The 136,361-nt window shown below is 36.4% G+C and overlaps 5 protein-coding genes across 8 annotated transcripts; 2 read left to right on the forward strand and 3 right to left on the reverse strand.

Moving 5' to 3' along the window:
- Nucleotides 1–4,479: 4,479 nt before the first annotated feature.
- LOC138308307 (protein IWS1 homolog) lies at nucleotides 4,480–19,919 on the reverse strand. The gene is made up of 16 exons (XM_069249301.1): nucleotides 19,780–19,919; nucleotides 19,090–19,157; nucleotides 17,441–18,527; nucleotides 17,062–17,098; nucleotides 16,471–16,534; nucleotides 16,008–16,065; nucleotides 15,494–15,602; nucleotides 11,783–11,936; nucleotides 11,063–11,145; nucleotides 9,675–9,726; nucleotides 9,169–9,246; nucleotides 8,700–8,817; nucleotides 8,040–8,148; nucleotides 7,389–7,445; nucleotides 6,944–7,052; nucleotides 4,480–6,158 (listed from the first exon to the last, which is right to left on the reverse strand). Exons 1-16 carry the CDS (start codon nucleotides 19,799–19,801, stop codon nucleotides 6,033–6,035), a joined length of 2,331 nt encoding a protein of 776 aa, XP_069105402.1. The 5' UTR covers nucleotides 19,802–19,919; the 3' UTR covers nucleotides 4,480–6,032.
- Nucleotides 19,920–22,071: 2,152 nt separating this feature from the next.
- Nucleotides 22,072–43,947, forward strand: LOC138307360 (uncharacterized). 3 transcript variants are annotated; one of them, XR_011205974.1, is made up of 8 exons: nucleotides 22,072–22,553; nucleotides 24,097–26,132; nucleotides 26,423–26,506; nucleotides 29,677–29,781; nucleotides 30,057–30,101; nucleotides 32,232–32,291; nucleotides 32,752–39,616; nucleotides 39,748–43,947. XR_011205974.1 is itself a non-coding variant. In XM_069248058.1 (7 exons), the coding sequence occupies exons 2-7, from the start codon at nucleotides 24,290–24,292 to the stop codon at nucleotides 39,219–39,221; spliced, it is 8,607 nt and encodes a 2,868-aa protein (XP_069104159.1). In that variant the 5' UTR covers nucleotides 22,072–22,553; nucleotides 24,097–24,289; the 3' UTR covers nucleotides 39,222–43,947. The 3 variants fall into 3 exon arrangements, 2 of the variants coding, with proteins under 2 accessions (XP_069104159.1, XP_069104161.1); XM_069248058.1 differs by having other exon boundaries at nucleotides 32,752–43,947; XM_069248060.1 differs by lacking the exon at nucleotides 30,057–30,101 and having other exon boundaries at nucleotides 32,752–43,947.
- Nucleotides 43,948–45,215: 1,268 nt separating this feature from the next.
- LOC138307365 (uncharacterized) lies at nucleotides 45,216–55,927 on the reverse strand. Of its 2 annotated transcripts, none has more exons than XM_069248067.1 (3): nucleotides 55,893–55,927; nucleotides 52,225–52,397; nucleotides 45,216–45,829 (listed from the first exon to the last, which is right to left on the reverse strand). In XM_069248067.1, exons 2-3 carry the CDS (start codon nucleotides 52,365–52,367, stop codon nucleotides 45,289–45,291), a joined length of 684 nt encoding a protein of 227 aa, XP_069104168.1. In that variant the 5' UTR covers nucleotides 52,368–52,397; nucleotides 55,893–55,927; the 3' UTR covers nucleotides 45,216–45,288. The 2 variants fall into 2 exon arrangements, with proteins under 2 accessions (XP_069104168.1, XP_069104167.1); XM_069248066.1 differs by lacking the exon at nucleotides 55,893–55,927 and adding an exon at nucleotides 55,601–55,818.
- Nucleotides 55,928–56,162: 235 nt separating this feature from the next.
- Nucleotides 56,163–103,981, forward strand: LOC138307083 (disks large 1 tumor suppressor protein-like). The gene is made up of 5 exons (XM_069247710.1): nucleotides 56,163–56,406; nucleotides 61,616–61,747; nucleotides 89,675–89,808; nucleotides 103,400–103,567; nucleotides 103,934–103,981. The coding sequence occupies exons 1-5, from the start codon at nucleotides 56,388–56,390 to the stop codon at nucleotides 103,979–103,981; spliced, it is 501 nt and encodes a 166-aa protein (XP_069103811.1). The 5' UTR covers nucleotides 56,163–56,387.
- A 15,364-nt stretch (nucleotides 103,982–119,345) lies between these two features.
- On the reverse strand, nucleotides 119,346–120,244 carry LOC138307084 (sporozoite surface protein 2-like). The gene is made up of 2 exons (XM_069247711.1): nucleotides 120,237–120,244; nucleotides 119,346–119,919 (listed from the first exon to the last, which is right to left on the reverse strand). Exons 1-2 carry the CDS (start codon nucleotides 120,242–120,244, stop codon nucleotides 119,346–119,348), a joined length of 582 nt encoding a protein of 193 aa, XP_069103812.1.
- Nucleotides 120,245–136,361: the final 16,117 nt, after the last annotated feature.

Here is a 136,361-nt window from a genome sequence, read left to right on the forward strand (position 1 = left end):
ACAGATCCCTTTAGAACTTTCTGAAAAATGGCGGTAACAAACTTTAACTACCAACATCAAAGATGGCAGCCTGTCGGCCATCTTTTTCACCAAATGGTCCCAAAATGCAATATGCCCAACAAGGGCCCTGGAGGAACCTACATGTGAAATTTGAGACAGATCCCTTCAGTACTTTCTAACAAGTAGCGGTAACAAACTTCAATCATCAAAATTAAAGATGGCGGCCTGTCGATCATCTTGTTCAACGATGTGTCCCAAAATGCAATATGCACAACTTCAGCCCTAGGGGAACATGCATGTGAAATTTGAGACAGATCACTCCAGTACTTTCTCAGAAATACCGGAAACAAGAATGGTTAACGGACGGAAGGACGGACCACGGAGGGAAGGCGATTTGAATAGTCAACCTGAAGATATATTTAGTAGGCTTAAAATAGATTGTTTCCGGACGATAACATCAACAGAATTTGTTCAAATTTCATACAATAATAAACATAACTAAGCAATAATAATAATAACCTGTCATATATTAGAAACTGTAATAGGCCATGGGCTAGGAGGGTCCCACATGCATCCTCCCCCCAAATATCCGAACCAATATTTTTCTTAACCCTTATGACCCACTGATCACAAATCGAAATGTAACATTGCATAAGTTGGGATGAAATTCCGGTTTTGAAGTCATCAAGATGGCCGCCATCTCGAATTTCACTAAAAAATGAAAAATAGTCATTACATCGACATCTTTCAACCGAAGTAGTCAAATGAGGTATCAAAATGGCCACAATAGAACAACAAATACATATCAGGACCAAATAATCCAATATATGTAGTGATTTTTACGCAGGAAATGAAAAAAATCGGATTTTAAGCTCAAAAATGGTGATTTTTCATATTTGGCTTGACGCTGCAAAATGTTTCCCGACAGCAAAGTATTATTTCTAATCAGTTTTTTTTACCACTTATCAACCATTTTAAACAACAGCAACAACTAAAACTAATGTTAACATTGTATAAGTTCCGGTTATGACGTCATCAAAGTGGCCGCCATCTCGAATTTCACTAAGAAATGAAAAATAGTCATAACATCGACATTTTTCAACCGATGTAGACAAATGAGGTATCAAAATGACCACAATAGAACAACAAATACATATTTGGACCAAATAATCCAATAATTAATACAATTACTGTAAGCTTGTTTGTTGGATATATACGATGGAAATCAATAACATAAAAATACGAGGTTTCGAGATCCCAATGAGGTGGTAAAGTACAATTTATCTATCGAGTTTAGTTTCTTTTGAACGGTTTTGAGACGGACTTCCCAGGTTGGCTATAGTTTTTTTTTTTTTTTTTTTTACATCTAAAGAAATTTTGATTTGCAAACCAAACATGTCAACACGACGTGTTGTCCCTCCTCCTTTGCTTCTATCAATACAAAAGGCAATCTGCTTCATGCACGTGGCAGTAATATATGCAACCATAATACAAAATAACAGCATTCATACTTTTATAGGCAATCAAAATTTATAATTATATAAGGTATAAGGACACTTAAAAATGTACATGCATTAATTACAGCAATTACACTCGCACAAACGACGTGCTCGTTTAATAAATATCGTGTTGACTTGCTGTTAAATATGGTAACTCGCTCTAACGTGACGTATCACAAAGACTTCGAAATTATAAATTATAAAATTATTGTGCATGTATATTTTGACTTGTCATGTCATGCTAAGTAATAAACCTGATCTCGCGCCCTAAATATTTTATGATATCTCCATTAGTACTGGAACGGTGTTCATATCAAACTACAGGTGTTTTTAATTTCAAATTAAATAACAGATGTTTCGTGAAAAGGAAAGCTCTTATTTGGTTATTTTAATGTAGACTGGGAATTGGGAGTTCTGATACAGATGTATAAACACTCTATACTGGTCCATTGCACGCATCAGACTCTTGAAGTCAATCAGGACAATTATATAATGTGACCAATATGTTATAGTGCCGAAAACGTCCCCAATGTGACAACAGTTGCAAACCTACGGTAAAACAAAAAAGAAAACATAAAAACAATTTTACATTAAGAAAGTAATCTTATCAGTTTTACCTTTGATCTCTGTAGAGTATTTGATTGCATCACATTTGTGAAGTCAGAAAATTTTAGAAATTTTAGTCAGTTTGACCACATGTCCCCTGCGGATCTGTTAAAGTGCTATACTAAACTAATAATTTAAATCATGTTTGTTCCCGTCTGTCCGGATTTGGTTTTGCGATTATAACTTGAGAACAAATTGATGGATTTTGATCAAATTTCACACAATGGTAGCATATGGAAAAATACAGATTGGGATTGAATTTGGGGTCCAAAGACCAACTAATAGGAAATTGCTACTAAAACTGGAATGTTACCCAATGACATCATTGGGAATAGAAGAGAGTTTGGGATTGAATTAAGGGTCAAAAGGTCAACTACAAAAGTCAGTGTTACTAACAAGAGATCCCGAAGGACTAGCAGCAACAAATTTCAACTATCAAAATTCAAGATGGCGACATGTCGGCCATCTTGTTTTCCAAATGGTCAAAAAATCCAATATGTACAACTAGGATCGTACGGGAACCTGCACGTGAAATTTGAGACAGATCCCTTCAGTATTTGCTGAAAAATATCTAGTAACAAACTTCAACTATCAAAATTTAAGATAGAGCCCGATCGGACATCTTGTTGACCGATCGATTCCAAATTCCAATATGCACAACTAGGTCCTTGGGGAACTTACATATGAAATTTGAGAAAGATCCCTTTAGTACTTTCTGAGAAATAGCGGTTACAAACTCTATATACCAAAATCAAATACGGCGGCCTGTCGGCCATCTTTTTCACCAAATGGTCCCAAAATGCAATTTGCACAACAAGGGCCCTAGAGGAACCTACATGTGAAATTTGAGACAGATCCCTTCCGTACTTTCTAAGAAATAGCGGTAGCAAACTTCAATTATCAAAATTAAAGATGGCGGCCTGCCGACCATCTTGTTCATCGATGGGTCCAAAATTACAACATGCACAACTACAGCCCTAGGGGAACCTGCATGTGAAATTGGAGACAGATCCATTCAGCACTTTCTCAGAAATACCGGAAACAAGAATGGTTAACGGACGTAAGGACGGACCACGGACGAAAGGCGATTTGAATAGTCCACCATCTGATGACGGTGGGCTTGAAATAGGTTGTTACCTGACGATAACATCAACAGAATTTGTTCAAATTTCATAAAATGGTAAGCATAACTAAGCAATAATAATAACCTGCCAATTATTAGAAAATGTAATTGACGGCAGGGGACGTTTGTTGCTTGCAACACTTACGGTAAGCTTGTTTGTGGGAGATATTTACAGGAAATCAAAATCATGAAAATAGGGGGGTTTCGAGATCCAAAATGCTGTGATAAAGTACAATTTATCTATCTAGTCTAGTTTCATTTGAACGATTTTGAGACGGAGGTCATTTTAGTTCCAAGGTTGGCTATAATGGGTTTTTTTTTACATCGAAGGAAATTTTGTTTTGCAAACCAAACATGTTTACACGACATGTTGTCCCTCCACCTTGGCTTCTATCAATATAAGAGACAGCCTGGAACATGCACGTTGGTAGAAATACCATAATAAAACAACATTCATTTAATAGGCGATTAAAATTTATAATTATAAAAGGACACTTCCATGAAGACTGTTAATTGCACCAATTACACTCACGCAAACGACGTGCTCGTTTAATAAATACCGTGTTTACTTGCTGTTAAAAATGGTAATCCGCTCTAACGTGACGTATCACAAAGACTTGATAATTATAAATTAAATTATTGTGTATGTATCTGCACAATAATTATCTCCAATACTTATTTTGACTTGACATGTCATGCTAAGTAATTAACCCGATCTCGCGCCCTAAATATTTTATGACATCTCCATTAGTACTGGATCGACGTTAATATCAAACTGCAGGTGCTTTTAATTTCAAATTCAATAACAGATATTTCGTTAAAAGGAAAGCGGTTATTTTGTTATTTTAATGTAGACTGGGAATTGGGAGTTCTGATACAGATGTATAAACACTCTATACTGGTCCATTGCACGCATCAGGCTCTTGAAGTCAATCAGGGAACAAAGTGTAAACCTAGCATTATAATAGGCACTAAGCAAGGGCAGAAGCTACCATATATATTAGGTCAAGTCTCATCAGGTGACCTATTCTAATTGCCTTTTGTCCATTATCGTGCATTGTGAGTCGGTAAATAATTTACATTTTCGACTTCTATAAATTATATAGCCCCATTTCATGCTGTGTTGTTTGGAGGCAAGTTTGCCAGGTATGAACTGAATTGGGTTTTTTTCAGTTTTCACCACCTCCGAAACCCGACACATCCTTAACTAATCTCAGCTGTTATGAGACTTTAAAATCAAGCCAAATCAACCAAATACAAGTCAGTGTTTTTTTCACAGCATTTTATTCATATCATCATGTGTAAATAGTTTTAATCAAATGACTCCCATCTTTTGATGGTTTGGTACTTAAATGTTATGTTTTCAAATCAGTATATGAAATCATGTAAAATAATTCAGAAACCAAACCTTAACTGTCTCTAGCTAGGCAAGACATCATAAGGAAGTTCCCACATACTTTTTTTTGTAAAAACCAAAATCTCAATACTTTGTACAGAAAATTCAGAGTTATAAGCAACTTTAAAATACTGTCTGTTAGAATAGTGTTTAACAGGCAATATTTAAGAACTTCCAACTCAAGTTATCATGCACAGGGTACTGTATAATATGAAATGCTAATTGTGTTCATGGTTTAATGAAACAATGGACATTGATGAAAATGTATCATTTTTTAATCTGGTATCTGAATGTATAAATCCTATTCTAAGCGTGAAACCACAGAAAACATACATGTATCATGTTACACAGTTTACTGTACATAAGACATAATCAGATCAAAGTCCACATTTTAACACAGACGTACTAAAATTACACTACACTCACTCTCACATGAAATCTCCCGCTGAGTCCCAATATGCTATAAAGCTTGCCATAAATTTCACAATCACAATACTTGTGTGTTATCAAAGATAGCAATCTGTCTCATATTTAAACAAAACTGGCCCTGATTTGATATTCCTGATAGTTGTACATCCAGGTAACGAGATTTGGTTTTATTTTGTGTTAATCTCTAACAAGTCACCTTATTCTATATACTACTGTAATCACAAAACATGATAGTGAGTGTCTTTTATAACTTTATATAAGTGTATTTGTATGAACTGAGAGAGCCTAACAACAGAATCTGTCACTAAGTTTAATCAGATGTTTGAATTAAAAAAAAAACACATTTATACTTGTATGAACATTGGCTCAGTGAAATGAAAATAACTATTTTGGCCAAAGCCCAAATTTACAGTCAGCCATCTATCAAAGAAACAGATAAAGTCTAAAAAAAAATAAATACAGTATCTATCAACCAAAATTGAAAGTTAATGATTTGTGAAGGTTCCAAGTTATTACCTCACTGTCACATGTAAACACATGATACCACACTTCCTGTCATATAAATGTTCTCTCTGTATCTATCTCTGTATTCTTCACTTATCGACACAACTGAATTCCGTATTTGCAAATTACAGAGTAATCTCCCTTGCTGGTAGGTATCCATTGTGACATCATTGTTTTGTGAGCGAAACTCGCATCATTTTCTCCAAAAAGAAAGATGTTACGTCTGCAAACATACGACATTTAAATCAATACCTACCTGTAAGAGCAGATAATTCTTTAATGTGCAAATACAGAATTGCCTTTAGCATTAATAAATGTAACTTTGTATAATGATACAATCACTCTCCTTGTCATACACTTCTTCCACTCAATAAACCACATATTAGCTAGTAAATCACACATTCTCTCATGAACCACACATTCTCTCATGAATCTCATTAACCACACATTCTCTCATGAACCACACCTTTCCCTCTCATAACGCCATCTTTCTTCCTTCTATGCTTATTGTTACAGCACGCTGGCCTTTTCCAATCTTTTTCTTCTCAGCAAATGACCTTGCATGTTTTTCATATCTAGTAATATCCTTTTTCCGTGACGTCTGAAATATCATAAACAAAATCCTGGATAAATAATAGAAAGTGGCAGAAATATTTCAAAAAGAAAAAAGGTTCCCACATAAACATTAAGCATAGAAAGAGATCACAGAGGGACCATAGCGTCTACCATAGATCTCTGTCAGTCAATGAAAAGATGTTAATAGGATAGCCTATGTTAAGCCAATCAAATAAAATAGTGGAATGAGATACCTTTTCTCTACATTTCCTTTCTTTTCAATGTTCTTTTGAAATATTGAATATGCATATGGAATCACATTGAGCCTACATAGCAACAACATACTTCAATTTTCAAATTCAATAGAGTTTGGATTTGTTCAGAATTAAGGACCCAGCGGACTTTACAAGTTTTATTTGAGGAAGACCCCTCTGTACTTTCTAAGAAAACCTCAAAATACAAAATGTTTGCATGTGATTATTCACAAAATACAAATAGCAGAACTACAGGAAGAACCTACATGTGAAATTTGAGTCAGAATCCTTCAGTACTTTCTGAGAAATATCAGTAACAAGAAAAGTTTATGGACGGAAGAACAAATGTTTGGACCACGAACAAAATGTTATCAGATGATGGTGGGCTAAAAATTGGCGTATTTTTGTGGTCATGCCAAATTATGATACAACACTGGTCAGTTCTACCAATAATGTAGAAGATTTATTGAAGTAGAGATGAAGGTATATGGATAGTTAAAAACTACAAAATTAAAGCAATGCAGTTTGTGTTAAGTGATTTTTTTCCATTAAGACAGTAAAGAAACGCTTCACTGACCTTGACCATCTCTTCAACCTTCCATTTCGGCCGCACCACATAGTCTTTATTAGATGGCATAGGAACTCTTGCTCTCATTATCCAGCCTTTGTCACCGGGACGAAGGGCCCTGAAGTCATAGAATCGACGTTAATTATCCACATTTGGTAAATGAAGATTCACTAGATGAGATGTATTGAGAAAGTTTTCCAAACTTGATATTGTACACCATCACAAACTGTTTTTCTACATATATATACAATGCAATTTACTTTTGCGAATGTCAACAAAGTAATTTCACGAAAGTTTATCTTCACAAATTAATAATAACCTGTATTAAAAAAGATTTTATTAAATAAAAAAATACACGGAAATAATTCTTCACAAGTTATTTTGAAATGGAAATTGTTGAATTTAGTAGCAATAAAAGATATTTGGTTTACAGTTACATGTACTAACGACTTACTGTTGATCTCCAGCCAGGGCATTGTCAATGTCTCTCCTTGGGGTCATACCCTCCGTACTATAGGAAAAAAAGTTTTATATCAATATGTAGGACACAGAACAACTTCTCATTACTGTACATTAATAGTGATGCTAACATTTAATTACTAAAAAAAGAAAGTTTTACCATATTGGTTTTTTTCAAAATATCATTTAAAAAATTCTGTTATCCTATAAAGTGTATGGAAAATATTGCAATGAGCTTAAAAATCATTGGAAATACAGGCATTCATAGTTATCTAGAAACTTTTTTAGACATTTGTTACCGACAGAAATTCTTCTGCGGAGAAACTCAAAGAATTATTATATCATAATGTGTTTTGAAGAACAAGTCAAGGTGACATACTTAACAAAAATGGCTTTAAATTTTTAAATAAAACTGCAATACAAGTTTGATAACTTTTCACTTGACCATGCATCAATACAGCAAAATGAACATTCACTGTTAACCTAGATTTAGACAGAGAACCTTGTATTTGTTTGGTGTTGTAACTTAGGCCATGAATACAGATGCTCTGACATTATCATTGTTAATGATTAACTTTATATTTTTGTTTCAGAAATACTATTGTCTTAATATATCTCACAAAAATGAATGATTTTGAAATCTAACCTTAATCTCCTCCTCTTTGGCAGCTGTTCATAATCTCTCTGTTCTCTTTCCTCCTTTGACAACATCTTGTAGTTCGAGGTGAGGTTAAAAATCGGACGTGACCAATCGTCTAAATTGTCAACAAGCATTTTAATTATAAAATGGCAAGCTCCGAGAAAAAAACATTAAATTGACAAGACACAAATTCCTCATTCTTCACAGTTGCAGTTCATTTCTCAACAATTGTTTCCCTACAAGAAGGTAACCCTGATATCTGTCAATTATCCGACTAAGCACATATCAATTATACAACTAAGCTAAAGAGAACTACTTGTCATATTTTACCTCACTGTTTACCAGCCATATTATTCAGCTGAACAGTTACTGTAACCCTGTTAATGCTTAGAGAATTACAGACAAGTGTAACTTTATTGTGAATTTTATATATTTGCCCTTGAAGTAATGTATTAATTGATACATAATATTGTTAAGAGTATAACATAAAATATTTTGAGAGAAACCATCACATTCTTTTGATAACAAACGTATGATGACAAAATTGATACCTACCAACAAAGGCAGATAACTCTGTTATATACAAATATCATTTGAGGTAAATAGGAATATATATTAGCGACTTAAAACTTTTTAGAACTATTGTAGTATTAATGGTACACTTACTTATGAGTTTTCCACAGCGTTCTTTGTTCCTTTTTGTTTCCCGAGGATGTTTGTACAGGTACATTACAGCTTTCCCTATCCCACTAGCCTTCAAGCCTTCGTTACTGACGGTCGGGAACTAAACACAAACAAGATCAGTTAGTGCCTACAGGTAGAACTCACCTTGGTATATAATTCTATGTGACATAATAAACTGTCAAAATAATTCTGTGTGTAATAACAAAGTTACATAATTATTCTGTTTATTAACATATTAAATATTACAAATAATATTTAGATCTCTACAAAACAAATGTGCGTAATACAGTTTTACCTGTATATTAAAACTACCTGACTTAACACCATTTTTCTCTGTTTGACTGTTATGCTGTTTGCCATTGTGAACTTGCATAATAATTCAGTGTTATGAACTTGGATATTACTTCTGTATGACACCATTCAACTGCCAGGAGAATACAGGTATACTTACATCATGTAGGTGTTTGAGAAAGGTATCTCTGATCTGTAGGTGAGGCAAACTTTTATCTGGTAATGGTGCCAGCCATTCCTGTCATACAAAAACAACAAAATCACAAGGTTATAAAGATAAACTAAAGGTTATGTTTGTCCTACATATTATTCTGCATTTGCATATTAAGAGTTATCTGCCTTTGTGGGTCAGTATTGACTGTCATGTCATGTGTTTGCAGGTGTAACGTCATACTTTTCAGAGAGAAAATGATGCGAGTTCGGCTCACAAAATAATGACATCACAATGAACACCTGCTTGCAAGGGAGATAACTCAGTAATATACAAAGACAGAATAGCCAAAGCCAATATATTTTATTCTTCTGAAAGGTACAATTAACTACATCATTTGTAATTAAGTTGGTAATTATTTACAGAAAAACAATATATGTTTCCTAACAAACAAGTGACATCATAGTAGTAACTGTTGGTCTACAAGAGCAGATAACTCTGTACAGAAAACTTACAGTCATAGCTGCCAACACTCCGCAGTCCAGGAACGCCAAGTGTAAGTCCGATCTGGAAATAAGTAAACAATACACGGACCAGTTTTATCAACATTCCTTAATATTCTCCATAGAAAAAGTATTACAGAAGTTAAAGTTCCTTAACTGAATATTTTCTTTCCTTTAATCAATAGTAATTAATAGTTATAATTAATAGCATTTTTGATGAGAGAGTCACTTCAAACTTATTACTTTTTGACAATAATAAGGGATCATAAGGCTGCAATTTTCAATTATATAAAAAAAACCTTTATGATACAGAATTAAAGAGACAATTTGCTCAGGCCAATTATTTTACATAAACAAGAAGCAAAATATAGCATAAATGTATTGTTCTACATTTCTTATGAAACATATAACGTTAAACATTGACCAATTCCACGACATAGTTAAGTATTTTAATAAATATCGCTGAAATATCAAATCGTTGATCAATACGATTAAGCAGGTACAATATGGACGCTGTACCCATACCCGAGCCAAAGTCACGCACGTTAAACAAATGAACTGCATAACCACTGAGAAGGTGATAAAATTATTTTTTAGGCAAGACAATTCACCTAATAAGGTAAACACACTACTGTCAGAGCGATCTGAGCAGTTTTAGACAAAAGTTGCATTACTCTACGAGCAAGGGACAGGGTTCGACATACAAGAAGTTCGACCACAGTGTGTAATGGCGGACAGCGAGCGAGTTTGAACATTTCACACACATGTCACCACCATGGGCTTTTCAGGTATATCACAGTAAAACCGACTGATCTAATTTCCATTAGAACTGGGGTTTTTCCCGATATATGTAGTGTTCTCTTAGACTGAATTGTCCCTTTAAGAAAAACCTCTTTCACGTTAAGATTGGTAGACACATAGAGCAATCTTCCCAGGCATGTTGTCAATGCTAAGACAACAAAAGCATTTGAGCATTTTGTTGATAAACACTCTAAGAATATAACTCATGATCATTAATAGAACCTATCATGTCTATATTGTTTAATTACATATGCCTTTGCCATTTATATATAGTTATACACAACTTGTTGTTTGTAAATATTCTCATGATATGGACTTAAAAGCTTTTAGCCTTTGTTCATTATTTTTCCATTTAAGTCCATTAAGGTTTAGTAACTTCTATATTGCTTTCCCATGGAGAATTTCAAGCTTTTTAAAGAAATCCTTTAAGTTAGAGAATGTTGATGAAACTTGGGCCTGATCTGTCACATACAACACAACATGTAACTACTTATAAACAAGGATTGACCATGGAATGGGTACATATATAAATTATATAGGAAAGTTTACAAAGTATTGTTGATCATAAGAAGCAGTCAACACCAATACAAGTTACTTACTTTTTCAACTGAGAGTTAACATCTTTGAGGTATTTGAGTTTTCGTGTAGCCGGCTTCTTTTGTGTGTTCAGCTCTCGATCAGCCTACAACATATTTTCAGAGACAGTCACCAGCTCACTAAACTAATTAAACCTTTGTATTTATCTCTAGAAGACTTATTTAAAAACTGCTGATGTAAAGATATAAATGTGATAGAACTTCTGCACAACAACAGTTAACAGTTATGATAAGAAACTAAGATGGTAGAACTTCAACTAATGAGAAACTTTGTAAATTTTTTCCCTCAGAACCTGCCTGAGAACTTGTTTTCCTTCAATTTACTGACAAATATATAAAAAATTTCCCTTGGATGGCATCTTCGACAAATATGGCATCCTTGACAAATACTTGCCCCCGATAGATAAAAAGAATTATTTGTATTCAGTATTTACATATTACAGAGTTACCTCCCTTGCAGGTAGATATCCCTTGTGACGTCATTATTTTGTGAGCAAAACTGGCGCCGTTTTCTGTGAAAAGTATGACGTTACGCTCGCAAACACATGACCTAACAATCAATACCTACCTGCAAGGGCAGATAATTCTGTAATATGCAAAGACGGAATATGTACATGCACGTTAGAAATCATGCATCTTATCAAAGTTTTGATACAGAACATTTTACAAAAAACACCCATCATCTACTATATCTATTGTGTGAAATCTAATATAAGGTGTTACCTCTGCAGCTTCCTTCATCTTTTTTATCATGTCCACAATGAGATCATCATTATCATTGATGATATCAAAGTCTTTCCTTTTCTTTCTATTTTTGCGGCTTTCTTCTTTCTTTTTCATCATCATGAGATCAAAGTCCGACACAAAATCTGCACCACTATAAGAAAATACATAGAGTAAACAGCCATGTTTTACATTCATTGTTACTCTTTTTAAAGATAAAATACTGATTTAGCAGTAATCATATTTTAACAATGTTTTGCTCTCACATATCATTGCATTAATTCTATTTTCTGTATGCAGTTAGTATAAGTCCAACAATGTTAAATCAGAGTCTCTCCTAAGTAACAGTCATTGTAATGATGAAATCTAGAGTGTAGGAATTGGTAACCAGATTTAGCAAGCACAAAAATCCTTTATTTAGATATCAATTAGTTGTGATTACCCCAGTAATAACAAGACATCATTTAGCTGTTATTAATATATATATATGTCTGTTGAACTTTTATATATGAGTGACCTTCCTTTATCTTGAAAGAGAAGCCTCAAGTCAAGAATGGGGAAGAAATTATTAACATAAGCATATAGATTGGGACAAATGACATATAGTTTTGATAGCAGTTTTACATGAAATTCAATAGAAGTATTCATTTTATATTGTTTATAGCAATTTTACAAGAAATTCAATAAAATATGCATATTCTAGTTTTGATAGCAGTTTTACAGGAAATTCAGTAAAATATCCATATTCTAGTTTTGAAGGCAGTTTTACAGGAAATTCAATAAAATAGCCATATGCTAGTTTTGAAGGCAGTTTTACAGGAAATTCAATAAAATAGCCATATGCTAGTTTTGAAGGCAGTTTTACAGGAAATTCAATAAAATAGCCATATGCTAGTTTTGAAGGCAGTTTTACAGGAAATTCAATAAAATAGCCATATGCTAGTTTTAATGAAAGTTTTTTGTAAAGCTAGATGGAAACACACAGATCAATAGAGGTTACTTGATCATTATCTTAAAGTGTACACGGAATGGTTTGGTATATAAGGCTTGGTAAATGTGTCATTGTATAAAATTTAGAATGGAGAAAGTACGAGTTTCATAGCGAATACGGTATTACGGTACTTTTCTCTAGAACACACCTGAAGCCCAAGCCATTGACCCCGATTCGGGACCCCTGACCTGTGACGTCACGAGGACAATGGGACCTACTCTACTCGCATAAGATAGAGTGGCGATTTTCTGTGTCTGCCATCTAATATAAACTATCTGTTTGTAAATATCGATTTTTACAGACACAAGTACCTGTGTACATGTCCGATACCTATTACATATTATCCTAAATCACAGATATGAGTTTGGAATAAATGAACATTTCTGCAGAATTATACACAATATAATGTGTATAATAATCCACGTACATTGTAAATCTACGGTATTTGGAACCACATATACATGAATATTATGTAAAGGATTCTTGACTATGTTATCCAAAACCCGACTCAGGTCGTTGTACTGGTCAAACCCGCTTTACAAATTTCTCACTTTTTCATATAACCTACCATACGAATTAAGTTATGATTCTAAACAGATTTTTTTGCATATATGTAAATGCATCTACTAATTGCATTATATCTGAAATCGATCCATTTTTTTTTGACGAAATACATTCAGCTTTCATATAATACAATACATCCGACAACTTGTTGATATTTCGCTCAAGTTCATTTATTAGTGTCTTTAATTGAAAAAATAAATCATGCAGGAGTCACACGAAAAAAAGACTGAAGATGTCTATGTCTAATCCAAGTTGCAGATATCAAGTACAGAACAAAATCAGAACTGTACTTCCGAATAGCCAATGTCGTGCTGCGTTTATCTGTTTACCTGTATACAGCAGTAACTAAAATGTGTGGTCAACCGAGACTAATGAGGGGGCTAATAACCAGATTACGTAAGAAATGTGTTTAGTGACCTGTCACGCTTCGTTGATTAGCTCACGTCAGGTGTCAAAAGTAAGATCACAGGTAAGTTAGCGATGGACCATCATTTAATTGTTGTATAATGTCATATTTATTTCCACTTTTAAATCCTTGGTTTACAGTAAAATACACCGTTCGAATAAAACATAAAATAAGTGTATAAATCACTAGATGTATACATAATTGTATATTTCAGAATGACAAATGTATACATTTGTCTCGTATATACATTTCTAGTTATATGTGTAACAGGGTGCAGGATTTACAATAAATTTAATACCTGCCTCTGCAGTCTGACGCTCAACCGATCGAGCTAAAGAGAAGTTCTCCCTAGCCGAGCGATATATTGCAGCTAGTATTGACCAGGGTTACATATGTATATGTATTTTTATAACAGAAACTACAGAATTATTTACAAATGACAATGCAAATATGATGCACAATGTCAGAATTTAGATATTTCCTAGAAGTTGCTAGATTTTGGATATCCAATTCTTTGTGAATTTTGGTCAATATCGATCATTATATAATGCTAATAATGATAGTCTATATGACCAAAAAATGTACAGTTGAATATTGTTAAAATAACACATGTTCTCATACATGTACATGTAGCTATAAAAGTAAGATAGACTCATTACAGCTATAAAGGAATTATGTATTTTAAATTCAATTTCTCAAGTGGTTTATTTTTTTTATTTACTCTCCCTCCCAATTTATGTCTATGATATTTATGTGTAATGAACTATGAAATACATTTAACACCTTTTATTTTCGTTATGCTGATTCTAGAAATCCATAGGCCAAGTGAATTTTTATTTATACAGAAACATATTCACATGGATACTTATATGACCATCATTTTTCGAATTTGTCTCTTTTTATATGACATTATGAAAATTGAATATTCCCCAGGTTTGATAATTTAGTAAACTGTTAAAACAGAGATAAGATGTCTACTTAAAAGTTTTTACACAAGGTACACCTGGCTTACACCAGAAACATAAATAACTTATAATTTCCGCTAATCTACTTATGTATTTAGCATGATTTCAGTTGCAATATTTCCTATTTTATATATAATTAAATCGTCACCATAACTGTATACTGTATATATATATCTGTAAAATTCTTGTAACCCCATTTTAGGAATACATATATGTCCACCTTTGTGCTATAACCACACTACCAAACACCTCACTGCCGTTGTCCTCGTGACGTCACATCCGGTTATTCCCCCAAATCAGCGTGAGCGGCCGATTCCCTGATTAGCAGTTGATATACAGGTAAAAATCGAGTACTTCGGAGGGCGGTATCTCGGTACTGAAGCGGACGATTTTGATGTGGGTTTCAACATTCTTGTCAGGAGATCAAACAGAATAACATATCTAAATATCATTTTCCATTCCGTGTACACTTTAAATCCAGAGTTGTTGGTAAGTCCATTAGATCAACATCCTAAAAGCGACATTTAAGGATGGCCTCACATGTTAAGTATTTGTATGTTTTTAAAGACTGAAATATATCCGTGTTGTATATTTCTTTGTTGTGACTCTTTGTAACATTGGAATTTTATAGTGTTATCTCACTCACTGAAGAATGTCCCCAGAGACACATTTGTCTAACAAAGCCGAGAACACATTGGCTAACATTAATAGACTCTACACATTTACTGTAATCACCTTATCAAACAAGGCTATGGACACACATGTTACCAAATTAATTTACTTACTCATTATCGCGATTCACCTCGTCGTCAGAGTTGTCGGGGGCAGTCTGACTTGTATTTATTTCTCCAGTAGCTTGTTCTCCTCCTTCGTCTTCGTCCTCAGACAAAATCGCTGTCATATAAAAAATCAATCATGCTATAGTTCATTCATGGTTGTCTGAAGATAGTAGATACAGAGAATTCTCAAACAAAATTGCTGTCATATAAAAAATCAATCATGCTACAGTTCGTTCATGGTTGTCCGAAGATACAGAGAAATTTCAAACAAAATTGCTGTCAAATCAATCACTCTACAGTTTATTTTTTGTTCATGATTGTCTAAAGATACAAAAAAAATTGATAAAGAGTGTCCAAACAATCTTCTCTAATCTATAGAGTGTATTACACAGAGTGAGTTCTAGATCTTTAATATCAGCAGTAACAGTTACAGAAAATATTCTGAGTTAGTATATTCTTTATCAAAGCTTCATTTAAGAGGATATTTTCTCAAACAAAAACCCTTTTTTTTTTATCTTACTTGACTTTTTCTTTTCCTTTTTCTTGTTTGCTGCTTCTACATCCTCTTCTCCAAAACCCTACAAGATAATAAACAATAATCAATTCTCAAGTTATTGTCTGGAAAACACCATTCCAAAAACAATCCATCTTTAGTTACAGTAACAGTAATCTTTGTGGTTGACTTTTTGACCTGAAATTCAATCCCACTCTGCGTTTTCTCATACAGTATCAATGTATGTAGTTTAAAAAAAATCTATTAATCTGTTCTCAAGTTATTGTCTTGAAAACAACATAGAGACAAACAACAAACACTATAGTCCCCTTAGGTTTCACCAACAGGGGACTAATAAAGCAGTTTACCACCTCAACCCTGGAACACCCCTTAGTGTTATCATAAAGCTGATTTTATATATTAAATTACTGTATCAACATGATCTGATGATATTGTCAAGTTTTGTCAAAACTATAAAGTCAAGTTATACCTCAAATTCCTCCTCTTCATCACTGGATCCAAAAATATCTGCAATCAGTTCCCCTACTTCTGACCTGCAAAAGATGTTTTCTTTCAACAAATGTAACCCTGGTGAAGACTATATACTACAGAAAACTTCTCCAGCTCAACTGATTGAACATCACAAGTAAGCCTCAAGAGACCTCAATATTGATCCTTAGCTAATTAAAAGGCAGAGATTAAATCTATGTGAATCATATATTCTGCTACATAAACATGAAATATATTTAATGACACATTATTATCAAGAGAGGGGTATTCATTCCATACTTGGTCAATAAGGATATTTCATCTTTACACTCAACATGTGCCACAGCCAAATGAATTTCATTAATACTAAGATATTTTTTTTTCTTCATCTTTATGAAAGCAACATAGTGTCTTACAGTGAAATATAAATTTGCATGAAAAGTGGTAAGATTTTTCAAAAGACAAAATAAATACTAAATGAAGAACAATATCTTTTGTCTTTTCTTTACATCTACATTTACTGAACAGACCTGTTTTACCACAATTGACCTCTGTGACCTTAAATAAAAATATTTCTGATATATTCACTCACTCTTTATCGCTATCATCTTCATCGTCACTTCCTTTAGCTGGAAAACAAAATTAATCATCTCTTATTTCTCTGTCACACCAGGAAACTGTTTAACATATGGTACTACACCAGAATGTTAAGAAATTTACATATATCTCAGCCATCAGTAATAAATACAATACCATCATTTAATACCATTAACAACATAAAATAGCAGAAAATGAACTCTTTTTAATAAATAAAGAAATAAATAACTCTTGCCTATAAATCTTACTGATCCTCTATGTCTTTCTAGGGGGTCAGTTACTGACTATTAAGCTAATAATGTAATTAAAACAAACCAAAATAACCTTAATAAACTCATAAAAAAAAAAGAAAAATAATAACTTATCATCCAAACCTTTCTTCTTAGAAGTCTTCTTGGCTCCCTCATCTTCACTATCAGAATCTATCCGACGACGGCCAGCAGGAGATCCACTTCCACTACGTGACCGCGAACGGGAACCCCGGCTGCTGCTTCTCGATCTAGAACGCACAGATGCTGGACTTCCACTTCGCGAACGACTTCTGGATGCTGAACCTCGACTTCCACTCCGAGATCTGCTTCTTGACACAGAACCTCGACTTCCACTTCGAGATCTGCTTCTGGACACTGATCCACGACTTCCACTCCCAGACCGGCTTCTTGATCTAGAAGCTGGACTACCACTTCGTGACCGCCTGCTTCCAGCTGGGGATCCAGGTGGACTACCACTCCCTGTGGGGGATTGGGGAGGACTGTCATTTCCTGCAGGAGATGCAGGACCACTGGGAGAAGCAGGATCACTTCCTGGTGACATTGTGGGAATTTGTATTTCAGATGGAGAACCTAGACCACTGTTAGCTGGGGAGTACATTGGGGAGGCAGCAGGAGAACCAGGAGGGCTACCGCCTTCTGCTGGGGAACCAGGAGCACTTTCATATTCCCTGGGAGAACCAGGAGCACTTGCACTTTGAGCTGGGGACCCTGGAGCACTACCAGCAGGGGAAGCTGGACTCTGACTTCCATGTGCACTTCCGGTTGGAGAACCAGGAGGGCTGCCACTGCCAGTAGGAGACATGGGACCACTAGGTGACCCAGGGGGACTACCACTTCCCATTGGCGATCCTGGTGGGCTGCCATCAGGACTAGCTGGGGGACTATCGCCTGGGGAGGCTGGTCCACTTCCCGGGGACATTGGGGGTGTTTCTGGAGACATTGGACCTCCACCATCGGGTGAGCCTTGAGGACTTCCATCATATGACCCTGCTGGAGAAGCTGGGCCTTCATCCCCGGAATGCATTTCCTCGTCATCCACAATATCCTGTTCCACCTCCTCCCTCTCCACCTCTCCTCCATCACTCACATACTCAGCATCCTCATCATCGGCTCGGATACCTCCTCTCTGAGATCCAACCTCGCTTCCAACATCAGAGTCATTTTCTTTGGCCTGGTCAATATTCATCATCTACAGAGTAATATAAGAAAAGAAGTAAAAATAAAGAACACTTGATTTTACTTAATTAAAACAAAACAACAGCTGGTGTTGAGCTCATGAAAGTATCATTTTCTATTTGGTTCCTGTGTATGTATGATACATTACTTCCAAACACAATTGCATATCAAAACATTATAAAAAGGGATATATCATGTAACTACAAATTCAATACATCAATATCCTAGATGCAAATTTTAATATTCAGTGCTTTGTATATATTTCAGATAAAAAAGAACAATGTAAAATAATCACAAGTTATCTCCCATTTTAATAATCGTTTATTTAATTTCAAAATTGATAGTTTTTAGAAAAAACATAATTGATAGATCATCATTTTAAATTGAAAATCAGTCCAACACTATGAATAATATAATTATCTTCACATTACACCTTCACACATTCACCCCTGAAAATTAATGATAATGAACAGCCTTTATTTCAGAAGAGTTATAATGTGTCTTCAGGGGTGAATGAGTTATTATTGTCATAAAATAACACTTTCAAATTGAAGTACTGTCAGTAGAACACAGACCTCCTCTTGAACTCCATCCCCTTCCATGTACATAGGTTCATCCTGCACTGGGGTGCTTCCTCCACTCCCTACAACAGATAATTGTTTCTATATCAATATCCCAGCTAGACACTTCAGTGCATTATATGACTAAAATTACCTCTCATGTGTCATTCTAATCAATGGAAGTTATTGTTAATTCCTATTTACATATAAAATGTTCAACCCAATAATTATAAGCGCCCATGTCCCTACTCCATATTTGGAGGCCTCAATTTCAATTGCCAGAGCATAATTCAAGTCCAAAATTGCATAAGATATACAATAATTGTTTTTATTGTTTTATTAAGCACCTTTTTATTATATATATTTTTTTATTTTTCAAATGTCTTGGGCGCCTATAGGGTCAAATACTATGCAGCATTATATACACACGTACACTACAGTAAAACTTGAATAACTGGGTTAATTGGAAAGGTTTACTCGGCTGTATAAACATGAAAGAAAATAATCACATGGTGACCTTATCATTCCATAGGATTATAAGTCGAGTCCAATTTCAGCTCTTGGTTATATGTTTTGTATACAATGTTACGAACAGACAAAAAACAGCTAACAAATCATGGGACATGGTGACCAGTTTCTAAATGTAAGTTTTGACGAGTCCATCTACAGACTACAACATATGTGTTGAACATATACAAAAATTACCAGTGTATTCATCTTCCTCCATAACAAGTTTGCCACCAGGTCGTAATTATGTAAAATAAACAGTGAACTTGGTCCTTTTCCCTGGTAGCTTATTTCAACACGCGAAGTTTCTCGTTTTATCAACAGGAAGTGAATTAGTTAGCGACCTCTACTGGATGGTTTACAAGGGACGCAACTCTAGATCTTGTTATCCTATTGGAGGTATCGCACCACTTTTGTAGAGGACACCTATAGGCCGAACATGCATTTGTAGAAATGTGGACTATATTGCTAAATGTTCATATTAACAAATTGTCACGCTTATTTAACTAAACTTGTAAGGATTAAAATCTTTTTAATATTGAGAAAAACTTTTTTCCTCAGAAAGAATTTTAACCTACATGTGTAACTACATATCAAAGATGCCACACTACAATGTACATGTAGACTGTATATGTATAGTAATATGCCATTATGCCTAGATATAATATTGGCAGTTTCTCTAATACGTACAGTATACATAAACGAATCTTAAAACCATTTTTATCCAAAAATTCAGTAATATACCTTTGAATGAATATATCATAATTTCCATGCAAATATGTTTTTGTTAAACGGTAATTATTTGTTGAATGGATGGTAACATTCAACAGTTTTTCAGTTTATGAATTCATTTGAATCGGTTTGAAACAATTTTCAATGACGATTTGCTGAAAGGGGATATAGTATTATTTTCCCGAACAGAGATATGTATACCTGCATGTTATTTTCCCGATTAAATCTAAACTGGTTTATACATCCTTAAATTTATTTTGTTCAAAAATCATACCGTCTTTTCGCAAGTGTCAAACTGACACTCAATACCTCTCGATCGTTGCGTTTCCAAAGCCCGTCAGCAAATGTCTCAACTTTCAATCCGGAAATCGATTATTTATCTGTTATCAGCAAAGTTCACGATAACCAAATTAAAAATGATGTACCGCTGACAAATGGTATTTTCGCTATCAAACACAGGATCAGACGCATTAGTATGTTTCTTCAGTTAAAAAAGTTACTTACGTTTGTACCATTACCACCTCTGAAAAGTTTAAGTTACTTACGTTTGTACCATTACCACCTCTGAAAAGTTTAAGCTTCTTATTTAACGTCAAGATGGAAATATTAAAAATAATTAATTGCGACCCGAAAAAACTCCATGACACTAATGAAGTACGGATTGCGTATATACAAAAAGAAAAATAAATTATTTTGTATATTTGCGTTAATTATACTCATATGTACATGATTAAACATCAGTTATTGTTCTAATGATAAGTATCGTTTATGCTCTGTCGGTGGTGGAGATCTTAAAAAGCATTCATATGAATATATATATATAAAAAGAAAAACTAAACGACCTCCCTCTGGTACTTTCGTAAATGTTAATTTTTTTAAAGAACAAATCAATGACGTCACACAAACTATCAAATGACTGCATAAACATCAAGCTGTTTCGGGAATGCCGCGCTGCTTTTCTTTTCTTTTTAAACCAGAGACCTCTAAAATTAATATAAAGATTTTTAGTAAATCTATATATGATCTTTACATATATTAATATTACGAATGGTGCGTTCTCATGTCTGTCTCGCTTCCCTTACATCTAGAGAATTAAGGACACTATATAATAGGCGGAGCTATGTAGGAGATCTTTCAACCCCGCATGTTAATAGGCTTTTGAACACAAACTCGTAGTATAGTTTGGGAACTCGACTGAATTTGACGATGTTTTCTCGGATTACTTCGTAACGGTGAAAGTGTTTGTAATAAGTGATACAGGAGGTGAATGATAAATATTTCCTGGATACATACGTGTATAGTTTGTATTTGGGGCGATTGAAGTAGGGTGGATGTCACGTGACGGAGTTGCAAGCAGTAGCCCTATACCGTTATAATGTTACAGTATACATTTGTATTATACATTTTATTTTTTGTTGTTGTCGTATTTTGCTGTCATCACCAGATGTTTGTATACTATATTGTTTTGTATCATTAAAGGAAGTACTGTAGAACTCGTGTCCAATTCTCTTGTTTTTTAACAATAAAATATGTTTCAATTTTAATTTCAATACTTTTTACTGCAATACTAGATGTCCTATGATCGACTTACTCAGTCCATTCCATTATATTGTATGCAATAACATATAGGAGACAATACCGTACCGGTGTCTTATGGCCCGCGATAGACGGATATATTTAAACTAACTACTTCAATCAGACGATTAGCATTACCCTATATAGTATGAATAACTACTATTGTTCCACACAACACGACACGACAGGACGGTCAATCATCCGAAACAAAATAGTTACACACTTCACATAAACACTAACGGGACATGCTTTAGAGTTTCAAATCCAACCCGAAGTTTTGCAAACTTGAGAACACCTATTTCCATGGGAATTAACTAAGGAGTTTGCTATTCTTACAGGAACAGGTCTATCTTGGAATGTCGTGAAGATAGGGCGACTTTTGGCCAATGTTTCAGAAGGTTGAGGCTAAGTTAATTATTACAAATCCACCGTGTGTGATAGCAGAAGTCAACATGTGAACTTTTCGGTTGACGAAAAGAAAACGACACTACCAACATACAAGTTTGTCTATGCTAAAAACTCGTTACAAAGGAGATTACAGGTGTATCTTAATACTTTTAACAAACAAAACACAGGACTCGAAAAAGAGAAACATGGATTTGTGTGCCTGAACAAAATCGCTTAGAAACGGGAAACGACATTTATATAGCCTGGTAAAAACCTATGTAAGTAATACCTTAAAGAATATAATAGACTAATGTTATGTTTATTATTCTTACTTTGACACCCCTGAGCTATGCACATAAACCCCAATACTTTCTTAATTATGTCTAAATATTTGAAAATTGATATACATAGGCCTATACATGTATCAAACTATGAAATACAGATTATCAATCTACTGTTTTTGATTACTAAAACAACATTACCTAGATTACAATAATACAAAGCTCCTCCTGTCTTAGGTTTATTAATTTATCTGGTCTGACACATAATTCTTTAAATGTCCAGACATGTTCAAACTAACGGGGCACGGCTTGTAAAGTGATCGTATTACAAAAGAGAATCATAAATAATTCGACACTTTATGACATCGAATTACTAGAGTTCAAGTTTTGTGAACGTTTCATTTTTCTTTTGACCTGCATTGTAACTGACTCAAGACATTTGTTGACAATTCAGAGCCGAACTTAGACATTTAATCATTTTACACAGCCCAGGTCGAGTGTGCGTTGATTTAAACTCGTAGTGTAGGGATTTAAGACAATTGTACATTGTTTATTTGAATCGAGGTGTGGTATAGATATCATACAGCTGAACATTGCATAAACGGAACAATTAGAAATATATTCAAGATGTATCACATTGAGCTTACCAAAACTCTAAATATCCTATTTTATAACGACCTTGACCTTTTATCAGTCTAGTTCCAATCCGATTAGCCCAGTGATCGTAATACCCATTATAATGTACGAACAAGATTTAACATAAATATCCACAGTACACTGCATATTGTGACCACAGTACATAGGTAGATATGGTCACAGCTATCTAAACTATCTTCACACCATACCTCATGGTCACTGCCATTTATATTATTTAGACGTATTTCTTTCCCGGATTTGAAGTAATTATTCCAATTGTCTTAAATTTACATGCCCTCACATACCAAAATGCACCCGAATCTCATCGTTGCTCGAGAGTATGTTAAAATAGTTAAAGCTAAACTGTTGCCAACGCTTAAGTGTGCTAGATGATCTAATGTTCAATAATTTTAGATAATTTGAAAGAATAAGAGCATATAATTACGTTTGTTCTACAAAAATGATCAACTACAATAGAAACAATTCATTTATATATTCGCCAAACCAAGCACTAATATATACACCTGTACCTGTAGTGGGGGTGAGAAAAGTTACAGTCAGACCGTGGTTCGAACCCTGAACCCTCCGAACACCAGGCAGATGCTCCCGATCCGGTGAAGAATCGATACGTCGTATATAACCCTATATCAGTTCCATTACCAAATCACGTGGTCTGATATATTAAATTAAATGGGACCAAGTTAATGGCTAAAATAGAGTTGATAATACTTCACCCAATTTGCATTGATGCCTGTTTTGCTTTGTCACTTCGACACACGAAGGACAATTAATGTGGTATGATATTTACTACCTGCGATTGTCTTTTTTTTTGGTAAATTATTTTTGTTTGAGGGGGGGGGTAATCTAAATTCGTCTTTACAACAACTATTTCTTTTTATTATAGATTGGTACATGTACCTACTGTTGATTTGCTGAAGTAGGTACAATGCCTCCTGAGTCCTTAGATTCAACTCTTCTCACTACTCGACGGAAGCGGAAGAAACCCCCACATGTAACAATAAACAAGAACTAATAAACTGGAGCACGAGTGATTAGCCAGACGATTTGTCACTGTATGTGTTGTATTTATAGACAACATGGCTGACAAAGAGGAAATTAACGACAATTCGGGACGCACGAATTCTAGAAAATCGGTTAAAAGTAACGCTATGTCAACACGAGATGTGTCTGGGCGGATATCGGTACGATCTGGAGGAGCTGGTCCTCCTACTGTGGACAAGCAGCGCGTGGACTCAGCTAGGTCAGACAGAACTTACATTGTAGACGCACGAAATGGGTCTGGGAAGGCAGGCAAAAGTAATGTACTAACAACACGAGAAGGGTCTGGGAAATCAGGTAAAAGCAATGGACTCCCGACACGGGAAGGTTCTGGAAGACTATCTCCAAGATCTCTTGCAGGCAATGGACGAGGAACTGCTAACGGCGAAGCTAAAACAGATGATTCTCAAGTAGCAAATACAGGTACAGAGAACGACAAACGCGAAGGGTCTGACAAAACGGGCAAGAACAATGCTCAGGCAGAACCAACAGAAGCGGAAAAAAGTACAACTGGAAACGAAGAAAGGACACTTAGTCGACAAGAAGAAGAGGAAGGTTCTGGATCGCGTACCCAAAACACAAGCAATGGAAACGCAAACCGAGAAGGATCGGGAAAGTCAACAAAAGGTAAACCACGATCTGAGCGAAACGGATCCGGAAAAAATAACAAAGACGTAGTAGGAGAAGGGTCAGGAAGAGCGGGAACAAGCTATGGTGACAAAACTTACGAAATTGAACCTGAACAGCAGGCTGCGGGAACAGGGTTTGCTGAATCGGAAAAGCCGGGTGGCGCTAGCGGAAGTGCAGGACATGAAGAGGTTAATAGATCGAACACCAGCAATGGAACTGATGGTCAAAACGGAACCAAACAAGGCGCTGGCGACGACAAGAGGGACATTAATGGAAGACCTGGTTCAGAAAGGAAAGTTAATGCTAGAGAACACTCTGCAAAATCAAATAAAACACCAGGAGTCGTGCCTAGTGGGTCAGGCACTATAGATGGAGATACAGACGGACAGAAATCTGGCCACACTGACAAAAATAACGAGGGGTTGATACAGGACGGGTCTGACAAGAAAAAGTCCGATTACAAAAATAATTCGAAAGGGTCATATGGAAATCTAGAATCAGACACCAAACGTATGAAAGATCAGAAGACAGAGGGTAAAGGTAACGAAGCGAAACGTGAAAAATCTGGCAAAGCTGACAGTCAAAATGACAAGAAGGAACAAGAAGAAGGAAGGCCAACATCGGCGGATATAGCACTTGAGGAATTAACAAGAATGGACAGCTTCATTGAAGAAGGTGACATTGAAAAGGTGAACTTCTTCCGGGTATGTAAGTGCTTAGTGGAACAGATACCATTGATTTTAGCAGATATTTTAGCTATATACATTCCACCAAAGAAACTACGACCAGCCATTCAGAAAAAGAAGACTTTACAACTTAGTCACAATCAAAAACACGTCATCGATGACGGGAAAGTACCAAATTATTCCAAATTCGATATAACCTTGTTTCACGTACTTTTCCAAAACCTGTGTCCGAAATGTCCGAAACCGACCCACGACTGGGGTGTATATCCAAAGGCTAGTGTCGAAACTACGGTCGGTGACGATATAGAGCGGATCCGGAAGTTGAAGAACAATGCTTACGGGCACCTCGATTCCTGTTTAATTCCGGCCACAAAGTTTAAACGGATGTGGGACGAATTTGCAGAGTTGGTCAGTCGTTTGGAAACTCTCGTGAAGCGCGCCAAATACAAGGAGACGCTTGATAGGTCGAGGAGCGTCAGGATAGATCCTCTAGTGGACGAGGAGCACGTGCGAACCCTAAAGGAGTGGAGGGACATGGATACACAACTCGACATCAAAACAGGAGGTATGTTAAACTCTCTGTGATTGAGATTTTCAGACCAGTCGTAATTCATTAACTCACGTGAATTACTGTCGTTTAGAGGAAATGGCTAATAGGAACATGGACAAGTTGACATTGTGTAAGTTACTGTCATATTGTATTTACAAATTACATACAATTTTGCCCATTAACCACTGTGCTAATCAAAGAAAGAAAATGTGAATTATGGAATACAGTGATACTGAACTAATCAAAGTACGATTTGTGCTCTATTTTATTACGACGATAAAGATTATATTCCTTTTGCATTGAAGGAACTCTGAAGCAACTTGAACCAGAATTCAGGAAGACGAAGAAAAGTGTGGACAAGATGAAGAGGAATAGATGTAGTCAACCAGGTAAGATATAGGACCAATCTGATTAAAATACGGATCTTTAGTCTCATTACATTTTATAGAGTACCACTTTAAGTGAGAATAAGGATGTGGATTTTAATTTTAATCAGATTGGATATTTGTCGTAAAACGTGTACCCAGGACTAATTTTTACCACATTTGAATTTACAGTGGGGTAGAAACAAATTTCAGTTCAGTGTTAACCTCCATAGAATTCTGAAGTTGAACTTTGACAAAAAATAATTGAGCTTATGTCTCTGATTAAAACTTAATTAAACTCAACAGGCAGAATTCATATAATTAAGTCATTGCTTGCATCGCAACTTAATCATCTTTTTATTTCACTTCCAAATCCAAGCGAACTTTTTTTGAAGACTTTTAACTCAATTCCGTTTCGTTTTTTATGGAATGGTGGATCAGATAAAATCAAGAGAGATGTTGCGGTTCAAGATAACACGAATTGAGGCTTGAAAATGAAAGAATTGACACTTTTAGTTACTCGCTAAATTTGAATTGGATAAAAAGACTATTTCAAACCAATGAAAAATGGAATTTTATTCTATTCTGAAAACTTATATTGTATATTGATATTGATTTATTGGCCAACTGTGGTAGCGAATACATTTATGTATGTATGACAAATGTAAAAAAAAACAAAAACATTTTACAAATGTATTGGGGGGGGGGCTATTTTTTTTATTGAAAGTGGTATAGAAAAGGCGTTGTTAATATATTTGATGTCATGAAAGATATATCCACAGGATCTTTTGATTCATTAAATGAATTCTCACAGAAACACTAGATTATGACAAACTTTATGACGACTTTACATCAGCCATTAAGAAGGTGATTTCAGGTTTGGTTTGACTAATAATTGCATTATATGTCCCTTTATACCATCAAACTTTAAATCATTTTTCGAGTGTCCTAAAGAGAAAATTTCAAAGATGTTTTACAAAAAGTACTGATAAATAACACGAAACCATCTAGTAAAAGAAAATGGCACTTGATATTTGATGATTTGAAGCCATAAAAATACAAAGCTTCAATGGTTTCAGTTCCGAGTGGTTCATCATATCTGACAACAAATTCTTTTTTATTCAAAATTGGTCTTGTTACCTCCCCTCTTTATATATTGTGTAATTCTGAAAGAGAAACGATTACACATGTTTTATGGGAATGCATGAAGGTACAGTCATTACTACAAAGTTTTGAATTATTGTTACAGGATTTATTTTGCTGTAAATAAAAAGTCATTTCTAACTTGGTTGATCTCCGATAACCATACATCTGTAAAGAGGCTTGATAATGAAATTATTGTGATTATTAAACAATATATTTAGAGCATAAGTTGCTTTCATTATTCAATAAATATTAATTAACACAATTAAAGGCTAGTATAGACCATGGGCTAGAATGGTCCTACATGCAACCCCCCCTCCCCCAACCTTTTATTTTTCTGAACCCTTATGACCCACTGATCCAAATCAAAATGTTAACATTGTATAAGTTGGGATGAACTTCCGGTTATGATGTCATCAAGATGACCGTCATCTCTAATTTCACTAAAAAGTGAAAAATAGTCATAAGAATTACATTTTTAACCGAATTAGACAATTGAGGTATCAAAATGACCACAATGGAACAACAAATACATATCAGGACCAAATTAGCTAATATGTATTGAGTGATTTCTTCGTACGAAATGAAAAAATCGGATTTTAAGCTAAAAATGGGCATTTTTTTAGTATTTTACCATATTTGGCTTGACACAGCAAAAGTGTATCCCAACAGCAAACTTTTATTTCTAATCAGTTATTTAACCTCTAATCAATCAGTTAAAACAACAAAAACAGCAAAAAACAATGTTGACATTACATAACTTCCAGTTATGACGTCATCAAGATGGCCGCCATCTCGAATATCACTAAAAAGTGAAAAATAGTCATAGCATTGCCATTTTCCAACAAAAGTAGACAAATGAGTTGTCAAAATGAACCCAATAGAACAATAAATACAAATTAGGACCAAATAATCCAATATATGTGGGGATTTGTACGCAGGAAATGAAAAAAAAATACTTTAAGCTCAAAAATGGTAATTCTTTATATTTTGCTTGACGCTGCAAAAACATAACAACAAATTATCATTCGTAATCAGTTATTTTACCTCTTATCAATCAGTAAAACAATAACATGTATAGAGATGCAAAAGAAAATTATTGTTATATCATCATTAGGTTTACAATACATCACCGGGTACGCATACTGGGCATATACTTGTTATTTTTCTAACCCCATACCGCTGACACTACAGTTTCCTGGTGTATCATAATTTCCTTAAATAGAACATTGACTATTGGCGATTTATAAGTAGACAAAATGAATATGAAGTTGACAGAAAAACTAGGTGAAACAAGTCAGTTTTCTAAAATTTCAAAATTTCCTAATAAATTTTCATGTTATGAATTTTGTACACTAGCAGCGTCTCAAAAATAATTATAACAGCACAATACCTACTGATACCGTAACAAATGTAATTTAAGGTAGGCTAGTGTTTCCGTTAATATCATTAAAAGTTTCCAAAGCGTTTGTGTCTTTGAAAATGACCACATGCATTATTTATTTCCTATGTATAGCATAAACAAAATGTCAGATTGTTACTACAGTGTCACATATTTCTTTCATTAGATCTCAATGATAATCATTATCATTGTTCATGCCTTTCTCCCCTCACTACTCTATCCACTGTAGTTACTCGACATGTCTGGTAGCTGGTACATGGAGTCCGAATCAGAGTAATCGAGATATCGTATCAAATTCGTCGAACGCCAGAGTGTAAGGACGACCTCCCCCGTATGAGGTGTGTAGCGTGTATGTAGTGCGAGGTGCATGTTTTGGGAGACGTATGTTCGTGTAGTATCTTCTTGTATAATGGATCTGTTGTCCTTTTTATAGTGCTATGTAAAGCGATTTTAAAGGGGAGGGGGTGCATGTGGGACCCTCCTAGCACATGGCCTATTCATGTTGCTATTGAAAAAGTTTCCTGTTCTGGTGAGCACACGTCGATGCAGAAAAACATGCAAATCATTTCGTGACACATAAATTTAATTTTACAATGGAATGCATACTACTGGAAAATATCATCTCATTTCAATTTTAATCCATTCGTAGGAATTCTCTCCAGATGTCGTCATGATTCCAACTCGATAAAGTTCCGGATGGACTCCATGGCGAAAAGCTTTCTGGATACACGGAGGAAAGTTCGCCAGTCCAAATGTAAGTCTCTTTAATCTATAATACCGGGGTATATGTTGTGAAGTAAATATAGAAAAACTTAAAGGTAAACCACAATATTATATGCTGTTAATTATCTCCCCAAAAGAACACATCTTTTATATAATGATCCAGTATCTACAACTAAGCGTTAGGGGTTATATTCACCTTTGATACTATATATAAAACACTATGGTGGTGCTATGTATAAAATACCTGTGGTGGAAACTCTCCCCGGTGTTACCGCTTTTAATTTGTTATTCCTTATTTATCACCAGGGTCACAGAATGGACGTATCAGATACCTGGTTGCCTTAAGGAATGGTACAAACCTCTTTAGTTGTCTCTCTGTGTCATATAATGCACACTCTGTCACATCCAGTAGATGTCTTTGCCCTATACTACACACTCTGTCACATCCTGTAGATGTCTTTACCCTATACTACACACTCTGTCCACATCCTGTAGATGTCTTTACCCTATACTACACACTCTGTCACATCCTGTAGATGTCTTTGCCCTATACTACACACTCTGTCACACCCTGTAGATGTCTTTGCCCTATACTACACACTCTGTCACATCCTGTCGATGTCTTTGCCCTATACTACACACTATGTCACATCCTGTAGATGTCTTTGCCCTATACTACACACTCTGTCACATCCTGTAGATGTCTTTCCCCTATACTACACACTCTGTCACATCCTGTAGATGTCTTTACCCGATACTACACACTCTGTCACATCCTGTAGATGTCTTTACCCTATACTACACACTCTGTCACACCCTGTAGATGTCTTTCCCCTATACTACACACTCTGTCCACATCCTGTAGATGTCTTTGCCCTATACTACACACTCTGTCACACCCTGTAGATGTCTTTGCCCTATACTACACACTCTGTCACATCCTGTAGATGTCTTTGCCCTATACTACACATTCTGTCACATCCTGCAGATGTATTTGCCCTATACTACACACTCTGTCCACATCCTGTAGATGTCTTTGCCCTATACTACACACTCTGTCACATCCTGTAGATGTCTTTGCCCTATACTACACACTCTGTCACATCCTGTCGATGTCTTTGCCCTATACTACACACTCTGTCACATCCTGTAGATGTCTTTGCCCTATACTACACATTCTGTCACATCCTGTAGATGTCTTTGCCCTATACTACACACTCTGTCACATCCTGCAGATGTCTTTGCCCTATACTACACTTTGGTATTCTAAGGCTGGAACAGATACAGTTCATTATCAAAATGTACTGTTAAATGAGTATATTTTCTGTAGACGCACTTGACTTAATCTTGCAAGCCTTTATTCATTTTTGCACTTTTTATCCCTTTTTTGGTCTATGATGTAACACCTGTATGACTAACAACAACTTCATTTCCATTTGTGATTTGATACCATACTTTCGTAGCCTTGTGATACCATTGCTATCATTGAGAGTTATTAATTCCCTGAAAAACCTGGTTACGTTTCCGTGCACCTGCTCACTCCTATCACTTGTTCACGTATGTCACCTTTCACGACTCTCACCTGTTCACGTCTGTCACCTGTTCTTGACTTTCACCAGTTAACGTGTGTCACCTGTTCACGTGTCTCACCTTTCACGACTACGACCTGTTCACGACTCTCACCTGTTGACTTGTCTCACTTTTCACGACTCTCACCTTTGATGACTACGACTTGCGTTCCATTCGTACCAGTTGTATCGATACGAATCTGTTGTATCTCAAATGGAACGCTCAAATGGATTTCAAATTCGAAGCGTATCTTTCATATGGGTGCCGCCATCATGGAAAAATCCAAACGCGTTCCATTTGGCGTTGCCGTATCACTTTATATTAATACAACTGGTACAAATGGAACGTACGGTACATGTCTCACCTGTTTATATGTCTTACTTTTCACGGCTATCACCTGTTTATGTATTTCACCTTTCACGACTGTCACCTGTTTACAAGTCTCACCTTTCACGACTCTCACCTCTTCACGTGTCTCACCTTTCACGACTGTCACCTGGTCACGCGTTTCGCCTTTCACGACTGTCACCTGCTCACGAGTCTCACCTTTCATGACTACCACCTGTTCACTTGTCTTGCCTTTAACGACTGTCACCTCTTTACGTATCTCACCTTTTACGACTTCCACGTCTTTACGTGTCTCACCTTTCACGACTCTCACCTGTTTATGACTATGACTTGGCTATGGTTTTTGCTATATATTGATTTGTTTTTGTTCTTTTTGTAATAGGGAAATTAGGAACTTGATTGGTTAATATACTGATAATTGTGCAATTTCATTATATACACTGATTTGGGATATTTTTCACAAAAATGTAGTATCAAACTGATGAAGGCGCTCATTATACTAAGAATTTGCAACAACACAAATACAACTTACATTATTTATCAGAATTTTTTTCCACTTTTCAGATATTCAGAAAATACGAGAAACTACAAATATCAATGTTCAAAAACTTGACGGCATGCGAGGTATGTAAAATGGATATACATTGTATAAGCCACAATTTTTTTATATTCATTACTTTACGTACTTGGTATTTATCACTTATGAACCTTTATGGAGGTCAACATAGTGTTATACCGCTCTGGTAGAATTAAATAATGACAGAGAGCACATCTATAATAACATTAGATATGAAGCTAATTTAGAAAAATAGCAATATCATTATTTGATATCCATGCTTAATACAAGAAGAGTGAAATTGATACCCTTAAGAACTTAACGTTTGGGTAATGTGACGTTACAATGGCAATACCGACACAACGTTTCTAAAACTGGAAACAGAACATATTTATATCAACAAATATATTAGTAATAGCATACGACCAATCAATGCATTTAATAGTTTACTCACTCGATCGTTCACCAATGCACACACTTGTTCACTCACTGGATAACTCATCCGCTCTTTTGTTTTATATTTGGCAGCTTACACCAAAGCGTTGATAAGTGACTTCGAGGAACATGGAAGGCCATATTTGATAGAGAACCAGAACTCCATTACAGCAAAACGGGTATTTGCAGATAATGGTTTTATATTTCTGCTTGGTCTCCCGGGTGACGGAAAGACCAGCATTGGAATGGACCTGCTTAGTCAGCCTTATCCTGACGCTGTAGAGCCGCCAATACAGCTTATTCTGACATCACCCAAACAGTTTACGGAAACCATCGACCCTACCAGGACATATACTCTACTCATAGACGACATCTTTGGAAAGTTTTGTAAAGACCAGTCTCTCATCGACGGCTGGACAGGACTGTTGCAAGTGATGATGCCACTCTTCCACAAGAAGCGGATACGTATTATAATGACGAGTCGAAATTACATGTATAAAGACTGTGCTATGTTACCTGCCATACGCAAACACATCCGTTCTCGCTTAGTCATGAATCTAATGGAACGAGAGAATAAGCAAGCTGCTATGGAAAGAAGAGATATCTTCGAATTACACACTAAAGTTCAAAAGGCTTATGTACCGGAAGAACATAGGAGTATTATATTGAAATCCACTCCAGCTAACTTTGGCTTCCCTATCTGCACGAGGCTTCTCCTTACATCCAGGCTGAAGCAATCATTTAAAACACCTCGGCAATATTTGATTGAAGATTTAGATAACCTGTTTATGACAAATCACACAAAGTATGTGGCGCTTGCGATGGTGTTTTTAGTGTACACAGATATCGTTTATGAAAACCTGGATAGTCAGAGACTACTCAGTGCGCAGCTTAACCGTTTATTCAAGGCGAAGGATTTGACTCCAAAAGCGATTGAAAGTGGTTTAAAAAGTATGGAAAATATTTACGTGTTTTATTCCAAAGCCCACAAGTGCTATCAATTCATTCATGACGTTTTACAAGAAGCGATGTTCCAGTCACTGTCCAAACACTACCCTCGGAAGTTGATAGCGTCGTCGTCACTGACTTATCTTAACTACTTCTCAATAACGAAGAGCTCACAACATCAGTATGACATGACACTCAACACGGAGAAAGATACAGCCGTTCATTTCCCTGTCGTTCATCAAGTAGCGTTAAAGGAAAGGATAGCACAGGAATTGGCCACAAAGCAACCCGAAAACTTCATGAAAGTGGCGGGAATAAAGACTTGGCAACTGGACGAAGCTTCTAATTTTCAAGACGTGTTCCTGAGTCGAGATTTCGCAGGAGTTCCACTTCTTGTTTATGCTGCTATGACGTCAAATGTCGATTTAACTCAAGCCATACTAGAGGCAATTCCCATACGTAGCGACGAGATGGCGGCCGACATCTATAATGCCATTATAGAGTCGTGTAGACGGGGAAACCAGAGGTGTTTCTTCTGTTTGCTGAATGAATGGAAAGGGCAAATGAACAATGAAATGGCTCTTGAAGCAGCTGAAGGGGGCGACGTAGGTATATTGAAGCACATTGTGCAGCATGTAGATGTGAATGCCAGAAACAAAGATGGCGATACTTTACTTATGATTGCTGCAGAGAAAGGACATCTTGCCTGTGTGAAACTTCTGACAGGCATTAACGTATCCCTTGTGAAGGAGACTGGACATAAAAAGGGAGGAGTGTTACATTCCGCCGTACAAGGACAGAACGATGACGTCATAAACTGGCTCATCAAGAAAGTGGCTGACGACTTGTCGGTGGAGGAAACGGACGAATTATTCGCTAAACGTGACAGCAATGGCAGAACGGTTTTACACACAGCGATCTGCGAACAGAATATCGGCATTGCAAGAGTTTTACTTGAGGTGTTTGACTTTAGTTATCTCAGTCTCACAGATAATAACGGAGAAAACGTGTGGCATCTAGCAAACTATCATGCCAAAGAGGAATTGGTAAAATACATGCTGAACCATGTTTCAGAGATTGTCTCTTCAAATGACGAAAATGGAGGCACGGCACTGCACCACGCTGCTGCAGGAGGAAGCGTCAGAATATTCAATGAATTACTGCAAGCTGGTCTGTCTCCATATGGATCAACAAATGATGGGAATACCGTACTGCACAAAGCAGCACTTCACTGTAAACTTGAAGCTGTGAAGTACATACTACAGTCAATACCAGACATCATCAAGAAAAAGAACTCCTCAAAGTGGACTGTGCTCCATTCCGCCGCAGCTGGTGGGAGCGTCGGAGTATTCAATGAACTCGTGAAAGCGAAGCTAGATCCTTTTGATCGAACAAATGACGGATGCACAGTGGTGCACATTGCAGCTCTAAATATTCACGAGGAATTGATAAGATTTCTTATTTCGAACAAAACGGAACTACTGAATCTTACAAACGATGACGGGGAAACCGCATTACACTCCGCAGCAGTTGGTGGTGATATTAACGTATTCGATTTGTTAATAAATGCGGGATTATCACCCACAGCCAGAACAAATGAAGGCAGAACAGTTCTTCAAATGGCAGCATTCTTTGGACGAACGAAACTCGTGAAACACATTATAAAATCTCAGTCTGACACGCTAATGATGCGAGATAATGCAATGAGAATAGCTCTTCACTATGCTGCCGTCGATGGAAACATCAACATGTTCACCGACCTTCTAAACGCGGGGTTACAACCGAGGGCAGTTACTACGGACGGTGTATCTATATTACATATAGCTGCATACCACGGCAACATAAGTCTAATCAGATACTTAAAAAGAAATCAATCGGAAATTTTTCCATTGACAGACGACCAAGATCGCTCGGCACTGCATGCTGCAGCGGCAGGAGGAAATATAACAGTGTTCATGGAGATGTCAAGAGCCGAATTATCGCCGACATCAGTGACCAAATCTGGTGCTACAGTCCTGCATATAGCTGCTTATATGGGGAAACTAGAACTTCTGATAGAAATCATTGACAAGTTCTCTCATATAATACCCCTCATTGACAATCAGGGAAATACCGCTTTGCACTTTGCAGCTGCAGGTGGACATATCAATGTTCTTAAGGAATTGACAAAAGCCGGACTCTCGCCTACTTCAGTTACGAATGATGGCAGTACCATTCTCCATCTTGCTGTTGGGGACGGACGAGTGGAAATGGTTAGTCACATCATTAATAATATCACGGAAATTATTCCGACTGTGAACAAATACGGGGAAACTGTGATGCACTACGCGGCAGCGGCGGGGGCGGTTTATGTATTCCACAAACTGACACAGGCAGATCTGTCCCCGGAAGGAAAGACCAGAGATGGTCTCAGTGTTTTACACGTGGCTTCGTTCAGTGGAAAGTTAGAATTAGTTCGACACATCATTAATAATGTACCAAATATTATATCACTGTCGGACGATTCACACTGGACTGCATTACATTCAGCATCTGCAGGCGGAAGCGTTGATACTTTCGCTGAACTGGTGCGTTCAGGTTTTTCGCCCAAAGCTGTCACTTCCGATGAATCCACTGTGCTCCATTTAGCCGCTTTCAACGGTAACGCGGAATTGTGTATGTATATAAAAAGTAACATACCGAATATTGTCCAGGCTCTTGACGGCGAGGGGTGGAACGCTTTGCACGCGGCAGCCTCATCTGGTAGTTTAGATACGTATAAGGAACTCGTTCAAGCTGGACTTTCTCCCACCATCACTACCAAAGGAGGCAGTTCGGTTCTACACTTAGCAGCTTACTATGGACACGCAGATCTGGTGAAATATATAATGAAAACGACACAGAAATTGGTTCCCCTGATAGACAAAGCTGGTCGTACAGCATTGCACGATGGTGCTGCTTCTGGTAACATGGATGTGTATAATGAACTTATAAATGCCGGTTTGTCCCCAACGGACTCTCCGCATGACGGAACAACAGTTTTACATATTGCTGCTGAGAACTGTCATTCTGATCTGGCGAGACACATTATCATTAAAACACCAGATATCGTTCTATACATGGACCACACTGGGAAAACAGCACTTCACGCTGCCGCAGCTGGAGGAACGTGGGCTCTTTTTAAGAAAGTTTGTCAGTTTGGTATCAGTCCAAAATGTACAACCGACAATGGTAGCACCGTTCTACATATCGCAGCAGAACACGGCAATGTCCCTCTAGTTAAAACCTTGGTTCAAGGTATTAGCGAGTTGGTCCATATTGTGGACGATGAAGGGCGGACCGCTATGCATTTCGCTGCAGCAGGAGGTAACGCCGATGTATTTGATTTGCTGCTTAAAGCAGGTCTCAAACCTGAACCGGCGCCTAATTCTAGCAACAGTGTGTTACACGTAGCCGCTTACAGAGCCCACATAGATCTTGTGCGATATGTCATACGGAATCTTCCCGAGATGGTCCCTCTAACAGACGAGTCGGGGTGGACTGCATTGCACTATGCCGCGGCAGCAGGAAACATGCAGGTGTTCTTCATTCTGTTAAAAGCCGGCTTGTCTCCAAGACATGTCACACATGACGGTAGTACTGTTTTACATAAAGCTGCGTTCTGTGGAAACCTTGAACTTGTCGAGTTCATTCTTGAGGTCGTGCCTGCTATCATTCAAAAGAGCGATTCTTCAAACTGGACCGCAATCCATTCTGCCTCAGCTGGTGGAAGTGTCAATATATTTACAACTCTCATAGGGATAGGCTTGTCCCCGAGAAAAGTGAGCAGTGGCGGGAGCACTGTGCTTCACATAGCAGCATACAACGGTCGATTCAATTTGGTGGAATTCATCATTGATCACATCCAAGAAATCATACATCTAATTGATGACTCTGGAAAGTCTGGTTTGCATTATGCAGCCGCTGGAGGCAATGTCAAAGTGTTCAATGAACTGGTTCATGCAGGACTTTCTCCTCAGGCCACAACTAAAGACGGTAGTACCGCGCTTCATATAGCTGCTGCAAATAGGCGTGTGGAATTGGTGCAATACATTATTGACAATAACCCTATTCTAATTCCCCAAGAGGATTCATCGGGCTGGAATGCCATACATGCCGCAGCTGCAGTAGGTTGCATCGAGGTCATCTCGCTTCTGATCGAGTCTGGAATGTCTCCGGGCACTCCGACAAAAATTGGGCGAACAATTCTTCACGTAGCCGCCTATAAAAGTCAGATATTACTAGTGAGACACATTGTCAAAAAATACAAAGACATTATACACTCTACTGACAACACTGGAAATACGGCGATGCATTCTGCTGCAGCAGGCGGAAACGTTGGTGTATTCATAGAACTCCTTCATGCTGGAATTTCTCCAAATGCAACAACCGATGATGGAAGCACAATATTACATGTAGCAGCGAACAATGGGAAAACTGATATTGCCCGCTACATTATTCAATATATTAAGGAGATTGTACCTGAAACAAACGATATGGGTAGGTCTGCACTACACTGTGCAGCGGCTGGCAGGAATACTAGTGTTTTTGATGACCTCATTCGGGCAGGGTTATCTCCTGGCAGCAGAACCAAAGCTGGGAAGACAGTACTGCACGAAACCGCGTTCGGTGGAAAACCTGAATTCATTAGACAAATCGCGAAGAGATTCTCTAAGATAGTTCAAAAGACTGATGAGTCAGGACGAACCGCTTTGCACTATGTTGCAGCAGGTGGAAATGTTGAAGCGTTCAATTATCTCGTCATGGCTGGTTTATCAGCAGACGACACAACGAAAGACGGTAGTTCTGTTCTTCATATTGCTTCATTCAACGGAAACCTGGAACTTGTAATACATATAGTGGACAATATTGTAGAAATCATTCCGATGATAGACAACAGTGGGAAAACTGCGCTTCACCACGCGGCGGCTGGTGGGAACGTTGAGGTATTCGTAGAGCTACTACAGGCTGGGTTGTCGCCGAAAACCACCACTAACGACGGAAGTACCGTCCTGCACATCGCATCATATAATGGTAAACTAGACCTGGTACAGTACATCATCCGAGCCACAAGTGGTGTACTACCTCTGGCGGACGAGTCCGGGAGGACAGCATTACATTACGCGGCCGCTGGTGGTAACGTGGACGTATTCGTTGAACTTGTTGAAGCGGGTCTGTCTCCAAGTGCTAAGACATCCAGCGGCAGCACTGTACTTCACCTAGCGGCAGCTACAGCACAGTTAAACTTGGTAGAACACATTCTCACTACCAATCAGAATTTTATCTACTCTACCGACAGCCAAGGTAGGACTGCACTACATGTAGCTGCGGGCAAAAACGGGTCATCGGAAGTCTTTGATTCCCTCGTGAAAGAAGGGTTGTCTCCTATGTTGAAAGACAAGCATGGTAACACGCCACTTGATTTAGCCAACACCCTTATTCACCAACACGTGAAGAAAAACCATGCAGATTTTCACGCCTCTTATCAACGAATAAAGACCCCAAGACCAGAGGATTCAACTGAGGAACAAGACAAAACAACATCTGGAAAAGAAAAAGCGAAAAATCAGAAATCTAAAGCTTGTGTTATTCAGTGACATCATGACAAAATGCAATTGACAACAAATTGATTAAACAGCTAGATAATAAAGCTATACACAAAGTCAGATTATGCCACACACGGATTCAATACATAATATGCAACGGATATATGCGATGCACTATTGCCAATTTGTAATATTACGTTAAACGCCTCGTGTTTTAGACGACATTAAGGATATATATGTATACTCATAGTCACAAGTCAGCAGTGCTAAATGGCTATGTGAAGTCTACGTCTACTTAGGGAACGTTCATGAAACTGGGCCCTGGATGTCTTTAGCAATGTCAAAATAAATATGATCTGCAGCTGTAATTATACTGACATCATTCACATGATCCAATGTCATATTTAGTCACTTTATAAACATATTTAGTCACATTGTAACCAGATGTAGTCACCTTATATAAGTTACCTAGCCCAAGATACTCTGGCCCTGACACCAGACATATACATTATGACAGACAGATGTCTGATCAGACATCTATCTGTCATAATGTCTAAGTCTGGCGTCAGGGCCAGAGTATCTCGGGCTACTAAGTTACCATAACAATTAGGCTTTGTTTGTTGTATTTTGTTTAACATCATCTAACAGCAAGGGTCATAAGAGTGTTTGTCAGATTCGGAAGGTAGACTTGCTGGATAAGCAATCTTCGAACTTGATATAGAAAGAAGAAAAACGTCAATGCAGATTGTGTTTTTTTTTCATTTTTACAATTTGGATTCATAAAACCAATTACTAGTGAGCGCCATGGATTTTTATATACTGAATTGAACTCCAACAACGTTTTAATGCACAGTTTGACAATAGTAATATGTGTTCTTAAACATTTTGAAAGGTACAGATGTATTGTTAATGTCATTGTGTGCCAAATGTTATTGCCATAAATATATGTCAGGGTATTTTGTTGTAGCAATGGTTTTAGTAATGATAAATCCAATACAAATGTATATATTTTCCCTAACGGAATCATCATAAGACAAAATGCTGATTAATTTTTGTTCTTAATTTAACACGTTTGGCTGGGTCCAATATAACGTTATACAGTATATTATACTCGAGTTTGGAGGGTTGACACACACAACATGTCAATGGTGCTTATGTGTGAGAAATAAAGGTGTAAAGTGTGGTGCCTTGCGAAACATGTTAATATTGAACACCATTCTACCTTTTATTGTGGACGTAGTTAATTTTTCGAAATGAAATTTTAGCCCAAAACTTTGTTCTGTAGAGGGATGTTTCAGCGATATACAGAAAATTCGTTACCGCAATCATATTTCAGAGCAAACGCGAAAAGTGCCAAAATATTCAGCTAAAATTAGTGCGTTTTCAGTATCTATATGTAAGATATGTTTTGTTTATATTAATTGTACATGTATATTATTTTGTTGATGATCTTACTGTCTGCCATTTCCTCATTTTATTTGGCATTTGAATGAATATTTCAAGATTTCGTCTGTCTTTTCCGATTGACTCTTTACTGTGCTATCCAGAGACCTAATACGATTTCTGATAGTTCTTGTATTACATTATATTACACTACTACATTTTCTCGGAAATTGGTGCATTAATGATAGAACACTTCTGTTAGTTATTTGTTTCCAAATCGTCTCTGGAGAGCTGAAAAGTGATAAATGCACACATTTTGGTATCGCAGTTTGCGGCATTTTTAGTCATTCAATTATCTGTGGTCCATAGCCAGAGTTTAATTTTTGACAGTTTTTGTTTTACATTGCTCAAATTAATCAATATCTTAAACACAGACAAATTATAACCATACTAGCCTGGTAACCTCATTAGTTTTGGTTTGATTAGCTTAACGTCCTATTAAACAGCCAGGGTCATTTAAGGACGTGCCAGGTTTGTTGGTGGAGGAAAGCCGGAGTACCCGGAGAAAAACCACCGACCAGCGGTCAGTACCTGGCAACTGCCCCACATGGGATTCGAACTCGCGACCCAGAAGTGGAGGGCATGTGGTAATATGTCGGTAAATCTTAACCACTCGGCCACCGCGGCCCCCATTAGAAAACGAAACTAAACTACTAGATATAACTTAGTATAGTATTTTAATTTATATTCCGGTTTTGTTGATGTCAAATCATTACTACAATGATCACAGATAAACATATTTAAAAAAAAAAGTTGTTTTCTTTGAACATAGCCATCACATCTACAGGTTTTCGCTGTGATTAGCGCCTCTCGCCCTATAAGCGCCCTTCCCTTTTCTGGAGAAGGAGTTGAAGTTATATAAACGCCCCCATCCCATGGATTTAACAATGTTTTACAACTTATGATGCCTGTAACATCATCACTGTATCTTATATTACATGAACTTGAGTCATTTATATGTAAATCACAACACAAAAAACGTACAGAAGTAGTGTGTCTCAAAGGTTAAAGGTATATGCATGTTTAGAAATCAATTTCTTCAACTTTCTTTATACATTTTTTGAAGAAAGAAAGCATTTTGACACTTTTTAGTAACATTGATGAAAGACTTCTTGGCCTTTTTGTTCATGATTTTAATTAAATAGTGAATCAGGATGTTTGATGTAAACAAGTGAAAGTCCAGAGTTTTAATGTGATAAGTTGTATCTTGCTATTTAGATGTTAGTATGGTGTCATCTTAGACAAATTATTATTTAGATAAGAAATATTTAAAAGCCCATTACCACCGAAACAAAAATTAAGTTTCTTCACAAAAATAATAACATCAGAAATTTTATTATGATGGCCTAGGATGATGTTATAACACCAAACAAAAGGGAATTCAAGTTTTCTTGTGTAATCTAGCTATAGGGTTATGTTACTGGGTAAGCAGTGAAGATTCAGTATGCTGTTTATAGTCAAACAATGCACAGTAATTAGGACGACTAGGACAACGGGGGAAACATAAGACAACCCACTGTTATGAAAATTGATATGTGTTTTAAGTTAATTGTTCAGAAGTGTTTTGTTAACATTAAGCTAATAACGTTTGCCATTCTATAAACTATCAAACTTCATACAGTCCATGTTGTACACAGGCATAATGTCTTCAGGTAAATTCTAGTCAATTTCAGGTTTAATTTTCAGGTAAAATAAAAAAATCATTTCGGGTCAAAACATTGGTCTGAATTGACCTGAAATTCACATAAAGATTTTGACCTGAATTCACATTAATATTTTTCCCCATTTCATTGAGGTAAAATTGACCTGCAGTTTTCTTCCTGTGAAATAGACCTCAATATCAGTTGAATTTCAGGTGAAGATTTGTTCAGGTCTAATTGACCTGAGATATATTGTCAGTGTACATAATCACTAATTTTAATTACAAAGTACTGTGCAATAAAACTGTCAGATATGGCAAGAATTGTATTGGTTTTTTCATCAGTCATGAATAGTGTTCAAACAGTCCTGTAAGACCGTTATAGCTGGTCCTCTATGACAACGATAACCGTGTAGATATAGGAACTAGCACTACTGACTTGCAAACTAAAACAGTTTTAAAGTGGGAGACCAAACCTTCTTTATTTACAACTTGGTTGTTTTTGTTTGAGAGTGGGGAAAACTGGAGTACCTGGAGAAAAACCACAACCTTGATTGAAACTCCTCATTAACTCAAGTGATATACATGTACCTGTATACACAAACATTAATATCAGTAAATGAGATTTTAACGATACTGGATTACCCTGCCGATAGAAACTATGCGTTTCCTCTAAAAAGACGAAATCTATATGGTGTGCCATTGTTCTCCAGTGTTTGTATAATATTTCTTTTATGTCCAAAAAGTGAGAGAAAGGAGAACAATCCATGTAGATTTCTTTTTTCACCTACTCAATTTTTTGTCTCTCATTCCCAACAACTTTTTTCCAACAATTTAGATAAAATGTGTATGTTCTATGTTAAAGGGACAATTCAGTCTAAGACAACATTATAATTTGTACATATGCCAGAAAAAAACCTGTTCCAATGGAAATTAGATCAGTCGGTTTTACTGTGATATGCCAGAAAAGCCCATGGTGGTGAAATGCGTGTGAAATGTTCAAACTCGCTCGCTGTCCGCCATTCTAATTGTGGTCCAACATCTTGTATGCCGAACCCTGTCCCTTGCTCATAGAGTAATGCAACTTCTGTCTAGAACTGCTCAAATCGCTCTGACAGTAGTGTGTTTACCTTAGTAAGTGAATTGTCTTGCCTAAAAAATCATTTTATCACCTCAACAGTGGCTAAGTAGTTCATATGTTTAACGTGCGTGACTTTGGCCCGGATATATATGTGTACAGCGTACATATTGTACCTGCTTAATCATATTGATCAACGATTTGTAATTACAATGGTATCAATTAAAATACTAAACATTGACGTGGAATTTGTCAATAATTTATGTCATATGTTTCATAAGAAATACACAACAATACATTTATGCCAAATTTTGCTTCTTGATTATGTAAAAGAATTAGCCTGAGTGAATTGTCCCTTTAAATTTAATTGCACATGGAAATACGTTGGTTTATAGAAGAAATTTGAGTTGAACTTTCCATCACACAATAAAGACAAGCATACTTGATGCAGTAGTAGTTTCCATGTAGACAAATGCTCATTACACCGGTTTCCTTTATAAGCAGTTAACCTGTTTACAGAGGTTTTCATACAGATACATGTAAGGGAGGTAATCTTTATTGACAGATGTGTTTCTACCACCACCAACAGAGCAGAAACGACACCCAATATTTGAACTATAACTGCTGTTTAATTGTATGTATATGTGTCAAATTAATACAAAAATACAAATAAAATATTTAATTTACTCTTGGTGTATGCACACTTAGTACTTCATTCCATATAGGACAAAGTATCATGCATTTTTTTTCAGGATACAATTAATATTTCTATCTTAGAGTAAAATAAAAAGTTCAACCTTTTCAATGGTGGTAATGCTGTAAAGTTAGTAACTTTTGTAACTGAACAGAAACACTAATTTGTCTGCTCCTATATCTTATAGAGAAAAAATGCCATTCGTCAGCGGTGGAGCATCTTTAAGAGTTTGATTAAGAAAACAGCTTTTATTCTGGTTCCCATTTTCTTGTAACTATAAACTTAATAACATGATATTTTGATAATATACTGAGAAAATCTATCATAGCATGTTTTATGATAATTTTAGGATGCTTGTATATAACAACAATAGTAATATTCAGTTTTTATGTGATTAATTCATCTACCCCTGAAATTTCAACATGAACTGGTCGAGTCTTTGTGTTAGAAGCACCTAAATGTGTTTTCAGGGGTGAATTAGTTGAAGAAATGCAAAGCAACAGGGCAAAACATTTGTAATCAGTAGTCATAACATGGCAAATAAAGAAGTATTATAATTTGTCCCAGAATATTGGAACACCTGAACAACTTTGTCATCATGATACAGAGGTGGAAATCTAGTTTGAATCACTGCAGCCCAGACGCGAAAGCTATTATACATAACTTGGTCGTTAACATTGTTATCTGTACAATTCATGGATTTGAGACAGTCAAATGACTTGGTTTGATGCATCCTTGATTCTCCAGGAGTTACTATCGCTGTTGTCATATTCACCTCTTGGCCATGTCATAGTAAAACTAAAGGCAGATGTGGAGAAAAAAAATGACCAATCACAGGCCTGCACAGACTTTCTTTGAAAGTTTACAGCGAGTGATGCTCAACTTCAAATCCATACAGTATACCACTATTCAATTCTTTTATTGTACTTAAAGGACAAATCTAATTATACTAATCTCTTGTTGCATGCAGAGTCTTCAGTTTTAGCTATGACATTTTCCTGGGGTGGATATAACGACAGTAATCCTTGGAAAATCAAGATTGGAATTGAAGAGGATTAGTCCCATATTCCGGTACTCAAAAACAGTAATATTGCTGCCAATTTATCTTATTTTGAAAATTTTAAAAGACAGTAGTTACATCAGAAAGATTATTTACATCTTATGCATAATATATAACACCACACAAAAAACTGTATTTTTTTATAAGAATGGCCTTCATTTCAAACCAACACTTCCTATTACACACATTGTAATGTTTTTATCTTCATTTGTTTAAACTATACAATTCTCGTTTCTCTATCATAAACTCCTTCAGAAAATGCTTTTCGTAACAGGCCTGCATTTGATTTCCCAGACCCATGGCTATAGAAATATTTCCCATCAGCAACATCAACATAGGACTCATCTTAGGCGCTGTTGCTCGAAGAAATGGCAGCATCTGACCACTTCCTACACCGAAATTAAACGGGACAGGGTATGTCTGATGTCCCCTGGCTTCAATAGCAGAGAAAACCCAGGTGAGGAGCAGAGGGTACACATAACCGATTCCAGTTTGTAAAAGCGCTAGCTTGGTTTCAAAACAAATCGAACATTCCACTTTTCCTGAAAGCACAGCAGGTACAATTCCCTTTTGGTATACACCGAAAATTGAGGCACTTGGTATAATGATACCAAGCAAGTGTGTGCCTAGTCCAAGTTTTCCAGTTACAGCTAGGTTTAAAGTGCTCCTGAAGTGATATAGGAAAAAGTTGCCAGCAGTAAGGGCTGTGAGTGTGTTCACAAGTGGTGCATACACAAGAGGCAGTCTGAAAAACAGAGAGAAAGGCAAATGTAACTTAACTCATTCACTCCTGAAATTTCATAATGGACTGTTCTAGCCTTTGATTAAAGGGCCACTACCTTTCCGAAACGGCTTTTAATTTTAAAATGGGAATGAAAAACGAGATCGATAATTTGGTAGAGTCGCAAAAGTTATTAACTTACTGATAATACTACACGTATCATCACCTTCTGAACAATTTGATTAAAATAAATAAAATGTTAATTTTCATAACGTGGGTTGTTTTATGTTTCCCGCCGTCGTCCTAAATACCGCGCGGTAGTTGACTATCTCTGCGCCAGACGGAAAAAAAAACGGCGAAATGACTCTCCACTGTTATCATATATTACGCAGGAAATCTTGCGTATGTTTGGTGTTGTAACCTCATCTTAGGCCATCGGTATATATTTTCTGATGTTATTAATGTTTTTTTAAGAAACCTTTATGTTTTGCTCCGGAAAGGTAGTGAGCCTTTAAAGGGACAATTCAGTCTAAGAGAACATTAAAATTTGTACATATATCGGGAAAAAACCAATTCTAATGGAAATTAGATCAGTCGATTTTACTGTGATATGCCGGAAAAGCCCATGGTGGTGACATGTGTGTAGATGTTCAAACTTGCTCGCTGTCTGCCATTACACATTGTGGTCGAACATCTTGTATGCCAAACCCTGTCCTTTGCTCATAGAGTAATGCAACTTTTGTCTAGAACTGCTCAAATCGCTCTGACAGTAGTGGTTTGCATTATTAGGTAAATTGTCTTGCTAAAAATCATATCGTATTGATCAACGATTTGTAATTACAACGGTATCAATTAAAACACTTAACAATGACGTGGAATTTGTCAATATATTGAGTTAAATGTTTCATAAGAAATGTAGAACAATACATTTATGCCATATTTTGCTTCTTGGTTATGTAAAAGAATTAGCCTGAGCGAATCGTCCCTTTAAGGAAAGTCTAAATATGTCTTCAGGGATGAAGGAGTTTATTAATACCATTTTATGAGACCTGCTGTTGATGGCACTATATTTACATTTTCGTTGCAACTCCACTATGTAACCTTAGCAAATGCAGTTGGTGTTCACCAGTGCAAAAACTGCAATGACGTCACATTCGTGCAGTCAGACTTGATAACGGAAAATGGCTGTTCATTCATCATACATGCAAAAATATCATGGGATGTCAACATAAAATTTGGATCAAATGTAAATATAAGAATTGAACTGCATTCAATTGGCAATGATGTCAGTATGAATGCAACTGAACATCACTAAATTTTATGAAGGGTACTTGCACTTCACATTGAATTTTTCGCTATCCAGTTGGTTGTCATATAATCCCATGGCAAATTGAATGCAATTCAATGTTTAAATGCTACAAAACACTTATGTGCATTAGAGACCAATGGTTGTTGCACTTCGCTATACTACACTTATATGGGGAAAAAAATGTCAAGCAAATTTGATAAAGCCATCCCCCACCCACTGTATGTATCTGGAGATACATTCAGAGGGACCCATCTACAGAACTAAGTATATTTTTATTGGATGACATGTTACTGCATGCATAAATTAATAAGTCCATATGTCATTTTAATTTTTTTTTTTAAATCAATTTTTTTTTTTTTTTTTTTAAATAATTACAAATCCAACCACCACTTATTGTGTAACCTCTATATATCTCTCACACTTGACAGGGCTATTTCGCAGTTGCTAGTGAAAAGATAACTCTGTCTTTTACCGGGGTAGGGAATAGACAGCTCACACGCGCTAGACAATGACGTGACATCATCATTACATGATGTGACTATTGTCAACGACATCATTAATTTTGACGCATTGCGGCGTTCCTTAAATGGCAGCATTTTGGAAATGTTTCTAGATGACTACATTTTCATAATGCTTCGTTACTATTAAAGATTGTGAGAAAAAGAATCAAACATGGGTCTGTCAGGTGGACAGGGATTTCTCCCATACTTGACAAGGTGACCCCATGGTTGCTAGGGAAAAGATAACTCAGTCTTTTACCAGGGTAGGGAAAAGACAGCTCACACACGCTAGACAGTGACGTCATCAATACACACTGTGAGTACCCGTACACCGGATATTGGTATCGACGAGGCAGTGATCGGTCACAACAAAGGGAAGTTTTGCAATATTTTCACAGTTTTAATGTAATTAATGTATCTGTAACTATTGTCCAGTTCAAGCTTATTATATATCGCGTCCGTATGAGGTCTGTCAGCCCCCAGCGCCATACATTTATTGAGGAATAGACAGAAATCCAGGGTCACATGCAGAGGGGTACTGCAGTGAAAAAGGCGGTTCAAAATAAATCACTTATATGGATATTAATTGCTTTTCTGATTACGGAATTCATTTTCTATGGCTAATTCACAACATAAGAAAGCAACTCACGCCCCGATGGCTGATTTTCAGGTCATGAAGATTACGAAATGAATAAGTGAAATTCACATTGTGTACAGGCGCTTGCTTGTTGTTAACAAGAGATCCCAGAGGGATCTTGGCGCCCACCAAAGAATGATCTATGTCTGACAAACAAAAGAGGGATCTTTTCTCTGCTTTTCAAACTTTTCGTACAGCTGTACATATTACTACATATGAAATTTGAGAAAGATCCTTCTAGTACTTTCTGAGAAACAAACTTTATTATCAAATTCCAAGATGGCTACCTGTCGGCCATCTTTTTGACTGATCAGTTGAAAATGCAATAGGCACAAATAAGGTCCTAGGGGAACTTACATATAAAATTTGAGACAGATGACTCCAGTACTTTCTGAGCAAAAGTGGTAACAAGTTTCAACTATCAAAATCCAAGATGGCGGCCTATCGGCCATCTTGTTCATCAATCGGTCCCAAAATACAATATGCACAACTAGACCCCTAGGGGAACCTGCAAATGCAATTTGAGACAGATCCCTTCAGTACTTTATGAGAAATAGCAGTAACAAACTTCAATTGTCAAAATCCAACATGGAGTCCTGTCGGCCATCTTGTTCACTGATCTGTCCCAAAATGCAATATACACAACAAGACTCCTAGGGGAACCTACATGTAAAATTTGAGAGCGATCCCTTCAGTACTTTCTGAGAAATAGTGGTAATAAGCTTCAACTATCAAAATCCAAGATGGCGGCCTGTCAGCCATCTTGTTCATCGATCAGTCCGAAAATGTGATATGCACAACTGTACGCCAAGGGGAACCTGTACATGCAATTTGAGACAGAACCCTTCAGTACTTTCTGAGAAATAGCGGTAACAAACTTCATTGTCAAAATCCAAGATGGCTTCCTGTTGGCCATCTTGTTAACCGATCGGTACCAAAATGCAACATGCATAACCAGGGACCTAGGGGACTATGCACTTGAAATTTGAGACAGATCCCTTCAGTACTTTCTGAGAAATAGTGGTAACAAACTTCAATTGTCAAAATCCAAGATGGCGTCCTGTCGGCCATCTTGTTGACTGATTGGTCCCAAAATGCAATATACACAACAAGACTCCTAGGGGAATCTACGTGTAAAATTTGAGAGAGATCCCTTCAGTACTTTCTGAGAAATAACGGTAACAAACTTCATTGTCAAAATCCAAGATGGTTTCCTGTCGGCCATCTTGTTAACCGATCGGTACCAAAATGCAATATGCATAAACAGGGACCTAAGGGACCATGAACATGAAATTTGAGACAGATCTTTTCAGTACTTTCTGAGAAATAGTGGTAACAAACTTCAATTGTCAAAATCCAAGATGGCGTCCTGTCGGCCATCTTGTTGACTGATTGGTCCCAAAATGCAATATACACAACAAGACTCCTAGGGGAATCTACGTGTAAAATTTGAGAGAGATCCCTTCAGTACTTTCTGAGAAATAACGGTAACAAACTTCATTGTCAAAATCCAAGATGGTTTCCTGTCGGCCATCTTGTTAACCGATCGGTACCAAAATGCAATATGCATAAACAGGGACCTAAGGGACCATGAACATGAAATTTGAGACAGATCTTTTCAGTACTTTTTGAGAAATAGTGGTAACAAACTTTAATTGTCAAAATCCAAGATGGCGTCCTGTCGGCCATCTTGTTGACCGATTGGTCCCAAAATGCAATATGCACAACTAGACCCCTAGGGGAACCTACATGTAAAATTTGAGAGAGATCCCTTCTGTACTTTCTGAGAAATAGCGGTAACAAACTTTAACTATCAAAATCCAAGATGGCTGCCTGGCGGCCATTTTGTTGATCGATTGGTCCCAAAATGCAATATGCAAAACTAGACACCTAGGGGAACCTACATGTAAAATTTGAGAAAGATTCCTTCAGTACTTTCTGAGAAATAGCGATAACAAGAATTGTTAATGGACGGAAGGACGGAAGGACGGAGGGACGGAAGGACGGAAGGACGGACGGACGGACCACGGACGAAAGGCGATTTGAATAGCCCACCATCTGATGATGGTGGGCTAAAAATCAAGTGTACGGGGGCTTGGATGTTGATTGTACGGCAGCTTGGTTGACGATTGTACGACGAATTGGTTGAGGAATTGAGAAATGTAGCTTTATAAGCCAAATATTCATTTCTAGATAGCAATATATATAGCATTCTATACGATTTTGATCAATTCAGGGAAAAACTGTTCTTTTCAATTAATTAATTTTGAGTTTGGGCACCTAAAAGTATTAAAGTATTAAAAAATCTTTAGATAAAATATAAAACTGCAAATGATAAACAATAAATCTGACAAATAAGGATTGGATGTAAAATTAAAATGGAAAATGTAAGAAACGGAATCATATCAGTGAAGGATGACATCTGAACAGTGTGTATTAAACTGAAGTTCTGTGCTGTATTCTCGAATTATAGAGTTCATCGGTTTGTCATCAAACACGACCGCATTGCAAAATACATCGTCAATATTTAAATCTGTAATGACGAATTTTGCTGCTGCTGAGGGTCACAGACTTTCTGTCAAACATTGCAACGTATATATCGTTAAATATTACAATTAACTATGCTAAAATATACTACTCACTTTCATTGTGTTTGGAGCATTGTGGAAAATCTGCCTGGAGTTTTTCTTGTACAAACGCGATGTCAAAACAAAGCTATGACAAATTATATGTATTCGTAGTCATGGTTTACAGTTCAAAAGTAAAATTACTTGAATCTTACCAGATGAAATTATATATCTTATCGAAATCGGCGCTATATGCTTGTCTAATTCAAATACATTCCTTCCTCAAAATGATCCCCTCCGTTAAAGAATTTAACAAAATTGTCAGCAAACAAACAAACTGATATTGTATACAGAAACTACAGACCAACCAACATCCATCATCTTCGTCTGGTAGGGCTACTATTCCATTGACATCTTAACATGAGATCTACGAAGACAAAGACGTCGGAAGAAAGCTTTACATTTGTCTTTTGGACGACTAGACACTATCTGTTTTAAATTTATTGTAAAGATTGTCATTTTAATGATGCCAAGCCCTCGTACACAATTATTATCACATAAACCAAGTCCCCGTACACCAGTTTAGCAAGTCCCCGTACACAAACTAAATTTTGAGTCGTCTTGTTGAAACATCCACGGCTACGACAGTATGCAATTGGCCTAAACATAAACTTCCCTATCATAACCCGTCTATACAACCCGAAAATGGTAACATGGAACAATCTAGTAATTCAATATCATCAACAGTAGTTCACAGTCGTTTTAATTGCGGTACCCCCTTACAGGTGACCCTGGATTCCTGTCTATTCTTCAATGAATATATGACGATGGGGGTTGACAGATCGCATACGGACGCGATATATAATAAGCTTGAACTGACCAATAGTTACAGATACATTAAATACATTAAAACAGTGAAAATATTGCAAAACTTTCCCTTGTTGTGACCGGCCACCGCCTCGTTGATACCAAGATCCGGTGTACGGATACCCACAGTGATACATGGGCGACCATTTTTACGCACAGTGTCGTTCATCATGTCGACTGAATTTTCACCATTTCTTGTTAAAGTATGGGAGAAAAAGAATCTTACATGGGCCAGTTAGGTTAACAGGTATATCTCAACCCTCATGAAAGATTTTGACCATCAACCCTTGACAAGCCTCGGGTTAATTAGCAAAATCTTTCACTCGGGTTGAGATATCCCTGTCCACCTGACTGGCCCATGTAAGATTATATTAATCTCAAACCTTGTGAAAAGTTTCGGCTGACAACCTGCTGCAAGCCTTGGTTTGACAAGCTAAAATTTTTCACAAGGGTTGAGATATCCATGTCCCCTTGACAGGTCCATGTAAGATTCTATTAATCCATGCATACATGCCCATTCATTCCTTGTTAATACTTACACCGATGTGAGGTTTTCTTTAGATAGTCGTTTCAGTTTCTTCTCTTGAATTTTCAGCAAACTATTTTCATCTAAAAACACAGCCCCTTCAGGAATCACATCACCCTTTTTGTAACTCCTCACAAACCCTTCCTCCAGTCCCATTATGCTCTTTCTGAATAGTCATATACAAATCTGAAAAGATGGAAAAACACTAATGATAAGCTGACATTACTACCTATCATATTCGACCCTATAAGCACCTCTCCTCCTTTTTGATGCTTTAATTTCAATTGACTGGGCATAAATAAAGACCAAAACTACATAAAACTGTTTGCAATAGTTTTGCTTATTAAACACCTTTTCATTTTTTTCAAATTTTTAAATGCCCTGGGCGCTTATTGGGTAAAATATGGTACTAATTCTACATGGCTTATAAGAATTAAAATAATATAAAATAAATAACATATCAAATATTTTCTATACTTCAGGGGTTGACATTTTCATATTTTCATGAACCAACATGGCTGCCAAGTGGTTGATTGTGGAATTTGGCAGTCCTACTGTTTGTGTGTCTGCCAGTATTTTTGGCATCAATTACATGCACTTGACCGATTATGATACCGTAATATGAACAAGGTTTTAAGATCTCTATTTCTTTTTTTACATGTTATTTAAAATATCCTGCATTCTGGTGAATTCTTCCACTTCGGTGGCATGCATCAAGGCTTTTTAAAAACACCGATAATTTTCCGTAATATGTTCAGTGCTTTGTTAGTTTGTCAGTCCTATTAACAACAAGGGTCACGTAAGGATGGCCTCCCATGCATGCGGTGTGTAGCGTGTGTGATACCGCCTCACTTTTGGCCTTTTGTTGAGCGCTTGCTCCTGTGAGGTAGACTCTGGGTTCTGTACCCTGGCCGAGACACACCAAAGTCTATAAAAATTGTAGTTTCTGCTCCTGCTTAGCACTCAGCATACCAGGACTGGAATGACTGGTTCGCCTGATGTAATCAGTGCTCCTGATAATTTTTGGTTGGGTTGGTAAATGTACTCAAACTTTTGAAAATAGAGGTGTACAACTTTGACTTCTGGGCGAACCCAAAACTTATGTGCAAAAAGTTTGAGTACATGTATAAAGTAATCAATGACAGTTATGATGTATATCTAGCAATTGTGCAATAATACCACAAATGATGCAGACTCTTCAGTTTCTATGTGATTCTGTATTAAAATTGACTATTTTCAGAAATTGCATCTTTCAAATTATGAGAAAAGATTTTAATAGAACCCCCCCCCCCCACACACACACACACACACATTTTCCAGCAATTAATTTTATTCCCTTATATTGATTGCCTGGTTCCTGATGAAAATTACTATACAATAATTTTGAAGCTCGAAACTTTAAGGTTTGCATTCAAAACACCATTAACTTCCATCTGCATTGATATACTGTGAATCTATATTTCTATCCTTGAAAAAGATTTGAACATAGAAAATGATAATGTTAATTTTGTTTTTACATATGTAAACTGATGTGAAGCTTTTCCTTTTAAGTTCCAGTGAATCCACCATGAATTCATGTGATTGTTTAGCTACCATTCTGATTCTTGGATTTTATTTCATATGTATCTTCAAAACTATACTGTATCTAGTTTATCTACCGATTATCACACCTTTGGATTGGTACACATCAAGCAAACACTTGGAAAGCTTCCAGATGTCAAAAAATAGTTATAAAAGATGGGTACGGAGAAAAGTACTATGTTTACTTGTGACTGGATAGCAATGTTAACGTTACAGAAGGGAGGGTCTACGTTAATTGATACTATTTATATATTTTATTCAATAATATTTTATCAGGTAAAGCATATACCGGGTAGTATAGTAAAAAACATACACAGTGATTTTCCAGTGTATTTTGTGAAAAAAGGTTTTGTAACAAATTGGCAAATTTTAATCCCAAAAAGAGCAGTTTTGAGAAAAAGTTACCCATTATATAATTACTGGACATGGTAGTATAGGTGATTAGGTATTGTAAAACAGTAAACTGTTTCATTTTATCAAAGGGTGATGACCATCACAACAGCATCAGAGTAGTTTGTTTTTAGATTAAACGACGAGGGGAGAGATTTTCCGGTTTTATTTGTTTTTCAGTGATTTGATTTGGGAATTTTTCATTGTAATTGGGAAAAAAATAAGGAGGGTTTGGCATTGGGAATGGGGTCCCAATTATATAAGGAGAAAAATGACTGATACATTTATATAATGAATTTAAATGGTTAACAACTTAACTCAGTGATAAATCTACGTGCCCATCCCGAGTCCTAGACTCACAGAATTTTAAAAGGACTCATGAAATTTCTGGGAATGGGTATCTATAACACTGTGAGACCCATTGTTTTCACAAAAACCATTGAAAAAGACCCACGAAAAATAATCGTAGATTGAACACTGCTTAACATATCATATGATTGTAGGCAAAGCCTATTTGAGAGAGCAGCAGTTGATCTATTTTAAAATGTTTCTTTATGTTATTACCAATGAAATAAACTGTCAAAATAGCTGTTGTTATTGAGAGAAAAAACTATACATTTGGAGCATAGAACATTTCTACTTTCACTTTAGACAGAAATACTTTGCTGTGGCTACATATATCTCAATGACATTTTCTTTTACCAGGCAGAAAATTCTGAAGCAGCAGATTCACATAAACAACTTTGAAGTTAAGATTTAGACAAAATATAAATGTAAGATTCTGTTAATAATCTCTTTTAATGATTATCTTAAAATCTTTTTGAACATATACATATTTCATTATCAATTTTTAAAAATATGAATAATTTGTAATCCCCTGTGAGAGTGACTTTCGATACAGTCTTGCGCAACACTGGATCTTTTGTGATTTCTGTTTTGTATTTACCAAGAAAGTTTTCTAACTCTATCAAATAATCTATATGATGATTTGCATTGATTTAGGTTACCGAGACATCTCTAACACAAAAGTTTGCTGCACGTGTTCTCTAAAAGTTCATAATTTTGACACTAAAAAGTTAATTCACATATGAGCGTTCTGTATAAGTTCATAATTTTGACACTAAAAAGTTAAAACACACATTAACAATCTAAATCTTATTTTTTAAACATTGTTTTCTTGATTTGGTTAATTGGCCTAAATTTTTGTTAAAAAATACTAAATGAAAAATGATAGTCCTTCTGCATCATGAAGTATCAGAAACATATATACATGTATATATGTTTCTGGAAGTATGAAGGTCATCGAGCAGTAACAACACACATACTGTACGAGTCTAGTGAATAAGTAGCCTATAGATGCATTTTAAATGTTTTAAAAAGTAATGTGATTTTGTAGGTCTAAAGGAGCACTAAGTAACCTTATTATTCGCTGATTGAGGAAAGGCTTCGTATGCTGTCATCAACCGGCAACCAACAACACATGTAGTTTGTTGTTGAAAATAGACCGGAAAAGGAAGTGCCTTTCGGAATATTTTCACTTTACCACACCTTAACGTTGTAGGTAAAGTTGCACTGCTTAAATTGGGTCACTTGTTTTCGTCAAATGTACATTTGCAGTCAGTTACCATATGTAAAATGATATACATACAACGAATATATATAAACATCAACATAAAATAAGTGTTGTTTGATCGAAAGCAAATGTGTTACATATGATGAATGGGAGACGAGCACTTCTTTACCCGTGGGATCATCTTATAAAGGGGAGAGTTCATTTCAATATTATTAAAATCCAACAGACATTTTCCATACAGTACGTCATATCAAAACAAAAATATTTAGTTACAGTAAATAAAATAAATTAACTATATGTATTGCACCCATGACAGAATAGTAAAAACCGCACAAAAAGATTATGAAATATTATTGAAATCATCACCAACGATTTCTCTGAATGTCACGTGATCATAATAGGTTTTACGTAGCCGCCATCTTTGTAGTTCCTGTTTTGAGAGGGACTTTCCTGATCTACTTCAACCGCAGGATACACAACCAAATTGACAGTTTGCATCATCATACGAGCTTCGGGTCGCTAGGTAGCAACCATTCAGAGTTGTTGCTTGGCTTCTTTTCGTCTGATTTCGTAGTAAACGCCTCACTTCTGGTTTTTGGGTGTGAGCTGGTTTCGCTACCCAACCTGCAGTCATGCCGGTTAGAAAACAAGGTAAAAATCCGGTCATGTCACACATGTCAACTGTTTGATTTTGTATTTTTTACGTGTGGGCTGTAGGTAGATACCTCTACTGACAGGTGCTTATGTTATCCTAGTTCGTCTGTGTTATGAAGACAAGTAAATAACAGAAACTTGTGTATTCGCTGTGTGCCACATGAGTTTGAAAATCCCTCCACTATTCTCCATTGAATGAACCTTTAAACGGTGTATTACGTTACAAATATAAATATCACGTGCATTGTGATTTCATAAACACTCTAGTTAATATTTAATTACTGGTTTAGTGTGGATGAACAATAGTCTAATCCTTTACACAATTCTCTTGATATATGTCAGTCATGTAGCAGACAGGCCCATCATATTAAAAACATTCTCATATATTGGCATATGCATTAGACCTTACAAACAAATTGTGTATAAATTCTTAAGATATCCTGATAGGAGTAGGACTGTACTTCTTGTTAAAATTGTGGAATAAATATTATAATTAGCTTAAACTTGCATATTCTGCGTTAGTGTATGTTGTCATTTGGTGGCCCATCCTCTTTTCTGCAGTGTTTGGATTAGCTATTTCCCAGTAAAGTGGCACTTTTAGGTACATGTGTTTTTATCAACTGTCCATATAACTCCCAGGTAGTTGGAAGACAACATATGTTTGATGATCAACAAAACATGCACCACAAAGTCCAGATTATAAACCTATGCTGATCTGCCCCCACCCCCAACTTCTGTAACAATTAGGACAGTCAACCTCTTTGTTGATTGGTCAAGAGAGATGTGATGCCTAGACTGTCTTAGTTCACACAGCAGGGTTCTGTCGTTTGATTGGTCAATTACCCCCCCCCCCCTCTCCTCCAAAATAATATACAGCAGGTGCCTGGCTTACAAAGGTAATATACAGATCAATTAGTCAACCATTGTATATATATGATATGATTGGTAAACCACCCTACTACCTGTTTTATATATGCTGTCATAAGGAGCATTGCTTCTAATCAGCTGACAGGGAGGTACTAGACTGGTTGTACCTGTTATTGATATGGTTAATTAGTCCTAATCTGTTTAATTAGTATGCAATTGAATTAATACAGGTCATCCTGCAACAAACAACAGGGGTCTCTGTAACTAGAATATTTATTTTCAGTACAACATATTTGTAAACATTACTTAGGTAGCTTTTCATTCTGTAATAAATAATTTTCATCGCAAATATATTCATGAATTAGCATTTACAATTAGCAATTCCTATTGAATTTAAGCTGTTTCTTTAAAACATTTAGTTTACTGTTCTAATTTGTTCTTTATATATACTCTTAATATTATTAGAAAATTGAGATTCAAATCTTGAGGCTCGATCCTTTTGTGGTTTAATTCAAAATGCTAGAATTTACTTTTAATTGATAGACTGAGGAAAAATTTATGAACAAAAACATATTATGGAATGAGAATTGAATTTATGTGATATCATTATTTACTTGTAACTATTTGACAATCAATGTGTAAATTTGATCTAAATGTGTGCTTTTCATTATTATAAAATGGTATTTGATATACAATAAACCTTAAAGTTTGGGCTGGTATGGTAAATGGGATGTTTCAGACGGTAGATATTTTTTTTATTATTTCGCTTTGAAATTTGCATTAATTGTTGCATTAAATAGCTCTGTAGAATATAAAAATTATTCACATAGATTAGCAGGGGTGTAAAAATCCACTAGCCCGACGCCCGGGGCTACCAAATTTTCAGCTTGGGCTAGTGGAAATTTTAACCATACTAGCCCGGGGCTAGTGACTTTTTTCAAAGATATTTCAAAACGAAAAATATCAATATTAAGTCATAATAACACTTTAAAACATTGCAATTCTAGGTAATATTCATATCAAACTTTAAATCTTAATCTGGAATCATGTTATCTAATTTATTTACGACTGTAGACAGGTACAGTAGACCTCCCGATCACCACAGTGAATAGTGATGCATAGCATTTCATGTGAAAGTTACGTAATTTGCAACACAAGTTCTAGAAAAACAATATACAAACCATCAAATAAGTCATCTCAGCTATCAGATCAGTAAATTTTAATAGTTACAAAAACGATGTTAAAGAACTGGAATCTATTCCTCAAAAAGTCGGCAGCAAAGCCATGCCTGCAGCAGGCAGCCATATTTGTTATGGTTATTCTAATATCCGGGTCAGAGGTCGGGAATCCAGAATCCGGTTTCAGGATTAAAAAAAATATCTAAAAATTGTGTTCTAGAAATATCACAGATTAAAGAATTTCTTAATGTTTATTTGAATTTAAATAAAAAAGGTAGATGCAAATAATAAAAAAAACTCGCTCAATTAAAAATATTTGAATTTATACAGTATGAAAAATACTGGTATTATAAATTTTCCATTTTTTTTTTTGGCTGGGCTAGTAGATATTTAGGCCGGGCTAGTGAGATTTTGGTGTCTACTAGCCCTGGGCTAGTGCTTTGAAATAAATTTTTACACCCCTGATTAGAGAACAAATTCTCTGAATTAAGAATGAAATGTATTTTTTGCCTAAAGTGGTAATGCTACATATGGGAGATATGATACTGTAAATGATACTGTGGATGTGTGGGAAAGAATGTGTAAAATGCCAGGTATGTTTATATTGACCTAATTACCTGTGATAGGTATGTGGTTACTCGTCTGTGACCAAGGTATATGTACACCTGTCAATTACCTGCTTACTCAGTAGGTAAACATTGACAGCCCATTCATAATTAGCATTGTGTGTACACTAGTGCAGTACACAAATATGAGATGTAGATGATGTGTTTTTACACCACTAAATCAGATACTATAGTAATTTTTTTTTCCTGCAATATTTCTATATGGAATAGGATGCTGATATATATAATGAAATTAATTCTTTTTGCAAGCAGATGTTAGTAAAAAGGAAATTAGGGCTGTCATTGATATGAATTTCAAGTATCAATATATCGAAAGGAAAATGTCACGATGTATCGATATATATTGAAACCATGGTGTTGTTGAAAAAAAGATGAAATCTGAAACGGTCCTTTTGTGTATTACATAATCGGTTTATTAAATGAAAACAATGAATGTCACTCGGGAACTCTTGGTGAGTATTTCATATGTAATTATATGGTTATTGTGAAAAAATCTCAGTTAACATGATCCGGAACCTTATAAAATATAAACAATTGGTATACTGTAAGAAATAATACATAATTCGTTGTCATAGGCAAGTCATCAATTACAATTATGGTCATTGTATCGATTTCAGAAAATAAGAATCAATATCGTATCGGAAGATGAGAATCGTCAATACATCAATATCGCTTGTAACCATGACAGCTCTAAAGGAAACATTTTCTGATTATAGTTTTAAGTTACATGAAATGAAGAATCATATTTAAAAGATAATTTTCCAACATATTACCCAGAGTCTCCATCTCTGGGTAGCGAGTTTGAACCTCACGTGGGGCATTTACCAGGCAATGACCACTGGTCGGTGGTTTTTCTCCATGTACTCTGGCTTTTCTCTGCCTCGTAAACCTGACACATCCATAATAACCCTTGCTGTTAATATGGTGACTACTGTTAAACTACCATTTCAAAGTTTTGATTTATTTTCCAAATTTATCAATGATAATATTCAATTGTGAATCAGACTTGGATATTGGATGAAAGTAAAAAAGAAAATATGTAACTTAGCAAGCCAATTATGCCTGGTGATCAATAAGGAATCTTCAAAATTAAAATTTTAATATTAAGGATTTTATCAGACCTGTTTACCCTTACGCTTTTTGCGTAATTGTTACGCATTTGACACCTATTTTACGCCATTACGTGCATACGTGAAAAATTACGCATTTAGCTCATCTTCCGGTACAAGGTAATAGTGTATAACGAACGCACCCGATATTCTTAGTCGAACGCACCTCATACTGTTAATGGGGCGCAATCGAATGCAGCCCGCCTAATTCACGTCATTGGAACGCTTCACATCGTGTATGAGCACATGGCAATCAAACGTTTGTAGCATCACGATTTCAAAACAAAAATGACAGTAAACACGAGGGAGGCTTAGCTGAAGCGGTTTATGGCATGCCTAAACGGAAAAATGAAACTCGAACTGTCAACGCCACAAAAGAAGTGTGGACAATCATTTAAATCCAGTTACACCATCCAGTTGAATGGAACTGTATTGTTGCCTCACTAAAAGGAAATCATTTTGTTCATTACATCGTCTGCAAGTCTGACTTTAGATTCAAAGTACTGGGATTAATGTAATTAGCAAAATGTTGTTGATGTAATTATGATATGGAAAAGAATTATTTATTCATTACTTATAAATGAAATTCATTAATTAAGTAATTTTGATTATTTTAGTGAGGTCATGTTTGATCAATATCTAAGTGTCTTAAACTGACAGTGACTCAACCGTTATTTTTTGTTGAACATAAGAAAATGAAACTTGCTTTTCAAAAGCTTCATTCTGTTTTGATAGTCATGTAAATTCTTTAAATCTGATTCAGTGCATATTGTCAAATGCTATTGATGTTTTTTTCATTTTTGTTTGGCTTATCTTACAAATTGTAATTTTTAGTATAAAAAACATTCTGAAAATCGAATGTCAATAATGTGTTTATTATTTAGATATGCACATCCATACTACCACTGTCTTTGTGTCGTGAATTCAGTTGGGGCTCTTTGAAACACTAAAAACTCTATAATGATTATGATCTATTATAGAGTATATTTGTATGTACCTGACTGAAAGAGATATTTTTCATACATAACTTAGTAAAACGTTCATTTCCACAATCAATGGGAGAAGAACATGCCTATTAATAATGATTAACAGTAAATGCCTGAAATATGCAAGTTTTATGATATATTCAGATTGAACAGAGGGACATCAATTGGCTAATGAACAAATCTGAAAATTACACATTGGAGGTTAAAATTACACATTTCAATTGTGGCTATTACACATGGACAATTTTTTGGGTAAACAGGTCTGTTTTATGATAGGATGTACATTTAAAGAGATTTATCCTGATACCATTTTAGATACCAAAGTTTTCTAATGACAATTATGATAAATAAATGTTAAAATTTATTTTAAATACAAGAGCTGATGTTTGACATTAAACTGATGATAATTTGGATGTCTGATGTATTGTTCTTTTACACAGATGCCCATCGAGCTCTGGAGCTCCTAGAAGACTACCACACTCGACTTACCAAGCCACAGGACAAACAGCTCAAGATGGCAATTGAACGAGTCATCCGCATCTTCAAAAGTCGACTCTTCCAGGCCCTTTTAGGTTGGTTGTTATTTTACTTAAAACTAAGTACTTGCGGTTACGAATAGCGATACTTTCATTTTTCGTTTATACAGTGAACCCCTGATTATCAGGATGCTGATAGTCCCGAAAACTTGCATATTGACTAAGAGCACCGAATTCAGGAGACTGGGAAATGTAATAGGAATGGTTTAGGTTGGAAATGAATTATGGATTATGGAAGGTTCACTGTTGTCCTTTTATGAAGATGTTGTCCAACAGAAATCGAGGAGGGATCTGATACTTATGCTGAAAACCAGGACTTCATACAGCTGGATTTGTTCTGTTCATTTTGTGTTGTTAATAGAGTATAAGGAATGATAATTCCTGATGTCAGACATCAGCAGTATGAATTTGAAGTACCATAATCTCTGGTCCTGTATATGTTGAACACCGAACACGGCCCTTATATATATGTGTTACTTGGTGTTTTGTTTTCGTTTATATTCATTCCAGACGCAATTTTTCTAAACAAGCTTAAAGGGACATGAACCTAAATAAACCTTGTAAATTTGAGTAAAATACATATTTAAGACGTGTCAGATACCCTACTGAGTAATATACATCAGTCATGGTGCAAATGTGTCAAATAAAATAATTATAATGGAAATCCATCTTTTGGTATTTTGAACTGGCCTGGACGAATTTTGTAGACCGAGTGCGATAAAAATACTAGTGGTGAACGAATTCCGATAGAAAACGGAGTACGACAACAGTCAGTAACGTGCGCGATTGGGAAAGTATACGTAGGTAAATATTAATGGATCACTGAAATGCAAGAGACGGGAGCAACTTCCCACTTTTTACTTCCATGGTGTACGTATGTGCAATAAGTCAGGAACCTCCCTTCGCGGTGCCCTGTCGAATGAAAAGTCTCGTTTGACTTTTGACTTATCATTCTTACACTGAATGCAAATTGTTTTATAACGAATATTAACAAATATGGCTTCATATGTCAACCATCGTTAATTAGCAAATAATCTTAAATGTGGAAAACTAATATTCCTTGTCCTGTCAGAAAGTCTATTGTTCATTATAACCTCGCTTTCGACCAGCTTTCATTTTGTGTTCCAAAAATAGAATATGATAGTCTATTTTTTATCATTTTTGGGGTAGGTATTCCCCACGTTTTTCTGTCGTTTTAAATAACCAATCCTTGTAATAAAATATTCAATAAACATCTGAAAACCATATCTAAGTATACAGAACAACTTATTTAAGGTTCATGTCCCTGCCAAAAACTGACTTAAGTAAAAAATAAAATCATATAAGTTACAGAAGGAGAATATACTTAAATATTGACGTAAGTTTACATTTTGTTTTGAGAAATTGGTGCCAGATGACATAATTTAAAGTAAAAATGGTTGGTACCTCTGTTGACCTGACAAAATTTTTATCTACCATTGAATTTGGAGAACACAGTGTTAGATATGAAACATTGTTGGTTTTCATTTTGTGTAGTTCCATGTCTGGGCAGCATTGCATGGAATTTCCTTCAGTCAATTGCAAATAGCCAATAATTACAGACAGTTTTAACTTTTCTCCGCTTCATTCTAGGATAGCTGCTTGGTTGATTAAACTTTTGTTTCCTTGAGAAAAGGAAACTATCACCGGTCTGAGTCCAGTTTCACTATAAAGGAAAGTAAAGCATTACATAAGAAAAATATATGAATTTGATTTTTAAAGAATTTCCCTAACTTCTGTAATGCTTTCCTATTACTACAGTAAAACCCCTATAACTCGAACAGCAGGGGACCAGATCAATAGTTCGAGGAATATGGGGTATTCGACTCATCCGAGGTTAGTCACGATCGACAGTCAAAATGTCCGGTCTCTAACTATGACAAACAATGCACGGCAATGACATTTTAATTACCCTATCTTTCAGCATTTTGGATTTCTTTATTTAAGTGTTTTATTGATAGCAATCACTGGTTAGTTGAAAAAAATGTATAACATAAATTTAGTGTTTGAAAAAGCTAACGAGAAAGCCCTAAATAAAATGTCATTCACATCAGAGTATTTATGCGATTGTCATCTAGGTTAATGTACAATCCATATTGGTCAACAAGGAGTACATTTTCTATTATTTAATTATCACAAATCATTTCAAATATTTACAAAATACATACTCACAATAAAGTTATTAACCAGCATATTTACGGACATAAGAAATGATATCTATAGATGTCTATTTAGTAAAAGCGTAACGTTGGGTTACATGTGTTTACGAGTAAAGTTACAAAATGATACGGAACACATTGATAAAATGTACTTTGCATATATCGTTTGATATCGTTTACATCTTTCGGCAAATAACATTGTGTTAGCCTGTCGAATGAAACCAGCAAAGAAATTAAAAAAAATAAACGTTTATGATAAGGCGGACGTCAGCAATATCTTCCGCCTCTTTTGTCATTTCATAATGCGTACTTTCTATTAACACGGATCAACAACTTCCGTATTTTCGTATTTACAACGAAGATTATTACGAGAGAAACATCAATAACTTAATGCCTTTTCTGAAATATTTAATTAAAGTTAGCATCAAACAACGACTTGCGATCGTGTAGGTAGGTAATAATGACACCGTTAATCCCTTAATTACCTAAAGGCTTGACACGCCAACTGTATAAATACAAGATCGTGAGCAATTATCCATGTCGGTCGGTGCAGTCAGGTGTGACCCAGGTAAAAAAATCTCAAGGGCTGAACACCTGTTCGACGAATACATGGGTAAATACTATGTATTTGATGAAACCGGGACATCATATTTCTGTTCGAGGAATAAGGGGTATTCGACGAATAGCTGTTCGAGCTATCCGGGGTTTTGTTACATAGATTATATAGAGAGACGGTCGGGACTGTACGACCAGTTCGATGAATAGGGGGTATTCGAGGAATCCGGGTTCAAGTTAGAGGGGTTTTACTGTATATGAAAATTTTTAATTTACAGTTATCATGCTGTGTATATATATAAATACAGCTATTGTTTATTAGATAGCTAAAGTTGACCTTTTATCTATTGGCCTAAATATTAGCTTGATGCTGAAACTCATTACTGTCTATCTAAACATTTCATTGTAATATTTATATGCAAAGTATATATGTTCAGTGTTTCAGACTGATTTCAAAATCTTCAGGGTGTTTGGGCTGTTTTTACAAAGTTTTGTTAAGACATTCCCTATTGGAATTTTCAAAATTTTTAGGACATTTTGGAAGAGTACTGGCAAAACGGCCTCAATTTAGCCCCAATCAGAATCACTTTATGTTGATAATGTCACCTTGCTCCATACTGTTAAATGATTAATTATTATTATGTGACAAATTTGACAAATGAGTACTAATTTAGTAGGGGAAAGGTGAGAGAAGCTTTATTGTTAATTTGTTGTCATGATGAAGGAACATTGTGACATTAAAATTGACGCTTGATGTGTTGGGTCCTGACTCTCCGTTACTGACAGGTTTATCTCTGGTGATGGAAGTAATGACCTAGGCGTCGCAATAATCTTATAAAAAACTTGGCCAAGTTCATGAATATTCATTAGCCTCATCTTACTGATGTTACAGTAATGAGTAGAGGCATGTTGTTCAGAATCAATTAGATTGACCCTGCTGATGTAGGCCACTAAACCTTAACACCCCTGAAGACATATTAGACTCTTCTAAATCAAAGAAAAGACCAGTCTATTATGAATTTTGATGGATGAATATGTTTAGTGAAAAAAGTTTAATACAATGGTATCATGGTACAAAAAAAAAGGAAAATAAAAAAAGTAAAGGATTTATGCATTTGAATTACTTTTTAAAATATTCTTTGAGTGCTTAATACCATTAGTTTTGTATACTGATAAATCTACCATCTAGATGCAGATGTGTTGATGATGATGCTGTGATGATGATGTGGTGATGATGAGAGACGTAAATGATTATAATTATATTACCTGTGTAGTAATAACATTAACCTTGGGAGTAGAAGCCTCTATTGTCACTTTTAAGTACTTTACTTGCTGAAAGTGTCCTTAATAGTCCTATATGTGAACCAAGAAGAGAAGGGTGTTATGTGTTCTTGTCCTTTTAGTGCTAGTGTTTCTCACAGGGGCTAATCCTCAGTTCATAATTGTAAAGTGAAGGGTGTCTGGAGATTTTGGATAGAGTAGCAAGGGAGGCTAACTGACTGTGTAGAGCCATCTACAGCCGAAGTAGGGAGGCTAACTGACTGTGTGGAGCCATCTACAGCCGAAGTAGGGAGGCTAGCTGACTGGGTGGAGCCAATACAGCTGAGTAGGGAGGCTAGCTGACTGTGTGTAGCCATCTACAGCCGAAGTAGGGAGGCTAGCTGACTGTGTGGAGCCAAGTACAGCTAGAGTAGGGAGGCTAGCTGACTGTGTGGAGCCAAGTACAGCTGAGTAGGGAGGCTAACTGACTGTGTACGAAGTAGAGGACTACTGACTGGTGGAGCCAGTACAGAGTAGGGAGGCTAGCTGACTGGAGCCAATACAGCAGAGTAGGGAGGCTAGCTGATGTGTGAGCCATCTACAGCGAAGACAGCTGAGTAGGGAGGTAGTGACTGGTGGAGCCAAGTACAGCTGAGTAGGGAGGCTAGCTGACTGTGTGGAGCAAGTAAGTAGGAGTGAGCAAGCTGACTGTGTGGAGCTACAAGTACAGAGTGGAGAGTGAGGGAGGCTAGCTGACTGTGTGAGCCATCTACAGCCAAGTAAGGAGTTTAGACTGTGTGGAGCCAAGTACAGCTGAGTAGGGAGGCTAGCTGACTGTGTGGAGCCAATCTACAGCTAGAAGTAGGAGGCTAGCTGACTGTGTGGAGCCAAGTACAGCGGAGTAAGGAGGCTAGCTGACTGTGTGGAGCCAAGTACAGCTGGAGTAGGGAGGCTAAGCTGACTGTGTGGAGCCATCTACAGCCGAAGTAGGGAGGCTAGCTGACTGTGTGGAGCCAAGTACAGCTAGAGTAGGGAGGCTAGCTGACTGTGTGGAGCCATCTACAGCTGGAAGAAGGGAGGTATAGCTGACTGTGTGGAGCCAAGTACAGCTGGAGTAGGGAGGCTAGACTAGCCATCTACAGCTGAAGTGGAGCCATCTACAGCCGAAGTAGGGAGGCTAGCTGACTGGGTGGAGCCAAGTACAGCTGAGAAGGGAGGCTAGCTGATGTGTGGAGCCATCTACCGAAGTAGGGAGGCTAACTGACTGTGTGGAGCCATCTACAGCCGAAGTAGGGAGGTATTAGTTGACTGTGTGGAGCCAAGTACAGCTGGAGTAGGGAGGCTAGCTGACTGGGTGGAGCCAAGTACAGCTGGAGAAGGGAGGCTAGCTGACTGTGTGGAGCCATCTACAGCCGAAGTAGGGAGGCTAGCTGACTCGGTGGAGCCAAGTACAGCTGGAGAAGGGAGGCTAGCTGACTGTGTGGAGCCATCTACAGCCGAAGTAGGGAGGCTAGCTGACTCGGTGGAGCCAAGTACAGCTGGAGTAGGGAGGCTAGCTGACTGTGTGGAGCCAAGTACAGCTGGAGCGGTGAGGCTATATAGCTTGCTGACTGGGTGGAGCCAAGTACAGCTGAAGTAGGAAGGCTAACTGACTGTGTGGAGCCATCTACGGCTGGAGTAGGGAGGCTAGCTGACTGTGTGGAGCCATCTACAGCCGAAGTAGGGAGGCTAGCTGACTGGGTGGAGCCAAGTACAGCTGGAGTAGGGAGGCTAACTGACTGTGTGGAGCCATCTACAGCTGAAGTAGGGAGGCTAGCTGACTGTGTGGAGCCATCTACAGCCGAAGTAGGGAGGCTAGCTGACTGGGTGGAGCCAAGTACAGCTAGAGTAGGGAGGCTAGCTGACTGTGTGGAGCCAAGTACAGCTGGAGAAGGGAGGCTAGCTGACTATGTGGAGCCAAGTACAGCTAGAGTAGGGAGGCTAGCTGACTTGGTGGAGCCAAGTACAGCTGGAGCAGTAAGGCTACCTGACTGGGTGGAACCAATGACAGCTGGAGCAGTGTGGCTAGCTGAATGTGTGGAGCCAAGTACAGCTGGAGCAGTGAGGCTAGCTTAATGGGTGGAACCAAGTACATCTGAAGTAGGGAGGCTAGCTTAATGGGTCGAGCCAAGTACAGCTGAAGTAGAGAGGCTAGCTGACTGTGGAGCCAAGTACAGCTGAAGTAAAGAGGCTAGCTAAGTAGGTGGTGCCAAGTACAGCTGGAGCACCGAGGCTAGCTTACTGGTTAGAGCCAAGTACAGCTGAAGTAGCTATATAGAGAGGCTATATAGCTAGCTGACTGTGGAGCCAAGTACAGCTGCAGTAAGAAGGCTAGCTAAGAGGGTGGAGCCAAGTACAGCTAGAGCAGAGAGGTAACCTGACTGTAAAATTTTCTCAACTGCTGAATTTGATTTACTTAGCCAAAAATCAAATCGGTTTCCTGACATTCCTGTCAGGATTGAATGTTTTCCAGACTAACTAGATTATCATGGTTCCAGTGCAATGATCATCAAATTACAGACCACATTAATCTGCTTAAAGATAATGCCTAGTTAATTACGGAAGTTCATTCCTTCTACCAGATGCAATTGTTAAATTGTCTTTATACTTGGGAAATCATATGCAAGATGATTTTATGGTAAACTGTTGCAGCAATCAGAGCATATAATATTACCTAAGTCCATCCTATCCTGCCCCATCTTGTGGTCAGACCTGTTGCATTCTGACTGGAGTTCACAGACAGCATTAAAGTTGACTTAGGTGTGATAGAACTACTGTGTTTGACCTGTTTTATTGGCATGGTTACATCACCAGTGTCCATCACCACTGTCAGAGGTTTGAAGAATTACATCTCTATCTGTTAGCACCTGTGTGTCTGACATACATACAACTGCTGTTTCTAACCCAGATCTAGTGTCAGTCTGTCCTAGTGAACCGTCCTTAATCATCATTCCTCCCATGATGGGCTTCACAGTTTTGTGTACTAAAGTATATGATTTAGGTGTACATGACCCTAAAGTTATCTCCCCTACATCTTGTTTCTGGCACTTTTAAGTCTGACAATCAAGTTTTTCTCCTAATATAATTGATTGCAAGGTGATTGCTGTAAATTATCTTAAAGCATTCACACATTAGCTTTTCTTGCCCAATCACATAAGGTTTTTAAGTGAAGGACAAAAGGGAGATTTCAGTAATAAGAAACCATTAATAAAAGCATTAATTTTCAGATTTTAACAACTGGCACCACATGCTAAATATTTCTTTACCTTATTTATATATATTGTCTGTTTTCTGACTCATAATCAAGAGTTTGGCAAATTTTCCAAATTATCTTTGCATCCTTAGAAACATTAGGTGACATTACTGTTGATATTTGATGATGGAATTGAAGTGCTAATGGTAATGAATCGAGCGTTTATTCCTTCATGAATGTTTCTTTTGTTGTAAACTCTCTGACCTGAGGTGTCAAGACTGTGTTCAATCCTTCTTAATTTACCAGCTTTTTGTGCTAAAACTTGTTCCTGTTCTGTATTTTGTGATTTGGAATTTGTGCCTATATAACACTAGTAAGGAGTGTCATTTGGCAGTAAAATACTGAACACTAGTGGTAATTCATCAGTCCATGTACACTTGGTAATGTAGAGGCAAACTGTACTTTACACAAGGTAACAGTTACTTTTGTCTTTAACTGATAATCCTTCCTGATGTGACATTAATCTCGGCTAATCCTACCAAAGTCATCACCAGCTATTATTGACAGTATGTATATATCCCTGCATGGAAACTTCATATTACGTATTGATTGAGCAAATTTTGAATTATTTTATTTCAAAATCAAACCTGTTGGTTGAAATGTGCTTGCAGTGAGATGTGATAGATGGAGCTTTGAATAATTAATGTAACAGAGAGGCTGGCCTGGTTAAGATGTTACACACAACCAAAGGTCTGTGTGTCATAATGGCTGTCAACACAAAAGTGCTCAGCTTAATCAGGGCCGAGCGATGGAATCAGACTAACTCTAAAAATTTAACATCATTGGATTGAACAGTGTACAATTATATGGAACAATTTTAGTCATGTTTGAGGTATATCTAAGATAATGTACGTATCATTGATTCAAACTGTTATGACATTTAGAAAATATTATAGGTTCAAAATGTTTAAATGTTTTTGCAAAGTTGGGAAAACATGAATGAGTTTAACAGATCACTTAAAGCTTCCCCCTTCATTCCATATAATCCTACCATATCTACCTTCTTCTATCTTTGTCAGAGAAAACAGATTTTACCTATGAAGATTATCAACTTCCAACAGGGATTATATGTGAGGTCAGTAGGGGTGTAACAATACATTGGACTATTGATATATTGTGATATGCTTGTCAACTTGATCAATCAATTGGACTATTGATATATTGTGATATGCTTGTCAACTTTATCAAGTGATTGGACTATTGATATATTGTGATATGCCTGTCAACTTGATCAATAAATTGGAATATTGATATATTGTGATATGCCTTTCAACTTGATCAATAAATTGGAATATTGATATATTGTGATATGCCTTTCAACTTGATCAATAAATTGGAATATTGATATATTGTGATATGCCTTTCAACTTGATCAATCAATTGGAATATTGATGTATTGTGATATGCCTTTCAACTTGATCAATCAATGGACTTTTGATATATTGTGATATGCCTTTCAACTTGATCAATCGATTGGACTATTGATATATTGTGATATGCCTTTCAACTTGATCAATCAATGGACTTTTGATATATTGTGATATGCCTTTCAACTTGATCAATTAATTGGAATATTGATATATTGTGATATGCCTGTCAACTTGATCAATAAATTGGAATATTGATATATTGTGATATGCCTTTCAACTTGATCAATCAATTGGAATATTGATATATTGTGATATGCCTGTCAACTTGATCAATAAATTGGAATATTGATATATTGTGATATGCCTTTCAACTTGATCAATCAATTGGAATATTGATGTATTGTGATATGCCTTTCAACTTGATCAATCAATTGGAATATTGATATATTGTGATATGCCTGTCAACTTGATCAATAAATTGGAATATTGATATATTGTGATATGCCTTTCAACTTGATCAATCAATGGACTTTTGATATATTGTGATATGCCTTTCAACTTGATCAATAAATTGGACTATTGATGTATTGTGATATGCCTTTCAACTTGATCAATCAATGGACTTTTGATATATTGTGATATGCCTTTCAACTTGATCAATCAATGGACTTTTGATGTATTGTGATATGCCTTTCAACTTGATCAATCGATTGGACTATTGATGTATTGTGATATGCCTTTCAACTTGATCAATCAATGGACTTTTGATATATTGTGATATGCCTTTCAACTTGATCAATAAATTGGACTATTGATATATTGTGATATGCCTTTCAACTTGATCAATCAATGGACTTTTGATATATTGTGATATGCTTGTCAACTTGATCAATCAATTGGACTATTGATATATTGTGATATGCCTTTCAACTTGATCAATCAATTGGAATATTGATATATTGTGATATGCCTTTCAACTTGATCAATCAATTGGACTATTGATATATTGTGATATGCCTTTCAACTTGATCAATAAATTGGACTATTGATATATTGTGATATGCCTTTCAACTTGATCAATCAATTGGAATATTGATATATTGTGATATGCCTTTCAACTTGATCAATCAATGGACTTTTGATATATTGTGATATGCCTTTCAACTTGATCAATCGATTGGACTATTGATATATTGTGATATGCCTTTCAACTTGATCAATCAATGGACTTTTGATATATTGTGATATGCCTTTCAACTTGATCAATAAATTGGAATATTGATATATTGTGATATGCCTTTCAACTTGATCAATCAATGGACTTTTGATATATTGTGATATGCCTTTCAACTTGATCAATCGATTGGACTATTGATATATTGTGATATGCCTTTCAACTTGATCAATAAATTGGAATATTGATATATTGTGATATGCCTTTCAACTTGATCAATAAATTGGAATATTGATATATTGTGATATGCCTTTCAACTTGATCAATCGATTGGACTATTGATATATTGTGATATGCCTTTCAACTTGATCAATCGATGGCAAATTTAACAAGTAATTAACAACACTGTGGTTTTGAGATCCCAAAGTGACATGGGTAAAGTACAATTTACTGTCAATTTGTCCCACCTTCGGGTGTTTATGGCATCACAAAAATCACGTCAAATGATGACGTCATAATCACTAGATGGTGGGACTAATTGAGTGTAAATTGTACTTTACCCATGTCGTTTTGGTATATTGAAGCCACCATATTGCCGATAGTACGCCAAGCTATTTTACATATAATACTATTGATAGTTTCAATAGTCACTGTCAGATATTTTTCTGAAGCTGGGCTAACATGGTGTACTCACAGAGGTTTTATACTCTAACAAACTAACACTCCTGATGAAATGTCACTTTTTCAATGCTTTTCAATCAAACAGCACACACTGATATTGTTCTTGATCATGATCGTCAGTGTGTATGAGTGCAACATGTAAAAGGAATAAACTTTAAACCAATTCTGCACTAGATGTACGACATGACAGCAAGCTCTGTTGAATTTGTCAACTGGAAATTAATAGTATTCAGAATGCAATTGTAGTGTGTAATAGTTAAACTATAGCAAAAGTGTTTTCCTCAATAGCAAAAGTACTATCGCAATGGTTAAAATTGTAGGCAATAGTCACCCCTAGAGGTCAGATAATGAGTACAATCAAATATGTCTATTAAGACCACTCATGAAAGGAAGACAAAAGGTCGTTGTAGCCAATTAAGGTGTCCTAATATTGACGGTTTGAGAATAAAAAGAAAGTGGTCTTATTAATCTAATAGTATTTATATATATATACAGATGTAGTCGCTATGGTAAGACTTATAACCAAGCCTTGTAGGACATGTTCTAGCTGGAGCCTTTATGTCAGGGATGGTAGAAATCCTACTCTATATCAATATGTCAGACTTTCTGGCCTTTCTGGTGATATAACTAGAGCCTTACTAGAGTCTTTGACTTGTATACACCTATGTCATTGTTAGATTTTCAAGTTTGATGTACAGATGAAATGCCTGTTGACAATGTTGGCGTCTTGATTGTTATGGAAAGTGTGTTTTCAGTTGTAATCCAATTTAATCCTGAGATTGGATTCTTTATTCAATTTGAAACTGTGCTGTTGTTTGGATTTCAATGTGATTAGTAGAATGTTTTTTTTTTGACACTGGTAAATATCTTAACAAGAAGTCAGATAATCAAATCTTTACATCCCCAAGGTAGGATGATGATTGTTGTATATTTCCTGTTGATATTCCTATATTTATCTAAATACCAAATTTATATTAGCTTATAACATTAAGATAGTGTTGAATTGATGACTTCATTTGTTAACTACTAGTCCAGTCCATTATGAAATTTCAGGGGTGATGTCAATAGAGAAAGTAAAGTCTGGTTCCTGATACTGTACAAGCTGAAATGTTCACAAGTACTTTGTTCATTTGTTCAGAGGTTAAAAAGTAGTTCATGGGTTAGAATAATTCGTGGTTGGTTGGCTGAACAGCGATGTCAATAATTTATTGGACAAAGTTCATAGTTTTTGTATCTTTGAAAACAAATGTTTCAACACATAAACTATGGGTCTTAAATTTGAAATAGTAAAATTTTGGTGATATTAGCATGCTGTATGTATTTCCCAATGGAAATCCTTTGTTTATCCTTCAAATCTTTTTCCGTAATTTTTTATTTCTTTTCCTACTATCAATTGGAAAATTTGGTTAACAAAAAATGTGGAGATTGGAATGGGCCTTGTATTTGCCCCAAAATGCACTTAAAAATATATTGGCCCTTGACTGCTTTTACATTTTTAGGTCATCTGACCCAAAGGGTCAGGATGACCTATAGTCATCATGCACCGTCCGTCGTCGTCCGCCGTCCGTCGTCCGCCGTGCGCCGTGCGCCGTGCGTAAACTTTTCATTCAAACAACTTCTTCTCAATAACCGTAAGGCCCAAAGTACTCATATTTGGCCTGTAGCATACTGGGATGAAGGGCTACCAAAGTTGTGAAAATAAATGACCTTGACCTACTTTCAAGGTCACAGGGGTCAAATAGGCTAAAATCTTTGAACGACTTCTTCTAACTAACCAAAAGGTCCAGGGTACTCATATTTCGCCTGTAGCATGCTGGGATGAAGGGCTACAAAAGTTGTGAAACTTAATGACCTTGACGTATTGTCAAGGTCACCGGGGGTCAAATAGGCTAAAATCTTTGAACGACTTCTTCTAACTAACCAAAAGGTTGAGGGTACTCATATTTGGCCTATAACATGCTGGGATGAAGGGCTACAAAAGTTGTGAAAATGAATGACCTTGACCTCCTTTCAAGGTCATAGGGGTCAAATAGGCTAAAATCTTTGAACGACTTCTTCTAACTAACCAAAAGGTTGAGGGTACTCATATTTGGCCTGTAGCATGCTGGGATGAAGGGCTACAAAAGTTGTGAAAATTAATGACCTTGACGTTCTTTCAAGGTCACAGTGGTCAAATAGGCTAAATTCTTTGAACGATTTTTGTTAAGGTGGTAGTCTCACATTCCCCAAAATTTTCCTGTCGTTCAATATTTTTCATATTTGATTTATGAAGTAAATATGTTGTTATGCATCTTCTGTCAAAGTTTCGAAGAAATTGAACCATCCATTTTTTCTAAATAAATATTCAAATTTGCCATTTTTGAGTAGATTCTGCACATGATAAAACAGCATTAGTCTGTACTAAATCTGCCCTGTAAATGAAAATAATTAACAAAATGTTCTACGATATATATATTGTTTAATTGATGTGATATATATCAATCCTTTTTTGAAGAAAATGCTTTACTTCTCGTCATAATTAATTTCTAGTGATCATTTTTGGAGGAAATTAGGTAAAAAAGACGCAAGTAAATTACCTAAAATATTCTCACCAAAATGAAAATAAATCAAAATTGTGAAGTTCAATTTTTATAGAAAAATAACAGACTAAAAAGTGACAAAGTTGCTTTTAATCAGTCAATTTTCAAGAAAATTGAACCACAATTTGTCAAGATAGAGCATTTTTAGCACCAAAAAACCTTCATTTTTCATTGAAAAAGACGGGATTCACAATAGAGTTATCTCCCCTAATATGTATACTTTTTATACAATCACTGCAGAATTTTCTGTTACAATATAGCCTAGATGTCAATATTTTTAGTTTTAAAATCATTAACAATGTTTAATTAATATATATTTACCAGAAAATAGCAATTTAAGATTGATAGGATTATTTGTGTTGTTATTTTTTAAACTAATAAAATAATTTATTCATAAATTCGAACTTCAGAAAAGGGGGTATTAATCAAATCGCGGTCATTCAAATGCTTGAAGAGCTTGGGGCACTGTCATAACTCAAGCGTCTGTATGAAAAAATCATGATCTATCTCCCTTACCACGAGACTACATTCTTAACTAACCCAAAAGTCCAGGATACTCATATTTTGCTGGTGGCATGCCATAGGGTTACCATAATTATAAAAATGAATGACCTTGAACTTCTTTCAAGGTCACAGGGGTCAATGAAGCTAAAATCTTTTAACTACACCTTTTAATTAGCCGAAAGGTCCAGGGTATTCATATTTAGTCAGTAGCATGCTGAGATAAAGGGCTATCAAAGTTGTGGAAATGAATGACCTTGACCTACTTTCAAGGTCACGAGAGTCAAATATTCCAAAATCTTGAATTTTGAACTTCTCAAGTTCTACCAGTGTGATTAAGCTGAAACCTGCATGAAATGATCCTGACATGGTCCCGACCAAGTGTTGTTATATTTTATGTCGATCCAAAATCCAAGATGGCTGCCACAGATGATCCAAGATGGCTGCCACAGATGCCATCTTGAAAACACATTTTGAACTTCTTCTCAAGTTCTACCAGTGCAATTTAACTGAAACTTGAAACATGAAATGCGGCTGATATGATCTTGTCAAAGTGTTGTTATATCTCTGGTTGATCCCAGATTGAAGATGGCTACCATGACACCATATCTAATTATTTTCCTATACAGCTATTGCCAAGATAGTCAGATGACCGTTAAGGCCCTTGGGCCTCTTGTCAAATAATACGGTCTCTCTAAAGTGACAAATAGAAAAAGGTATTTGTAGACACACAGAGAAGTCACATTCTTCTGTTCTTCTGTGAGGTCATTGTATTCATGATATGTTGAAAATCTGTACTATATTGCAATAAGTCATATCCATTTTTTTTTAGTCTCAAATTTTGAACACGATAGTACAAGCTAGTAAGTGTTGACCATTTATGAAGTAGTGTTTTCTATATTGACAATATATTCATCTTTATAGCAGTTGTAAAGCAATTTTCATTGTGTTCTGCCAACAGGTTGAGAGAGTTGGGTGAAGAATTCTTTATTTTTGCATTTGACTTAAATTTTTAAAGTAAAAAACAATTCTTTGACATGATCAATCACAAACGAATCCATACCAATGAATTTGCTGATATTTAGCATCAGAACGTTCTTTCTGCCACATGATCCTTATGTTGATACTGCTTTGTCATTGAGCTGAAAACCAGTTTCACAGGGTCAACATGTTTACAGAACAGAACTCTGAACAGTACAGAAAGGTGAGTTTGCAGTACTCATAGAGACATTAAACTGTTGACTGGCTCAAGAAAACATGTTTTGAATGGAATCCAATTTTGATGTGTACTTGGATGTAGGCAGGGGCGTAGGAAGCGGGGGGGCAGGGGGGGCAACTGCCCCCCCCCGTTCCCCAGGACGGGGGGGCAAACATGTCTTTTTGCCCCCCCATTTTCGCCGACTGAAAATTTCTAAACATGCTTATTTGAAAGAAAAAAGGGTCCTCCTGTACCTTTTTTGTACTTCATTCTAGAAAATTTTCCGCTGCACATTTCCAAAAAACGTTCAAGCACATAATGTCAAACCTTAAATAGTAAAAATTCCATACACACGAACTAGACTAAAATGTCCATCAAGGGATTATATGTACTATTTAAAAAAAGTGTCTCTTAAAAGATCAATTTGTTAATATGTCTTAGCGAGACAATTAATTCATTTTTTATGTTACACAACAATGTGCCGATGGTGTGAAGCCGGTATATTCAGATCGAGTAGGGTTGCATAATGTTATGGCGACACAATTATCATTTCTAAATGCAGGTAGCTTTAAATCGAAAAAGTACTGTGTTAAGAACGCTTTATAATCATTAAAATACCTCGTAAAACTCATCTCAGCCATTCTAAATCTTTTTTTTTTCCCGGGGGAGACCCCTGATCCCCCCTGACACCAAATTCTCGCGCCTTTCAGAGCTCGCAAATTCATCAAAATGCATCGTAATACTCATCTAAGCCTTTCTAAATCGTATTTTTTTTTCTGGGGGAGACCCCCGGACCCCCCAATCACCAAAATCTCGCGTTTTCGGGCGCTCGCAAATTCATCAAAACTCATTTAAGCTTTTCTAAATCGTAATATTTTCCTGGGGGAGGCCCTGGACCCCCCAAACACCAAAATCTCGCGCTTTCGAGCACTCGCAAAATCATCAAAATACATTGTAAAACTCATCTCAGCCATTCTAAATTACAATATTTTTTCCCGGAGGTCACCCTCAGACCCCTAAAACACCAAAATCTCGCGCCTTCGAGGCTCACACGCTAATTTAGCCAATTTGCATATTCGGTAATTTCTTTTTAGTGACCCCACTGTTTATAAATGTGTACAGGGATTAGATTTAATGATATATGAAAAATGTACATGAAGCATATATGGTTGGGAGTTGAATGAATCTCCTCCTGTAGGTGCGGCGGGGGGGGGGGATGTACAAAATATTGAGGACCTTTGCCCCCCATTACGTTTCATCTTCCTACGCCACTGGTAGGTCATGTGTATACATGTAGGTCATGTGTAAACTTGGATGTAGGTCATGTGTAAACTTGGATGTAGGTCATGTGTATACTTGGATGCAGGTCATGTGTATTCTTGGATGTAGGCCATGTGTACGAGGATTTAAGTCATGTACACTTTACTGCAGGTCATGTGTACTTTGATGTAGGTCATGTGCACTTGGATGTAGGTCATGTGTACTGGGATGAAGGTCATGTGTGCTTGAATGTAGGTCATTGGTGTACTTTGATGTAGGTCATATGTACTTTGAAGTAGGTCATGTGTGCTTTGTTGTAGGTCATGTATACTTTGATGTAGGTCATGTGTACTTTGATGTAGGTCATGTGTACTTGGATGTAGGTCATGTGTACTTGATGTAGGTCATGTGTACTGGGTTGTAGGTTCTGTGTACAGTGATGTAAGTAATGTGTACAGGGATATAGGTCACAGGTATACAGGAAAATAAGGTCATGCATGTACAGTGATGTAGGTCATGTTTTCTTGGCTTTAGGTCATGTGTATACTTGGATGTAGGTCATGTATGCTTGGATGAAGGTCATTGGTGTACTTGGATGAAGGTCATTGGTGTACTTGGATGTAGGTCATTGGTGTTCTTGGATGTAGGTCATGCGTATACTAGGATATAGGTCATTTGTAAGAAACTGCATAAATTGTCCTGACAGGTGATCAGGTTTGTTGTGACGTGACATTTTCAGCATGATAGATATGGTTTTCCCTGTTTGATATCAGTATAGTTTCAGCATGATAGATATGGTTTTCCCTGTTTGATATCAGTATAGTTTCAGCGTGATAGATATGGTTTTCCCTGTTTGATATCAGTATAGTTTCAGCGTGATAGATATGGTTTTCCCTGTTTTATATCAGTATAGTTTCAGCGTGATAGATATGGTTTTCCCTGTTTGATATCAGTATAGTTTCAGCGTGATAGATATGGTTTTCCCTGTTTGATATCAGTATAGTTTCAGCGTGATAGATATGGTTTTCCCTGTTTGATATCAGTATAGTTTCAGCGTGATAGATATGGTTTTCCCTGTTTGATATCAGTATAGTTTCAGCGTGATAGATATGGTTTTCCCTGTTTGATATCAGTATAGTTTCAGCGTAATAGATATGGTTTTCCCTGTTTGATATCAGTATAGTTTCAGCGTAATAGATATGGTTTTCCCTGTTTGATATCAGTATAGTTTCAGCGTAATAGATATGGTTTTCCCTGTTTGATATCAGTATTGTCTGGATTGATCATAATATCTGTTAGTCCTTTGGTTTGTCACGTGTGATGGCTAATAATGAAAATATTACTGTCTTCTTGTCATTGTTTTGTTCTGACACATATTTGCTAATAAAGGCGACATTTTATATGCTTTCAACAGGTATATTTAAGTAATTCTAAGTTATGTGTAAGATAGTTTAATAAAGCAGTTGTCTCTGAGATCTAGGACTAGGCTATGTATACAGTGATGAGGATTGTCTTGGCTACTGTTGGTGGGCCTGTTTACGTTGGCTAGCTAGCACTGCACATTTGGTACAACTGATAGCTTCTATTGATCATTCAAGCTAAAGTCTGAAAATGTGAAAATAATGCCAGTTTTCATATACTCTATGTAATTTAGAAAATAAATGTCTGAAAATATATTGGATTATTGGATAAGTTGATTATATGGCCATCTGGGTGTTTAGTACACTTGATTGTTGTATTGGTTTTATGAAGAGTTTGTGAGACCCGGATGTACTCCCGTGAGTTTAAACTTGGTGCTGATACTGATGGAGATCTTGCCCGATAGCTGTGTCAAACAATAACTTGTAGTCTCCTATACCCTGTAATGTGTTGCTACAATATTGTTCATTTTTCTGGTCATATATTCCTATCTGTGTATAGATCTGTTCCTAACACCCATAAATATGTTCTGGCTAGCTCGCTCTTGTTGGTGGTTGTTGACAATAGAAAATTGAACTGTTCTGCTTCGCTGACTGTTATCAGTTGGTGTCATGGAAATATGATTTTAATATCTGGGTTCTATTATAGCTTTGGAAATCTACTTCACAAAAGGATTAAGGTTTTGTTGAAATAGATATAAAAGTTATGGATGAATAACGATTCAGCTTGAATCAATAAACTTTTGGATTAAGTGTTCATGACTCAACTATGATCTCAAATTATTGTTTAAAGAAAAAAATGTTTTTCTAAATCTTAGATGTATGTAGATTGTGTGACTATGTCATGTTGAAGGGAATGATAGCAATGACCGTTCATGGGAAGAACAAGAAAGTTTAAAGGGAAGAAAAAGAAAGTTTGAAATCAGTTATTAAGGAAACTGGACCTGATTTGTCCCATTGCAGCCATTGATTTGTATAATAGCACTGACCTTATTGATAAAAATCAGATGCTTAAATATGTAAAATTTGACTTGAATATGGAACCATTTCAGATTATGTATCAGATACATGTTTTGGCTTGTTGGATTTGTTTTTTGTGAGGATGTATTGTCGTGGAATTTGGCTTCATCCTGTGACAAGTAATTATTGATTGACTATTATTTTAAATTTGAGGCATGAGTAACATTTTCATTTCTGTAAATGAACATTATCCTAGCTGAAAAAGAAAGACTTAGGAATAGCTAGATATGTAATACAGCTTTTAACACATTGATTAATGAACAAGCTAGATGTACAGAAGCTAAGTACTGAAGTGACTGTGGTTAGATTTTGGGAAATGGGTTTGTTGACCTGGAAAATCTGTTAAAATGTTTCTACAATTGGATATGACAGCTATTTGGAAACCGTTTTTTAGCCCAAGAGACAGTGTGTAAACAGTAAACTTAGATTTCTAATATTTGCTGGCAGTGTAGCCTTGTGTTGGCCTCATGAGGATATATCTCAGCAGCATAACTTTACATAGGCCTTAGGTAGGGTTCTTCAGGCAGTAAGTATCCTTAATTGTGGGCCTGTTGACTACTATTTCAGCCTTAAACGGGCCTTTGTAATTAGCCTTGTGGACCTGTTGGCCAGTATATCTAGTGCAGCCTTAAATGGGTCTTTACTCTTTACTCCAAAATGGATCTTTGGTTGGCCTTGTGGGCTATATGGAGATCTCCACATAGCCCACAAGGCCAGTACATCGATATACTGGTGGCCAATAATTAAACATATATGGGCCTCAGGTGGGCATCTGGTGGGCCTCTACGGATTGTGTTTGCCCTATTTACACTGGAAGGGATCTGTATTAACCACTGACTTACCCTTACACTGAGTTACCTGTCTGGTAGCATCAGTATTATTACAGATGAAAGCTTTCCTTTGTCAACTACCAGTCAATACCTTCTTTTATAGGGACGGTTGCTGCTGTAACTTATGAAAACAAACATAACAGTGATTTGTGGGTATGAGTCAGTCACCTGAACAGTTCTGTCCATGATAGAATGACAGACACTTTTTATGTTACAGTTGATTAAGGTAACACTAACAACTAATTAAAATGTAACAATGCGCTACAGTAACTAAAACATTACTAAGTGATGCTAGTAATGCTAGAGCAATATCATAGATGTAAATTCACCAAACATTATGGAGTATATAGGGATGGGAATTTAGATATGTCTTTTCTTGAAGAAAAAAACCAAAAAAGAATGAAGGAACTGAGAAAGACAAAAGGGAAAACTGAGAATACTGTATCATGCACTTGTGTTAGTGGAAGAACCTGAACCAAGAAGTTGTCTGTTGAGTAGGTAGATATTAATGTGGTATATAGAGCTATAGACATTGTCTGCAGTTTTATCCTCCTGTGGTGCCAGCTATGTACATATATATGGTACTAACTTGCATATATATATATAGCTAGTATGTAAAATTTTGGAAGAAATTGCACACTTTGGCTGAGTGTATTCATACCAAGACTAGGTATCAACATGTACATAAATACCCAGCATTCTAGACAACATGCCAGGATTTTCCCTGGAAATCTTTTAAATTTTGACAGACGTTTGACAGGACTAGCCTGATCGAATGTTGGCTTGGAGAGCATGTAGGCTTGATTCTGAAGCCATCCTTTACTGTTCTCGATGAATAGATTCATTTCAGTAAGACATTATTATAAAAGATATACATGTGCACTGAAGGAAGACATATTTTGCCAATGTCATCCCTTATGTATATTTAGTTGCTGATAACGTTGTTTTCTAACGTTTTTTGATGATATGTTTGATGACATGACCGATGACAGAATGAGATGACGATGACGGTACCTATACGGGTAAAGTTGATGAGCAGTCGGTGACTGTTACAATAGAGTCATTAGAATAGTGTTTATATTAGCTGTCAAAATAAGGGCGTTTTAACTTAAAATATTGGATGCAGTGTGCTGCAAAAACACATAGGTGTCAACATTATATTTGATAGAAGACAGAGACATGTTGCCATGGTGATGATGAATAGCCTCCGAAAGTGATGACAGTACTTGGGCACTGTCAGAGGTTATATGATTACATGTTGTCAGTGTTATATGACGGAGCCAAGGAGGTGGGGACCAGACTCCTATCAGATGTATTGATCCTTGCCACCAAATGATTCCTGTGGGGACATTTCGGTGGGGCAGAACAACTTGTTTACAACGTTCAGGGAATACACCAACATTTGAGAAATTACATCTTACATGCAACAGGTAGCAGTAGGTCAGTGGGTGGTAAAACACATCTGACATTCGTGGTCAAGGAAGCAGTTGAATGGATAGTGGATAAGGAGTGTTATAATTTGAGTCAGTGACAGACTTATACCGTATTTTCCGGACAATAAGTCGCACCTGTGTACAAGCCGCAGAGGCCTTTTTTACGATTTTTTCAGGTTTTGTACACACATAAGACGCACCGTTACATAAGCCGCAACCAAAAGTTAGGCCCATGCACCCACGCAACCCTCTGTGTATACGATCGATCTCTAATGAAGCACGGTAATGCTTATCGATCGATTAGAATCACGAAAATTGTCTGTAAACTTGTTCTGTAAATGTATAACAAATAAAACTCACAATGATGTAAATATCTTTAGCAAAATTGATTTGGTCATGTTTCTGTTCGTTGTTTACTCTGCCATTACGTAAGACTTCTTGTGTGTAAACAAACATGGCGGCCGTACGAATTCACGCTTACTCTCTCTCATATTTCAACATGCCGGTTAAAATACTTTCCTCAATATGCATACGATTTTCTTTTATATCTATTTTGATATACTTCGCGTATTAATTATATTGATGTGTATAGGATTACTTTATTATCAAGACTATCATTAACCTAAAATTGACTTCGTTTAGAGTGTTCTCTCTCAACTTGCCATCCCATGATGCAATTCACCGAAGCCTTATTTTTGTAAACTTCCGGATATGATTTCGCGGTGTTTGCCGCTGCAGAGATCGATTAAATGTTCTATATTACATGTAATTCACACTATAAACTTGACTGCCGATTATTTCATTGAAGTCACAGCGACAGGATTCTGAGAAATACACATGTTGACCGTGTGTAACACGTGTGCAAGTTATATTTAGCAGTCATTCAGAAGATTGTTTTTTCCCTGTCTGCGGACATTTCTTTCACTCAAATAATATTTAAATAATATATTTAACTTATTGTTTGATATTTGATGGTTTTTGACGTTTTAGTTATTATTTTCTTGGTAACGATCCTGCAGCAAATCGATAGCGAAATCAGTCCGCCATTGTGTTGTGACTGTAAACAACCACGCTTCAGTCGGCCGATTTTCCATGAATTAAACAATTTTACGATTGAACATGTATCTGGTACGTTATTATTTTTATCTCAATTATATTTTCATCACATATTATATCGTTTAAACACTTTTACAGTGATATTTTCGATGTATAACTTTACTAAACCGCTATTGTGTTGCGCTAGTAAACAAACACGTTTCAGTCGGCGGATTTTCCTTGAATTAAACAATTTTACGAATGAACATGCATCTGATACGTAATCATTTTCATCTTTAATATATTTTCATTGCATATTTTATCTTTTAAACACTTTTACAGTGATTTGTTCGATGTATAACTTTACAAAACTGGCGAGTAAAACTTACGATTTTCACATGTGAATCACGACGTAATAATGCCAAAACATCGTCAGATTTTGGTTTTCGTCCACAGATAAGTCGCACTGGTGTATATGCCGCACTCCCGATTTTCAGGGAAAAAAGTAGCGGCTTATACTCCGGAAAATACGGTAGGTGGTACCACCATCAGACACCACAGCTCTTTAGCTGTTCTGCCTTCTCAATAAGTGCAACAGGGTTATAGGTCAAAGCTAGCTTCATCAGACTTATTAGGGCCCCGCATCGAGATGTGGGTGCCCTATAGTAATCAGGTTGTCCGTCCGTCTGTCCGTCCGTCCGTCCGTCCGTCCGTCCGTCCGTCCGTCCGTCCGTCCGTCCGTCTGTCTGTTTTTTTTCTTTTGCACATTAATGATGGAAGGGAGTGGAGTATTTTCCCCATATTTTACATGATGATTCCCCATCCATCCTAGATCTGCTTGGTAATTTTTCAGGCTGAAATTAAATTAAAAAATCGGCCATCTTGGATTTTAACATTTATCACAATGTTGTTGCTCTTAACTGATAAACATTTTGTTATAACATTATGATGCAAAGTTGTTCAGAATTAAACAAGGAGTTGACTGTCCAAAGGTAAGGTCATGGGCCAAGGTTACTAAGTCAAAGGTCAAGGTCAAATTTATTTGAGTTAATTGTATGCTCTTAATGTAATGTTAGCTTGGAATCAGGATTCAAGTTAAATACTTGGAAGACTTTTTCCAAAGAATTATAATAATGTACCATCATCGGTTTCCCAATTAATGTTGACATTAATTATTTATTAGCAACATATAGCTAACACGGAAGAATTCGTTGTCAAAATACTACTTTTCCACTTAAGCACGTCAGACACATAGCGGGGCCCTTTCTGACGTGTCAGTGTTCTAGTTGTTACCAGGGTTACAGATCATAGCTTCATCAGACTTATTGTTACCAGGGTTACAGATCATAGCTTCATCAGACTTATTTTTACCAGGGTTACAGATCATAGCTTCATCAGACTTATTGTTACCAGGGTTACAGATCATAGCTTCATCAGACTTATTATTACCAGGGTTACAGATCATAGCTTCATCAGACTTATTTTTACCAGGGTTACAGATCATAGCTTCGTCAGACTTATTGTTACCAGGGTTACAGATCCTAGTTTCATCAGACTTATTGTTACCAGGGTTACAGATCATAGCTTCATCAGACTTATTGTTACCAGGGTTACAGATCATAGCTTCATCAGATTTATTTTTACCAGGATTACAGATCATAGCTTCGACAGACTTATTGTTACCAGGATTACAGATCATAGCTTCATCAGACTTAATGTTACCAGGGTTACAGATCATAGTTTCATCAAACTTATTGTTACCAGGGTTACAGATCATAGCTTCATCAGACTTATTTTTACCAGGGTTACAGATCATAGCTTCATCAGACTTATTGTTACCAGGGTTACAGATCATAGCTTCATCAGACTTATTGTTACCAGGGTTACAGATCATAGCTTCATCAGACTTATTGTTACCAGGGTTACAGATCATAGCTTCATCAGACTTATTATTACCAGGGTTACAGATCATAGCTTCGTCAGACTTATTGTTACCAGGATTACAGATCATAGCTTCATCAGACTTAATGTTACCAGGGTTACAGATCATAGTTTCATCAGACTTATTGTTACCAGGGTTACAGATCATAGCTTCATCAGACTTATTTTTACCAGGGTTACAGGTCATAGCTTCACCAGACTTATTGTTACCAGGGTTACAGATCATAGCTTCATCAGACTTATTGTTACCAGGGTTACAGGTCATAGCTTCATCAGACTTATTGTTACCAGGGTTAAAGGTCAAAGCTTCATCAGACTTATTGTTACCAGGGTTACAGGTCATAGCTTCACCAGACTTATTGTTACCAGGGTTACAGATCATAGCTTAATCAGACTTATTGTTACCAGGGTTACAGGTCATAGCTTCATCAGACTTATTGTTACCAGTGTTACAGTTCATAGCTTCGTCAGACTTATTGTTACCAGGGTTACAGATCTACATAATTAACTTGATCAGGCTTATTTTCTCCTCTTTATCAGGTTTAATCACCAAACTTTTAAAAAAACTGTAGCTGTCTCATATTTCTGGTGTTTGGCAGTGCATGGGTACAGACCTATCTAGGATAAACTGGGTTTACCCGTACAGACACATTTGTCTTCCTTTGTTTCGTGTATTGAATACTCAGGCATTGTAATCAAATAAGGCTTGTGACTCCAGTGTATATATGTAGGTTTAAGATGGGCAATGTATTTACTTCTTTAGACTGCCGTATTCAAAATAACTGCCACTGAAACTTCTTGTTGACATGTATGTTGCTGCTGTTATGACACCGGGTATATAGGGTTGTACATCTCCTTCCTGTTCCGTCCAATCCTGTCCTCATTTCTAACAAACATGTCTGGTTTGTGTTTACAGTTGGCAGCGGACTTTATATGGCCACATTTTGTACCCACTTCCCTGCTATCCCTATCCTGCATTCTGTATGAAAAAGTATGATAATCTTACCATATAAGCTAATGGCAACCTACGTGAGGTCTTTGCACATATCTTGGATCTTGTAGTAATTAAGTTGATCAACACTTAGCAAGTCTCATTCTGATCAACCAGTCATAATCTTTCCTTCAGATTCAGATATCCATATCTACTATAAATTGACCCATGTGAGAATCTTTTATTTTCTTGATATAATTAAAGTGAATAGTCGGGCAAAGAAAACCAGTCTAAATGCGTTCATTGGCCTTCCAAAAGTTCTCGCACATTAATACGACGGCCAAGTTCTGCTTAGTTTCCCAGTTCTGACCATTAAAGTAAAGAAAAATTGAAAGCATTGAAAGCGAGGCTGCGTGGAAATGTAACCACGGACATAGTGAGCCGGGAGGACGTTTTAGAATTTCCATACTTTAAATTAATTTCTTCGCACGCAGACAGATTTTGACGAGAGATTTTATTTTTCCATTTCATAAGAAATTATACTGGATACATTCACACCATTTTTACCGACTTTAGCCATCCTTGCCCGACTGTTCACTTTAATCACTTGATTAAAATTTTTTTCTTTTTTCTTTTTCATTTCTGTGAATCAAGTTATGTTCTTTTGTGCTATTCTTTAAGGATTATCTGTTTTGGTTTGTGATATCACAGATTAATAAGTGACCTGAAGATTTTCTGACCTTATTTTCTGATCATTTGAGTTTCATTGATTGCAGTCTAATGTAAGTGGTTTGGTCTTGACCATTTCCACAGTTCCTTGACCATTGGTCAATATGTGTTGATCTCTGGACTTGATGGCTAATCTTACTGAGTTACTTGAGTCCTTGGGGTATAAGCTTGAATTGACAGTTGTGTGATTATAAACTAAGCTTCAAATCGGTCCTTGTGAATGTGGCGTTATAATGGAGCTAATAGAGGAAAGGCCGGAAGAGGCCAGGGCACTGGATTTTATACTTAGTCGTAAGTGAGGTTTTTTTAGTTATACTTATAGTAGTCATGAGGTTAAAAAGTGAAAATTATAATCATCTATAAGCCAGGCTATAGTCATTTGTAAGCTAGGTTATAATCATTTGTAAGCCAAGTTATAGTCATTTGTAAGCCAGGTTATAGTCATTTGTAAGCTAGGTTATAATCATTTGTAAGCCAAGTTATAATCATTTGTAAGCCAGGTTATAATCATTTGTAAGCCAAGTTATAATAATTTGTAAGCCAGGTTATAATCATTTGTAAGCCAAGTTACAATAATTTGTAAGCCAGGTTATAATAATTTGTAAGCCAGGTTATAATCATTTGTAAGCCAGGTTATAATCATTTGTAAGCCAGGTTATAATCATTTGTAAGCCAAGTTATAATCATTTGTAAGCTAAGTTATAATAATTTGTAAGCCAGGTTATAATCTTTTGTAAGCCAGGTTATAATCATTTGTAAGCCAAGTTATAATCATTTGTAAGCCAAGTTATAATAATTTGTAAGCCAGGTTATAATCTTTTGTAAGCCAAGTTATAATCATTTGCAAGCCAGGTTTTAATCATTTGTATGCCAGGTTTTAATCATTTGTAAGCCAGGTTATAATCATTTGTAAGCCAGGTTATGTTAGGTGATAAAAAATATTCTAAATTTGTATTCATTTCATACTTTATTTTTGCTTGCCAAAACATATGAAATGAACATTCATTTAAGACCCAAATATATTTTTGATTTATCATTATCGGAAGTGAAGTTGTGATAGTTGTAACCTTTGTAGCAATTAAGCAAACAACAATTAGTTTTGTCTTTACTTAAAAATCTTTTTATTTCAATTATCTTTATTGATAATTACTTCAGCCATTATTATAGATATAGTGGAAGTGTCATGGAGACAGAGTTTCCTACCTGGACATTAATAACACTCATGAGTATTATGTTGAATCATTAGGGCAGTAATGGCTGCCATCTATGAGCAGTTTGTCTGGTGTTGTTTACACAATGAAGCGAGTTATTGACTGGAATCTGATTGATACGGTACACTTCTGCTGGTCTCACTTGTACACTCCATTGTCTATGCGTGTCCATTCAGGCCTCTTCAAATCAATTTGTGGCTCTACTCTCTTGTCTTAATTACACAGCACATGTAATTATTCAAGTCCTCGATTGACTCTTCGTCAGAGGGTACCACGGAGGCAGTGTAATGACTGAGGCAGAGATTGGTGCTGCCCTCTGGTGGTACACGATGTTTCAGCTGTCACGGTGCCACAATAACGTATTTATAAAGTCAATGTCCTGTATAAGATACCAGTTATGTAGCAGTCAGTTTTATTCTATGTGGAAAACTTGTGTATCTCTCGTTTTCTTCAACCTACCTATTCAAATATCCGGCTCTGAACGGATGCATGTCTGAAAATTAAATGATACTCATTGGAAATAATTCTACACAAGGACTTGAAATATTCTTATGACTAAGAATGAAATGAAGTCTTTTAGTCTAACAGTATATAGAAAGGGTTGCTTTATTGGGTATCAGATCTGTTATTTTAGACAGAACCTTTCATATCCCAGTTTAGTAAATGCAAAAGCTTTTGTCTTTTTTACGGAATGGTAATTAAATAACTAAATAATATTTTTTATGATTTCATTTCATTTCAAAATATTTCATTAAATCAAGAAGAACTTGGATTGGGCAGCAGGCAAAGCCTATATATATATATATATATTCATGCAAAATTTTACATGCATTTCCGTTTAAATGTTGTAGGAATATTTTAATGATATTCAATTGTGGTTAATTGTTCATCATTATTGTCGCAGTGATCAACCTCAATATATTTCATTGGTCCTTTTCATTGAAATCACCAAAATCGTTGAGTGGTATATAGTTAAGAAGTGACCCATTTCAAGAAATTGTACACGTTCTTTTTCTGGGCACAGGATATTCACCTAGATTGATCACCGCACCAAACTGAACGTTCTACTCTATGGGAGGATTCCCAAAATTGCCAGTTATGAAGTAAAAAGAGCATACCATTTCAGGCTATGTAATAGTAGATAGAGATATATTAACTTTAAAATTCTGCTTTAGGATATAGAAACGTACAGAAACATTATTGATTTTTGTTATGCTGAAGCAAAGAACTTTTTTTTTGTCGTTGAATAAGTGATTGGAAAATTTGGAAAAATGTGTTTTTTTGGTAATATGTGGTTATGTAATCCTGATGAATATTTTGTAAATCTGCTGTCACCTGTTTGTTAAATGTGCCTGTTGTTTGTTACAGATATCCAAGAATTCTATGAGTGTACACTGTTAGACGATAGTAAATCTACACAACAGAAGACGCTGGAGACATTACGGATAGCCAGCAAATGGGAACAGGAACCCCCAATTACAAACACACAACCAAAGGTAGATGTAAGTTATCACCAATTAACAACACACCACCAAAGGTAGACGTAAGTTATCACCAATAACCAACACACCACCAAAGGTAGATGTGAGTTATCACCAATTACCAACACACAACCAAAGGTAGATGTAAGTTATCACCAATTACCAACACACAACCAAAGGTAGATGTAAGTTATCACCAAGTGCCAACACACAACCAAAGGTAGATGTAAGTTATCACCAATTAACAACACACAACCAAAGGTAGATGTAAGTTATCACCAATTACCAACACACCACCAAAGGTAGATGTAAGTTATCACCAACACACCACCAAAGGTAGATGCAAGTTATCACCAATTACCAACACACAACCAAAGGTAGATGTATTAAGTTATCACCAATTAACAACACACCACCAAAGGTAGATGTAAGTTATCACCAATCACCAACACACCACCAAAGGTAGATGTAAGTTATCACACACCAAAGGTAGATGTAAGTTATCACAACACACAACCAAAGGTAGATGTAAGTTATCACCAATTACCAACACACAACCAAAGGTAGATGTAAGTTATCACCAACACACAACCAAAGGTAGATGTAAGTTATCACCAATTACCAACACACAACCAAAGGTAGATGTAAGTTATCACCAATTACCAACACACCACCAAAGGTAGATGTAAGTTATCACCAATTACCAACACACAACCAAAGGTAGATGTAAGTTATCACCAATTACCAACACACAACCAAAGGTAGATGTAAGTTATCACCAATTACCAACACACACCACCAAAGGTAGATGTAAGTTATCACCAATTACCAACACACAACCAAAGGTAGATGTAAGTTATCACCAATTACCAACACACAACCAAAGGTAGATGTAAGTTATCACCAATTACCAACACACAACCAAAGGTAGATGTAAGTTATCACCAATTACCAACACACAACCAAAGGTAGATGTAAGTTATCACCAATTACCAACACACAACCAAAGGTAGATGTAAGTTATCACCAATTACCAACACACAACCAAAGGTAGATGTAAGTTATCACCAATTACAACACACAACCAAAGGTAGATGTAAGTTATCACCAATTACCAACACACAACCAAAGGTAGATGTAAGTTATCACCAATTACCAACACACCACCAAAGGTAGATGTAAGTTATCACCAATTACCAACACACAACCAAAGGTAGATGTAAGTTATCACCAATTACCAACACACCACCAAAGGTAGATGTAAGTTATCACCATTACACACACCAAAGGTAGATGTAAGTTATCACCAATTACCAACACACCACCAAAGGTAGATGTAAGTTATCACCAATTACCAAACACCACCAAAGGTAGATGTAAGTTATCACCAATTACCACACACACCAAAAAAACCAATATCACAACACACCACCAAAGGTAGATGTAAGTTATCACCAATTACCAACACACCACCAAAGGTAGATGTAAGTTATCACCAATTACCAACACACCACCAAAGGTAGATGTAAGTTATCACCAATTACCAACACACCACCAAAGGTAGATGTAAGTTATCACCAATTACCAACACACCACCAAAGGTAGATGTAAGTTATCACCAATTACCAACACACCACCAAAGGTAGATGTAAGTTATCACCAATTACCAACACACCACCAAAGGTAGATGTAAGTTATCACCAATTACCAACACACCACCAAAGGTAGATGTAAGTTATCACCAATTACCAACACACCACCAAAGGTAGATGTAAGTTATCACCAATTACCAACACACCACCAAAGGTAGATGTAAGTTATCACCAATTACCAACACACAACCAAAGGTAGATGTAAGTTATCACCAATTACCAACACACCACCAAAGGTAGATGTAAGTTATCACCAATTACCAACACACCACCAAAGGTAGATGTAAGTTATCACCAATTAACAACAAGACACACACAAAGGTAGATGTAAGTTATCACCAATTACCAAACACACCACCAAAGGTAGATGTAAGTTATCACCAATTAACAACACACCACCAAAGGTAGATGTAAGTTATCACCAATTACCAACACACCACCAAAGGTAGATGTAAGTTATCACCAATTAACAAACACCACCAAAGGTAGATGTAAGTTATCACCAATTACCAACACACAACCAAAGGTAGATATGTAAGTTTATATCACCAATTACCAACACACCACCAAAGGTAGATGTAAGTTATCACCAATTACCAACACACCACCAAAGGTAGATGTAAGTTATCACCAATTACCAACACACAACCAAAGGTAGATGTAAGTTATCACCAATTACCAACACACAACCAAAGGTAGATGTAAGTTATCACCAATTACCAAACACACAACCAAAGGTAGATGTAAGTTATCACCAATTACCAACACACAACCAAAGGTAGATGTAAGTTATCACCAATTACCAACACACAACCAAAGGTAGATGTAAGTTATCACCAATTACCAACACACAACCAAAGGTAGATGTAAGTTATCACCAATTACAACACACAACCAAAGGTAGATGTAAGTTATCACCAATTACCAACACACAACCAAAGGTAGATGTAAGTTATCACCAATTACCAACACACAACCAAAGGTAGATGTAAGTTATCACCAATTACCAACACACAACCAAAGGTAGATGTAAGTTATCACCAATTATCACCAAGTTATACCAAACCAACACACAACCAAAGGTAGATGTAAGTTATCACCAATTACCAACACACAACCAAAGGTAGATGTAAGTTATCACCAATTACCAACACACAACCAAAGGTAGATGTAAGTTATCACCAATTACCAACACACAACCAAAGGTAGATGTAAGTTATCACCAATTACAACACCAACCAAAGGTAGATGTAAGTTATCACCATACAACAACAACCAAAGGTAGATGTAAGTTATCACCAATTACCAACACACAACCAAAGGTAGATGTAAGTTATCACCAATTACCAACACACAACCAAAGGTAGATGTAAGTTATCACCAATTACCAACACACAACCAAAGGTAGATGTAAGTTATCACCAATTACCAACACACAACCAAAGGTAGATGTAAGTTATCACCAATTACCAACACACAACCAAAGGTAGATGTAAGTTATCACCAATTACCAACACACAACCAAAGGTAGATGTAAGTTATCACCAATTACCAACACACAACCAAAGGTAGATGTAAGTTATCACCAATTACCAACACACAACCAAAGGTAGATGTAAGTTATCACCAATTAACAACACACCACCAAAGGTAGATGTAAGTTATCACCAATTACCAACACACAACCAAAGGTAGATGTAAGTTATCACCAATTACCAACACACAACCAAAGGTAGATGTAAGTTATCACCAATTACCAACACACACACAAAGGTAGATGTAAGTTATCACCAATTACCAACACACAACCAAAGGTAGATGTAAGTTATCACCAATTACCAACACACAACAAAAAGGTAGATGTAAGTTATCACCAATTACCAACACACAACAAAAAGGTAGATGTAAGTTATCACCAATTACCAACACACAACCAAAGGTAGATGTAAGTTATCACCAATTAACAACACACAACCAAAGGTAGATGTAAGTTATCACCAATTACCAACACACAACCAAAGGTAGATGTAAGTTATCACCAATTACCAACACACAACCAAAGGTAGATGTAAGTTATCACCAATTACCAACACACAACCAAAGGTAGATGTAAGTTATCACCAATTACCAACACACAACCAAAGGTAGATGTAAGTTATCACCAATTACCAACACACCACCAAAGGTAGATGTAAGTTATCACCAATTACCAACACACAACCAAAGGTAGATGTAAGTTATATCACCAATTACCAACACACAACCAAAGGTAGATGTAAGTTATCACCAATTACCAACACACAACCAAAGGTAGATGTAAGTTATCACCAATTACCAACACACAACCAAAGGTAGATGTAAGTTATCACCAATTACCAACACACAACCAAAGGTAGATGTAAGTTATCACCAATTAACAACACACAACCAAAGGTAGATGTAAGTTATCACCAATTACCACACACACAACCAAAGGTAGATGTAAGTTATCACCAATTACCAACACACAACCAAAGGTAGATGTAAGTTATCACCAATTACCAACACACACAACCAAAGGTAGATGTAAGTTATCACCAATTACCAACACACAACCAAAGGTAGATGTAAGTTATCACCAATTACCAACACACAACCAAAGGTAGATGTAAGTTATCACCAATTACCAACACACCACCAAAGGTAGATGTAAGTTATCATCAATTACCAACACACAACCAAAGGTAGATGTAAGTTATCACCAATTACCAACACACAACCAAAGGTAGATGTAAGTTATCACCAATTACAAACACACAACCAAAGGTAGATGTAAGTTATCACCAATTACCAACACACAACCAAAGGTAGATGTAAGTTATCACCAATTACCAACACACCACCAAAGGTAGATGTAAGTTATCACCAATTACCAACACACAACCAAAGGTAGATGTAAGTTATCACCAATTACCAACACACAACCAAAGGTAGATGTAAGTTATCACCAATTACCAACACACAACCAAAGGTAGATGTAAGTTATCACCAATTACCAACACACAACCAAAGGTAGATGTAAGTTATCACCAATTACCAACACACACCAAAGGTAGATGTAAGTTATCACCATTACAAACACACCACCAAAGGTAGATGTAAGTTATCACCCAACACACAACCAAAGGTAGATGTAAGTTATCACCAATTACCAACACACAACCAAAGGTAGATGTAAGTTATCACCAATTACCAACACACAACCAAAGGTAGATGTAAGTTATCACCAATTACCAACACACAACCAAAGGTAGATGTAAGTTATCACCAATTACCAACACACAACCAAAGGTAGATGTAAGTTATCACCAATTAACAACACACAACCAAAGGTAGATGTAAGTTATCACCATTACAACACACAACCAAAGGTAGATGTAAGTTATCACCAACACACAACCAAAGGTAGATGTAAGTTATCACCAACACACAACCAAAGGTAGATGTAAGTTATCACCAATTACCAACACACAACCAAAGGTAGATGTAAGTTATCACCAATTACCAACACACAACCAAAGGTAGATGTAAGTTATCACCAATTACCAACACACAACCAAAGGTAGATGTAAGTTATCACCAATTACCAACACACAACCAAAGGTAGATGTAAGTTATCACCAATTACCAACACACAACCAAAGGTAGATGTAAGTTATCACCAATTCACCAACACACAACCAAAGGTAGATGTAAGTTATCACCAATTACCAACACACAACACCACCAAAGGTAGATGTAAGTTATCACCAATTACCAACACACACCAAAGGTAGATGTAAGTTATCACCAATTACCACACACACAACCAAAGGTAGATGTAAGTTATCACCAATTACCAACACACAACCAAAGGTAGATGTAAGTTATCACCAATTACCAACACACCACCAAAGGTAGATGTAAGTTATCACCAATTACCAACACACAACCAAAGGTAGATGTAAGTTATCACCAATTACCAACACACAACCAAAGGTAGATGTAAGTTATCACCAACACACAACCAAAGGTAGATGTAAGTTATCACCAATTACCAACACACCACCAAAGGTAGATGTAAGTTATCACCAATTACCAACACACAACCAAAGGTAGATGTAAGTTATCACCAATTACCAACACACAACCAAAGGTAGATGTAAGTTATCACCAATTACCAACACACAACCAAAGGTAGATGTAAGTTATCACCAATTACCAACACACAACCAAAGGTAGATGTAAGTTATCACCAATTACCATCACACCACCAAAGGTAGATGTAAGTTATCACCAATTACCAACACACAACCAAAGGTAGATGTAAGTTATCACCAATTACCAACACACAACCAAAGGTAGATGTAAGTTATCACCAATTACCACACACAACCAAAGGTAGATGTAAGTTATCACCAATTACCAACACACAACCAAAGGTAGATGTAAGTTATCACCAATTACCAACACACAACCAAAGGTAGATGTAAGTTATCACCAATTACCAACACACAACCAAAGGTAGATGTAAGTTATCACCAACACACAACCAAAGGTAGATGTAAGTTATCACCAATTACCAACACACAACCAAAGGTAGATGTAAGTTATCACCAATTACCAACACACACCAAAGGTAGAGTAAGTTATCCAAACACAACCAAAGGTAGATGTAAGTTATCACATCACCAACACACAACCAAAGGTAGATGTAAGTTATCACCAACACACAACCAAAGGTAGATGTAAGTTATCACCAATTACCAACACAACCAAAGGTAGATGTAAGTTATACCAACACACACCAAAGGTAGATGTAAGTTATCACCAACACACAACCAAAGGTAGATGTAAGTTATCACCAATTACCAACACACAACCAAAGGTAGATGTAAGTTATCACCAACACACAACCAAAGGTAGATGTAAGTTATCACCAACACACAACCAAAGGTAGATGTAAGTTATCACCAATTACCAACACACAACCAAAGGTAGATGTAAGTTATCACCAATTACCAACACACAACCAAAGGTAGATGTAAGTTATCACCAATTACCAACACACAACCAAAGGTAGATGTAAGTTATCACCAATTACCAACACACAACCAAAGGTAGATGTAAGTTATCACCAATTACCAACACACAACCAAAGGTAGATGTAAGTTATCACCAATACCACACACACAACCAAAGGTAGATGTAAGTTATCACCATTACAACACACAACCAAAGGTAGATGTAAGTTATCACCAATTACCAACACACAACCAAAGGTAGATGTAAGTTATCACCAATTACCAACACACAACCAAAGGTAGATGTAAGTTATCACCAACACACAACCAAAGGTAGATGTAAGTTATCACCAACACACAACCAAAGGTAGATGTAAGTTATCACCAACACACAACCAAAGGTAGATGTAAGTTATCACCAATTACCAACACACAACCAAAGGTAGATGTAAGTTATCACCAATTACCAACACACAACCAAAGGTAGATGTAAGTTATCACCAACACACAACCAAAGGTAGATGTAAGTTATCACCAAACACACACCACCAAAGGTAGATGTAAGTTATCACCAATTACCAACACACAACCAAAGGTAGATGTAAGTTATCACCAATTACCAACACACAACCAAAGGTAGATGTAAGTTATCACCAATTACCAACACACAACCAAAGGTAGATGTAAGTTATCACCAATACCAACACACCACCAAAGGTAGATGTAAGTTATCACCCAACACACAACCAAAGGTAGATGTAAGTTATCACCAATCACCAACACACAACCAAAGGTAGATGTAAGTTATCACCAACACACACCAAAGGTAGATGTAAGTTATCACCAACACACAACCAAAGGTAGATGTAAGTTATCACCAACACACAACCAAAGGTAGATGTAAGTTATCACCAACACACAACCAAAGGTAGATGTAAGTTATCACCAACACACAACCAAAGGTAGATGTAAGTTATCACCAACACACAACCAAAGGTAGATGTAAGTTATCACCAATTACCAACACACAACCAAAGGTAGATGTAAGTTATCACCAATTACCAACACACAACCAAAGGTAGATGTAAGTTATCACCAATTACCAACACACAACCAAAGGTAGATGTAAGTTATCACCAATTACCAACACACAACCAAAGGTAGATGTAAGTTATCACCAATTACCAACACACAACCAAAGGTAGATGTAAGTTATCACCAATTACCAACACACAACCAAAGGTAGATGTAAGTTATCACCAATTACCAACACACAACCAAAGGTAGATGTAAGTTATCACCAATTACCAACACACCACCAAAGGTAGATGTAAGTTATCACCAACACACAACCAAAGGTAGATGTAAGTTATCACCAATACCAACACACAACCAAAGGTAGATGTAAGTTATCACCAATACCAACACACAACCAAAGGTAGATGTAAGTTATCACCAACACACAACCAAAGGTAGATGTAAGTTATCACCACACACACCACCAAAGGTAGATGTATGTAAGTTATCACCAACACACAACCAAAGGTAGATGTAAGTTATCACCAACACACAACCAAAGGTAGATGTAAGTTATCACCAACACACAACCAAAGGTAGATGTAAGTTATCACCAATTACCAACACACAACCAAAGGTAGATGTAAGTTATCACCAACACACAACCAAAGGTAGATGTAAGTTATCACCAATTACCAACACACCACCAAAGGTAGATGTAAGTTATCACCAATTACCAACACACAACCAAAGGTAGATGTAAGTTATCACCAACACACAACCAAAGGTAGATGTAAGTTATCACCAATTACCAACACACAACCAAAGGTAGATGTAAGTTATCACCAACACACAACCAAAGGTAGATGTAAGTTATCACCAACACACAACCAAAGGTAGATGTAAGTTATCACCAATTACCAACACACAACCAAAGGTAGATGTAAGTTATCACCAATTACCAACACACAACCAAAGGTAGATGTAAGTTATCACCAACACACAACCAAAGGTAGATGTAAGTTATCACCCACACAAACACACCAAAGGTAGATGTAAGTTTACCCACAACCACAACACACACCAAAGGTAGATGTAAGTTATCACCAAACACACAACCAAAGGTAGATGTAAGTTATCACCAATTACCAACACACAACCAAAGGTAGATGTAAGTTATCACCAACACACAACCAAAGGTAGATGTAAGTTATCACCAATTACCAACACACAACCAAAGGTAGATGTAAGTTATCACCAATTACCAACACACCACCAAAGGTAGATGTAAGTTATCACCAACACACAACCAAAGGTAGATGTAAGTTATCACCAATTACCAACACACCACCAAAGGTAGATGTAAGTTATCACCACCAACACACCACCAAAGGTAGATGTAAGTTATCACCAACACACCACCAAAGGTAGATGTAAGTTATCACCAACACACCACCAAAGGTAGATGTAAGTTATCACCAATTACCAACACACCACCAAAGGTAGATGTAAGTTATCACCAATTACCAACACACCACCAAAGGTAGATGTAAGTTATCACCAACCACACACACCAAAGGTAGATGTAAGTTATCACCAACACACAACCAAAGGTAGATGTAAGTTATCACCAATTACCAACACACCACCAAAGGTAGATGTAAGTTATCACCAATTACCAACACACCACCAAAGGTAGATGTAAGTTATCACCAATTACCAACACACAACCAAAGGTAGATGTAAGTTATCACCAATTACCAACACACAACCAAAGGTAGATGTAAGTTATCACCAATTACCAACACACAACCAAAGGTAGATGTAAGTTATCACCAACACACAACCAAAGGTAGATGTAAGTTATCACCAATTACCAACACACAACCAAAGGTAGATGTAAGTTATCACCAACACACAACCAAAGGTAGATGTAAGTTATCACCAATTACCAACACACAACCAAAGGTAGATGTAAGTTATCACCAACACACAACCAAAGGTAGATGTAAGTTATCACCAACACACAACCAAAGGTAGATGTAAGTTATCACCAATTACCAACACACAACCAAAGGTAGATGTAAGTTATCACCAACACACACACACCAAAGGTAGATGTAAGTTATCACCAACACACACACCAAAGGTAGATGTAAGTTATCACAACACCACCAAAGGTAGATGTAAGTTATCACCAACACACCACCAAAGGTAGATGTAAGTTATCCCACCAACACACCACCAAAGGTAGATGTAAGTTATCACCATTACACACACACCAAAGGTAGATGTAAGTTATCACCAACACACCACCAAAGGTAGATGTAAGTTATCACCAACACACACACCAAAGGTAGATGTAAGTTATCACCAACAACACACACCAAAGGTAGATGTAAGTTATCACCAACACACAACCAAAGGTAGATGTAAGTTATCACCAACACACACACCAAAGGTAGATGTAAGTTATCACCAAAGGTAGATGTAAGTTATCACCAACACACCACCAAAGGTAGATGTAAGTTATCACCAACACACCACCAAAGGTAGATGTAAGTTATCACCAACACACAACCAAAGGTAGATGTAAGTTATCACCAACACACAACCAAAGGTAGATGTAAGTTATCACCAACACACAACCAAAGGTAGATGTAAGTTATCACCAACACACAACCAAAGGTAGATGTAAGTTATCACCAATTACCAACACACCACCAAAGGTAGATGTAAGTTATCACCAATTACCAACACACAACCAAAGGTAGATGTAAGTTATCACCAACACACAACCAAAGGTAGATGTAAGTTATCACCAACACACCACCAAAGGTAGATGTAAGTTATCACCATCTAGAAAGGGTCAAGATGATATATAGTGTTTGTGTTTTGTCTATCATCGTCCGATGTGCTGTGGATCATGGTACACTTTTCATTTAGCCTGTAGCATGCTCAAATGATGGGCAACCATTTTTGCTCGAATGAAGGACTAAATGGTAGGCCTAGAGACGGGATATTTTTGGTTATAACCAGAAGAAGGACGTTAAGCCCCATCAATGAATCAATTAAGACCTGATATTGGCTTTTAACATGTTTGGAGAAAGGACTACAATGTTTGTTTATTTGAATGACCTTGACCTAAGGTCACAGTGTAAAATATATAAAAAACTAGCAACTTCTATTGAAGAGTTCCTAGAATATTATACAATGTTTTACTTGTACGTCAAAGGGAAGGTTTAAAGCCTTTTTAGTCCATTTGGTCTTTGTAATGTATATATTGTACCAATAGTAATGTGACTGTAAGACCTGTTGGGCCTCTTGTAAGGTGATACATGTAGTAACCTCAAACGAGTGTATATATATCCTTACAGTGGAATTATTTAGAGCTTTGTATTGGTTTTAATGTATACATAGTAAACGGTGACCAGAAACTTGTGTATTTGTCTCCATATAATATCTGAAGAAAGCAGTAATTTGGTGTGTACGTTATTGTCCTTACTAGAACTTGTTACCCTGTGGGGATATTGTGCTGGATGTTTGTAGACTATGACCGAGATTTATGGGCCCAGTAAACAACACTAGGATGGCTAAACTACCTGTTGCAAATGAAATCCTTGGGTATTTTTCAACCTTAATCCTTAAAATCAATGATTCTTTGGAGTTAGTGGCCCTTTAAGCATGTTTTTTTTCCTGCAGTTCACCAGAGAGATGATAAGAATCCTGTTTAGATTACCTCCATGTTTTTTTGGCTGTTACATCACAATACAGTTCTATCACCAACAGACATAAACTTTACATGTAAAGACAGTGTTTTATGTTATAGGACAACGGATGTTGTTACTCTGGAGAATATTTAATCTTCCTTGTAAGGAATGGTTTCATTGGCTTAAAAATTACTTGATCTGCCCATACAGACAAAAAAGAGGTTGTTTGTAACGTCACTTCTGATTGGCTGAATCAATGTAGTGAAGATTTTGTGGGGGAAAAAGTCCCCGTAATGAATTTTAAATTTTGAAGAGATTATAATTATAAAGAAGATTGAATTATAAGGATTAATTTGAATTATGATGTATGGAGATGTAACAGAGAAATCTTATTGTAATCTCATCTTATAAGCTTCAATTTCAAACAGATTCATAAAGATACTCAAATAGGAATTATGTCTTATGGCAAAAGAAATGAGCAATTAAAACGAAGTTTGTATTGATTTTTTTTTATTTTAAGGGTCAAAAAATAAAAGGACACATAACTTACTCCTATCTGTCTTGTCAATTCATGTCACAATTTCAGTTAGGAAACCTGCCTTTGGTCTTTCAGACATGTAATTCTAGTTTCACAAATTTTAAGTACTCACCAGTCGGCATATTAAGACTGAGAATAAAATATTGTGTAGCTTATTATTCTGAGTTTGATTCTGCAGTAAGTTGTTTCCAATCCTAATTTAAATCCAAACTAAATCTGTAGCCTAGAAGTACTTGTTCAGGGAGTAACAAGATGGAATGCTTGGCTAAACACTGGAGCTTATTTACATAACTTGTTGTAGTGTAATCAATTACACTAGTCCTAACTGCTGGGTAATTCTACTTTAATTAGAACTTTCAGAATTATACATTAACCTGATGAAAATAGCACTAATCCATCCTGTTTGATGGACGAGTCCTTGAGGAGTTATCTCCCTTTGAACAGTTTCCACTGCACCACACTGCTCTGTGTACATTTTATGAGTTGATATGGAATCTGTTGTCCCCGGAGACAGCACTATGTCGGTCATTCTTAGCTGTTCAATAACCACATAATACTGGTCTATAAAGTGTGATTTGTTGTTGTTATGTGGGCTTATACACACAATCTATAAACGATACTGCTACACCAGTTGCATGACACGTGCACACTATAAAGGCGGGTTAGATTTAATAAGTGTTCTACACATCTGTTGTTATATCAATTATATTACCACAGCTTCAGTAAAGCTACAGTGGAAATGTTTTTTGCATGTGATATTATCTTTAGGTGCTCCATATTACAAATGGATTCTGTTCAAATAAGTTCTCTGTTTACAGGGATTATAAGGGTTATATACATGATTAACTTTGTTTTAACAGAATTTATACAAAAGGACTTGTAATCTGATAATAAAGAAAATCTCAGTTTAAAATTAAACTAGTTGATACTTTTATTCATTCATTTACCTGACCATAGATTTTAATAATTGTTAGTTAACTGGTGAACCACACTTTTTTTGGCAATCAAAATGTTTAAACTCAGATGGACATTTGAGGTAGTAATTACAAGAAAAAAAATCAAATTTAATCAGAAGAATTCATTTTATGAAATAAATCTGCTCCATTGTATAGGAAGTTGTGATATTTCAATCTGCTGTTAGATGGTTTTTCTCAGGGTACTCTGGCTTTCTTCTATTTACTAAACCTGTAAGGGAGAGAGTGTCACTAAGTTTGGAAAACATGTGTCTTATCCCTATTGTGAATAGTTTATGACCATAAAAATATATTTAAAATCAAACCAAACCTGACATGTCAATAAATTATCATGACCTTCAATAGAACAGCAATATGCATTTTCAATTTAGAAATTTGTTCTATAGTTTTGGTTCAGACATCCATATTGCAGGTAATCATTACTGGACAGAAGCAAGATTCTAATGGCAGATTTATAACGATCACCAAAATTTGATCTCAATGATTGATAAGTATGTAAGAGAAAACTAGCTGGTTTGAAGTGAAGTTTGACTGAGACCTACAGTGTTGCTGCCAGTTACGTTAAGTCGGATCCGCAGAAAATTACATCCTGTATCTACTTTACAACGTACTGGTTTAATTCTGGTCTACATAAACACCAGTCTCAAATGTGAAACATTGATTTCTTTTGTTTCTACAGAAAACACCAGCTTCCACAGACGATGAGCTCCCACCCCCTCCTCCGGAGCTTAGTGAAAACAAACAGGAGTCCCGCACAGAGAAAACACAGGCCGCCATGGCCCCACCCCCTATAGCTCCCAAGCCTACGGTACCCTCTATAGACGACGATGACCTTCCACCCCCACCGGTATGTCTTCTGTATAGTATCCATCAAATATATGCTGAGGCAAAATGTCTTCAGGTAAATTCAGGTCAAAGGCGACAAACTTTTCCTGAAAAGAGCAAAAATAGTGATACAGGGTTAAGAGTTTAACCTTAAGTTCACCTCAATATGACCTGAATTCATGTGAAGATTTCTACTGGACATTTTGAAAAGTGATTCACCATAGAAATGATATGATGTTTAATTTACATGAAGATTACGTCATATGAAATTGCCTTAATATGCTGGTCATTTCCAGGGGAATTTCAGGTAAAGTTCTTTTCATGGAAAATTGACCTGAAGACATTTTGCCTATGTTATGATATTTTTCTCATTGTTTATATATTTCAGATATTATTAACTCATTTACCCCTTAAAGACACTTTTGAGCTCTTCTGAACTGGAAGAGTTCATTATGAATTTTCAGGGTTGAATAAGTTAAGATGGATTCTTACCAATCCTCAAAAGTTGAAAAAATTTGGTGATGTCAACATTTTCCTTTTCTGTTCACATGAAATCTGTGTTGATACTTTTATTTCTTTCTACAAATGTCACTCTACATGTACATATATATAGATACAACGTTCGACCGTCTACTCCTCCTAAACTACTGAAGGAATTTCAATGAAACTTGGTGGCAATAATCATCATATATTGTAGATGTGCGTAATCTATATATCTGAACAAGATACTCCACCTTATTTAGAGTGATGTCCCTTTATTATGAAAAGGATTGTGGATTGGGTTGGTGTAACTTTGTCTCTTGGACGACAGCTGGAGTTAAGAATGTATTTGTGTCAGAGTTTCAAGAATATGTTCAGAGCTTCTTTTCCTTAATGAGAGATTTCCATGTGTAAACAATCAATGATCACCTAGGGAAACCTTCACCAAGTAACACTGTTGAATATTTTAATGTTTTCCTCGAAAATATGAGGTTTGAAATCTAATTGCTCAAAATTGATTTAATTAACCCTTTCTCTTGTTATTTTGACATTTTAAGTAGGCGTTGAATCAATCTACAGATTTTAAGTATATAGTGATTGTTTTGAGCTAAAACTTCACAGCAATTTCAAATATTTCTGGAAATATCTCAAGAAGTTCAGATATATTTTTATAGCGTTGAAGTTTACCATGGCTAATTATCCATTGGACGTTTTGTTGGTAATTAAAACATTGATTACATTAGCAGCTTTGATTTTAACATGAACCTGTTTATATTTAGATTTGATGGCTGTCCACAAGATCTAATTATGCTAAATGTCATAGAAAGATATAAATGATTTTCATAAACCACACACAAAAAGATTTGATATGGATGTCCGTTTATGATGCACAGAGAAGCAGATTTAGTATTTGTTGGCCATAGAAATACATGATAGCTATTTCTGTTGTATTCAACATAAGATTCCATTAATGAGAGCAGCACATTGATTTCATCCTCACTGCTGTCAGAACAAAAACCTATTTCTCCTTCGTAAAAATGTCTTTTTCATTTAACTTTGAAAAGTAATTGTACTGGTTATGATTACTCTAAACAAAGCTATTTTTGCGATGACTTATTTTTGCGTTTATATGACTAACAACTTTTCACATAGATTTAATCTGGTGATCTAGATGTATAAGATTCTATTTGTGATTCAAATATTTTCACGGTAATTTATTTTTGTGTTTTCTTATCGCCCACAAAATACGCGACATTTAGTTACAAATGGAAGTAAGTGAAAATGATAGAGTTGAAAGGTCACAGAGCCAATGACAGTCAAGGATTGGCGATGATAGAGTTGAAAGGTCACAGAGCCAATGACAGCCAAGGATTGGCAATGATAGAGGTGAAAGGTCACAGAGCACAGAGCCAATGACAGCCAAAGATTGGCAATGATAGAGTTGAAAGGTCACAGAGCCAATGACAGTCAAGGTTTGGCAATGATAGAGTTGAAAGGAGCCAATGCAGCTAAGGATTGGCAATGCTAGAGTTGAAAGGTCACAGAGCCAATGACAGCCAAGGATTGGCAATGATAGAGTTGAAAGGTCACAGAGCCAATGACAGTCAAGGATTGGCAATGATAGAGTTGAAAGGTCACAGAGCCAATGACAGCCAAGGATTGGCAATGATAGAGTTGAAAGGTCACAGGATTTGTATGATACCAATGTGAAGGAAATGATTTGAGAAATATGATCGTATTTAAGATGAGACGGAGACGTGGCTCGTTGCAGTATAATTTTACATAATCAATAGGTAATAATGGTATGGAGTTATTGGTTTTTAGGCTAGGTTAAACTCCACTGTTTCCCCGTCGCCATGTAAACAGCGATATCCTCGTATTTCATTTGACTCCACTGTTATACCTCCACCTACGAGTGTGCTGGGATATTAGCTTTGGAATAAGATTCAATTCCATTCTGATCTGCTATTGTGCATCCTTGTTTACAAAGAATGGACATGTTCAAGTAAATTAAATCTGGTTGAATGCAAAGAATTGCAATCATAAAAAATTCCCAATTCCATTTATAGAGCTAGGTCTATATGTCTAGTTTAGATGATACTGATGAAAGCCGTTATTTTCAGCTTCGGAATGTTAAAAGATATTGAGTAGAACTACAATACTGTTACATTAGTTGTGCCCAGCAGATGTATGTTATATGGAAATTAATTTGTATTGACAGGGGTGAAATTAAAATAAAGACACACAATTTCCTTTGACAAGAGTAAAGGCGTTTGAAAAGGCCTGTCATCCAGGCTTGGCAGCCTAATTCCCTGAACAGTGCGCCACCGATCCTCATACAGCTCACTTTTTACTCGTACAGGAAATGAAGCGTCTAACTTCTTCAAATTATCTCAAGAATTTATGGAGTTTTAAATTATAAGATGAAAAATTGATTTCAGGAATAAATGGTCTTTTGCATGGTGTGTTTTTCCAATCATGTTATGGAATATTGGGATTTTGTAGAATTTAATTAAAATTTGTGTCATTAACAATCTGTTTTAGGATATGACAAGGTTATTAATGTTCTTTAAATATATACACTGTTACTTCATAGCTTGGCCACACGCTCATTAGTGGTGCCTAATTAAGACAAAGCCGTCAAACTCGGATTTATATATCACCCTGGATATTGATGACTCTCAAGAACTAGATATTTTTATATGATAGGGAATGAATGTTGAAATGATGGGTGAGGTAAATGTGACGAAACACAAACGATTGAAATAATGGGAGTGAAACAGATCTCCTGTAAGAGGCTTTTAGTAGGATGAGTCTTGGGTCCGAATCAGCAGGATGGCAACACTCCAGATATACTGGGGAAATCCAATTTTAAAGCTGAAAAAGAGTCTGGACAATTGGTGATTACAAGATTGATGGGTGTGAGCAATAACAGGAAGAAATTTATAGTTATATATATACATATCATCTGGTGATAGAAAGTTTAAGACTAGATAGAACTCAGGACAGACAGTAAGATTCATGACTTGGTAATCTATAGGTTTGTATGGTCACCCAAACAATATTCTAGATATATCCAATCAGATGTCCAGTCTAGATCAGTCCAATCAGATGTCCACATCAGTCTAGATCTGTCCAATCAGATGTCCAGTCTAGATCTGTCCAATCAGATGTCCACATCGGTCTAGATCTGTCCAATCAGATGCCCACATCAGTCTAGATCTGTCCAATCAGATGTCCACATCAGTCTAGATCAGTCCAATCAGATGTCCACATTAGTCTAGATCTGTCCAATCAGATGTCCACATCAGTCTAGATCAGTCCAATCAGATGTCCACATCAGTCTAGATCTGTCCAATCAGATGCCCACATCAGTCTAGATCTGTCCAATCAGATGTCCACATTAGTCTAGATCTGTCCAATCAGATGTCCACATCAGTCTAGATCAGTCCAATCAGATGTCCACATTAGTCTAGATCTGTCCAATCAGATGCCCACATCAGTCTAGATCAGTCCAATCAGATATCCACATCAGTCTAGATCTGTCCAATCAGATGTCCAGTCTAGATCTGTCCAATCAGATGTCCACATCGGTCTAGATCTGTCCAATCAGATGCCCACATCAGTCTAGATCTGTCCAATCAGATGTCCACATCAGTCTAGATCAGTCCAATCAGATGTCCACATTAGTCTAGATCTGTCCAATCAGATGTCCACATCAGTCTAGATCTGTCCAATCAGATGTCCACATCAGTCTAGATCTGTCCAATCAGATGTCCACATCAGTCTAGATCTGTCCAATCAGATGTCCACATTAGTCTAGATCTGTCCAATCAGATGTCCACATCAGTCTAGATCTGTCCAATCAGATGTCCACATCAGTCTAGATCTGTCCAATCAGATGTCCACATCAGTCTAGATCTGTCCAATCAGATGTCCACATCAGTCTAGATCAGTCCAATCAGATGTCCACATCAGTCTAGATCTGTCCAATCAGATGCCCACATCAGTCTAGATCTGTCCAATCAGATGTCCACATTAGTCTAGATCTGTCCAATCAGATGTCCACATCAGTCTAGATCGTCCAATCAGATGCCCACATCAGTCTAGATCTGTCCAATCAGATGTCCACATCAGTCTAGATCTGTCCAATCAGATGTCCACATCAGTCTAGATCAGTCCAATCAGATGTCCACATTAGTCTAGATCTGTCCAATCAGATGTCCACATTAGTCTAGATCTGTCCAATCAGATGTCCACATCAGTCTAGATCTGTCCAATCAGATGTCCACATTAGTCTAGATCAGTCCAATCAGATGTCCACATTAGTCTAGATCTGTCCAATCAGATGTCCACATCAGTCTAGATCTGTCCAATCAGATGTCCACATCAGTCTAGATCTGTCCAATCAGATGTCCACATTAGTCTAATTCTGTCCAATCAGATGTCCACATCAGTCTAGATCAGTCCAATCAGATGTCCACATCAGTCTAGATCAGTCCAATCAGATGTCCACATCAGTCTAGATCAGTCCAATCAGATGTCCACATCAGTCTAGATATATCCAATCAGATGTCCACATCAGTCTAGATCAGTCCAATCAGATGTCCACATTAGTCTAGATCTGTCCAATCAGATGTCCACATCAGTCTAGATCTGTCCAATCAGATGTCCACATTAGTCTAGATCTGTCCAATCAGACGCCCACATCAGTCTAATTCTGTCCAATAAGATGCCCACATCAGTCTAGATCTGTCCAATAAGACGCCCACATCAGTCTAGATCTGTCCAATCAGATGTCCACATCAGTCTAGATCTGTCCAATCAGATGCCCACATCAGTCTAGATCTGTCCAATCAGATGTCCACATTAGTCTAGATCTGTCCAATCAGATGTCCACATTAGTCTAGATCTGTCCAATCAGATGTCCACATTAGTCTAGATCTGTCCAATCAGATGTCCACATTATTCTAGATCTGTCCAATCAGACACATTATTCTAGATCTGTCCAATCAGACACCCACATTAGTCTAGATCTGTCCAATCAGACGCCCACATCAGTCTAGATCTGTCCAATCAGATGCCAACATCAGTCTAGATCTGTCCAATCAGACACCCACATCAGTCTAGATATGTCCAATTAGATGCCCACATCAGTTTAGATCTGTCCAATTAGACGCCCATCTCAGTCTAGATCTGTCCAATCAGACGCCCACATCAGTCTAGATCTGTCCAATCAGAAGCCCAAATCAGTATAGATCTGTCCAATCAGATGTCCACATTAGTCTAGATCTGTCCAATCAGAAGCCCACATCAGTCTAGATCTGTCCAATCAGATGTCCACATTAGTCTAGATCTGTCCAATCAGATGTCCACATCAGTCTAGATCTGTCCAATCAGAAGCCCACATCAGTCTAGATCTGTCCAATCAGATGTCCACTTAAGTCTAGATCTGTCCAATCAGATGTCCACATCAGTTTAGATCTGTACAATCAGATGTCCACATTAGTCTAGATCTGTTCAATCAGATGTCCACATTATTCTAGATCTGTCCAATCAGACACCCACATCAGGGATTTGGGGTTTGGACTTATTTTCAAGCAATAGAGTTGCAAAATTTCTGATTCCAGAATTTCTGATGTTGATGAAAATAGATTCACTAAATTTCCTGTGATGAAAATGTACAATTCATAATTCCATGTTATTACTGGCGAAATTCCTACAGCTGACCAACCTACTGGGAATCCATTGATAGGTGTGTATGACACTATTCATAATAAATGAGACAAAGAATTATTTTTTTCCTCAGGAAAGTTGTGCTTATTAGATATAAAACTAGAAAGCTGATATTGCTCAACCACTGTAGAATGCGTCGTGGCGAGCCTTATATAAAAGTTTGTATTTCATTCCATGGAAATGAGAAGGTTGATGAACTGAGATCAGAGGTGTCCATTGCTGTCCACATTTACAAGAATATGGTCATACTCAGAGTAGATATTAGTTAGTCGCTGGAATAATATCTATTACAGAAATTCATATTTCTTCTGTAGAAAGATGTGGATTAGAGATGATTTAATTAGTCTGTGACATATTCAGGTAGTACAGTAGTCTCCATGGCAGATTTGGTAGTGTGGAAAGCATCATATAGAACTATGTAAAGACAGTACTGCGCTGACAGCAGAATCTCTGGGACAGTGACAGGAATAATGATATATTGCTAGGCCTAGTGAGGAATTAAAGATACGTCTGTCATATCAGGCCCCGGGAATTACAATCTGATGATTTACAGGCCGTAATCATGGCTCCGGTAATGAGCACATTTGTCTTCTAACACAAAAATCTTGGAGATTGTATTTGACTGGTTCAAGACGTTTTACGTAATAAGAAAATTGGTAAAAGCTAAAATTGATCTTTTAGGAATTTTCAAGATGTTCAAATATTGACAGAAGGCAAGATGTTCAAATATTGACAAAAGACAAGATTCCATAAAAAAAAAATCCCCATGTAGAGGAAATCCAGCCACAAGACCACCTTATTAAGACAATTTTCTTGGGGTTCAAACTGACCAATAAATATAGACACTATTTGTGTATAAAGATCTCTTGGTTATAAAGAACATACTCTCTTTGATCTTTGGATGGTCTTAATAGACAGGTTTGTCTGTATTACGTTAATTCACCAAATTGCAGGCCCATTTATACCCCACATTAGTCACATAGCCATATCAATTGTATGATTCCTGATTTTTTTTTTTAACTTTTGGAGATATACTTCTCACAGCCTTAAGTAGAAGGATATAGATGTGTAAGAGCTTTGGAAGTGTCTTCTAAAGCTACACAAGGCTGACAGAGTGATTAATGAGCTATCTGTAATGTGTGAAGTGTTGGAGCATTAACTCTAAAAACATCACTGACAGCCTATTGGGTGTGGAGCTGTCTCGGGAACAGGCTACACTCAGCTTAAACGGGTCTTCAGGCAGCTGTAGAGAGAGGGCTGCAGCTTTATGACAAACCTTTTAAACTTTATTGCTCATTTTCCTACCATTTCACGACTGTTCAAGTAATGTCATTTAAGTATTGTTTAACAAATCCAAAATTGGATGTACAGTTAAAGACTATTGATTTTGGAATCATTGGTTGGGAATTGGAACAAGAGTTATATTCTGTCATACCATTCCAAAGCATTATGTGGTAGGGGAAGTTGGTGTTTTCTTTTTCTTAGATGTGCAGGATTACATTTTAACTCTTTCACTCCTGAAATATCATTGTGGACTGGTATAGTCTTTGATTTAGAAGAGTCTTCTTGTGTCTTCAGGGGGTAAATAAGATAAGAGGCATCTATTACATTGGAATGGCTGACCTTATATATTGTCTTGCCTCTTGTCCCCTTATAGAGGTTTAATGGCTAATTGAGATCACTTTCCTTTCCACATGTCACTTTAAAAGTATTTAAGCTCTCTTGCCTATTGCCCTAGTAGTTTTATTGCATATCAACTGATCAGTCCGGCTGTCCAACTTTCAGAGATGTTATTGCCAAAGGTCCAATCCCCTCTGGAAAGCGGTTTATAGCTTATCGTAGGATTGGTGTAGAATTGTTTAAAGTGAATAATCGGGCAAAGAAAATCAGTCTAAATGCGTTCATTGGCCTTCCAAAAGTTCTAACATATTAATACGAAGGCCAAGTTCTGTTTAGTTTCCCAGTTCTGACCATTAAAATAAAGGAAAGTTGAAAGCATTGAAAGCGAGGCTGCGTGGAAATGTAACCACGGACATAGTCAGCCGAGAGGACGTTTTAGTATTCCTATACTTTAAATTAATTTCTTCGTACGCAGACAGATTTTGGCGAGAGATTTTATTTTTTTTTTAAGAAATTATACTGGATACATTCACACCATTTTTACCGACTTTAGCCATCCTGCCTGACTGCTCACTTTAAGAGCAATGATAGGACACAGAATGGAGAACCTCCTAGATGTGGTTATAGTTACTGATAATCTTGCTCTAAATACTGACTGATCGAACACAAAACTCATCATTCACCGCTGAAATTTCATAATGGACTGCTCCAGTATATATGAACAAGAAGAGTCTAAATATATCTTCAGGGGTGGATTGGTTGATGTGAGTCAATATAGACAGACAATGCGTGATGAACCATATTTTCATCATTGATATTCAATTGTTTTAATCAGCTAGGACATAAATTTGTATATATTACAATTCATTAAGTCTCCATGAATATATCCACATGCGAACGTGTGAACACAATCAAATTTTGACATGCAAATGATCAGACCATTGATGCAATGACTGGATGGGTACAAAGATTACAACACTGAACAATTTGAAAGCTGACTGTGTTGTAAGAAATATCCATGTTACAGTATTGCAATTAACATGCAATTATAATAAAAGGATTATTGACGCATCTACAATATGTTGCTTTCTTTTCTCTTTACTGAATCAGAGTTTCTTAGAATTAAGACAATATTTCAGATAAACTAAAAGATTTTGGGGGCGGAGGGCATGAAACAATATTTCCATAATTGTAACCATGCTATTTCTGAGCAACGTTTATAAATGCCTAGTAATTCTGTCATTACCATTTCATGAATGTAGAATAATCCTTTAAAGTTCATATGCCATGTGGAATCTGACAAAATCCCAAATACTTTATCTATTTGTGACAAAGCAATTTCTTTTTTGAAAAACAAGTTATTAGTTATTTGCCTATAAAATGACATGAAGGATCGTCTCGTTTTGCATTCTGACCATCAGTTTCCAAAAACAGAATACAAGGATGTCTCCATCAGGCCACTGTAATATATTGAAGCTTTTAGCCTGCTGTTGGAGAAGAGATTTATTGTGGAAGTGAGCACGAAAACCTGAATGGCAAGGGGAAGCTTTGTTGGAGTTGGTTCTTTTAAATGGATCATTATTATAAAGTACAACATTTAATTCTTCCTTGTCTAAGTAAATTCAGGAGTTTTTTTTTTTTTTTTTTTGTTTTTTTTTTTTTTTTTTTTTTTTTTGGGAGGGGGGCTGTTCTGTACCATTCCTGATAAAAGAAACACTTAAAAATTACCAATATTCATATGGATTATAAACAGGTATTCTCTCATCCAATTCAATGCAGCCATTTGAAATGTTCATTGATCTTTCCTTACTCTTAAAATATATTCTAAACATTTCTTAGTTATTACTATTTTCCTAATAATAACAATTTTCTTATTCAAATGAAAAGATTATCTACACACAATTACCAACATGATTTCTTGCCACAGATATTTAACCCAATGTAGTTTGTCAGTTTGACATTTTCAGAATCTTGTCACTTCTATTATTTAGGTATGGTTTTTCTGCTTTCCTACACCAATAAACCTGGCTCATCCTCAAATGACCCTGGTTGTGAATATGATGTTAAAACCGATCAATCAATCATTTGATTGAACCTTTAGATCAATCAATTAATAAATCAATTACAAGGAAATGCAAATATATGAAACCTGTTGATGTTGTACAAGAATATTGAAATTATGCAGACAGTAGGTTGAAGAAGTGCTGAGATAATACAATGAGAAACCTATTTTGTAGTGAATTCCCCCAGGATTGATGCGTAAGAATTGCGTCACACGTTGTCGGTATTGGGGGTGACAGTTACGGAGTTGTATTGTATAATAAAAGGAACAACAATGGAGTACCTGCATGTGTAGGCAATGATAAACAGGTAGAGAATCCTACACCATTTACACAGAGACATGTTGTACGTACGACGCTCCAGCTCATGCAAATTACATTTTGGTTAAAGTAATAATAGTTGATTAGTAAGAATGAGTAGGGGTAGAGGGTGTGTGTTTGTTTGTTAAAGTCGGCGCTACAGAGACACAGGAAGCAGGATAAGTTGTCAGTTACCAGGCTTTATTGATTTTTGGCTATTTATATGGTGTCCTAAACTACAGGATTAAAACATCTAGAAAAGGAAACAATAAAAAAAGAGAAAGTTTGTGGAGAAGGAAACTGATTTGAATGTCTGCCTGTTTAGGGCTGTTAACAGAATGATAGATCGGTTTGGTGGTGATCGGAGAGGCCCGATTGTGGATTGTGTTTGGGTAATCGCTGTGGCCAGAGGCGGTAGGAATGTAATCGTGGACCAGCAGGTTCCTCACCCTGTTATTGGGGCGACTTAATGGATCCTATTGTCATCGCCGTTATCTTCACCACACACTGGCACCATGCGTTCAACCAGTGCTTGTGTTTTACCTCCGAGCTAAGTCTCATACCACAATGACTTTGGTTGGGTAGGACAACAACAACTTATTTGCGTACTGTGTATTTTTTCCCCCATCAGAAAAGAGATATAGATTTTACATTGTGAATGAGTACGTTTTTCTCATCTCAGAAGACAAATGTTTTGTGCTTTATTCAGCTTAACATACATTCCGGGACTAAATGGAGCTTTGCTACTCTCTGAATTGATAATGATGTCGATGCCTGGAGGAGCTCGTCTTCCTCAAGTTTTTGTAATGATTTGGTCTGTCCGATAAATCTTTGACAACGCTACTGTATCAATCACCAGAGCCATTGTTCTGAACGCATGATGGAGCCCCACTGTGAAGCTACGGCACCTTCCCTATTATAAAGTCAGATACTGACATCTCTTGTGTGCCGCTATTTAAATTCCCGTTAAAATGACTCCAATCAAATGAGGCTTTGACAAAAATTACTTCCACGTTTAAACGACTTCCATGAAAATTATTCCCTGACATTCTCTGTGAATATTGGAATATTGCATCTGTCTATTAAAGCATGCATGAGCATGTAGTCTAGGCTCCACACAACACGACAGACTCTATAGCTCAGATTCGCCTCGCCATACAAATAGTTTGGCATAAGGGACGGTTTTATATGGCAACCCCAATCCAGCTCCAGTGGAAGTGTGGAGATAGAATCTAGTGTGCGATACTAGTTAGGGGAGACAACTCTAATTACTAATCATCTCCTCTGGAGAGTATTATCAGTTCAATTGCACCAGGGTGTGATGGATTGAGAAGATTATTGAAATACACATGTATTAGGCTGAGATTTGGTGTTTAAATAAAGTGATAGTGTAGAAGTGGAGAATAGGAGAAATTTAGCAACCTAGCTGGCTGGGAATCTTATATTGGCCTGGTGAGGTCAAACCAATTCCTTTGTGTGTTGACCGTGCGATAAAAAAACCCTTGCCAAACACCACTTGACTTGTCATGACAATAGATTTGTTTATTAAATTGTAGCAGAGCTATCTTGGCGATTTACATCACGAATCTAATTTAGTGCGCATGGAATCCCCCGAGTGAAGCGATTAAGGACTATAAAGAGAAGTACGGTGAGATTTCCATGGCTCGGTTCCCCAGGTAATGTAATGGAATCAGGGATCACTTCACCTATTATACCAGACTTTTCATTGAAGTTTTCCTAGAAAGCCACCAGTGATAAGCTATTTGATGCCAGTAAAACGCGATAGACTATCATCCCTCGGCTAAAGTCCCTCGACTCCACAGCTTTAGCAGTGATGGGATCATATTGTGTCATCGTTAATTAAGGATATGGAGCCATGCTGTCAGCTGAATAAAAAGATCTTCCGATACTTTAAAAGACATGATGAGCTTTTACGCGGGTGTAGGTAAAACAATACGTGGATGTTATAGATCGGGCTAGGCTTGTGATTTCACTTGTACCATCATCACAACAAAGTGTTTGTTATTGAGCACTGATTGGGAGCTTTGCTTTAGAAAAGATCAAAGATTTTATACCGTGATTATGTAACGTGGCGTTGGGTGTAGAGTTGGATGAGACTATGCTGTGTATGAGTGGATCTGTGTGCTCCATCAGCCCTCAGCCTTACCTGTGAAATGTGGTACTGTAACTGCTAGCGTAGGAGAAAAAAATGACGGCACATTGTGAAATTGGTCCTCGGAGACAAGCGTGTGTGGTGATTGACTCCGCTGTTGTGTGTTAATACTGAAATAACCTACATGTGTGTAAGGTGATAACACACGTGTGTAAGGCGGTAACCTACACATGTGTTAGGCTGTAACACGCATGTGTATAAGGTGGTAACCTACATGTGTGTAAGGCAGTAACCTACACATATGTAAAGCTGTAAACTACACATGTGTAAAGCAGTAACCTACACATGTGTATAGCAATAACCTACACATGTGTAAAGCATTAACACACACTTCCAACAGCATAAAGTGTGACAGTTAATCAATCCATGGTTTACATCAAAAACAATTAAATCTGTTTACTTTCACTGTTGTTTACCTTATGGTATTGAGTAGGAAGTATAAAGATGATACAGCTATAATACATAATAAACATTCTGTTATGCTTTGTAAAAGATGTTTTTGGCCTATTTTTACTTATCAATCAACACCTTGAGCCGTCGGTATACTGAGCCTGTATAGGCAGTGGTGTTAATTACGATTAGCCGCTGAGGAAACGACGGTATAACCATCACACAGCTCCTCGCTTTTACCTCAACCATGTACCGCTAATTAAACTTGGGGCATCCCTGCTCGTTGGTCGTGCTTGGTTTGTTATCCACCAATTTAGTATTGGACATCCCATCTGGGCGATCATGCTTCACTTATGTCTCTATCTATCGGACATCATATTGAACTGGATCTCATTAGGTGTTAAAATACATACATGATGGAATAGTCGACTAATGTCAAATAGACACACATAGATTGCCAATTGAGTTTTTGTTTAGGTTTTAAAAGGTCATTTGTCAAAACGACTTGGAAGGTCTGCATGGAATTCAATTTTGTGAAAGTTTTCAATGAAACTGCAAAATATATGTTATGTGAAAGAAATCAAGAAGTATATCTGTAAGAAACATGATTTGTATTGTTACGAGATGTTAACTGCTCGCACAGGTGATATAAACATGATTCCAGAGGCCAAAGGTCAAGGTTACCTGCGTGCCATGTTTTCGTGGTGGCAATTCCGTTCTCGACATAAAGGAAGATCCGTGAGTTTCAAGAAATACGTGGATACTATTTTGTACGATGAGGATTGTCTCATTTCCATGTTGGTAAGTAACACAGCGTTGTTAACCATGGTTACCATGGGCAACAACACATTGTATGTTAACTTAATCAGACAGATATGTTTGGAAACTACATATATCCTGTTGATGTTTGTTGTTTTGGGATTGCTTAAAAGTAATTGCAATTTTAGAAATAAGCGACGTTGAAGTCTTCCTTGGGACATTCAATTCTCTTTTTCATATGGCATATAGATTTAACTCTGACTATGAGTAATACATTGTAGCAGACTTCAGAGAGCTGTTACATAATGCTATACTCTGTGTTTACACCACATGATAGATGAAGGTTACTAGGCAGTTTTTGTCTCTGTGTTCATAGCAACAGGCTAAACAATGGTCGTTTGATATGCCACTCAATATGAATTAGAGTAACATCCCTTTGATTGTGATGAGAATTTGCATAAATGTTGATTTTATGTGTTGCAGACCAAGAATAGCAAACAGTTTAGGTTTTGTGTAGTAACGTAGAAGTTTATCTGTAGTGTTATTTGTAGTAAGGTAGAACTTTATCTGTAGTGTTGACTAATTGACTCGGGAATAGAATGTTGTAGATGAGGATCGGAGGTACCAGCTCCCTACCACCACGAACTGGCCGAGCCAGACTCAATAGATATACCAAAGTTCAACCTACTGACGATTACGTCAATAAAGAACGTAATTGTACAGAGGTATATGTCTGTCCAGGCCCCATATGTTAGTGCCAGGCAGTATAGCCCCCACACCTATCAATATCTCTTAACCTTACACTGTCAATTCCTCTAGGATTATACCTAACGTCGCCATGACGTCATGGAGCTCTTGGCTACATGACCCTGATATGACACAGATTTTAAAACGTTGTGGGTCATGATGTACATAATACTTATGATGTACATGACGTCGTTGGGTCTTAGGCTACATGAACCTTGTATGATACAGATTTTGTAACATTAGGAGTCATAAACATGATGCTTATGATTTACATGACATGAGTCCATGACTACATGACCTTGGTGTTCATGTAACTCTTTATGACATTGAGGCCATAATCAAATGATTTTGATGGGATATGTACAGGACATTGATGGGATATGTACAGGACAGTTATGTACAATGTCAGTGCAAAGCTATTTTAGGATAAAATGGAATAGTTTCCTGTACATGGGTTAAGTTTCGTGGCTGGTTTAATTTTGCTTTCTTCATATTAACTGAACTTCATGGATTCTAATTACCAACAAATATACCATAACAATAGTATTGTGTAATTCACAAAGTACATGAACCACAAATTTAACACCAGTGAAAATTTCCTGTCGTTGAAAAGGCATTATATTGACTCTACAAATTTAAAGCTCCATCCAGTAATATAGAAAATATAAAACTGATAAATCATTTACGGTTGTGAACTTTGTACTACAGTCCCTTCTCTCAGTGTAGCCTTTGGCCATTTTGTTGAATGTATGCTAGAATTGGTTAGGTTTTCCTCTGTAGGAATTTAAATAGCATTTTCCGAGCATTTTCTGAGAAGTGGAACGTAAGATACTGTTACCATATATATAGTTGGCTAGCCTGTGTTGTGATTTGTAGGGTCTGGTTGGCTCATTGCAGACCAATTATACCAGGGTGGTTGGAGAGTAGAACTTATTACCCTACTGTACCGAGTCCAGTCAGACAAGTACAGGCTTTTATCAGCAGTTGATTCCCACAATCACAAACGGAAAATAATCTGCAAAATATTGTATCACCTGAATGATAGTGACCATTCAGATGTGTCTTGAAAAAAGATCTTTTGGTTTGAGGGATCAGTGTTTTAAAGAGGCAACATTTAATATTGTACTTAATTGACCTGAAGAAGAGATCTGTGGAGAAGCGTGTTGCGGATGTTTCAGGTGTTTGATGGTTCAGGTGTTGAGGGTGTGATATATCATTATAGAGCATGTTACAGTCTAGATATAGGAGATGAAATGTTTGGTTTGGAATTGGTTGGTTGGGAATTTGTTGGTTTGGAATTGGTTGGTTGGGAATTTGTTGGTTTGGAATTGGTTGGTTGGGAATTTGTTGGTTTGGAATTGGTTGGTTGGGAATTTGTTGGTTTGGAATTGGTTGGTTGGGAATTTGTTGGTTTGGAATTGGTTGGTTGGGAATTTGTTGGTTTGGAAGTGGTTGGTTGGGAATTTGTTGGTTTGGAATTGGTTGGTTGGGAATTTGTTGGTTTGGAATTGGTTGGTTGGGAATTTGTTGGTTTGTCAGTGGTTGGTTGGGAATTTGTTGGTTTGGAAGTGGTTGGTTGGGAATTTGTTGGTTTGGAAGTGGTTGGTTGGGAATTTGTTGGTTTGGAAGTGGTTGGTTGGGAATTTGTTGGTTTGGAAGTGGTTGGTTGGAATTTGTTGGTTTGGAAGTGGTTGGTTGGGAATTTGTTGGTTTGAATGTTGGTTGGGAATTTGTTGGTTTGGAATGGTTGGTTGGGAATTGGATGTGGTTGGGATTTGTTGGTTTGTCAGTGGTTGGTTTGGAATTTGTTGGTTTGTCAGTGGTTGGTTAGGAATTTGTTGGTTTGGAAGTAGTTGTTTGGGACTTTGTTGGTTTGTCAGTGGTTGGTTTGGAATTTGTTGGTTTGTCAGTGGTTGGTTGGGAATTTGTTGGTTTGGAATTGGTTGGTTGGGAATTTGTTGGTTTGGAAGTGGTTGGTTGGGAATTTGTTGGTTTGGAAGTGCTTGATTGGGAATTTGTTGGTTTGAAGTGCTTGATTGGGAATATGTTGGTTTGGAAGTGGTTGGTTGGGAATTTGTTGGTTTGGGATGTTTGGGGTAAAATTTGTTACTATATAGTAAATGTAGTATATTAACTACTAACAGTTAGTTCTAAATTGGCTCTAAATGATCTTAGCTCCCTCAGCTGTAAAACATATAGAAACAAACAGTCTAATAGACACCCTAAGTGGCCAAATATAAAAGGAACCTTTGGTTTCAGGATGTTCAATAGAATAGGCATGGGATATGTGTAGGGATTTGATGATTTTGTGTGTATCATATGTTGATGTCGTTTTGAAGTATGTGTGTCCTGTGTATGTGTGTTTTATGTGTGTCATATAGTTTTCTCGTGCAGATGTGTTTGAGTCCTGTGTATATGTGCTTTACCTGATCATTTTGAATTGTGTATCACGTTAATGCGTGATAACTTAGGTCTCATCGTACAATAAACACACATTCTGATGCATGCGTTCGTTCGTGTGGTACATAGCCTGATGTCAATCCAAACCTCACCAGTGTAAAAGATGAATGATTTTCAAAGTCGAGATGTCGTATTGATTATTTATACCATATATGGTAAACTTTCTAATTACATACACGTCAATCTTCAACCTGCCATTGGATTACATTAACAGTTTCTTTAAACTCTCATTGTTTAGCTGTGCTGATTCAGAAATTCCTTCAGATGTGTCTACAATGCAATCCTTCAGGGTTGCTAATGTCAATAACACATAGACTTTGAGTGTAATTCTCTTTGATTTACTGTGAAATTACATCCTTCCACAGTTGGGGTCTAAGCTTCTATTAAATCTAATTGTATTTTCCTTTACCTAGCTATAAACTTATATACCTATGTCACTGTAACTTGAATTAAACCCAAATTGTTTTAGTAATTTCCTAGGCTCTAAAATCTATTTTCAGGCATCTGTTATTTCTATTCCCAAGGGAATTTACTATCATCTTGAAATGTCATTTGCAACTCAGAAAACAAAAATTGAAAAGTGCAAAAGTGTATTTGAAAGAATTTTATACTGAAAAATTATAAATAATTTAGTGGAGGATTAGTGGAAGAATGTCAGTGGAGGGTTAGTGGTAGAATGTCAGTGGAGGTTTGTGGTAGAACGTCAGTGGAAGGTTAGTGGTAGAATGTCAGTGGAGGGTTTATTAAGTGGTAGAATGTCAGTGGAGGGTTAGTGGTAGAATGTCAGTGGAGGGTAGAATGTCAGTGGAGGGTTAGTGGTAGAATGTCAGTGGAGGGTTAGTGGTAGAATGTCAGTGGAGGGTTAGTGGTAGAATGTCAGTGGAGGGTTAGTGGTAGAATGTCAGTGGAGGGTTAGTGGTAGAATGTCAGTGGAGGGTTAGTGGTAGAATGTCAGTGGAGGGAGTGGTTAGTGGTAGAATGTCAGTGAGTGGAGGGTTTAAGTGGGGTTAGTGGTAGAATGTCAGTGGAGGGTTAGTGGTAGAATTGTCAGTGGAGGGTTAGTGGTAGAATGTCAGTGGAGGGTAAGTGTGTGTGTGTGTGTTGAGGGGAAGGGGGTAATGGTAGAAGGTTTGACTACTACACAGATGCAGATACATCCTTTAAAGGCATTGCAATGCATGTTGGAAAGGTTTTGTGATATTGACCAGCTGAGAGTGGATGTGTGTGATTGGGTGTTTAGGTATACACCAAGTCAGCCCTATACTTGTGTTTGATCCTGATAATTTGTTCATGTTAACTTTGCATGCAGCCATTGAAGTGGTAATTGTGTATACCACCACTGTCGGGAGTGATCAAGCTCGCTCATGTCAGCCATACGGTAAAAAGATTTGTGTGTATGGTAGATATTGGGCGTTATAACTTGGACGCATGGTAGCGTGTATGTCCACATTGCATCAGGGATTACCCCAAGGAGACACCTTCTCCAGATGAAGCTGATGCCGTCCTCGCCCCACAAAACCAGGATGAAACCAAATCTTACAACAGGTGTGAATCACAGATGAATGTTTGGAAGCATTTCAATTCAAATCCATTCGGGCTAATTTTCTTTTTATCATATTTCATATAGTTGATTATTTCCGATTCTGAGAAAATATGGTATGACCTAATTTTTAAATTCAATGCCTGACCTGTCTGGCTTTAGTTCTAAAGTAAACTAAATACAGATTGAGGATGACTTTTATCCTTTTCCGATGGATTAAAAATGAGGAAAATCTCATATCATTATTTTTGTGTTTATTCCTGTAAAATTTTAGCGACCCTTTATTCATTGGCGGTTTATGCAAGAGGAGACACAATTTATTGAGAGAAAGTTGTTAGATTTCAATCCCATAGTCCATTAACCTATTAACAATACACTCTGTTTGCTTTTAAGGACATAGAATTAAGATTGCCTTCAATCTGTGAGGATCACACCATCAGGAGTGTTTTGAGTTGAGTTGTGTAGTAAAATGCTATAATGGTTAAAAGACAATTAAAGATGATTGTGATGAATGCCTTGAGAAAACAGGGTTATGTTCAAAATCATAGAGTTCATATTTCCTTTACTGATAATGACTTCATCGATGATCATTTCAAGATCTGACTTCTTGTGTTTATTGGTTAGTTTCATTGTCCATTTAACTCATTCAACCCTGAAAATTTACAATGGGCTCTTCAAGTCTTTAAACTAGAATGGTCCAAATACGTCCTCAGGGTGTGACTAGTTAATTTGATCGGTTGAGAATTGAAGATTAGAGAAAGAAATCACAAACTTTTAAAACAAACAGAGAACTGTACATGTTTAACCCTGTAACTAAGAGATTGTGCTATAGGGCTAGTAGAGTTTCAAACATTTACCATTTGCATGCCATCATGCTCAGAGATGGTGGGGCCTAAATTAAAATATTGTTTGCCCTCCTCCGACCGACCCATGAAAATCGGCCCGACTCAAAAAATTTTATTGAAATATTCTAGTGAAAATTTTTTTTTTATTGTCGTGTACTTTCCAGTGCCGTGTGAAAACCTTTGATGAATCGCGGTATAAATTTTTGTTTCGCCTTATTTTAAAATATTCAAATTCAAATTTACGTACATTTGTCTCAGCCAAATGAGCAAACGATCGTGATTTAACTTCAACGTGCCGACATGCACTGATGCAGTTGTTTGTAACATCGTACACACATGTGTAGGAAAATGGCGCCAGGTTGAAGCCATACTTTCACATTTTCACACCGGGTGTTTGGGAATTTGATCGGTATTGCTATTGATACGACGATAGTTTGATAATATTTCAGATATTTGTTCAAGTCTTAACTGCATTAAAACATTGTAGCAAGTATTTTTGTTTCCAGAGTAAAATACGAAACTTTGCGGCTATTCATATTATACTGACTGCGTAAACAAAACATGGCGGCCGAAAAAGAAAGCATTGTTTCTCCAACTGATCGTGAACTACAGGCACGTTACGTTCACAAATAAACATATTTGAAACTGTAAATGTCTTAAGTAGATGTTTTAGGTAATGATTGTATTGAGTTAGAATCCACGACTGCAGAAACGATCTGCATCAATGACGAATATCTTTGCCGATTCATGTAAAAAATGACAAGCCGTACGAACACTAAAACGTGTTGACCATGCCGATATGAAGTGTTCATGGAAACATATATCGGCGTATTTTGTTGAAAATAACCTCCAAGTAAATATGAGCACTATCCACAATGCGTAGTTATTGATAATTAAATTAAATCACCCGTTAATTAACTTGAATTAAATGACAAAAATAACAAGCACAGAAACAGTTATTTACTACGTGATTTTTCTATGCCGATAAAACAAACAAAAAGAATTTCCGATACAAAGTCATTTTGGTGATATTTTTAATTACTCCATTGCTCAAATCCATCATCCAGTAAACTGAAAAATAGGTGGGGGTCTTATTTGCAGACATCCCCCCTAAATCTGAAAATGTGTCAAAATAGGTGGGGGGTCTTATTTGCGGGAGGGGTCTTATTTGCGGTCAAATACGGTAAAAGTTGAATCATTCCATGGATCTTCAAACATTTTGGTAGTCGGATGTAACATGGTCGAATGTCAGAATATTGTTGTCATGGGTCAAAGATAGAAGTCCACCGCCGGACGTATGGATTTTTTTTGAAATTCAGTTGATGTACGATGGTCCAGAAAATATTTAAAGACTTTCCGAGGGTAAACACGTTCAATGCTAACCCTGCCCAGACAAAACGCCCATGTTTGATTATTTTTCATATACGTCTTGTACTTGTATTGACACATCATGTGTAGTGTGAGTCACAGCTGTTTATGACGTCATAACAATTGCATGTGATTTGATTGTTCTACACACGGACAATGGACATTTTCAATTGTTGTGACCTCCAGTGATAAATCTATGTTTTGACAATGATGGGACAATTTGTAGTAATTGAGTCAAAACTATATAAGTTTGAGTTTTGCAAAATAAAATAAAATAATTTTCCTACCTACCGACCCATTCTGAAAATTCCAGGTCGGAAAAGGGCAAACCAACATTATTTTAAGTCTGGCCTGGGCTAGGGGTAGTGCCAGTCAGAATGGCTCAGATGTTGAAGACTTAATGGTGTTATAATGTCAGACACCTTAACGAACTTGCCACAAAGACGCAGACATGGAGAGCGATTGGTAGAATGTTTAACACCTTAACCATCTCATTCTCTCCATCCTGACCCAGAGATGGAGTAATATATAAAGATATCTTACTGTTCAAACTAACTACACTAAGCATATTTTGCGAGTGTCTTCCAAACTATATATATTTTGAAAGACTTCAAGACATTTCCAATCAGTTTGTAGCTGTATTTGTAAAGACTTACACCATCAAAGTTGACCAGTACGGTACATATTAGAATATATAGCTCTATCAATACACCATCAAAGTTGACCAGTACAGTACATATTAGAATATAAAGCTCTATCAATACACCATCAAAGTTGACCAGTACGGTACATATTAGAATATATAGCTCTATCAATACACCATCAAAGTTGACCAGTACGGTACATATTAGAATATAAAGCTCTATCAATACACCATCAAAGTTGACCAATATGGTACATACTAGAATATATAGCTCTATTAAAGGAGACTGACTTCTACTTCTGCGATATTGATTTTCAAATCCAAGCGTCTGATTTCTCACTGTCACTTCTGTGTGCCGTAATAAATTTTTGAGGTGCCAGACCAGGTTCTTGAACAGAAAAAATCTTTGATTTGATTATCGCGGAGTTGTCGTGAAAATGAAGGTAAATGGGCTGTACTAAGGTTACGGGATGTGCAGGTCAGGTATTGACTCCTTTGACAAAGCACCTGTCCCCTAGCATCATTTAAATGGCAAATTTTACAAGATAAATGTAGAGAGGCGAGAGGTAACTGATGTTTGGTGTGACAGTGTACAGTTAAAACACACATTATCCTCTTTATGGGCTCGATTAACTAGTACTGGTAAAATTTGGTGTCACCTCGTATTGATGGTTAGCCCTTGAGTGGTACAGACATGATTCTGTGGTACTAATTACCATATGTGATCAATGTTAGAGAGCCTGGGTCCCCAGCCTTGTATCATAGACAGCAGGGCTCAACGCAAAAAATAAACTTAAGATCGGTTTATAGTATTGACAAGAGGATAGAGCAATAGATTCTTTTTCAATACTGGTCTTATTCACTGGTGCAAAATTGAGGAAAAAGATATAATGAAATTGTGAATGTTATACATAACAGTTTGCTTGGTTTTATTGTGCTTAATCGTCTATCAAAGGGTAAGTTCCTTTTAGTTTAGGGCAACGTCTGCTTATACAGAGTGTATCATATGGCAATTTTGTATGTGTGTTTTGGAAGGTGACATTATGTTGGTATTGTCTCCTTGTGATAGTGTGTTTTGGGAGATGACAGTATATTATTATTGTGTCTCCATGTGATAGTGTGTTTTGGGAGATGGCAGTATGTTAGTATTGTGTCTCCTTGTGATAGTGTCCATTTAAATGCTGTTTTACTGATGCTTAATACCGAATATACCAAACAGCACACTGTATATAGATAATCTGTAAAACTGAAAAAAGTATGTGACTCGACATATTTATAGCATCAGCCCCTCCCCACACCCCAAACACTCACCCCCTCACTCAAAAAAAAACCAAAAAAACTATTCTTCTTCAAATCATATGTTAAGGTCTGATATTTACTTCCTCATTGTACGAGATTTTGAACTAGAGCTATGAAGTATCATTCTAATAGATTTAAGTTAACATGTTATTCTGTAAGTCTGCCATGGAATAGATTTCATAAATGCTGATGTCTGTATAAATCCAATATCTGTATAAAATGTTACAAGCTATGCTCTCTTTGACCTAAATCTCAATTTCATCCATTGGTATACTAATGAAACAGAATCCAGGGGTGGTGATATTGTGGCTGGGATGAGGAGAATTATGAATTGATAATGTCTGAATGATAAACGGTGGTGCTGTATCGTTCTGTGTTGTATGGAACAGTGATACCGAGTTTTGGGTGCTAAAATGGTTTGCGTTACAAGGTGTCAACATTGCTGTGGCAAATCCTTTCATTTCATTGGTTGTATCTGCCTCTGGCCAGGCCTTATATCATAGGGGAATTTGTTGTTTTTAGTTCTACAAACAATTGAAAATGTCATAGATAAATATCGGATATTTATAAATTATTCAATGAGGTGGATGGGCCCAGGTTCTGTTGAAATGCCCTTTTACTTGGCGGAAGCAAACGCTGTTCCATGTGTCCCCTGACGATTTGCATTAGACTAAATTGCCATCTTACTATTGCACAAGACCTCATTTAGGTCGATTTTTCCCTTTGGATGTGTGACTGTTTGTCAATGTCTTTTGATACACCCAGAAATCGAATTTTGACACCCAAGAAGTTGGTTTGTGCGAGCGTGACGGCAAGGTAACGGTATAGTACATTGATAAATAAAACATACTACCAATGCTGTTTTTGATACAATTAGTGGAAGGAGGGCTCTGAAACTGTAATGGTCTTCTCAGCTTATTGGCATGAATCGCAGACCAGTGATAGTAAACCATCACCAGCGAACTGAAAAAAAAATCATATGGCTTAGATATCAATCTCGATGCCTGCCTTTGATGGTAATCACCCATCTTACTCCACAATTAGCGTACATAGTATGAAGGTGCACCATGGGGACAAACACATGTAGTGATGACATGCCAAAATGTTTATCAATATCGGAGTTTAACAGGAAGTTGTGAGAATTATGGGACACAATCAGGTTCATCCGTACCCACCCGTAGGTAGAGCGTTTGACAAGGTTTGTGTGCTGGAACAGCTTGTTGCTTTATCTGCTTCACATGGTAACGTCTCACATTTTTATTTACGTTCTATGTCATCGACACACTTCTTGATGAATCTGGGTCTTTTTTTTTTCACTTAATATTTTCTGGAATTTTCTTATACTTTCCACACTAAATTGAGTATATATCTTTCAAATAGAAGAAGGTTTTCTGTTTTAAATGGATTGGAGATAAAAGATTAATTTCAAAGAAAAAATAACTTACAGTTTCAATTTATTCTGCTTATCACAATCTTTAAAAAAAAATAAATGTAAAAATGAAAAAAAAAAAAAGAGATAATTTTTTAAATTGAAATATATATTTAAAAAACTATTGTTTTAAATCAATAATATGGTTAAGCACCTTTTTTCTGTTCTTTTTTTGCATATTTTGTTATGCATTATTTTGTTATTTTGCTATTGAAATAATTTGCATTATACACAGAAATTTGATTTTAAGCAAAGACTATGTCTTTTCGTTTTGTTTTTAAATTTCCCCTAAAATGCATAAAAATTGACCATAAATGACTTGATGCATATTATGTTTGTGTTTTGATTTTGTCTTAATTTTTTTTTATTTCATACTGTTATCAATTTAGCTTCAACTGTTTAATTACAATTGTATTTGAAATACACAGATTTATCAGAATTAGAAGTTGTAGAGGTGCAAGTTGTTTTTTTTCATTTGAATAAAAGGATCTTGCAACAATCTAATGTAATTGGAAATATCAAGGTCAAACTGAACACTTTGGAAATATTACAGTAACATGTATACAATATAAGTTTTGAAATGTTATGATAAACTTCAATACATCAATCAGCATTATATTTTATTAATTTTTGTGAAATTGTGAGCATGGAGAAGATTGAAATTAATTGTTATGAATTAAAATTGTATATTGTTTTCTGATTTGATTATAAGACTAATATGACCTTTATCTTTGAGAGCATTGGTTTGGTTTAATCTGACCCTATGACATTGGAGACAGCTTGCCTTTTGATCTTTAGAACTGTCTTTGGTTTAATCAGACCCTATGACATTGGGGGTCAGTTTGCCTCTTGACCTTTAGAATTGTCCTTTGGTTTCATCTGACCCTATGACATTGGGGACAGTTTGCCTTTTGACCTTTAGAATTGTCTTTGGTTTCATCAGACCCTATGACATTGGGGGTCAGTTTGCCTTTTGACCTTTAGAATTGTCCTTTGGTTTCATCTGACCCTATGACATTGGGGACAGTTTGCCTTTTGACCTTTAGAATTGTCTTTTGTTTCATCAGACCCTATCATGGGGACAGTTTGCTTTTGCCTTTAGAATGTCTTTGCATCAGACCATGACATTGGGGCAGTTTGCCTTTTGACCTTTAGAATTGTCTTTTGGTTTATCAGACCCTATGACATTGGGGGTCAGCTTGCCTTTTGACCTCTTTAGAATTGTCTTTGGTTTCATCTGACCCTATGACATTGGGGGTCAGTTTGCCTTTTGACCTTTAGAATTGTCCTTTGGTTTCATCTGACCCTATGACATTGGGGACAGTTTGCCTTTTGACCTTTAGAATTGTCTTTGGTTTCATCTGACCCTATGACATTGGGGACAGTTTGCCTTTTGACCTTTAGAATTGTCCTTTGGTTTCATCTGACCCTATGACATTGGGGACAGTTTGCCTTTTGACCTTTAGAATTGTCTTTGGTTTCATCTGACCCTATGACATTGGGGACAGTTTGCCTTTTGACCTTTAGAATTGTCTTTGGTTTAATCTGACCCTATGACATTTGGGAAAGTTTGCCTTTTGACCTTTAAATTGTCTTTTGTTTCATCTGACCCTATGACATTGGGGACAGTTTGCCTTTTGACCTTTAGAATTGTCTTTGGTTTCATCTGACCCTATGACATTGGGGACAGTTTGCCTTTTGACCTTTAGAATTGTCTTTTGTTTCATCAGACCCTATGACATTGGGGGACAGTTTGTTGCCTTTTGACCTTTAGAATTGTCACGGTCTTACCTGCAACTTGCCCCCACATGGAATTCGAACCCGCACCCAATGGTCTTGAGAGCGGTGGTTGTATAACTTTTGTTGTGTACTGTATGGTAGGTTGTATAATTTCTGTATTTGTTCTGTATGGGTGGTTGTATAATTTCTTTGTTCTGTATGGTAGGTTGTATAATTTCTTAGTTGTTCTGTATGTGAGGTTGCTAATCTCTATGGTAGATTGGGTAATTTTTGTGTTCTTGTATGAGATGTTGTTTATAATTTCCTACTGTTCTGTATGAGATGTTGTATAATTTCCTAGTGTTCTGTATGAGATGTTGGTATAATTTCCTTCTGTTCTGTATGAGAGGTTGTATAATTTCCTAACTGTTCTGTATGAGAGGTTATATAATTTCCTACTGTTCTGTATGAGAGGTTGTTGTTATAATTTCCTAGTAATTTCCTGTGTTCTGTATGAGAGGTTGTATAATTTCTAGTGTTCTGTATGAGAGGTTGTATAATTTCCTAGTGTTCTGTATGAGATGTTGTATAATTTCCTAGTGTTCTGTATGAGATGTTTGTATAATTTCCTAGTGTTCTGTATGAGATGTTGTATTAATTTCTAGTGTTCTGTATGAGATGTTGTATAATTTCCTAGTGTTCTGTATGAGATGTTGTATAATTTCCTAGTGTTCTGTATGAGATGTTGTATAATTTCCTACTGTTCTGTATGAGAGGTTATATAATTTCCTAGTGTTCTGTATGAGATGTTGTATAATTTCCTAGTGTTCTGTATGAGAGGTTGTATAATTTCCTAGTGTTCTGTATGAGAGGTTTATATAATTTCCTAGTGTTCTGTATGAGATGTTGTTATAATTTCCTAGTGTTCTGTATGAGAGGTTATATAATTTCCTAGTGTTCTGTATGAGATGTTGTATAATTTCCTAGTGTTCTGTATGAGAGGTTGTATAATTTCCTAGTGTTCTGTATGAGATGTTGTATAATTTCCTAGTGTTCTGTATGAGATGTTGTATAATTTCCTAGTGTTCTGTATGAGATGTTGTATAATTTCCTAGTGTTCTGTATGAGATGTTATATAATTTCCTACTGTTCTGTATGAGATGTTATATAATTTCCTAGTGTTCTGTATGAGATGTTGTATAATTTCCTAGTGTTCTGTATGAGATGTTGTATAATTTCCTAGTGTTCTGTATGAGATGTTGTATAATTTCCTAGTGTTCTGTATGAGATGTTGTATAATTTCCTACTGTTCTGTATGAGATGTTGTATAATTTCCTAGTGTTCTGTATGAGATGTTGTATAATTTCCTAGTGTTCTGTATGAGATGTTATATAATTTCCTAGTGTTCTGTATGAGATGTTATATAATTTCCTAGTGTTCTGTATGAGATGTTGTATAATTTCCTAGTGTTCTGTATGAGAGGTTATATAATTTCCTAGTGTTCTGTACGAGATGTTGTATAATTTCCTAGTGTTCTGTATGAGATGTTGTATAATTTCCTACTGTTCTGTATGAGAGGTTATATAATTTCCTAGTGTTCTGTATGAGATGTTGTATAATTTCCTAGTGTTCTGTATGAGAGGTTATATAATTTCCTAGTGTTCTGTATGAGAGTTATATAATTTCCTAGTGTTCTGTATGAGATGTTGTATAATTTCCTAGTGTTCTGTATGAGATGTTGTATAATTTCCTAGTGTTCTGTATGAGTTGTTGAGAGTTGTATAATTTCCTAGTGTTCTGTATGAGATGTTGTATATAATTTCCTAGTGTTCTGTATGAGATGTTATATAATTTCCTAGTGTTCTGTATGAGATGTTGTATAATTTCCTAGTGTTCTGTATGAGATGTTGTATAATTTCCTACTGTTCTGTATGAGAGGTTGTATAATTTCCTAGTGTTCTGTATGAGAGGTTGTATAATGTTCTGTATGAGGTTGTATAATTTCTGTGTTCTGTATGGTAGATGTTATATAATTTCCTACTGTTCTGTATGAGAGGTTGTATAATTTCCTACTGTTCTGTATGAGAGGTTATATAATTTCCTTTGTTCTGTATATGAGATGTTATATAATTTCCTACTGTTCTGTATGAGAGGTTATATAATTTCCTAGTGTTCTGTATGAGAGGTTATATAATTTCCTACTGTTCTGTATGAGAGGTTATATAATTTCCTAGTGTTCTGTATGAGATGTTATATAATTTCCTAGTGTTCTGTATGAGATGTTGTATAATTTCCTAGTGTTCTGTATGAGATGTTGTATAATTTCCTAGTGTTCTGTATGAGATGTTGTATAATTTCCTAGTGTTCTGTATGAGATGTTGTATAATTTCCTAGTGTTCTGTATGAGATGTTATATAATTTCCTAGTGTTCTGTATGAGAGGTTATATAATTTCCTACTGTTCTGTATGAGAGGTTATATAATTTCCTAGTGTTCTGTATGAGATGTTATATAATTTCCTACTGTTCTGTATGAGATGTTGTATAATTTCCTAGTGTTCTGTATGAGAGGTTATATAATTTCCTAGTGTTCTGTATGAGATGTTGTATAATTTCCTAGTGTTCTGTATGAGATGTTATATAATTTCCTACTGTTCTGTATGAGATGTTATATAATTTCCTAGTGTTCTGTATGAGATGTTATATAATTTCCTAGTGTTCTGTATGAGATGTTGTATAATTTCCTAGTGTTCTGTATGAGATGTTATATAATTTCCTAGTGTTCTGTATGAGATGTTGTATAATTTCCTAGTGTTCTGTATGAGAGGTTATATAATTTCCTAGTGTTCTGTATGAGATGTTGTATAATTTCCTAGTGTTCTGTATGAGATGTTGTATAATTTCCTAGTGTTCTGTATGAGATGTTATATAATTTCCTAGTGTTCTGTATGAGATGTTGTATAATTTCCTAGTGTTCTGTATGAGATGTTGTATAATTTCCTAGTGTTCTGTATGAGATGTTGTATAATTTCCTACTGTTCTGTATGAGAGGTTGTATAATTTCCTAGTGTTCTGTATGAGATGTTATATAATTTCCTAGTGTTCTGTATGAGTGAGGTTGTATAATTTCCTAGTGTTCTGTATGAGATGTTGTATAATTTCCTAGTGTTCTGTATGAGATGTTATATAATTTCCTAGTGTTCTGTATGAGAGTTGTATATAATTTCCTAGTGTTCTGTATGAGTATAGGTTATGTATAAATTTCCTAGTTGTTCTGTATGAGATGTTGTATAATTTCCTAGTGTTCTGTATGAGAGGTTGTATAATTTCCTAGTGTTCTGTATGAGATGTTGTATAATTTCCTAGTGTTCTGTATGAGATGTTGTATAATTTCCTAGTGTTCTGTATGAGATGTTGTATAATTTCCTAGTGTTCTGTATGAGATGTTATATAATTTCCTAGTGTTCTGTATGAGATGTTGTATAATTTCCTAGTGTTCTGTATGAGATGTTGTATAATTTCCTAGTGTTCTGTATGAGATGTTGTATAATTTCCTAGTGTTCTGTATGAGATGTTATATAATTTCCTAGTGTTCTGTATGAGATGTTGTATAATTTCCTAGTGTTCTGTATGGTAGGTTGTATAATTTCTTTGTTCTGTATGGTAGGTTGTATACTTTCTTTGTTCTGTATGGTAGGTTGTATAATTTCTTTGTTCTGTATGGTAGGTTGTATAATTTCTTTGTTCTGTATGGTAGGTTGTATAATTTCTTTGTTCTGTATGAGAGGTTATATAATTTCCTAGTGTTCTGTATGAGATGTTATATAATTTCCTAGTGTTCTGTATGAGATGTTGTATAGTTATAATCTCTATAGTAGGTTGTATAATTTCCTACTGTTCTGTACAGTAGGTTGTGCTACCTCTATAATAGGTTGTATAATTTCCTATGACCAGCAGGCTGTTTCAGTGTGGACAGACAAGCAGGAAGTGGTGATATGATGTAATGATAACGCCCTGCCTGAGTGCACTGTTATTGGGTTTACTTCCGATTTAATCTTGTTTCATGCTGCTGATGTGTCTCCTTATGGTAATTTTGTCAGTTCTCTAATGTCCAGTCTGTACCGGGACTTCCCCTTGACCGTCCATTAAGTCATCAGCCCTAATGTGTATCCTGTAAAATGGTTCATTAATGATGTAAACTGTGGATCAATGGCCCCCACACTGTGTGTAAGGTGAAGGTCGTTGTGGTGGTCAGTGTTCCCTCGTCCTAATATAGCACACTACAATCAATAGAACATGGGTCCACAATGACTTGGTCAGACTGTTAAAGTTTAGTCAGAGGTAATGGATTCAGATTAGTCTTATTTAAAATATACCTGTAACTTCACATCAGTGCATTTGGCAAGACTTATGATGCAGGTGAAAGTCTCTGATGCCTGTAACAAAGTGGCTTATAGCTCTCTGTCTGTCTGTCAGCGAGACTTTCTCGAGTGTTGAAAATATTTAAGTCTCGGTAATCGGTAAAAATGTGCCCATATTTTCAGGTCAGTCTGTTTGGCGAGACTTTTGAGTGTTGAAAGTCTTTGGTCCCAGTAAAGATGTGCCATTATAACCTTAGATTATTACTATTTGGCAAGACTTTTAAAAGTTTTTAAAGTCTTTTGGCAAAGTCTTTGATCTCAGTAAAGGTGTTACCTGTAGTTTTGTCAGTCAATCAGATATCCTCATGTGACTTCCAAAGATTGCTGTATATCTTTAGATTTCAATGTTGTCAGAGATGTAGTGTTGGCAGGGTTGATGTTGATCTTGTGTATCTATCTATATTATCAATGTATTATATCCATGGAAATAAAATAGCTTGATTCTTGATATACTCCAATCAATCATAGATTGGTGCATTTCAATACACGATATTGATGTGATAGTAGAACATGCATGTTTCATCTTCTTGTCATTTAGATTATTTTACAGATATACGCATGCTGCAGACAGGACATAGTGCATTGCAATGACTGCCTTACAACATTGATGTATTGGTAGAACATAGGTCTTGTCATTGAGTCCATTTTCAAATACCGCTGTGCTTCTCTTATATGTTGGAAGAGCTTCAAGAAACGCAAGACATATTTATTGTAAGGATATTTTTTGTGAGCGTACATCACCGATGCCCATCCTGTACTGGCTGCTCTGTTGAGATTTGGAATGTAATGTGTATGGTGGAGAAGAACTCTAAAAGATAGGAATTAAAGGCTTGATATCCTGGTGTGATGGCGAGCGGAGGCTGACGTTCCACAATGACAAACTGATCTTTCTATATGTAAACAGATGGCGAGTGGGAAGTACTCGCACAATATGGAAATATTGAATACAACATTGGGATTCACACCTTGGGTTGATGTATAGGGCTAAGCAATGGCTATATCACATGCAACAGTAAGCTCAATGCTTCCTTATCATACCAACATGCCGTTTCCTCAAAAGTGATTCTTCATCTCGGGGAGTCCTAGATAGCATAAACCATTAAATTCTTGTTAGTTATCACCCAGGACCTACTGAGATTTCTCAAACAAGTTTTTTTTCACGCTCATAAATCTATCGATATTGGAATAATGTTGGTGACGACGGCAGCTCGTACTGCTTGTGCTGGAAGTTGTAGATTGTTTTTCCACTCAGCTATTCTTTATGTTATGTCATCTAAGCGTGGGCCTATGTAATACATGTATTGCTTGTTCTTATGTCTCCTTCATCTGTACTAGATCCAGTGTCAGAGAAGCCCTACTGTAGTAATCACCGTGTCTGTCTATCCGTCTATAGGTCCATCTGTATGTCCACCTGCAATTGGTTTCCAGAGCTATCCTAGAAAACAATTAAGTCGGTTAATTTCACATGGTAATAGCTGGTTTTATATGTGCGATAAGTGTGTCACCCCTACCCCCTGCTTCTGTCACCCCCACCCCATACTTCTGTCACCCCCACTCCCTGCTCTCTGTGACCCCCACCCCATAGATACCTGTTTTGGCCTTGGTGGCAAGGCCAATTAGTGTGGAACTCAAAAAGGAAAGAAACGAAAATCACTGCTCTTTGTTGGTTCTGATAGCAACAACATTTGAATCAATGTCCAATTTTAATCTATTAGCTTTGGTATGAGTTAAAAGATATTGAATTAGCTGAGCTGTACCAGTTATTGTACAAGGTATTGATGTTGAGGTTATTTTTGTTTGGTGTAAATGTCTCAAGGTCTCGTGTAAACTGGTTTTACTGTTCTGTACAAATAGGAAATGAATGATGGGTGAAATGCTGAAATCAAATTCACAAAGTGGTTAAATAAAGGTTTTTCTAAGGCAAGCCATTTTGTTGAGACAGTTCAATCTACAGACAAAATGTGTTGTTGGAGGAGAGTTATATTTATTTTAATGAGAAAAGTAGTGTCTGCTTATGTCAAGGCTTGCGAAACACACAAACACGCCTAACATGGCCAATGAACCAAGCTACTTTAAATTGACTAGAAAAGTGATTCTCTCTTATTAAATTGGATCTCGGGGCTTCATCACTGTCTGTTTGAAAAACAAGCTACAGATTCTGATTGGTAAATGTCAGCCATCCATTGTAGTGCTGGAAGGCAGAGTTTGGAGTGTTTTAATCTTACTGTTTTTATAAATCAAGGAAATTAGACCTGCATCTCCTTTAGTCTTATCAACAAGAGCTTTTCTTTCTTTGCCTATTTAATGATCAATATCTGTTCCGAGACGAGTGAATATAGCAGGATTATTCAAACTTTCGTTTTCAATGTCACAATAACAAATCTATTTATTATCTGATACTTTAGAAGAAAAAAATTGTCCTTACAACTTCTTGTAACTACTGGTTCAATTTCATTAAAATAAGCCTTACTCAATGTTCACATTGAGGCTGCCCTACTTAGTGTTCACATTTAGGCTGCCCTTCTTAGTGTTCACATTGAGGCTGCCCTACTCCATGTGGATTACGAAATAATTCACATTATGTATCTTAATACAAAAAACATAAGCTGATTATCTTGCTACAGATCAACTTGAAAGTCTCTGTTATCAAGGTGTATTCTTTTCATGCTCATCACAGTTCCGTGTTATGAGACCCTAGATTAGACTTAGGAGCTTTAATTGATTATAATCTCTGTATACCATCACTAATTCACATTTAGCCTCAGACTTTAGATCAATTTTTGCTATCTTTGATGAAACAAAAGTACAAAAACCTATTCCACTGGTATA

This window comes from Argopecten irradians, chromosome 14 (genome assembly GCF_041381155.1).
Source record: "Argopecten irradians isolate NY chromosome 14, Ai_NY, whole genome shotgun sequence".
Lineage (NCBI taxonomy): Eukaryota > Metazoa > Mollusca > Bivalvia > Pectinida > Pectinidae > Argopecten > Argopecten irradians.

Coding starts and splice junctions, on each gene's coding strand:
- LOC138308307 (XM_069249301.1), bottom strand. CDS start 19,801: ATGGAGGAAGATGAATACACTG. Junction 19,158..19,779: donor GGAGGAAGATGAATACACTG/GTAATTTTTGTA, acceptor TATCTGTTGTAG/GGAGTGGAGGAAGCACCCCA. Junction 8,149..8,699: donor ACGCTGTGGAAAACTCATAA/GTAAGTGTACCA, acceptor TTGACAATTTAG/ACGATTGGTCACGTCCGATT.
- LOC138307360 (XM_069248058.1), top strand. CDS start 24,290: ATGGCTGACAAAGAGGAAATTAACGACAATTCGGGACGCACGAATTCT. Junction 30,102..32,231: donor CCTGGTTGCCTTAAGGAATG/GTACAAACCTCT, acceptor TCCACTTTTCAG/ATATTCAGAAAATACGAGAA. Junction 32,292..32,751: donor AAAACTTGACGGCATGCGAG/GTATGTAAAATG, acceptor TATATTTGGCAG/CTTACACCAAAGCGTTGATA.
- LOC138307365 (XM_069248067.1), bottom strand. CDS start 52,367: ATGGGACTGGAGGAAGGGTTTGTGAGGAGTTACAAAAAGGGTGATGTG. Junction 45,830..52,224: donor AAAGAAAACCTCACATCGGT/GTAAGTATTAAC, acceptor TCTGTTTTTCAG/ACTGCCTCTTGTGTATGCAC.
- LOC138307083 (XM_069247710.1), top strand. Junction 61,748..89,674: donor ACTCTTCCAGGCCCTTTTAG/GTTGGTTGTTAT, acceptor TGTTTGTTACAG/ATATCCAAGAATTCTATGAG. Junction 89,809..103,399: donor ACACACAACCAAAGGTAGAT/GTAAGTTATCAC, acceptor TTGTTTCTACAG/AAAACACCAGCTTCCACAGA.